General features: G+C 42.5%; 5 protein-coding genes and 1 non-coding gene across 10 annotated transcripts; 3 read left to right on the forward strand and 3 right to left on the reverse strand.

Annotated features, from left to right (window-relative positions):
- Nucleotides 1-2,841: 2,841 nt before the first annotated feature.
- kcd17 (BTB/POZ domain-containing protein KCTD17) lies at nucleotides 2,842-18,617 on the reverse strand. Of its 3 annotated transcripts, none has more exons than XM_014178902.3 (7): nucleotides 18,153-18,617; nucleotides 7,185-7,293; nucleotides 6,865-6,956; nucleotides 5,595-5,690; nucleotides 4,852-4,977; nucleotides 4,287-4,410; nucleotides 2,842-3,290 (listed from the first exon to the last, which is right to left on the reverse strand). In XM_014178902.3, the coding sequence occupies exons 1-6, from the start codon at nucleotides 18,489-18,491 to the stop codon at nucleotides 4,321-4,323; spliced, it is 852 nt and encodes a 283-aa protein (XP_014034377.1). In that variant the 5' UTR covers nucleotides 18,492-18,617; the 3' UTR covers nucleotides 2,842-3,290; nucleotides 4,287-4,320.
- A 30,909-nt stretch (nucleotides 18,618-49,526) lies between these two features.
- On the reverse strand, nucleotides 49,527-49,599 carry trnar-ccu (transfer RNA arginine (anticodon CCU)). Its single transcript has one exon. It is a non-coding gene; the product is annotated as a tRNA-Arg (tRNA).
- Nucleotides 49,600-49,661: 62 nt separating this feature from the next.
- cby1 (chibby 1, beta catenin antagonist) lies at nucleotides 49,662-59,909 on the forward strand. Of its 3 annotated transcripts, XM_014178887.3 has the most exons (6): nucleotides 49,673-49,867; nucleotides 50,008-50,144; nucleotides 50,374-50,480; nucleotides 51,170-51,275; nucleotides 51,408-51,520; nucleotides 59,463-59,909. In XM_014178887.3, exons 3-6 carry the CDS (start codon nucleotides 50,403-50,405, stop codon nucleotides 59,541-59,543), a joined length of 378 nt encoding a protein of 125 aa, XP_014034362.1. In that variant the 5' UTR covers nucleotides 49,673-49,867; nucleotides 50,008-50,144; nucleotides 50,374-50,402; the 3' UTR covers nucleotides 59,544-59,909.
- Nucleotides 59,910-64,908: 4,999 nt separating this feature from the next.
- Nucleotides 64,909-68,834, forward strand: LOC106589537 (28 kDa heat- and acid-stable phosphoprotein). The gene is made up of 6 exons (XM_014179641.3): nucleotides 64,909-65,109; nucleotides 65,712-65,794; nucleotides 66,493-66,570; nucleotides 66,767-66,891; nucleotides 67,125-67,276; nucleotides 67,451-68,834. Exons 1-6 carry the CDS (start codon nucleotides 65,097-65,099, stop codon nucleotides 67,483-67,485), a joined length of 486 nt encoding a protein of 161 aa, XP_014035116.1. The 5' UTR covers nucleotides 64,909-65,096; the 3' UTR covers nucleotides 67,486-68,834.
- Nucleotides 68,835-79,451: 10,617 nt separating this feature from the next.
- On the forward strand, nucleotides 79,452-96,039 carry LOC106589540 (SH3 domain-binding protein 1). Its single transcript, XM_014179649.3, has 18 exons — nucleotides 79,452-79,743; nucleotides 83,214-83,256; nucleotides 83,395-83,499; nucleotides 83,594-83,670; nucleotides 83,763-83,874; nucleotides 85,222-85,298; nucleotides 85,463-85,550; nucleotides 85,662-85,730; nucleotides 85,848-85,938; nucleotides 86,203-86,339; nucleotides 86,497-86,605; nucleotides 86,728-86,809; nucleotides 86,927-87,007; nucleotides 90,557-90,670; nucleotides 91,002-91,099; nucleotides 91,357-91,519; nucleotides 91,605-91,960; nucleotides 94,125-96,039. Exons 1-18 carry the CDS (start codon nucleotides 79,697-79,699, stop codon nucleotides 94,379-94,381), a joined length of 2,106 nt encoding a protein of 701 aa, XP_014035124.2. The 5' UTR covers nucleotides 79,452-79,696; the 3' UTR covers nucleotides 94,382-96,039.
- Nucleotides 96,017-120,659, reverse strand: LOC106589541 (cdc42 effector protein 1). Its single transcript, XM_014179650.3, has 3 exons — nucleotides 120,479-120,659; nucleotides 112,927-115,733; nucleotides 96,017-98,177 (listed from the first exon to the last, which is right to left on the reverse strand). Exons 2-3 carry the CDS (start codon nucleotides 113,375-113,377, stop codon nucleotides 97,417-97,419), a joined length of 1,212 nt encoding a protein of 403 aa, XP_014035125.1. The 5' UTR covers nucleotides 113,378-115,733; nucleotides 120,479-120,659; the 3' UTR covers nucleotides 96,017-97,416.
- Nucleotides 120,660-121,896: the final 1,237 nt, after the last annotated feature.

Raw genomic sequence — 121,896 nt, forward strand, 5'->3', positions numbered from 1 at the left:
GAGCAGGAGAAGCACTGCCAGAGCCCTGCAAAATGACCTCCAGCAGGCCACAAATGTGCATGTGTCTGCTCAAACGGTCAAAAACAGACTCCATGATGGTGGTATGAGGGCCCGACGTCCACAGGTGGGGGTTGTGCTTACAGCCCAACACCGTGCAGGACGTTTGGCATTTGCCAGAGAACACCAAGATTGGCAAATTCGCCACTGGCGCCCTGTGCTCTTCACAGATGAAAGCAGGTTCACACTGAGCACGTGACAGACGTGACAGAGTCTGGAGACGCCATGGAGAATGTTCTGCTGCCTGCAACATCCTCCAGCATGACCGGTTTGGCGGTGGGTCAGTCATGGTGTGGGGTGGCATTTCTTTGGGGGGCCGCACAGTCCTCCATGTGCTCGCCAGAGGTAGCCTGACTGCCATTAGGTACCGAGATGAGATCCTCAGACCCCTTGTGAGACCATATGCTGGTGCGGTTGGCCCTGGGTTCCTCCTAATGCAAGACAATGCTAAACCTCATGTGGCTGGAGTGTGTCAGCAGTTCCTGCAAGAGGAAGGCATTGATGCTATGGACTGGCCAGCCCGTTCCCCAGACCTGAATCCAATTGAGCACATCTGGGACATCATGTCTCGCTCCATCCACCAACGCCACGTTGCACCACAGACTGTCCAGGAGTTGGCAGATGCTTTAGTTCAGGTCTGGGAGGAGATCCCTCAGGAGACCATCCGCCACCTCATCAGGAGCATGCCCAGGCGTTGTAGGGAGGTCATATAGGCACGTGGAGGCCACACACTACTGAGCCTCATTTTGACTTGTTTTAAGGACATTACATCAAAGTTGGATCAGCCTGTAGTGTGGTTTTCCACTTTAATTTTGAGTGTGACTCCAAATCCAGACCTCCATGGGTTGATAAATTGGATTTCCATTGATTATTTTTGTGTGATTTTGTTGTCAGCACATTCAACTATGTAAAGAAAAAAGTATTTAATAAGATTATTTCTTTCATTCAGATCTAGGATGTGTTGTTTAAGTGTTCCCTTTATTTTTTTGAGCAATATATATATAAAATCTGTCATGCTCATGGATGAGTAGATTTTTTTTTTTTAAACATGCTGAGGAATACCAGGTTTTCAGCTCAAGTTCTGATGTCTTGGAAAAGCACAAACAGTTTGAGTTAAGGCTACAAACTAGAGTAGTCTCATTAAGGGGGACATCTTCTGATGCAAAACCACCAAAACATAAGGTCAATGCCAGGCACATGGCTAGACATGGAATACATTTTTTTAAACAATGATACTTAAAAACAGGAGAAAAACAAGATAAGCTTGGTTGTAAAAAATATTTTACAGCAGTAATCATGATACTGAAAAAAAACATGCAATTAAAATATCATGAAAATAAATAACCAAAACACATTTACAAAATAAATTTAGTATAGTAATTTTGCAGTCCATTGACCGACTCAAACAAATTTTCCCAGAGACTTCGTACATGCCTATATTGTGTTGTTTTTGCTTGAAATCAAGGCACCCAAGCCTCACGGTTAGAGAGGTAGCCTAGCAGTTAGGGAGGCTGGTATCAAATCCTAGATGCCACTGCCTGCCTTTGAGCAAGACACTTAACCCCCCACAACAACAGCGCACAGTTTGGCAGCGCCCACACACTGCTCTAAAAAAAACGGTATATGTATGCTTTCGATGGTTTGGGTTAAAAGCAGATGTCAAATTTTGGTTGGACCTTGTGTGCAATTTACCAATTAAGTGATCTTAATCCATATGCTATGCTCTTTTTTTGATGACCAAAGCCAAAAATTATATTCACAACGCACATGCACAAAAACGCAATATTGCCTCCATGAAAGCTTTTAACTGAAATCAACTGAAATGGTGATCTGTGGGTATGTTGACATGCAGAGACTAGAATGAGTATATCTGCAGTATTTGAAGGTTGCAGAGACAGGCTGTCTCTACTGACTGTGACAGTATTGGGCTGCAGGGGCTCAGAGGTGATAATGGCCAGTGCCAAAACCTTCTAATTCAGCTGCAACAATTTTCTGTTCTAAGTGCATGATGCCTTTGACAAGGTCTTATCTTATCTCCTTTCTCCTCATTTACAGTGAAATACATACAAAAAAAGAATTCTTTAACAACATTTGTGCCATAGTCCTAGTTAAAAGTGTAACGACAACATCCTGGCCTCAAGGTGCAAGGGCCCGTCATTACAACATGAGCAGAGAACAGGGTTGCATCCAAAATGGCACCCTATTCCCTACAGAGTGCAGTACTTTTTAGGGAATAAGGTGCTACCTCAGACGTAGACCTCTTCCAGCACCTTTCTCTTCTTTATCCTGCCAGGGCCTAGAGTCACACTGGAGCCAGGCCAGGGCGACAGGCTGAGAGCTCTGCTCTGCTGAGCATGCACATGCCTCAGAGAACACACATGTCCCGACAGGAAGCACTGCTATGGGTATGTGTGAGTGAGAAAGAGAGTGAGTGAGTGAGTGAGTGAGTGTGAGAGAGAGAGAAAGAAAAAAGATGTGTGTGAACGTGTTTATCTATAGGAAAAATAGGATTTTGAATGGGACTGAATTGTGTGTCCGAACAAAGTTAATTATCCAATACTGTGTGTGTGCGTGTCTGTGAGAGAGCATAAGGGAGTGTGTGTAAGGGGGAAGAGTTTTTTGTGGTGCTGACTGTGGCCAGTTAGTTGACATCTGTCTGTCTTTCTGTGTGAGTCTCACTGTCAATCTCTACTGCAGCAGAGCCGTATTAGAGACAGGACATTGCCACATCACTGACTCAGGCCCAGGTCTCACTACTGTATCAAGCATCAGACAAGTCAGAACTACTGCAAACAACAACAATTTACTTATGAGTCAGATTCCACATATTTCATGTAAATTTCATACCATTTTTCACATTTGGATGAGCACATTGATTTGCAGTGCTTTTAATCATTGTCTTTGGTCAAATCTATTTTACTAAGATTCACTAACTTCCACGGCTTAAGTGGTGATTGGAACTAAAATACATTAAAAAATGATAGATGATAATATATTTTTTTTTTTTTTTTAAACATATATCCGTCTCTACACATGTTGAAATGTTGGCGTTTCGCTGCTGGTGAGAGGGACACTTCGATAGTCTTTGAAAATAATATTTGAGCACTTCTGGGGTTTTTTTCTCCAAAAGCAACAACAATGATAAAACATATGTCAACAAACACAAAATGAAATGTCAAGCTAAAAAAGTACAATTCTCTCTAGTACATCCGGGATCCATGGATCTGAAAAAGCTGGAAGACAAGCACAGACAGGAGAAACGTCAGAGGATGCCATTTTTGAAGACAGATTCTCAGGGTTGTATTTCATAGTCGATCGGTTACATGTTCATGTAACACGGCACAATATTTTACAACTGGGGAGCATCTCATACTGTGTATCAGCTTTGATTGTTTCACATGTCACCCAATCTAAACACATACAGTAAATGTAGTATTTTTTATGTTTGATGCTGATGGTGACGATGGGGACAGAATGATAAAGTAATAGTGTTTGTGACATCCAGGACTCCCTTTGTTGTGAATGGAAAAAACAACAACATGCGCTTGTATCATTCGGCACTTGATTAATTGGTGTTTGGATAAACATAAACGTCGCAGCCCCACTGTGCAGTTCTGCCAAAATGTCCCCTTTCCACATGTACAAGTAAGATTGTGTGTGTTTGTGTCTTTTTTCATGTGAAATGTAAAACACACTAATACTACCACTACACAAAATGTCAGGGCTATTCCATGTCATTGCATTGGTAATGAGAGATGTTTAGGTGTCAGGTTGGATCAATGGCAGCACAGCAGCGTCAGCTCATCATTAGTCTGGGAAATCCCAGATCTAGGGCATTGTTAATGTGAGAGGCAACCAGCCTGCCTAGTGAGACTAACTCATCATCAGACCAGCTGGGTTATGCTGCTGAACAGATCATTTCCCAGGCAGGACACAATGGCCCCAGAGCAATATCGAACACTCTGGCATCACAAATGGTATTTCAAACAAATAGTAGTTCACTTTTTAAGATGGGGAGCAAAAGTGCGAGGCCTACTTTTTTCTCTCTACATATTTGTAAATCAAAATAAACTTCAATAAAAGTTAGTCTCTCCTTGGCCTTTGAATACTGTATGGAGTTTGGGGTAAGGCAATGTAATGCTGTGGAACAGCCCTGGATCCCTTTTGATCACACAGTCTACTACTGCTACTACCCACTACCAGCCAACAACACTAGCATGGATCCTCACCCATTCACGTCTTTGGAACACTGACACAAGACTGTCATTCCCTTATCCACTCATTCGGGGTGGTATTTCTCTCTCCTCCCTCCACCTCATCCTGCGCTCCTTTCTCCTGCTGCACCTCTGAAGCCTTCACTCGAATAAAAGGACGGAGAATAAAGAAAATGAGACAGAACGACAACAACAAAAAAGAATGAACAGAGAACAGATTGAGTATCTGGGAGAGGGAGAGAGATTGAGAGTGAAAGAGAAAGAGAGAACGAGAGAGAGGGAGGTGTGGATGATGGAGTGAATGCGCTTGTGAATGACATTTGGGAGTTGTGTGTGACATTCAGTGTTTGAGTGGAAAATGCCAACACTAAGGTCAAAGGATACTCAGATCATCTTGGATGAAGAGAAATGTCACATGGAGACACACAGTGACAGATCCGTATCCTGCTGCTTCAGACCTTTGTGGAAGTGAATGGTGGTGATATGTGAATGGTGTGTGATGTATGAGTATATCCCTCGGACAGATCTGCCCATGTACCTGTGTGTGTGTGTGTATATGTTTCCTGTGTGTTAGTCTCACCTTGGTCTTGTGGCTCTGTTCGGTGCCCAGGCCTGACCCAGGTGTGTGTAGCTCCTTGGACACCACACACAGAAACTCTGCCTGGTCCTCTGTCCCATAGCTATACGACGAACCAATGTTAACCATCTGTCAGAGACAGAGAGAAAAAGAGAGATGGAGCAACAACAAAAAAGAGAGAAAGAAAGTTGGACAGAGAAAGAGAGGTGGCCCATATCACAGCAGGTAAACCCATGGAGGCTCATGCAGGGAGGAGGGACAGAGGGTAAGGACAGCCTAGCAGCACTACATGTCTGCTACAACTCTACTGTGGGCAGTGAGACTGAACTGTACACCCTGAAGCACTGACGGCAATGTTTAGCATTACAGTATTACTCAAAACACTTTACTGAACTGGCAATGTGCCAACATATGGTAGCTTCCCCTGGAGCTTCCGTGGCTCTGCTTCCTTTTTGCATCTCCCTCCCCTTATCATCACTGGTCTGTGTCTGCAACATGTCAGCTTAGATCAGTCTTCTTCTGAGGGGAAGGAAATGTGAAAAGGAGGCCGTTTTTGTGAGCAGATTGGGACTGGGCCTTGGTCACGGATTGGTCTGATTGGTCTGACTCTGAGGCTCTGATTGGCTAACAGAGAGCAGGAAAGGGGTTGATTGGTTGGGAGTGTGGTAGAGCAGAGCAGCAGCGTGAGTCCAACCCACAGTCCAGAGCAGTCCGGTGCGGGGCTTTCTGCAGGTGCGCACGCTGACCTGCTCAAACTTCCAGCCGTCTGACATGGTGGAAACCATCTGGGTCAGCTCCTCCTCCTGGCACTGCAGCACCCGGTACACATGTTTAGGAGGCACCTGCTGATGGACGGAGAGAGAGAGAGGGTGTAAAGAGAGGAGAAGGAGGAGGAGGAAGAGAGGGAGGGAGGGAGGGAATGTACAGATATGGGTAGGTGGGAAAGGTGTATGGATGTAGAGAGAGAGAGAGAGAGAGAGGGGTGTTAGGAAGGGAGAGAATTAGACAGAAGAGAAAACAGAGTGACCAATAGTTGGAGAAGGTGAGATGTTTGTAAGGAAAGGAAAGAAAAGGCATTTATTAGCAGAGAGAAAGAGGGTGAGAGAGCGAGAGGTTAGCAAGAGGTAGTGATGTTTGGAAGATGAATGATAGTGAGAGTGAGCGTTAGGGTTGGGTGCTATCCAGATACAGTCACACCGTTTCTGTACCATACTGGAACATATGGTATTACCTGAAGTGCACACAAGGGACACTATTTAACAATAAAATATTTCATCTTTTTTTTTTTATATATATACACATCTAGGAGGGGATTGAAAGTCTGCTGTAACCAAGAATCTTGATTTTGACATCTAGCCACTAGCCAAACGCATAGCTGGTGCCCTGAACTTGATATAATTTATTTGACACATCTTAGATTTCTTCTAGCTATAAGCAGTGGCGTAGCACACACCCCCACAGCCCACAGTGTGTGTGTGCATGAGCGTGTGTCTAGCCGAACGGTAGAGACGGAGGGTACAGTAAAGCGTATAATACAGAGAGAGTAGGAGGAAGATTGAAAGTTACATAACAGAAATCATAGACATGATGGGTGAAATATACTGAAAATAACTTGAAAATACAGAAAGAGTGAAACACATGGCTGAACAGTCTTTCTGCTTGGCACATGCACAAGTCTGTTTTTGTTTTAGCAGACCTGTAGCCATCTTGTATTTGTGTAAATCCCTGTATTTTATCTACTGTGTGTGTGTGTGTGTGTGTGTGTGTGTGTGTGTGTGTGTGTGTGTGTGTGTGTGTGTGTGTGTGTGTGTGTGTGTATATGTTTCCTACCTTATCAGGACCACAATGTTCTGACAAGTCATCAGAATGTCTTGACAAGGTAGGAAAACAAGAACAATTGTGAAAAGTCATGATGTTTTTCATGCCCTGAATTAGGATTAAGAAGAAAAAAAATGTACTCCCCAAAAAGTCCTGAAAATTCACAAAAACAAAGCTGAGTGTGTGTGTGTGTTTGACCTGTGTGACTTTACAGTCCCGCTCCAGAATCCTCTCCTTGATCAGTTTTATCAGAGGAGTGATGTTGTAGAACTCAGCTTCCTCTAACACACCTGGGACAGAGCGCACACACACACACACACACACACACACACACACACACACACACACACACACACACACACACACACACACACACACACACACACACACACACACACACACACACACACACACACACACGTGTCCAATCAAAGTGTTATTACATTCTTATTACAAGTCTTACTATACATTATAATAGCATCATAACACATTATCTAATACCAAAAGTAATCTAGTACCTTCTTCAGCCAGCTCCTTGTTGTAGACCAGTTTGCCGTGTCGCAGGTAGTTAAGGATGGGGCCGAAGTAGGTGGGGTCTCTGTCTATCACATAGGCCCCTGTCTCGTCCTACAACAGAGGAAGGGAGAGAACAACCATAAGAATTAATAAAGGTATGAATATGAGATCAATATTAAGTGATATTCTATTGTGCAATTCTATTGTATTGGGTTTGGTCAAGATCTATGTTTGGAAACCCCCTTGCGATTACTTGTTTCACACTAACAGCAAAAGTCCTCTTTTCAGAGTGATAGAGTGGCCCTATTGGAGCCTAGTGGTTCTATATTACAGCTAGTGTGAGAGAGATTCAGAGAGAGTGTGGTGGGGGGATAGAGATAAGGAGAGAGAGGGAATATATAAAGAGGGACTGAGAGTGAAGAGAGAGAGAAAGATATGGAGAGAGAAAGATTGAGAGAGAGCCTGTTACATTCACATGGCTTGGCCCTTTCTTGGCTGACGGCATGCCAGTGCCTTTACAGCGTCTCCATAAAGCGCTCCCTGCATGCCGATTACTAAACCAGCCCCAGGCACCCATTTTCAAACACAGTGACGCAGAGACTCTAGACAGAGAGAGGGAGGTAGAGAGAGATGAGAAAGAGGAGTAGAGAGAGGCCAAGGAGTTCAGAAAGAGGAGAGTGGGAGAGAGGGATTCAGGAACACAAACAAGTGACAGAGTGGAGCGAGCTAGATAAGAGAGGAGCAGAAAGACAGAAGTAGCTGAATAAGGAGCAGATGGAGAGCGAGATGGAGGGATGGAGAAGAGGGGAGGGATGGAGAGGCTGTGGTAAGAGGGCACAGCTCTGAATCTGAATCGAAGAAGTGCTGCAAAATTATAGGAATGGAGGGAAAGGAATGAGAGCCTGCAGATCAGAGAGACAGTGAGAGAGAGAGAGGGAGAGAGAGAGAGAGAGTGTGAGTGAGACGGGCAGAGGGATGGAGAGGCTGTGGTAAGAGGGCACAGCTCTGAATCTGAATCGAAGAAGTGCTGCAAAATAATAGGAATGGAGGGAAAGGAATAAGAGCCTGCAGATGAGAGCGAGAGCGAGAGAGAGACGGCAGAGGGATGGAGTGTATGTGAGGCACTCAGCTGAATGAAGAAGGGACTGGGGAGACAGGCAGAGAAGAGGAGAATCGATTGGAGATGAGAGCTGGCAGACACTGGATAGAGGAGGACTCAGACAGGGGGAGGGAGAGAGAGACAGAGACAGAAAGAGAGAGATACAGAGGACAGACAAGGGCACAGGGAGAGTTGCTGGGGGAAAGGGGGCTAGACAGTGGCAGAGAGACAAACAAACCCAGAGCAACTACAGTTGAGGACAGACAGACACCTCCTCATTGGACATGATTTGACAGTATGTATGATGACGACACCTGTGTGAGGCTTCCAGAATATCTAGGTACCCTCGCTATGAATGATAAACACATGCACTCACGCATGAACGCACACAGTGAGGGTGAAGATGAAACATTTGCTACAGTGGGGGAAAATGTATTTGATCCCCTGCTGATTTTGTACGTTTGCCCACTTACAAAGAAATGATCAATCAATCATTTTAATGGTAGGTTTATATGAACAGTGAGAGTGTCACGTCCTGACCAGATAAGGGGTTATTTGTTCTTATAGTTTGGGTGGTCAGGACGTGGCAGGGGGTATTTGTTTTATGTGGTTCAGGGTGTGTTTGTGTATGTGTTCATGTAGAGGGGGTATTTGGTTTATATGGTTCGGGGTGGTTGTGTATGTAGAGGGGTATTTGATTTATGTATTCCGGGGTTTTTGGGTTATCGTTCTATGTTAGTGTAACAGTTGTCTTCAAGAATGGACCAAGGCGCAGCGGGAATGTGGATACTCATATTTTAATTCAAAAGAGTAAGGCATCCACAGGAAAAAACAATAAATAAGACAGCAACAGTTTTGCAGGCTATCAAACGCAGTGCAAAAACAACTACCCACAATCCCAAAGAAAAACACACCCTTCTATATATGACTCCCAATCAAAGGCAACTCAACACACCTGCCTTCAATTGGGAGTCCAATCCCCAACACAAACCCTTAACATACAAAAAACCTGCCACATCCTGACCAAAACTGATACAATACCTCCCTCTGCTGGTCAGGACGTGACAGTTAGTTTATTTCTATGTTCTGTCTAGGCGTTTGTATTTCTATGTTTTGGTAATGGGGATTGGCGCCTTCAATTGGAGGCAGCTGTCTATCGTTGCCTCTGATTGAAGGCCTGACGAGACTGTCCAGTTCGTTTGTTTTTTGTATACGTTGTGTGTGTTTTCCTTCTTCACCAATAAAAAGAAGATGAGTATACATTTCCCCGCTGCGTTTTGGTCTACACCCTACGACACCCGTGACAGAGAGACAGAATAACAACAACAAAAATCCAGAAAAACGCATGTCAAAAATGTTATAAAATGATTTCCATTTTAATGAGGGAAATAAGTATTTGACCCCTCTGCAAAACATGACTTAGTACTTGGTGGCAAAACCCTTGTTGGCAATCACAGAGGTCAGACGTTTCTTGTAGTTGGCCACCAGGTTTGCACACATCTCAGGAGTGATTTTGTCCCACTCCTCTTTGCAGATCTTCTCCAAGTCATTAAGGTTTCGAGGCTGACGTTTGGCAACTCGAACCTTCAGCTCCCTCCACAGATTTTCTATGGGATTAAGGTCTGGAGACTGGCTAGGCCACTCCAGGACCTTAATGTGCTTCTTCTTGAGCTACTCCTTTGTTGCCTTGGCCGCGTGTTTTCCGTCATTGTCATGCTGGAATACCCATCCACGACCCATTTTCAATGCCCTGGCTGAGGGAAGGAGGTTCTCACCCAAGATTTGACAGTACATGGCCCCGTCAAATGATGCGGTGAAGTTGTCCTGTCCCCTTAGCAGAAAAACACCCCCAAAGCATAATGTTTCCACCTCCATGTTTGATGGTGGAGATGGTGTTCTTGGGGTCATAGGCAGCATTCATCCTCCTCCAAACACGGCGAGTTGAGTTGATGCCAAAGAGCTCCATTTTGGTCTCATCTGACCACAACACTTTCACCCAGTTGTTCTCTGAATCATTCAGATGTTCATTGGCAAACTTCAGACGGGCATGTATATGTATTCTTGAGCAGGGGGACCTTGCGGGCGCTGCAGGATTTCAGTCCTTCACGGTGTAGTGTGTTACCAATTGTTTTCTTGGTGACAATGGTCCCAGCTGCCTTGAGATCACTGACAAGATCCTCCCGTGTAGTTCTGGGCTGATTCCTCACCGTTCTCATGATCATTGCAACCCCACGAGGTGAGATCTTGCATGGAGCCCCAGGCCGAGGGATATTGACAGTTCTTTTGTGTTTCTTCCATTTGCGAATAATCGCACCAAATGTTGTCATCTTCTCACCAAGCTGCTTGGCGATGGTCTTGTAGCCCTTTCCAGCCTTGTATAGGTCTACAATCTTGTCCCTGACATCCTTGGAGAGCTCTTTGGTCTTGGCCAGGGTGGAGAGTTTGGAATCTGATTGATTGATTGCTTCTGTGGACATGTGTCTTTTTTACAGGTAACAAGCTGCGGTTAGGAGCACTCCCTTTAAGAGTGTGTTCCTAATCTCAGCTCGTTACCTGTATAAAAGACACCTGGCAGCCAGATTTTATTCTGATTGCGAGTGGGCCAAATACTTATTTCCCTCATTAAAATGCAAATCAATTTATAAAATTTTTGACATGCGTTTTTCTGGATATTTTTGTTGTTATTCTGTCTCTCACTGTTCAAATAAACCTACTATTACAATTATAGACTGATCCTTTCTTTATCAGTGGGCAAACATACAAAATCAGCAGGGGATCAAATACTTTTCCCCCCCACTGTATATCTGTGATCTCCTGTTATCCTGGCCTGTCTGTTCAGCCACACTGCCGCCAGTCAGCCCATTAAAAAAATGCCACGGAAGATTCAATCCTCATCTGGTGTGTTAATGGTTTACCCAAGGAACTACACAGTATGCCTAGCCTAGTGCCAGGTCTCTATGGGGGCCTCACTGGGTCCCACAGGAAATATCTGTTAGGCAAACAGAGGTGTTATTTGTCTCAGCACAGAAATAGAGACAGACACAGACACACATACAATCTTTACTTCCTCTCCTGGGGTGAAAACACTGGCTGAGACCAAACTGAACCAGTCTAATGCTAGCCTGGCCAGGTCATTTCCATCTAAAAGGACCCATGTGCACCAACATGTGAAGTTCATAGGAGAATATCAAATTGAGTGTCTAATGAAAGCGAAGAGTATTTTATTTATTTATTAAGGCATATATACATTTTTCAACTATTTTCCATCCTAAAAATTAAGAACAAGCAAAGTCTTAGATTTCAGGTCAAACAGATGGAAAAGGGGTCTTAGAAAACATCTGACAGAAAAACTCTTAAAAGGTATCAGAAATGCATCAAAACACAATAATGTTGAAGTAAAGACTAATATCAACACATTTTTAGTTTTGCCTTCTGTAACTTTAAGAAACATTGCCTTGTGCCTTGAAATTCCTTTACCAAAAACCCACCTATCTTTCAGATATTTTGTAATGTATTTTCCTCATGAAGAGGGAGGATAATTAAAGTTCACAGAAGGTAGACCTATAAATTAGTTAGTGTTTTTAATGATACCAATTTTGTTTAGGAATTAATTCTGCAATTGAACTGGCTACAATGGGAAATCATAGTAGTCACAAACCACAGTTAGGTTCTAAAGTTTAGACAGCATAGTAGAGTACAGTACAGCACAGTAAACAAGAGTATAGTTCAGTACAGTACTGAACAGTAGAGTACAGTACAGTAGAGCAGATTTCAGTACAATACACAGTAGAGCACACTAGAGTTGAGTACACTAATGTACTCCACTGCACTGTATTGAACAATATTATACTTTACTGTACTATATTGTACTGTACTGAACTCAACTCTACATTACTGTACTGAACTCTAGTGTACTGTACTGTGCTATACTGTACTCTACTGAGCTCTACTGTGCTGTACTTTGAGGTCCAAACTTGTGAAAAATGACGTCTATGACTGGTTCAGATTTGGTCCGGTTTGGACCAACCAAGTTTGGTCTTGTTTGGGGGCAGAGCTCATTAAAAAAATAGCCAGTGTGTAGAATAATACCCAAATATGCAAAGGAGGATATTGAATATGTATACCTTGGTGTACCTATTTAGGATACATCACCATGAAGACATTCATATCCATAATTATGCATTCCTGTGTAGTACAGCTCAGGGAACCATGATAAAGTTATGTTACCGCAATTCTGTTACCGGGTGTAAATCCACTTCACTTACTATAGTTCAATAACCAAAATATATTTTTTCAAATTCAATGTGTCATGTCATTGCTGACATCCCATTCTTTCTGCAGACATCGTTGAAATCTCAGCAAATATTTAACCGTTTTTGGAGAACCTGGACACAAAAAACTGAGGGAGATTTTAACCAAAATTCTGTTACCAAACTTTGCATTTGCACAGTTCTTTCAGTAAATGTGTTTTTGTAAAATGTTCTGTGTAAATTGTTAAAAAGTAGTCTTGTGTATAGAGTTGTAGGGTTTGTTAAACTTTGAAATCAAGTGTTTTAGTGAACTGCCTTTATCATGTATGACAACATAAACGATAAAGTTGGCTGAAGCACATACAGATCTGCAACTGTGCTACTCCAGTGCTGGGTCTATTTTGAATTGGAAGACACATAGTACACACAAGAGCACATAACACCAGCCTCTAACATTGTAAAGTCCTAATCACTCTGCCAATAACAGTGCTGCATATTGCACAGAAAGTATTCAAACCCCTTGACTTTTTCCACATTTTGTTGTGTTACATCTGGAATTTAAAATTGATTACATTTAGATTTTTTTTGTCACTGGCCTACACACTATACCCCATAATGTCAAAGTAGAATTATGTTTATCCAAATGGTTACTAATTAGTTAAATGAAAAGCTGAATTGTCTTGAGTCAACAAGTATTCAGCCCCTTTGTTATGGCAAGCCTAAATATATTCAACAGTAAAAATGTACTTAACAAGTCACATAATCAGTTGCATAGACTCACTCTGTGTGCAATAATAGTGTTTAACATGATTTTTGAATGACAGCCTCATCTCTGTACCCAACACATACAATTATCTGTAAGGTCCCTCAGTCGAGCAGTGCATTTCGAACACAGCTTTAACCACAAAGACAAGGGAGGTTTTCCAATGCCTCGCAAAGAAGGGTACCTATTGGTAGATGGGTAAAAATAAAAAAGCAGACATTGAATATCCCTTTGAGCATGGTGAAGTTATTAATTACACTTCAGATGGTGTATCAATACACCCAGGCACTACAAAGATACAGGCATCCTTCCTAACTCAGTTGCTGGAGAGGAAGGAAACCGCTCAGGGATTTGGTGGTGACTTTAAAACAGTTAAGAGAGTTTAATGGCTGTGATAGGAGAAAACTGAGGATGGATCAACAACACTGTAGTTACTCCACAATAATAACCTAATTGACAGAGTGAAAAGAAGGAAGCCTGTACAGAATACAAATATTCAAAAACATGCATCCTGTTTGCAACAAGGCACTAAAGAAATACTGCAAAAAATGTAGCTAAGCAATTAACTTTTTGTCCTGAATACAAAATGTTACGTTTGGGGTAAATCCAATACAGAGTGCCACTCTCCATATTTTCAAGCATAGTGGTGGCTGCATCATGTTTTGGGTACGCTTGTGATCGTTGAGGACTGGGGAGTTTTTCCAGAATAAAACAGAAACAGAATGCACAGGCAAAATCCTAGAGGAAAACCTGGTTCAGTCTGCTTTACACCAAACACTGGATGAGGAATTGACCTTTCAGCAGGACAATAGCCTAAAACTCAAGGTCAAATCTACAATGGAGTCGTTTACCAAGAAGACTGTGAATGTTCCAGAGTGGCTGATTTACAGTTTTTACTTAAATCTACTTGAAAATCTATGGCAATTATCAACTATTATCAACAATTATCAATTATCATTGTTTGGTTGATAGGCTTTTGGTCGACCAATCATTTTTAGTAGAGCAGTATTAAATATATATTTGTGCCCATCTCAGTGAACTAACACATTGCTGAGGCCTAGACTAAAAGCCAATATATGCTTGATCCGAATATATGGTCGGTGGCTCCAAATGGAGTGTCGACCTTTGTACCGCATCGGTCAGGCGCCTCTCAAATGTTGTAACAATGTGGAGGGCTCCATATAGCTCCGCATTGATTGGTTCACGGTAGGTCGGGGCGGTACATCCTGTATAAACCCAAACTCACTTCCTTGACAACTTCCTTCACAACAGCTCTGCACTGCTCCACAAAGCGCAAGAAGTATGAATCCCCTGACTTCCGCAAAGGCCTTATTACTGTAAATGCTGCACGGCCAATGCAGACGTCGGATTGACCATGTAGCGCCCAGATGCACAATGAACTTCTCTCTCCAGAATGCGCTCTCTCCCTGCCAATTGTGCACATTCATTGTTTTATAAGTTAATAATGTGAATTGTTTGCGTTTGACTGTTAGTGTATATCAATTCCCCATTACATACTGTATATCACCAGTAGAACAGGACACACACGCGATTACGCTTAGAAGTAGGCCTAGAGGCTACCTGGCCAGCGCGCAAATGTAGGCCGAAAAAACAGACAACTTTCGGTAGACTATGATTAACAACCAATTTGACAGAGCTTGAAAATTTTCGAAAAGAAAAATGGGAAAATGTTGCACAATCCATGTGTGGAAAGCTCTTAGAGACTAACCCAGAAAGACTCACAGCTGTAATCGCTGGCAAAGGTGCTTGTACAAAGTATTGACTCCGGCATGTGAATACTTATGTAAATGAGATATTTCTATATTACATTTTAATAAATGTGAAACATTTCTAAAAACATGTTTTCACTTTGTCATTATGGGGTATTGTGTGTAGATGGGTGACAAAAAAATCTATTTTGATTTCAGGCCGTAACACAAAATGTGGAATAAGTCAAGGGTTATGAATACTTTCTGAAGGCACTGTATGTACTTTAAAGTATTTTTACTGACTGGACTACACACACAACTTTCTTTTCAAAAATAAAATAAAATATTGGTGAAGTAGGCAAGACTTTCCTTTCTTTTTCGGCACCAGACCTGCCTAATTTTAACTTTAATAGACTAAATTACACATCCTGTAAACATCTGACTCCAGAGTGATTTGTTCTTGCAATTTGTAGTTTTCAGATTTAGATATGATAACTTTTCACAAAATAGTTTGAGAAGAAAAATCTATTTAATCGACATCCATGTAATCGGCGCCCGGGGAGCAAAATCAAATCAAGTCAAACTTTATATGTCACATGCTCCGAAAATAACATTACCGACCTTACGGTGAAATGCTTACTTACAAGCCCCTAACAAACAGCGCAGTTCAAGAAAGAGTTAAGAAAATATTTACCAAATAAACTAAAGTAAAAAATTATAAAAAGTAACACAATAAAATAACAATAACGGGGCTATATACAGGGGGTACCGGTCAATGTGCGGGGGTACAGGTTAGTCGAGGTCATTGCTAAATGTAGGTAGGGGTGAAGTGACTATGCATAGATAATAAACAGCAAGTAGCAGCAGTGTTAAAAAACAAATGGGGGGGGGGTCAATGTAAATAATCCGGTGGCCATTTGGCTAATTGTTCAGCAGTCTGATGCCTTGGGGCTAGAAGCTGTTGTTGTGGTGGTTAACTGCCTTGCTCAACGGCAGAACGGCAGATTTTTTCACCTTGCCGGCTCGGGGATTACGAACAAGCAAACTTTCGGTTACTGTCCCAACTCCCTAACCGCTGTATCTTATCACTACCCAGGTTATCAAGATGAGTTTGGGCTTGTGTTGGAATCTGAAGTGACACAGAGGGTGGAGGGAGAGGCTTCACAACAATCCTGAACTGTGATAACGGAGAATCTGTAACTACAGCATACATGCTGCTTTCAGCTGGAGCACTGTGAACAGAGCCAGGAGAGCAGGAGGAGTGAAAGAGGAGCAGGAGGAGGAGAGGCGGACAAGAGGAGAATATAATGAGAGAAAGAAGAGCAGGAGGGGACTGGAAGGGACAGGAGGAGGTCACAAGGGAGTGGGAGTCAGGGCAGGGGTGACAGCAGGCACCAGGGGGGGTATTTTGGGACAGAGAGGGGGGGCAAGCCTGTAGGTGCCAGACAGACGATAATCTTATTAAAATAGCAATACACAGTCGGTGTGTGTGTGTGTGTGTGTCTTTGTGTGTGTGTTCTAAACACTGCGGCAACCCACTGCAGATTGGAGCACAAACCAGCGGATAACAATAGAGCTCCTGTGAAGATAGAATCAGACAACACCTGGGTAATAGAAAAATAAAAACACAGCTAGAGGCCTAGTACTTGTTCTTCTCTTTCTTCTGTGGATGTAATGTTGGACTTGGGTACTCTGTATTCCTGAGGACTCTATGGGGCCTTTCATCATAAGCCAAGAAGGGACTAACAGACTAACAGTAAATTAGTGGGGAGAAAAAGAAGTAGACTGTTAGTACTGTTTTAGAAACAGTTATTTAAGAGGCAATGACATGACAGTAGCCTGGGAGGAATAAGATTACTCAAGTGTGAGAAGAGGATGAGAAGAAAGAGGGGAGAAAGGAGAGAGGGACCATAAAAGGGGTGAGAGATAGCAGAGGAGAGGAGGGAGTGTGTAGATGGGGTTTGACTAGAGGCATAGAGAGAGAGAGAGAGAGAGAGAGAGAGAGAGAGAGAGAGAGAGAGAGAGAGAGAGAGAGAGAGAGAGAGAAGAGAAAGAGAAAGGGGGAGAGGAGGAATGAAGGTCACACACAATGATGATGCACCTTATCTATTCACTGTGGCCAGTGGTGCAGGAGGAAAGAGACAGATGTGCCCCCGCGCACACACACGCGCCACACACCACACACACACACCACACACACACACACACACCACACACACACACACACACACACACACACACACACACACACACACACACACACACACACACACACACAGAGGGCAAAGATAAAAAAATTAGCTACTCTGTCTCTCTATCGCCTGTCATCCTGGCCTCTCTGTTCAGCCACACTGCCTCCGGTCAGGAAAAGTCAACCCTCATCTGGTGTGTTAATGGTTTACCCGGGATTTGCACAAAGAACTACACGGTGTGCCTAGCCTAGTGCCAGGTCCATTTGCATTCCTCAGTTGATCCCACAGGGAAACAGAGGTGTTATTTGCCTCAACACAAAGACAGTCACACATACAATCTCTTTACTTATTCTATGGAAAGAGAGAAAAAGACAGAGGGAGAGAGAGAGTAGGAACGAGACTAATGGATACTAGGGCATTAATAAAGGTCACACACAAAGATGATGCGCCTCAAATAAATTATAGCAGCCTACTATAGGGCTCTGTTGGAGGCCTAGGGACAATACTATCTGTGATCACACATAAAGAAAGAGACAGACACTCTGAAATAAATCCTATTATAGGCTTACTTCATTAGTGATGTACTGTATTTCACAAACAGATCAGTCACATATTGCCAACCTATCTATAGATATTTGTCTACCCCACCACCCTCCTCCCCCTCTGTGCTGCCAGCATAAACCCTCTGCACAGGTCTGAATGAGGCAGCCAGTGCACATCCATCTGACTCACTGGGTATTGGGTAGAGCCATATCTGGTGGCGGGTAAGGGTACCACAGAGCCATATCTAGTGGTACCATTCAAATGTAATTCATTCGTCTATCTATCCATCAATCCATCCATCCAATTCATTCATTCCATCAAGTGATCATGAGAGTTCGACCGAACATCTCGCCGTATCGCTCTTCTCTGATGTGTTATCTTGATCGAAGCCAAGCGCTTGATCAACTCGCTTACCGTGTCCGAATGTAAGTCCTGTTGTTGACAGAGCCGATAGAGAAAGGACGTTTGTTCTTTGAGTAGGGTATGCCGCGTTGTGAGGAATACTGTGCCGCCGACGTTCAACCGGACCCATTTCCCGTTATTTCCCAATGTAGGGTTGACTCCAGAGCCGTTCCCGATGCTGTGAGTTCCTGTCCCGCTCGAAGTGGCCGTGGTCGTATTCTCGCTTCCCTCGCTATCTTTATTATTATTGTTGTTGTTGTTATTATTGTTATTGTAGCCATGAGGTGTCGGTAACGAACCGACTTCTGATTCAGCCTGCGACACAGATTTCCTTTTCTCCTCCGTTGCCATTAGGAAATAGCAATGGATGCAAGCAACGTTAAAAAGCAATAGCTTGCGTACCAACTGCCGTTTCAGCTTCCTTTCAACAACGCCTGTTCCCTCTCTACCACAACCGTGTACCGCTTTGACTCGAGCTCCGCCTATCTTCCCCCGGTTGAGCAACCGGAGCGTCATGTCCAAGCTGTTGCCGTGCACCGAGAACTGTGGATCTTGTAGTTCCAAAATCTAGCCTAAAGAAAATCATGTCAAAATAAAATGAAAATTGTATGATAGCCTAATATTATTCAATAACTATCTGAGCCAAGACTGCAATTATTTTCAAACTGCATTGTTGTGTAAATTGTGGGGAATGAAAAACATACAATTTGTAATAGACAAAGTGTAATACATGTAGTTTAATTACACAGGATTAGGTTGATTGTTATTAGTTCTATACACATCTTTCATCAAAAGGTTCACAAATGACTCACAAACAAATCCCACCTGAGAATATCATTATTAGATTGTGCAGACAAAAATATAAACACAACATGCAACAATTTCAAAGATTTTACAGTTCAGATAAGGAAATCAGTATATTTAAATACATTAATTAGGCCCTAGTCTATGGATTTCACATGACTGGGAATACAGATATGCATCTGTTGGTCACAGATTAGAAAACAAGTCAGTGTCTGGTGTAACCGCCACTTGCCTCATGCAGTGCGACACATCTCCTTCACATAAAGTTGATCAGGCTGTTGATTTTGGCCTGTAGAATGTTGTCCCACTCCTCTTCAAAGGCTGTGCAAAGTTGGTGAATATTGGCGGGAACTTGAACACACTGTCGTACACGTCAATCCAGAGCATCCCAAACATGCTCAATGGGTGACATATCTGTTGAGTATGCAGGCCATGGAACAACTGGGAAATTTTCAGCTTCCAGAAATGTTCCCCAGATCCTTGTGACATGGGGCCGTGTATTATCATGCTGAAACATGAGCTGATGGCGGCAGATGAATGGCACGACAATGGGCCTCAGTATCTCGTCCCGGTATATCTGTGCATTCAAATTGCCATCGATAAAAAGCAATTGTGTTTGTTGTCCGTAGCTTATGCCTGCCCATACCAAAACCCCACCGCCACCATGGGGCACTTTGTTCACAACATTGACATCAGCAAGCCACTCGACCACATATCTGCCATCTGCCTTGTACAGTTGAAACCGGGATTCTTCCCGTGAAGAGCACACTTCTACAGTGTGCCAGTGGCCATCAAAGTGAGCATTTGCCCAATGAAGTCAGTTACGATGCTGAACTGCAGTCAGGCAAGACCATGGTGAGGACGACGAGCACACAGATGAGCTTCCCTGAGATGGTTTCTGACAGTTCGTGCAGAAATTCTTCGGTTGTGCAAACCCACAGTTTCATTTGTTGTCCTGGGCTGGCGTGGCTATAAGTGGTCTGCGGATGTGAGGCCGGTTGGACATACTGCCAAGTTCTCTAAAACGATGTTGGAGGTGGCTTATTGTAGAGATATGGTAATTCAATTATCTGGCAACAGCTCTGGTGGACATTCCTGCAATCAGCATGCCAATTGCACGCTGCCTCAAAACTTAAGTTACAAGCTTGGCACACCTGTTTTTGGAGAGTTTCTCCCATTCTTTTCTGTAGATCCTCTCAAACTCTGTCAGGTTGGATGGGGCGTGTCGCTGCACAACTATTTTCAGGTCTCTCCAGAGATTTTCGATCGGTTTCAATTCTGGGCTCTGGCTGGGCCATTCAAGGACATTCAGAGACTAGTTCAATCTTGGTTTCATCAGACCAGAGAATCTTGTTTCTCATGGTCTGAGAGTCTTTAAGTGACTTTTGGCAAACTCCAAGTGCACTATCATGGGCCTTTTCCTGAGGAGGGGCTTCTGTCTGGCCACTCTACCATATTGATTGGTGGAGTGCAGAGATGGTTGTCCTTCTGAATGGTTCTCCCATTTCCACAGAGGAACTCCGGAGCTCTGTCAGAGTGACCATTTGGTTCTTGGTCTCTTCCCTGAACAAAGGCCCTTTCCCTCGATTACTCAGTTTGGCCAGGTGGCCAGCTCTAGGAAGAGTTATGGTGGTTCCAAACTACTTCCATTTAAGAATTATGGAGGCCACTGTGATCTTGGGGACCTTCAATACTGCAGAAATGTTTTGTGACCCTTCCCCAGATCTGTGCCTTGACACAGTCCTGTCTCAGAGCTCTTCCTTCGATCTCATGGTTTGGTTTTTGCTCTGACATGCACTGTCAGCTGTGGGACCTTATATAGACAGGTGTGTGCCTTTCCAAATCATGTCCAACCAATTGAATTTACCACAGGTGGATTCCAATCAAGTTGTTGAAACATCTCAAGGATGATCAATGGAAACAGGATGCACCTGAGCTCAATTTCGAGTGTCATAGCAAAGGGTCTGAATACTTATGTAAATAAGGTATTTTATTTGTATTTTATTTTATTTGTGGCACAAAATCTAAAAACCTGTTTTGCTTTGTCATTATGGGGTGTTGTGTGTAGATTGATGAGGGAAATAATCTATTTTAAATAAAGCCTGTAACAAAACAAAATGTGGAAAAAGTCAAGGGGCCTGAATACTTTCCTAATGCACTGTATATGATTGCGGCAGATCCTGGGGGGCTGTGCTATTGAAGTGGCTCCAGGAGAACGGAAGCAGGCCCCCAGGAGTGGTGAACGGAAGCAGGCTCCGCTGTTAACTGAGGGCCAGGTGGAAGTCAGTTTACCTAGGAGAGGGAAGGAGAGAGAGAGAATTAAAAGTGCCCATTTGTTTTACTTAAATGTTATTCTAGTATTGTGATGCACTGTACGACTATAAATTGTGCCATCATGTTCCCTTTGATATTTTTATTTTATGAGTGAGTGAATGAATGTCTGGACTGGGCATGGTGATATTTGAACCCCGACCTTTTCAGCCTCAGGTCGTTGCGACAGCAGATGGTTTTACAGGAATGGCCCTTGGAGTACGGGTCTTTCCTGTAGTCTGGAGACACAGTTCAAAAGCACTGAGTTCAGAAGTTAGAACAGCAGACATGACAATACAGTACATCCACTCAGCTAAATTATCTATTTTCCTCGTGAGGTTGAATAATTGAATCTCTATCTGAATTCTCGTTCTAATTATAGGGATAGTTTGAGAAGACCGGAATGAAAGGCTCGTTTTTTCTAGCCAGATTACAGCTGCAGCAAAAGCCTACAGACACTACAGGGCCAGCGGTCCTCCAGGCCTGGTGTTGCCGGCATCTACCTAAGTATAAATGGACTAGCGTTACCAACCCAAGTCTGATAAAAAAAATAATATACTGTAGCAGCATTCACTGTTGTATCTCATGATGTGCTTGAGTGAGGCGAGGTCTTTAACCCTGGCCTGGTCCCTGCGGAAGATCTTGGCTCATGGACAGAGAAGTCCTCTTCATGCTTCCTCCACATCACCCCATAGCCACTCAGGTCGTAGATGTCTTCATGGAAGGGCACGTTGTAAGATTGTCAGTAGTCTGGTGGAGGGACAAGGGGAAAGGCAATAATAATGTAGAAAGGGTGAAGTATGGACATATCAGATGCTGAAAGACAGATTTATTAATTTATAAGTGTCATACAACTATTGGTACCCAGCTGACATGGGCTTATAGGACACTATTATTTCTTGAAGTAATATGCACACAAAACAAAATTTTATTTTACAATATAAATGCATAGATAAGAATCATGGCAAGTACAGCTACCATTTAATCACATTATACAAACAATACATTTCTCCTACTCCCCAGGCTTAGAAATGAAATTGAGCAACATATCAGTTTGCCATTCATATGATAAAATTTGGGGGAAGCATATGAAGTTCATTCCAATAAGATTTTATTAATCCCAGAGGGTCAATTAGCATGGCATAAAACCCATCAGATACCACCAGTTCAACTTTATATAATTCAAAGGACTGACATGACTGTCTTTTACCCTGTCGCAGGGCCTGTGTCTGGTCAGAGTGTAGCGTCAGCCCTGGTATCTACTCCACCACTGTAGGAGCCCCGGCCCTTCTATTCCCCACCAACGACACCCTGCTCAGGTCAAACACTGGTTGTTATAGGTCCCTGAGGAGGGAGGGAGTGGGGGAGGGCAGGAGGGGAAATGTAATTGTTTTATTAGTTGTGGTAACTTGGTTTGTTGATTATTATCTACTGGTTATTACAAGTCCTTGAAAGACAGGAGAAACTAGACACCTCCTTAAATACAGCATGTAATGGCTTGAGACTGTGGGGAACACATGTACTACACTGGAGCATGCGGATACCCATAAAAAGTCAAAAGAGGCTATTTTGAATTAGGCACTGATGAGCAGAGTTCGCACGTATATGATCATGTGCACATCTCAGGTGTCAGTCAGAGTGAGCTTTCTGGTTATTTTAGGTTCCAGAGACAGAGAGGCTATGGCCAGTCAGTCCCCTCAGTGAGAACAAGCTGTACTGTTCCTCCGAAACAACACGTTATGTTGTCTCCTGCTGCAGTGGCTCTATTATCAGAGACCGATTACAGTACACCACAGAGAACATGACAGCTCTGTCATCTGTGGTCAGGGCCTTAGGCGATACATCATAAATCTGGTCAGTACCGTACTCTACCATTTATCATAGTATGCAACAATCAATTCAAGACAAACTATTTAGAGTTATTACACAGAAATCATGTAATTAACATGTACAGTCGCACACACATCACAAGATCTATCCCTACACCTCACCACACCACACCTAAACCCAAGCTCATAGGTTATTCATGCATGTACAGGTTGTACATGAGGGGAGAAGAGGGCATGGAGGGGAGGGGAGGGGTAGGGGAGGGGAGAGGACATGTGGTCGTAATATAGCCTACCATCCCTTGCACCATAGTGTAGGGAGAAGAGAAGGTGGGCTAATGGCAAGGACATATGTGGGGTGTAAACATTCCTAGCACCACAGTGTAATTAAACATGTCATTATAATGTAGAAGGTTTCAGTCCCAAAGAGACTGTGGTAAGCCTGTGCACAGAAGAAGGGCTTAGGAAAAGCGGAAAGAGAGATTCAATTCCTAGCACCCGGAGTGTATTTTAGTCCTTTTTAATGTAGCGGGTTTCTGCACTAAGAGTGAGATAACATTCCCTGCTTAGCTCTAAAAATAGCAATTTTAAGCCACTTCAGTTTTAATGGTGGTGGGGCCTGTAAGAGAATTTGTATGACAAGGAACAGGGACAATGGCAAATCTTCGATAACGACATCACTTAACCTCCTTGACTTGAAAATGAGAAACCAGGCTACCAGTTTATGCACCTTCCGGTGCAGTTGCATATACACTTAACAAAAATATAAATGCAACATGTAAAGTGTTGGTCCCATGTTTCATGTGCTGAAATAAAAGATCCCTGAAATGTTCCATATGCACAAAAAGCTTATTTCTCTCAAATTTTGTGCACAAATTTGTTTACATCCCTGTTACTGAAAATGTCTCCTTTGCCAAAATAATCCATCCACCTAACAGGTGGGACATATCAAGAAGCTGATTAAACAGCATGATCATTACATAGGTGCACCTTGTGCTGAGGACAATAAAAGGACACTAAAATGTGCAGTTTTGTCACACAACACAATGCCACAGATGTCTCTAGTTTTGAGGGAGTGTGCAATTGGCATGCTGACTGCAGGAATGTCCACCAGAGCTGTTCCTAGACCATGTGTATGGTGTTGTGTGGGTGAGCGGTTTGCTGATGTCAACGTTGTGAACAGAGTGCCCCATGATAGCGTGGGGTTATGGTATGGGTAGGCATAAGCTATGGAAGACGAACACAATTGCATTTTATCAATAGCAATTTGAATGCACCGTGACAAGATCCTGTGGCCCATTGTCGTGCCATTCATCTGCCGCCATCACCTCATGTTTCAGCATGATAATGCACGGCCCCATATCGCAAGGATCTGTACAAAATTCCTGGAAGCTGAATATGTCCCAGTTGTTCCATGGTCAGAATACCTACCAGAAGTCACCCATTGAGCATGCTTGGGATGCTCTGGATCAACGGGTATGACAGCGTGTTCTAGTTTCTGCCAATATCAAGCTACTTCGCACAGCCATTGAAGAGGAGTGGGACAACATACCACATGCCATAATTAACAGCCTGATCAACTCTATGCGAAGGAAATGTGTCACACTGAATGAAGCAAATAGTGATCACACCAGATACTAACTGGTTTTATGATCCACGCCCCTACCTTTAAAAAACCCCGAAAGGTACTGTATCTGTGACCAACAGATGCATATCTGTATTTCCAGTATTTGTATTTATTAGGGATCCCCATTAGCTGCTGCCAAGGCCAAACACATTAAGGTACTTACATTACATATAAAACAAAAGATAAAACAGTATCTCATATAACATTATTACACCACTACATATCTACAATACAAAATGTATAATACCACCATACAACAATATTACAATGTGCATGTGTATACAGTGTGTGTGCTAGCGCTTGTGTGCGTATGCTGTGTGTCTGTACCTTTCTGTGTGTCTCTTCACAGTCCCCGCTGTTCCATAAGATGTATTTTTATCTGCTTTTTTAAGTCTGATTTTACTACTTGCATCAGTTACCTGGTGTGGAATAGAGTTCCATGTAGTCATGGCTCTGTGTAGTACTGTTTGCCTCCCATTGTCACGTTTACTCCCGCTCCCCGTCTCCGTGGCTCAACGTCGCCAGTTCTCATCATTACGCACATCATTAGTCACATCATGACTCTCACCTGGACTCCGTCTTCTTCCTGATTACCTCCCCTATATCTGTCACTCCCTTTGGTTCTTTCCCCAGGCGTTATTGACTCTGTTTCTGTTTCAAGCCTGTACGCTATTCGTGTTTCTTGTGTTGTTCCATGTTTGATTTATAATAACATTTTCACTCCCTGTACTTACTTCCCGACTCAGAGCGTACACGTTATAGAATAACGCCTCGACAAAGGGAAGCAACAGGGATGATTATTATTATTTTTTACTGGTGACGTCGGGTCCAAGTGCCGCTGCCGAAGCAACCGGGGTTGCCTCAGCCGGCACGACAGGCTCCCGTGCCTCAGCAGAAGCAACCGGCCCACTCCTGGTCCTCGGGACCGCCCCTCTGGTCAGCGTCATCCTGCAGCTGGAGCCGCGCGTCAGGGAGGGGGTACTGTCACGTTTACTCCCGCTCCCCCTCTCCGGTGCTCACCGTTGCCAGTTTTCATCATACGCACACCTGCCACCATCGTTACGTGCACCTGCACCTCATGACTCTCACCTGGACTCCATCATCTTCCTGATTACCTCTCCTATATCTGTCACTCCCTTTGGTTCTTTCCCCAGGCGTTATTGACTCTGTTTCTGTTTCATGTCTGTACGCTATTCGTGTTTCTTGTGTTGTTCCATGTTTTATTTATTATTATGTTTTCACTCCCTGTACTTGCTTCCCAACTCAGAGCATACACGTTACACCCATAGTCTGTTCTGGACTTGGGGATTGTGAAGAGACCTCTGGTGGCTGGTCTTGTGGGGTATGCATTGTTGTCCGAGCTGTGTGCCAGTAGTTTAAACAGACAGCTCTGTGCATTCAGCTTGTCAACACTTCTTACAAAAACAAGCAGTGATGAAGTCACTCTCCTTCACATTGAGCCATGAGAGATTGACATATATATCATTAATGTTAGCTCCCCGTGTACTTTTAAAGGCCAGCCATGCCGCCCTGTTCTGAGCCTATTGTAATTTGTCTAAGTCCCTCTTTGTGGAACGTGACCACACAACTGAACAGTCGTGTGGATTTAGTTGAGGCTTAGGGTTTAGTGAATGGTTGGTCCCAAATACAATGCTTTTAGTTTTTTTAATATTTAGGACTAACTTATTCTTGCCACCAATTCTTAAACTAACACAAGTGATTTATTAAGTGTTGCAGTCATTTCAGTCACTGTATGCCAAAGCCGGTGGCATGTTGTTAGTAAAGATTGAAAAAAGTAAGGGGCCTAGACAGCTGCCCTGGGGAATTCCTGATTCTACCTGGATGATGTTGGAGAGGCTTCCATTAAAGAACACCCTCTTTGTTCTGTTAGACAAGTAACTCTTTAGCCACAATATAGCATGGGGTGTAAAGCCATAAGACATACGTTTTTACAGCAGCAGACTACGATCGATAACATCAAAAGCAGCACTGAACTCTAACACAACAATCTTTTCATCATCAATTTCTCTCAGCCAATCATCAGTAATTTGTGTACGTGCTGTGCTTGTTGAACGTTCATCCCTATAAGCGTGCTGAATGTCTGTCGTCAATTTACTGTAAAATAGCATTGTATCTGCTCAAACACAATTTTTTCCAAAAAATTACTACGGGTTGGTAACAGGCTGATTGGTCAGCTATTTGAGCCAGTAAAGTGGGCTTCACTATTCTTAGGTAGCGGAATGACTTTTGCTTCCCTCCAGGCCTGAGGGCATACACTTAAATTGTAGGCTTAAACTAAAGATAAGGCAAATAGGGGTGACAAATTCGTCCGCTGTTATCGTCAGTAATTTTCCATCCAAGTTGTCAGACCCTGGTGGCTTGTCATTGTTGATAGACAAAAAATAAGAATCACGTCTTCCACACTCACTTTATGGAATTCAAAAAGGACATTGGCTTTCATAATACAGTTGAAGTCAGAAATGTACATGCACCTTAGCCAAATACGTACATTTAAACTCAGTTTTTCACAATTCCCGACATTTAATCCTAGTAAAAATTCCCTGTCTTAGGTCATTTAGGATCACCACCTTATTTTAAGAATGTGAAATGTCAGAATAATAGTAAAGAGAATGATTTATTTCAGCTTTTATTTCTTTCATCACATTCCCAGTGGGTCAGAAGTTTACATACACTCAATTAGTATTTGGTAGCATTGCCTTTAAATTGTTTAACTTGGGTCAAACGTTTCGAGTAGCCTTCCACAAGCTTCCAACAATAAGTTGGATTTTGGCCCATTCTTCCTGACAGAGATGGTGTAACTGAGTCAGGTTTGTAGGCCTCCTTGCTCGCACATACTTTTTCAGTTCTGCCCACAAATGTTCTATAGGCTTGAGGTCAGGGCTTTGTGATGGACACTCCAATACCTTGACTTTGTTGTCCTTAAGCCATTTTGCCACAACTTTGGAAGTATGCTTGGGGTCATTGTCCATTTGGAAGACCCATTTGCGACCAAGCTTTAACTTCCTGACTGATGTCTTGAGATGTTGCTTCAATATATCCACATAATTTTCCTGCCTCATGATGCCATCTATTTTGTGAAGAGCACCAGTCCCTCCTGCAGCAAAGCACCCCCACAACATGATGCTGCCACCCCCGTGCTTCACGGTTGGGATGGTGTTCTTCGGCTTGCAAGCCTCCCCCTTTTTCCTCCAAACATAACAGTGGTCATTATGGCCAAACAGTTCTATTTTTGTTTCATCAGACCAGAGGACATTTCTCCATAAGTACGATCTTTGTCCCCATGTGCAGTTGCAAACCGAGGTCTTGGCTGATTTCTTTTGATTTTCCAATGATGTCAAGCAAAGAGGCACTGAGTTTGAAGGTAGGCCTTGAAATACATCCACAGATACACACTACACGACTCAAATTATGTCAATTAGCCTATCAGAAGCTTCTAAAGCTATGATGGAATTATCTGGAATTTTCCAAGCTCTTTAAAGGCACAGTCAAATTAGTGTATGTAAACTTCTGACCCACTGGAATTGTGATACGGTGAATTATAAGTGAAATAATCTGTCTGTAAACAATTGTTGGAAAAATTACTTATGTCATGCACAAAGTAGATGTCCTAACCAACTTGCCAAAACTATAGTTTGTTAACAAGAAATTTGTGGAGTGGTTGAAAAACGAGTTTTAATGACTCCAACCTAAGTGTATGTAAACTTCCGACTTCAACTGTATACTTGGATGTGTAGTGTCAGCATTTGTTGCTGGCATGTCATGCCTAAATTTGCTAATCTTGCCAACGAAAAAAATCTTAAAGTAGTTGGCAATATCAGTGGGTTTTGTGATGAATAAGCTATCGGATTCAATGAGTGATGGGGCAAAGTTTAAATTTCATTTAAGTTGCTCCAAAGCTTTTTACTTTCAATCTTAATATCATTTATTTTTGTTTCATAGCATAGTTTCTTCTTTTTATTTTGTTTAGTCACATGATTTCTCAATTTGCAGTACGTTTGCCAATCGGTTTTGCTGCCAGAATTATTTGCCATAGCTTTTGCCTCATCCCTCTCAACCATACAATTTTTAAATTCCTCTTCAATCAAAGGAGGTTTAACAGTTTTACAGTTATTTTCCTAATGCGTGCATGCTTATTAGTAGCTGTAATAAGCAATTTCATAAATGTGTTAAGTGCAGCGTCTGGTTGCTCCTCATTACACACCACAGACCAGCAAATATTATTTTCATCATCAACATAAGAATCACTACAAAACTTATTGAATTACTTCTTATACACTATATTAGGCCCAGCCTTTGGAACTTTGGTTTTCCTAGATATGACTACTATATTGTGATCATTATGTCCTATGGATTGATTTCATTCCTGTGCTGTTTGTAGCTACCCTGATAGGTTGACTGATAACCCGAACCAGGTTGCAGGCACTGGTTACAGTTTTAAGCTTTTTCTTGAGCGGACAGCTTGATGAAAGCCAGTCAATATTGAAATCACCCAGAAAATATACCTTTGTTGATATCACATACTTCATCAAGCATTTCACATATATTATCCAGATACTGACTGTTATCACTTGGTGGTCTGTAGCAGCTTCCCACAAGAATGAGCTTTAGGTGAGGCATATGAACTTGCAGCCATATTACTTCAACATTATTTAACATGTGATCCTCCCTATGCTTTACAGTAATGTGGTTCTGAATATAGACCACAACACTGCCCCCATTGGCATTTCTGTCTTTTCGGTAGATGTTATAACTCTTCTCTCCATGACCATGCAGTATGGAGAGAGAGAGAGTTTCACAGTAAAACAAAGGAACTCTTCCGCCAAATACTCCTACCTCCCCGAATTGGAGAATTAGACATTGTTCCTAATTTAGAGAATGTGGAAACGACCTGGTCCATTTTGTTTCATGTTTGTTATCTCATGAAAGACAACACAGCCACATTACCCTAACTCTGTTTACACAGGTTCCTCAGTTATGAGGCTTGCATCTGAATGATGGAAAAATGTTTGACGAAGTATAAGAATACTTTTGAAAAGATAACAATGTGATTTAGTCTTCTAAAATGAAAAGTGTTTGATTTATGGTAACGTGTGCCCAGTCAGTGGCACCTCCCAAGTGAACAGACATTTGTTGAAAATGATGAACCAACCCATTTTCCACTCTAGAATAAAAGCCCCCGTGACGAAAAGTCACCTCAGTTCCAAATACCGTGAGGACTTATGTTTAAAAAGGGCTAATTCTAATTTCAACCCTACAGGCCACAAAAACAAGCCTCACATCACCAGCTCAATAGTAAATACTGATTACATTCCTTTATCCGAACGAGCAATTGTTAAAGTGCATATGTATTCATATTTATGTGAGAATAGCTTCCCATGTCCGATAGAGACCCATGTCCATGTCCATGTCCATGTCTGTTAGAGACCGGCAGTATAGCATAGTGGTTAGAGCGTTGGACTAGTAACCGAAAGGTTGCAAGATCAAATCCCTGAGCTGACAAGTTACAAATCTGTCGTTCTGCCCTTGAACAAGGCAGTTAACCTGCTGTTCCTAGGCTGTCATTGAAAATAAGAATTTGTTCTAAACTGACTTGCCTACTTAAATAAATAAAAAATTCTCTGTCCCCCCCACTTTACTCTCTAAATCTATTGTGTTATAACTAAACAGTTTTTGTTTAGTCCACTAGGGATGGTATTTAATGTATAATGTTGTTATGTATTGTATATTCTGTAATTTTTGATTTAGTTAGTAAATAAATAACTGTATGTATGATTCATAGTAAAGGCTGGGTTTGTGCAGATAACCAAGAATTTTACGACATTCAGATGAGACTGATAGAAGGTAAAGAATAATTAATGACTGATTGACTGCAATTGATATAAAAGATCTTCAGATCTTTAAGAGTGGATTCGGGAGACAGCCGCTCTATATAAACTAACTCTTCCATGGTGCCCCAGGTTATTAACGAGTTAATTGTTGCATGGTTTATTTCAAGCACGTAATCCATCAAACGTTAGGTAATCGATTTGATAAAATAGCTTGTCATCACATTAAAGAATTCAGAGACACGACACCATATATCACAAACCCCCGAGGTGCCTTAGTGCTATTAGAAACTGGTCAAACAGCTGCTGAAGGATATCTTGCCCGTGGCGGTGTGTGTGTTGGCCAGCCTGAAGTCCAAGTGTTTGTAGATGCACATGGTGGAACCCGTATGGAGTGGGCAAACAGCAGGTTCTCAAAGCCTGGCAGAACCTAGAGAGAGAAACACACACACAGATAATGATCTTTAAACACAATTCTCACACCATGTGAGAGAAGGGAATGTCCACTCTCTTATCCCCCCCCCCCCCCCCACACACACACACACACACACGCACACACCTCTATCTCTGCCTGTTCTTGGCCATGTGTGCAGTTCTAGCCAAGAGCCCATCCAGCTGGTTGAGTCTCTGCAGGTTCCTGGGAGGGGTTCAGTAAGGCCCAGGCCACTTCGCTTCCACAGCACCGAGCGGTATCCAAGAAGGTCAAGCCTGAGTCGCTGGCTACACCCCCGGAGGCCGAGACCTTTTCCCCCGCTCCAAGATCGATAGCCCCTCTGCTGTTCGTCCTCTGTTGCCAAATACCCTCTGTATTTTTCCTACCTTTTCTGTGTCTAGCGTTAAAACCATGTCTGACTGCCCCTTGTCTCCATTGTCAATTCGACGTGTCTGCATCTGGGTCTTACCTTGATTCCTGATAGACTCAGGTATTCAGAATGTACAAGTGGCGACCCGTCATTCAGGGCACAGAGCCCCACCTGTTTTGAGCTCCACCTGTTGAGCAAAACATTTTACAAAATATATATCTTTTTTTTGCCTGTATTGCATGTTAATTTGAAATGAATACGTGTCACATATCAGTTTGTCTCATGGCTGATGAGCACCGATACATTTGATCTATAATTTCTCTTCATAATTTCTCTTAATTTGACCAGGATTGAAAATGATTTGCCAGTATATTGTCAACTTGATTCATGATGATTGCTAACTTGCTAGCTAAGATTTTAAAAGTATGATGTTGACATGATCAGTCCAATCAAAGCTACGGTACATAAAGTGTGATTTGACGTCATTTTATCTGTGGCCAATGACCTTGAGCCTTCTTGGTTGGGCACTTCTAACTCTAAGGCAGCACCCAAGGGGCTTAAATTTGAGCTCTCCCCTTAGATTTTGCCGTGACGTAGTGTTCTCATGACTGACAGACCACTGAGCCAATCACGGCGCAGGTAGAGAGCATTACCAACCCCTACGCTCCGTATTTTCCTCTGGCTGCCCCACCACCACAGAAAGCACTGAGCAAGGCTGAAACACTTCCATTTTGGAGCTGCCTTACTCAAGAAAGCAAAAAAGAGACCATGTTTGTATACAGCTTTATTATGACAATGTTTATTTTTTACATTGTTTGTAAACTGTTATGTGACACGTATTAATGCCAAAATAACATACAAAACAGGCACACACAAAAAACATATATACATACAGTGCCAGTCAAAAGTTTGGACACCTACTCATTCAAGGGTTTTACTTTATTTGAACAATTTTCTACATTGTAGAATAATAGTGAAGACATCAAAATAAATGAAGTAACACATACGGAATCATTTAGTAACCAAAAAAGTGTTAAACAAATCAAAATATTATTTATATTTTAGATTCTTCAAAGTAGCCACCTTTTGCCTTGATGACAGCTTTGCACACTCTTGGCATTCTCTCAACCAGCTTCATGAGGTAGTCACCTGGAATGCTTTTCCAACAGTCTTGAAGGAGTTCCCACATATGCTGTGCACTTGTTGGCTGCTTTTCCTTCACTTTGCGGTCCAACTCATCCCAAACCATTTCAATTGGGTTGAGGTCGGGTGATTGTGGAGGCCAGGTCATCTGATGCAGCACTCCATCACTCTCCTTCTTGGTCAAATAGCCCTTACACAGCCTGGAGGTGTTTGGGTCATTGTCCTCTGAAAAACAAATGATGTCCCACTAAGCGCAAACCAGATGGGATGGCGTATCGCTGCAGAATGCTGTGGTAGCCATGCTGGTCAAGTGTGCCTTGAATTCTAAATAAATCACGACAGCATCACCAGAAAAGCACCCGCACACTTCCTCCTCCATACTTCACGGTGGTAACCACACATGTGGAGATCATCCGTTCACCTGCTCTGCATCTCACAAAGACACACCGAAAATCTCTAATTTGGACTCATCAAATCAAAGGACAGATTTCCACCGGTCGAATGTCCATTGCTCGTGTTTCTTAGCTCAAGCAAGTCTCTTCTTATTATTGGGGTCCTTTAGTAGTAGTTTCTTTACAGAAATTAGACCATGAAGGCCTGATACACGCAGTCTCCTCTGGACAGTTGATGTTGAGATGTGTCTGTTACTTGAACTCCGCAAAGCATTTATTTGGGCTGCAATCTGAGGTGCAGTTAATTGCCAATTTCTGAGGCTGGTAACTCCATTTAACTTATCCTCTGCAGCAGAGGTAACTCTGGCTCTTCCTTTACTGTGGCGGTCCTCATGAGAGCCAGTTTCGTCATAGCATTGGATGGTTTTTGCGACTGAGTGCTACCGCCCCGTAGCACTCACTTCTGTCATCAAGAAGTGCTTTGAAAGGCTAGTCAAGGATCATATCACCTCCACCTTACCGGCCACCCTAGACCCACTTCTGTTTGCATACCGCCCCAACAGGTCCACAGATGACGCAATTGCCATCACACGGCACACTACCCTATCCCATCTGGACAAAAATAAAACCTATGTAAGAATGCTATTCATTGACTACAGCTCAGCATTCAACACCCTAGTACCCTCCAAGCTCATCATCAAGCTGGGTCTCAACCCCGCCCTGTGCAATTGGGTCCTGAATTTTCTGATGGGCTGCCCCCAGGTGGTGAAAGTAGGAAACAACATCTCTACTTCACTGACCCTCAACGGTGGGGCCCCACAAGGGTGCGTGCTCAGCCCTTTCCTGTACTCCCTGTTCACCCACGACTGCATGGCCTTGCACGCCTCCAACTCAATCATCAAGTTTGCAGACAACACTACAGTAGTGGGCTTGATTACCAACAACGACGAGACAGCCTGCAGGGAGAAGGTGAGGGCAGAGTGTGGTGTCAGGAAAACAACCTCTCACTCAATGTCAACAAAGGAGATGATCGTGGACTTCAGGAAACAGCAGAGGGAGCACACCCCTATCCACATCGAAGGGACAGCAGTGGAGAAGGTGGAAAGTTTTAAGCTCCTCGGCGTACACATCACAGACAAATTGAAATGGTTCACCCACACAGACAGTGTGGTGAAAAAGGCGCAATAGCGCCTCTTCAACCTCAGGAGACTGAGAGCATCCTGTCGGGCTGTATCGGAGCCTGGTACAGAAACTGCACCTCCCTCAACCGCAAGGCTCTCCAGAGGGTTTGTGCGGTCTGCACAACTCAACACCGGTGGCATGTCATCCCCTGAGCCACTGCTTGTTCACCCTGCTATCATCTAGAAGGTGAGGTCAGTACAGGTGCATCAAAGCTGGGACCGAGAGATTGAAAAACAGCTTCTATCTCAAGGCCATCAGACTGCTAAACAGCAATCACTAACTCAGAGAGGCTGCTGCCTACATTGAGTCCCAATCACTGGCCACTTTAATAAATGGATCACTAGTCACTTTGAACAATGCCACTTTAAAAAATGCCACTTTAATAATATTTACATATCTTACATTACTCATATCACATGTATATACTGTATTTTATACCATCTATTGCACCTTGCCTATGCCTCTCGGACATTGCTCATCAAGATACTTATATGTACATATTCTCATTCACCCCTTTAGATTTGTGTGTATTAGGTAGTTGTTGGGGAATTGTTAGATTACTTGTTAGATATTACTGCACTGTCGGAACTAGAAGCACAAGCATTTCGCTTCACTCAGATTAACATCTGCTAACCATGTGTATGTGACCCATGAAATTTGTTTTGATTGGATTTTATTAGAAACTTTCAAAGTTCTTTACATTTTCCGGATTGACTGACCTTCATGTCTTAAAGTAATGATGGACTGTCATTTCTCTTTGCTTATTTGAGCTGTTCTTGCCATAATATGGACTATCTTCTGTATACCACCCCTACTTTGTTACAACACAACTGATTGGCTCAAACACATTAAGAAATAAAGAAATTCCACAACACAAATTAACTTTTAACAAGGGACACCTGTTAATTAAAATGCATTCCAAGTGACTACCTCATGAAATTGGTTGAGAGAATGGCAAGAGTGTGCAAAGCTGTCATCAAGGCAAATGGTGGCTACTTTGAATAATCTCAAATATAAAATATATTTTGATTTGTTTAACACTGTTTTTTGTTACTAAATGATTCCATATGTGTTATTTCATAGTTTTGATGTCGTCACTATTATTCTACAATGTAGAAAATATAAAAAATACTGGAAAAACCCTGCAAAGAGTAGGTGTGTCCAAACTTTTGACTGTATGTTATTATATATTTTTTTATATATATTTTTTAGCTAAACAGGTGAGGCTCAAAACAGGTGGGGCTCTGCCCTGAATGATGGGTCACCACTGGTAACAGCCATAGGCACCTAACTATTTCTCCAACACCCCCTCCTTCAGATTCACACTGTTCTGGGCAGCATCTCAGTACACAGTGGCCTCTTGGATATCTACCACAGGGGGATAGGGATGAATAACACACCTTACGTAATATTAGAAGAATGTTAACATGTGCGGTGGATAGAAACTAAGCAAGAGTGTCTTGTCTGTGTATTTAGCTGAATGTATTGTAGATCTCCCTAAGAATAGGCCAATTCAGAGAGACATATTTAGAGAGCTAGGTCAACTTTTACAATATTGTTTTAATTGTAGACATTCAGTTACAAACCACTGTTCAAATATTCCCCATGTAATGTTAATGGCGAGCAAACATTGCTGCCATATAATGTTGAAGCAGATGCTAAGCTACAGGACTGTTTTTCTAGCAGACTGGAATATGTTCCGGGATTCTTCTGATGGCATTGAGAAGTACACCACATCAGTCACTGGCTTCATCAATAAGTGCATCGATGACGTCGTCCCCACAGTGACTGTACGTACATACCCCAACCAGAAGCCATGGATTACAAGCAACATCCGCACTGAGCTAAAGGATAGAGATGTCGCTTTCAAGGAGCGGGACTCTAACCCGGAAGCTTATCAGCTATCCCGCTATGCCCTCCGACGAACCATCAAAAGGGCAAAGCGTCAATTCAGGACTAAGATCGAATCGTACTACACCAGCTCCAACGCTTGTCGGATGTGGCAGGGCTTGCAAACTATTACAGACTACAAAGGGAAGCACAGCTGACAGCTGCACAATGACACGAGCCTACCAGATGAGTTAAATTACTTCTATCCTCGCTTCGAGGCAAGTAACACTGAAACATGCATGAGAGCATCAGCTGTTCTGGACGACTGTGTGATCACGCTCTCCGTAGCCAATGTGAGTAAGACCTTTAAACAGGCCAACATTCACAAGGACGCAGGACCTAACTGATTGCCAGGACGTGTACTCCGAGCATGCGCTGACCAACCACCAGAGGAGGTGCTCCAACTGGCCACTAGGAGTGCCGCCTCTGGATAAGCATTTTCCTGTTTGCTTATGGCGGTATACAGCTCTGAGTACAGTCTTAGTGCCAGCATCGGTCAGTGGTGGTATGTAGACAGCTACAAAAATACAGATGAAAACTCTCTAGGTAGATAGTGTGGTCCACAGCTTATCATGAGATACTCTACCTCAGGCGAGCAAAATCTTGAGACTTAGATATTGTGCACCAGCTGTTGTTTACAAATATACATAGACCGTCACCCCTTGTCTTACTAGAGGCTACTGTTCTATCCTGCCGATACAGTGTATAACCCGCTAGCTGTATGTTATTCATGTCGTCGTTCAGCCACGACTCGGTGAAACATAAGATATTACAGTTTTTAATGTCCCGTTGATTGGATATATGTGCTTTAAGTTCGTCAAATGTATTATCTAGCGATTGTATGTTGGCCAATAGGACTGATGGCAAAGGCAGATTAGGCACTCGTCGGCGGATCCTCACAAGGCATTCTAATCTCCTTCCATGAAACCTCCATCTCTTTCTCCTGCAAATGACGGGATTTTTTGTCGGACCATCACATAATTGGCATATATATTACTCTTAAAGAATTTCCACATGGGCGAGGATATTGGACATTTTATCAAAGCCTACTGGATGAAAACTTGTTTTTAACTAGGACAGAAGAATTTACAACTGACTTTTTCCGACATAACATATGTACAGCAGATTCCCTTATTGTATGGGACACTTTTAAATGTGCCTTTAGAGGCCATGCAATTCAGTACTCATCTATAAATCAAAAGCAATTTAGGTCAAAATAGTCTATATTAATATTAATTAAAGGAAATTGAAGGACTAACAATACAGATAGATAGCAATAAAAACTGTACCATAGAGGCTCAGAGTAAGTTTGAGGAAAAACAAAAAGAAATGGAGGAACTTATTCAAGAAAGATCCCGTGTAATAAATAAAGCGAACTGGATAGAATATGGGAAAAAATTGACCATTTTTTTTTCAATCTTCAACATAGAAATGCTTCCAAAAATGTTTCATTGAAACTTGTTACAAATGGATTCACCAAATGATATTTTGAAAGAGGAAGTAAAGTACTTTAAGCATATGTTTCGTTTCAGTCTCCTCCATCTCCACTACCCGAAGCTAATTGTATGGATTTCAGGGCTGGATGGCATAGCAGTAGAAGTATACCAAACTTTTACTCCATATGTAGCTCATTTTTGGTCACAGGTCCAGGAATGGCTGAAGAATTGCAACATTTACCTAAATTTAACGCTGCAGATAGCAATACTGGGTGATTTGAAAAGTCATAGTCAATCGATTAATAATTTTTATAATTATTTTAGCAAAAATGTTTATCATTAATTTACAGTCTGTAGAAACTACGAGAATAGAAAGGTTCAGTACTTTTGTGAAGCATCACAGCACAGTTGATCCAAAATGGATGGTGTTAAGAGATAGATGGGAGGGGTTGAATGGAGCTGACAGGTGGGACTAATAACAACAAGATAACAAATGTAAAACATACGGGGTCTGTAAAATGTACATACTGTAGGTTCAGAACTTTTGTGAAATAGCACAGTTACAAATAGAAATCAAACTGGATGGACATCAGAAATAGAGGAAGGCCAGGACTAAAAACAAACAAAATGTAACTATTGTAAAATAGATTGTGTCTGTAAAGTGTGTATAGTATAAACTGAAGGTAGAAGCCTAAGTGTTATTGTTTATAAGTTAAATAAGTTACAAACAATGCGTAAAAACTAACAAAATAGCACGGTTGGTTAAGAGCCAATAAAAATGACAGCCATCCTCTCCGGCGCCATTACAACAAAAAAGGTAATTGAGGTAATATGTACATGTACAAGGATTACATGTACATATTACCTTGACTAACCGTAACCGATGCCCCCGCACAATGACTCTGTACCGGTACCCCCTGTACATAGCCTCGCTATTGTTATTTTACTGCTGCTGTTTAATTATTTGTTACTTTTATTTTTTATTTTAAATGTTTTAGTTAACATTTATTTTTCTTAAAACTTCTTAAAGCATTGTTGGTTAAGGGCTTGTAAGTAAGCATTTCACTATGAGGTCTAAACCTGTTGTATTCGGAGCATGTGACAAATACAATTTGATGTTGTGGTGTCATGTAAAAGCATCATAAAGCTCATTTTAAGACATTCAGTTTCATAGTATTTTTAAAATATTCCCCATCTGGAGAGCTAACATGGTCATGTAAATGCATCATAATGCAGAAACCACACTGGCCAACTTGCTAAATACATGACTCTGGTTCTTTTGAGCAAGTGTATACTGCCTACCATTTTTACCTTGGAGTGTATATTCAAATAATTACAATGTCAATCTGTATTTTATTAATACATTTTTCATAGTTTTCACACTGTATAGAAATAATGTGTGGAATACAGAATTCAAAATATCAGGAAACAAATTGGACAGTAAATATAATGATTGTGAATGATTTCTTTGATCTGCATCACCAAGAAAAAAAAGTGTTTGACAATGTAGCCTATGCACTATCCAAAATGTTCACTCGGGGGGTTCTCTGCTACTGCATGCATTATAGCTGTCTGACATGACATGTCACTCAAACTGCACCATTGCCAGAAGATAATGACCCTACCGTTACGCTTATTCACACAGCTGCACTGGGGTCAGAACGCAATCATGGTTACATTAAAGCCAGGCATACACTACACAATTTTGGACCCGATTTAGCTGTCCCAGACACGTTTTTTAGATCAGAGACAAAATACCCATGTCGTTGCCTACTCGTAGTGCGCGGCCATCACCAACGCTCGTGTAACGATGTGCGCTGAGAGTTGGGAAGCAAGTTCAGAGAGTGAGTGTTTTAATAAAATAAACGGAACATAATACAAAACAAGAAACACTAACAGCACACAGACATGAAACAGAAACAATGATGCCTGGGGAAGGACCCAAAGGGAGTGACATATATAGGGAAGGCAATCAGGGAAGTGATGGAGTCCAGGTGAGTCTGACGACACGCAAGTGTGCGTAACGATGGTGACAGGTGTGCGCCATAACGAGCAACCTGGTGACCTAGAGGCCGGAGGACGCCGACCAAAATGACGATCCCAGGGATCAGGAGCGGACCGGTCACCTCTGCTGAGGAGCGAGAAACCTGTCAGTCCGGCTGAGATGCGGGAGCATGGCGACCTAGAGCGCCGGAGAGAGCTTTCGTGACGGTACCCCCTCCCCGGGGCATTCAGCTCCGGCCGCAGGATGCCAACCAAAGGGACAATCCTGGGGATCAGGAGCGGACTGGTCACCCCTGCTGATGCGCGGAAACCTGTTGCCTGCCTGGGCGCAGGAACCTGAAAGCCCGGATGAAGCAGGGGAGCCTGGTAATCCGGCTGAGGCATGAGAGCTCGACGAGCCGGCTGTGCAGGGGAGCCTGGCGATCCGGCGGAGGCATAAGAGCCTGATGAACTGGCAAAGGCAGGGGAGCCTGCCGATCTGTCTGAGGCATGAGAGCCTGTAGCGGCTCACGAACCCGACGTCATTCCCACCGAAAAAAAATGTAACAAAAAAATACACTCCCTGATGCTTCCCTTAGGTGAGGTGTCATTCTGTAACGATGTGCGCTGAGAGTCGGGAAGCAAGTTCAGGGAGTGAGTTAAAACAGGGAGGTGATGAGGGAAGTGATGCAGTCCAGGTGAGTCTGACGACACGCAGGTGCGCATAACGATGGTGACAGGTGTGCACCATAACGAGCAGCCTGGTGACCTAGAGGCCAGAGAGGGAGCACATGTGACAGCTTGTTTAATGTGAGCGGGTCAGAAACACAATCTGAAGGCTATCAATCCAGTCTTTGAGCCATCCCAGATGTCCCGATACTGACACAAAATCTGCAATGCTCTTGAAGTGTTAGATGTGCAACTACAAGTTTTGAGAACGATGATCAGCAATAGCCAATGAGAGCTCGCCAGAGAAGAAGCCAGTGAGAAGACGTTGTAACGCACCTATAAATCCTATTCAATTATTAGTATTCCTAATTATGTGGTATCGCATCACCCAGAATGTGTAGACTCTTGAGCAGGTGCGATGACTACTACTAGTCTGCGTTTGTCCTTGCCTTTTATAGACAAAAGGCAAAAGTTAAATCATTAAAGCTCTGAATTTTACAAGCAATGCTAGTCAATTAAAAATGTAGGCTATTGGCTAGACATTTCAACTGTATGGCAAGCGTGAATTTCTGATTGAAAACATTTGAGGCTGCTTAGAGCCACAGTTCGTTTTAGCTAATCTAATCACATCATCAATGTATCACATCTTTGTTTCGCGAGACAGCGTGGTATAGAGAATCCTTATGACCAAATTAAGAATGTTGTAGTGTGACTCACTGTCTGTGCCACATCGTTTAGTGTGCTCACCACTATGTTGGCAGGACAAAAAACTAAAAGAAAGACGGTTGTTTAATGTGAGAGGCTTAGCGATGTTAGGATTTTTAAAGTTGTGTAGTGTACGCCTGGTACAAGACATCTTTGATCCGGCGTGAGATATGGGTAGGAAAAAGTACCTCAATGCAGAAATGCTTCATCGAGAAGATTGAAATACCGCTAGTTTTCACAGAAAATTGCCCTTTTCTTCCTCATGCTAGCTAGTAGTAGCAACCGCAGCCATTTTGGAATGGCAGTGTCAGCCAATCAGTTCCTTTATTGTTAAACACGTTTCATGATGGCTGCGGTGGCTAGCTTGAAGACGAAAAGGGCAGTTTTCTGGGAAAACTAGCGGTATTTCTATCTTATCGATGGAGCAGTGTGGATAAAGGTCAAATTTGGAGTACAGTGGCTTATCCCATCCCTGCATTGAGGTATGTTTTCCCATCCATATCTCGCACCGGCTCACCGGTGTCTTAATGTAACCATGATTGTGTTCCAACCCCAGTGCAGCTCAGTGTTAACTACCCCATTCATAGACACTAACTGCTTTAGCGTCTATAGATAATATTATTAAATATTAAAGAATATTAAAGAATTTGATAGCTTGAATGTTTTAAAGTTGGTCTTGTAGCTTAATTGGCCAAGGAGCAAGGACCATTTTGAATTTCTACCCCTGTATTCCTTTGGTTCACATTCAAACCTGTTAATTTATGCACATTTTAAATGATTATAGTTCAAAAATATATATAGTATCGAAAGTATTTTGACAAGCAATCTAAGTAGGGTCAGTTTAAACATCTCAGCGTTGGTTTGGAGTTAATAGCTAAGCGGTGAAATGTGAGATTTTTTTTTAACCATTCTAGTTTTGGTAATTCTTTGCAATTGAAATGCATTGGTATCCATAGCAATGACTCCATTTGGTCTACTCAATGATGCAACATGAGAGAGCTGTTAACTGACGTTAGCTAGCTGCTTTTCGTCACTCTAAACTCCTACAAACAACTGTAACTTTTAATTATAAGAAGATAATTCTGTTCTGATTTGAATAGCAGAGAAGTAGAGGAAGATGTCATACGCTCTAAATGTTTGTCTGACTAGTTGGGGGAGTGGTCAAAACGGCAGTTGTTTGGAAAAAGTTTGGGGGAAATTAATGCAGTTGTTAAAACAGCTGTATGTTAGAGCCGTGGCGGATATTTTTGAATAGCAGAGAAGTAGACAAAGATGGCATACCCTATAAAAGATATCAAAAAGTTGTATGCAAGCAACCTAATCCAGATCAGTCTACACGTTATAAAGTTTGAAAGGCTTTTCTATCTTAAACTGTGTAAGAGGAGTAGCGTGCGAAGAATAATGATAAGATGAAGAATTATGACGAAGATTTTTGCTTCGCAAGTCCCACCTAATAATAATATGAGAACGTAAGAAATCTGGAGTTATGCATTGCTTTGCGTGCACACCTAATTACTACATAACTTTATAGGGTTAGGGTTCCCACATGGCAATATCTCTATGTTACATAGCTTGTTTACGGAAGACATAGGTGACCAGCCCACCTGTTCTAATTAGCTTGCGTGCTCAGAACACCTGTGTGTAAGCATAACTGGGGAGGAAGTGTAGTTTGTTAACTGGAGGCACAAACAGCTTGTGGATCTGTGCAAAACTGGTACAGTAACTGTATATTTTTATTTTAAAGATTATTTCTCACGGATATGAAAGATATCAGCATATATTTTGAAAACCGGTTTGAAAGTGATGCCGATGATTATTGACCTTTCTAAACATTGAAACACAGCGTTGGATTTATAGTGCACATGGAGCCAAATGTGAGTGAAAGTATTCCCTGAAAACCCTACATATGGAGAAGATCCTGGGTTTTCAATAATAAGGGTTACATGGAGAAAATCGAATCTCTCTGAAATGAAAATAGATGCCCTCCCATCAGCAAAATACATTTGACCTAAACCCTCCCTGAACACTTGAAAAAAAAGTGACCCTCCCCTATACCCAAAATAATAATTAAAACATAAAGTGGATAGCAGAGAACATGTCTACCATTTACCCTCACTTCATGGACAGACCAGAGCCTTAGATATGCAGTTTTAGAAACGGTTATTTGTCTTGTAAGCATTACATGGAATGCTCTTAGGCCTCACTGAACACTTGAAAAAAAAGTGACCCTCCCCTATACCCAAAATAATAATTAAAACATAAAGTGGATAGCAGAGAACATGTCTACCATTTACCCTCACTTCATGGACAGACCAGAGCCTTAGATATGCAGTTTTAGAAACGGTTATTTGTCTTGTAAGCATTACATGGAATGCTCTTAGGCCTCACTCCCCCCTGTTAGAGATATCTACTGCAGCCCTCATCCTCCACATACAACACCCTTTCTGCCAGTCACATTCTGTTAAAGGTCCTCAAAGCACACATCCTTGGGTCGCTCGTCTTTTCAGTTTGCTGCAGCTAGCGAATGGCACGAGCTGCAACAAACACTCAGTCTGGACAGTTTTATCTCAATCTCGTCATTCAAAAACTCCATCATGGACACTCTTACTGACAGTTGTGGCTGCTTTGAGTGATGTATTGTTGTCTCTACCTTCTTGCCCTTTGTGCTGTTGTCTGTGCCCAATAATGTTTGCTCCATGTTTTGTGCTGCTACCATGTTGTGTTACTACCACGTTGTTGTCATGATGTGTTGCTACCATGCTGTGTTGTCATTTGTTGAGCCTTGCTATGTTGTTGTCTTAGGTCTCTCTTTATGTAGTGTTGTCTCTCTTGTCGTGATATGCGTTTTGTCCTATATTTATGTTATTTATTTATTTTTAATCCCAGCCCCCGTCCCCGCAGCAGGTATTTTGCCTTTTGGTAGGCCGTCATTGTAAATAAGAATTTGTTCTTAACTGACTTGCCTAGTTAAAAGAAGGTTAAATCATTTTTTTTTTAAACATGGCAACTAAGGAATTTTGATAGCACACAGGGCTGCGGGCCAAAAGATTGTGGGTTTGCAGACCACCGTGGACAAGAGTTGGGGTGGAAAGATCTCCTTTATGGTAAAAGCATTGCATGAATTTATCATTGTATTTGCAGGTCCCGAAATGTTTTTATTTTATAAAAATGTCATGCAATTCTACGTCATTTTACATATTAGCAGAATATTTTTTAATACCACACAAATTACCGAAAGGACAGGCTAAGAATGGACAGAGAGGCCTATGTGTTCATATTTCTCTAATGCCAAATCAGTGTGTCTTGTTTGGAAGGAAACTGTCCCTGTTTGCAAATAATTAAATCAGACATCATGAGGAATCTGAGCATGGTAGGCTACTTTCAAAAGTTAGGCCTACCTTTCCACCTCAGACAGAGTAGACCTACTGACACAGAAAAATTATAGCTTTAACTGCTGGCTACTCTTCCTCCATGGCTTAAACTAATGAGAGAAGTGTTTCCCTTAAAGCTATCTGGGTTTAAACATCTTCTATTGTACAGAAAGGGAATAGCTTACTTTTACATCATTTAGCAGATGCTCTTATCCAGAGCGACTTACAGTAGTGAAAGCATACATTTTTTATTTTTTGTACTGGCCCCCCGTGTGAATTGAACCCACAACCCTGGCATTGCACACATGCTGGTGTTGCAAACACCATGCTCTACCAACTGAGCTACAGGGGACCAGTAATCAATTGATACTTGGTTCTATTTGTGACGCTTGATGCGCTGCAAGTCCCACCTCTCCCATCTTCTCATTGGTTTTTAGGAGCATATACCCAAGTGGGTGATTGTAAGATGAACTGAGGTCCACACTTCAGTCCAGTTGGTAGTGGTAATGCACCTTAAAGTTGGTTGTCAACCGCCATATAAAGTCCAAAGAAGAAGAAGCCTGAAGGAGGAGAGATTACTAGAAACTAACTCGGTTTACCCTTTTATCTGTGGATTAATTGTTGGAGTAGAGGACCTTGTGCATTTCAGGTAAAATAACAACCCAATGTTTATATCCCAGTACAAATTAGCGAGCAACAGCAAGGTAGCTAGCTAAATTGCCATAAATGTTTAATGCTTTTTGACCTGTCCCCAAATTCATTTTTTGTTTAATTTATTTCACCTTTATTTAACCAGGTAGGCCAGTTTAGAACAAGTTCTCATTTACAACTGCGACCTGGCCAAAATAAAGCAAAGCAGTGTGACAAAAACAACAACACATGGAATAAAGCAAAGCAGTGTGACAAAAACAACAACACATGGAATAAAGCAAAGCAGTGTGACAAAAACAACAACACATGGAATAAAGCAAAGCAGTGTGACAAAAACAACAACACATGGAATAAAGCAAAGCAGTGTGACAAAAACAACAACACATGGAATAAAGCAAAGCAGTGTGACAAAAACAACAACACATGGAATAAAGCAAAGCAGTGTGACAAAAACAACAACACATGGAATAAAGCAAAGCAGTGTGACAAAAACAACAACGCATGGAATAAACAAACGTAAGGTCAATAACACAATAGAAAAGTCTATATACAGTGTGTGCAAATGAAGTAAGATTAGGGAGGTAAGGCAATAAATAGACCGTAGTGGCGAAATAATTACAATTTCGCAAATGAACACTGGAGTGAAACATGTGCCGAAGATGAATGTGCATGTAGAGATACTGGGGTGCAAAGGAGCAAAAAAAATAAAAGAATAATAATATAAATAAAATAAATAACAATATCGGGATGAGGTAGTTGGATGGGCTATTTAGAGATGGGCTATGTACAGGTGCAATGATCTGTAAGCTGCTCTGATAGCTGATGCTTAAAGTTAGTGAGGGAGATATGAGTCTCCAGCTTCAGTGATTTTTGCAATTCGTTCCAGCCATTGGCAGCAGAGAACTGGAAGGAAAGGCGGCCAAAGTAGGAATTGGCTTTGGGGGTGACCAGTGAAATATACCTGCTGGAGCACATGCTACGGGTGGGTGCAGCTATGGTGACCAGTGAGCTGAGATAAGGCGGGGCTTTACCTAGCAAGGACTTATAGATGACCTGGAGCCAGTCGGTTTGGCGACGAAAATGAAGCGAGGGACAGCCAACGAGAGCATACAGGTCGCAGTGATGGGTAGTATATGGGGCTTTGGTGACGAAACGGATGGCACTGTGATAGACTGCATCCAGTTTGCTGAGTAGAGTGTTGGAGGCTATTTTGTAAATGACATCGCCGAAGTCAAGGATTGTTAGGATAGTCAGTTTTACGAGGGTATGTTTGACAGCATGAGTGAAGGATGCTTTGTTGCGAAATAGGAAGCCGAATCTAGATTAAATTTTGGATTGGAGATGCTTAATATGTGTCTGGAAGGAGAGTTTACAGTCTAACCAGACACCTAGGTATTTGTAGTTGTCCACATATTCTAAGTCAGAACCGTCCAGAGTAGTGATGCTAGGCGGGTGGGCAGGTGCGGGCAGCGATCAATTGAAGAGCATGCATTTAGTTTTACTTGCATTTAAGAGCAGTTGGAGGCCACGGAAGGAGTGTTGTATGGCATTGAAGCTTGTCTGGAGGTTTGTTAACACAGTGTCCAAAGAAGGGCCAGAAGTATACAGAATGGTGTTGTCTGCGTAGAGGTAGATCAGAGAATCACCAGCTGCAAGAGCGACATCATTGACGTATACAGAGAAAAGAGTTGGCCCGAGAATTGAACGCTGTGGCACCCCCATAGAGACTGCCAGAGGTCCGGACAACCTCCCCCCCCGATTTGAAACACTGAACTCTATCTGAGAAGTAGTTGGTGAACCAGGCAAGGCAGTCATTTGAGAAACCAAGGCTGTTGAGTCTGCCGATAAGAATGCGGTGATTGACAGAGTCGAAAGCCTTGGCCGGGTCAATGAATACGGCTGCACAGTATTGTCTTTTGTCGATGGCGATTATGATATCGTTTAGGACCTTGAGGTGCACCCATGACCAGCACAGAAACCAGATTGCATAGCGGAGAAGGTACGGTGGAATTCGAAATGGTCGGTGATCTGTTTGTTAAATTGGCTTTCAAAGACCTTAGAAAGGCAGGGTAGGATAGAAATAGGTCTGTAACAGTTTGGGTCTAGAGTGTCTCCCCCTTTGAAGAGGGGGATGACCGCGGCACCTTTCCAATCTTTGATGATCTCAGACGATACCAAAGAGAGGTTGAACAGGCTAGTAATAGGGATTGCAACAATTGCGGTGGATAATTTTAGAAAGAGAGGGTCCAGATTGTCTAGCCCAGCTGATTTGTAGGGGTCCAGATTTTGCCGCTCTTTCAGAACATCAGCTATCTTGATTTGGGTGAAGGGGAAATGGGGGAGGCTTGGGTGAGTTGCTGTGGGGGGTGCAGAGCTGTTGACTGGGGTAGAGGTAGCTAGGTGGAAAGCAAAGGCCAGTCATAGAAAAATGCTTATTAAAATTCTTGATAATTGTAGATTTATCGGTGGTGACAGTGTTTCCTAGCCTCAGTGCAGTGGGCAGCTGGGAGGAGGTGCTCTTATTCTCAATGGACTTTACAGTGTCCCAAAACTTTTTGGAGTTTGTGTTACACAATGCAAATTTCTGTTTGAAAAAGTTAGCCTTTGATTTCCTAACTACCTGTGTGTATTGGTTCCTAACTTCCCTGAAAAGTTTCATATCGCAGGGGATATTCGATGCTAATGCAGTACGCCACAGGATGTTTTTGTGCTGGTCAAGGGCAGTCAGGTCTGGGGTGAACCATCGGCTATATCTGTTCCTGGTTCAATTTTTTTTGCATGGGGCATGCTTATTTAAGATGGTGAGGAAAGCACTTTTAAAGAATAACCAGGCATCCTCTACTGATGGAATGAGGTCAATATCTTTCCAGGATACCCGGGCCAGGTCGATTAGAAAGGCCTGTTCGCTGAAGTGTTTTAGGGAGCGTTTGATTGTGATGAGGGGTGGTCGTTTGACCGCGGACCCATTACGGACGCAGGCAATGAGGCAGTGATCGCTGAAAACCTGGTTGAAGACAGCAGAGGTGTATTTAGAGGACAGGTTGGTCAGGATGATATCTATGAGGGTGCCCGAGTTTACGGATTTGGGGTTGTACCTGGTAGGTTCCATGATAATTTGTGTGAGATTGAGGGCATCTAGTTTAGACTGTAGGACGGCCGGGGTGTTAAGCATATCCCAGTTTAGGTCACCTAACAGTACAAAAACTGAAGATAAATGGGGGGCAATTAATTCACATATGGTGTCCAGGGCACAGCTGGGGGCTGAGGGGCGTCTGTAGCAAGTGGCAACAGTGAGAGACTTATTTCTGGAAAGGTGGATTTTTAAAAGTAGAAGCTCGAATTGTTTGGGCACAGACCTGGATAGCATGACAGAACTCTGCAGGTTATCTCTGCAGTAGTTGCAACTCCACCCCCTTTGGCAGTTCTATCTTGGCGGAAAATGTTATAGTTGGGGATGGAAATTTCCGATTTTTTGGTGGCCTTCCTAAGCCAGGATTCAGACACAGCTAGGACATCAGGGTTGGTGGAGTGTGCTAAAGCAGTGAATAAAACAAACTTACGGAAGAGGCTTCTGATGTTAACATGCATGAAACCAAGACTTTTACGGTTACAGAAGTCAACAAATGATAGCGCCTGGGGAATAGGAATGGAACTGGGGGTTACATGGCCTGGGTTAACCTCTACATCACCAGAGGATCAGAGGAGGAGTAGGATAAGGGTATGGGTTAAGGCTATAAGAACTGCTCGTCTAGTGCATTGGGGACAGAGAATAAAAGGAGCCGATTTCTGGGCGTGGTAGAATAGATTCAAGGCATAATGTACAGACAAGGGTATGGTAGGATGTGAGTACAGTGGAGGTAAACCTATGCATTGCGTGATGATGAGAGGTTTCGTCTCTGGAGTTATCAATTAACATAGGTGTGTGGGGTGGGACTAAATAGCTATCTAAGGCAATTTGAGTGGGACTGAGGGCTCTACAGTGAAATAAAGCAATAAAAACTAGCCAAGACAGCAGTAGACTAGGCATATTGACAGAGAGAGGCATAAAGCAATCACAGGTGTTGATCAGGAGAGCTAAGACAACAACGGGTAAATGGCGAAGAAAGGGCAGAGCGGGTCAGTTAGATACATACAGGACCTGAGTTGGTTCAGATATAGTTATATAGCTGGTTCAGAGTTTGTTTTGATATTTCAACCTGCATGTCCTGATCCCGTCTGGTGTGGGTGGACAAAATCAACATGTACACGTGGACGCATGCGCACATGTGATCTGTTCAGCATGTTACACCGTAGCCAAACCGGCCGCAGAGATGGGAGAGGCGGAACTTGCACCACGTACAGCGTCACAAATAGAACTGACTTCTATTTTATCGCTTTGCAAAGCAAACGCTCCTTGGCGCGCGAGCAGTGTGGGTGCAATGATTGAATAACTTGTGTATATTTATTTTGCAACCCTCCCCGCGAGCGGTGTGGTCAGCAATGAGGCTACATGAGAATCATCAATTGATCCTTTGTAGGATGACTTTGGATATACATTTCCAACTACAATCCTTGTAAATGTTTTGACAAGATTCATAATGTGTGCATATATATATAGAGAGAAGTATATGCATATATATATATGTAAGTACATTGTTAATTTGATTGAAATTATCAATGTACGTTTTTAAGCCATTTGCCATGTTGATAATAAGCATTGTATTTACTTGTTGACACGGCTTTGAACAATTCCATGGACAAAAACAATTCACCCCAGATGGGACTCGAACCCACAATCCCTGGCTTAGGAGGCCAGTGCCTTATCCATTAGGCCACTGGGGCTAGTTGTGAAATGGGCGGGGTTAGGCCTTTATGAAATGAATATTTGTGATAACCAGGAAGAATATAGTAACAATGACGGAAACGACTTTTTGTATGCGGTGATAAAACTGTAGACAATCGAGTAATGACACACAGAAAACTATTTCTCGGGGAAAACAGTTCGATCGAAGCTTTCTGTAAATAACCACAAAGTGACGCTATCACCATGGTGATACGTTCACATTGACAGACTATTCCACTTAAACTCAACAGCAGGGGTATTGATCAGGTATTTACATTATTACAAGGATCAAACCTAGACTTGGTCATATTATATAGAATCGAATTGTATGTAGTTAAAGTAAACTTTCATAACATTGTATCATTATTTGATATCATCCAACTCAAATGCTGTGCTGCCATTTGTAGATTCTTCCGTTATTACCCTGTTGGGGCAAAATGGATCTTGCGCAGTAACCTGCATGTGTGAAAAAAAACGGCTAAAAATCACCTAGCTGGGCGAAAAAGAGAAGGGAAGCCTTTGCTAACCAATGATAAGGAATAAGGTAAATATTAGCGCTGTGCAGTAGCTGATTAAGCTAGAAACTTCATCAAAACAGCAAAGATAGTGGCGTAACGTTAGCTGTTGGTAGCCTTGGCTAGCTGGCAATGCTATTAGTCATAGCTAACGCGTTACGTAGCTAGTTAACGCTACTTGATTATTTCCAAAGCTGCAAAATAAGAAGTTATGAATCCAACATTAATCTTCCACAATCTATATTTATCTCACTTCAGAGCTATCTATAACGCCGCTGATTAAGAAGATGCCGTTTTTTGGCAACACCTTCAGTCCAAAGAAGACCCCTCCTCGCAAGTCTGTTTCTCTCTCCAATCTGCACACGGTGAGTTGATCAAAATTTCCTGTGATCCGCAAACACATTCTTGTGTACCAGAGCAGGGTTTGCCAAACTTGGTCCTGGGCTGGGGCCACGTTTAGTGTTTTTGCCATAGCACTATACAGCTGATTCAAATAATCAAGCTGGATGATAAGTTGGTTATTTGAATCAACTGTGTAGGGGTCGGGGCCAGGACTGAGTTTAGGAAACCCCGTTATAGAGTATTACACCACAGTATGTCATAATACCCATAACCTAGCAATCAAATACGGAAATGGTTCCAATCGTTTTTCCACAATTCATTTTTCCCGTAGGAGATTTTAGAAACATTTAAAATAAGGACAAAGTGACTTAACAATATATTCGACTGTATTTACCCCCTCAAATCTGAGACTAAATAGACCTGAATATATTGATACAAGTAACATTGTCCGATAAATATTTACAAGGTTATAAAAACCTCATGACAGGGTAAGCCTACACGAAACACAGCCCTTATTTGAACTGTTTCTAAAATCCCCTATGGGAAGAAATGAATGGTGGAAAACGATTGGAACCATTTCCCTGTTTGATCGATAGATTTTCTAGGTATTATGACACCTCCACTGTGGAGCTCTATGTGCATCTGTTGTCGGTTATCTGAAGTTAGTCTGTGTAATTAATCACCCCTTCGTTGGGTCATTTGTTGGGTCTAGTTGGATCGGTCTACGAGGGAAATAGAGCTGGGTCTTGAATATGGAGCCCCTGTAATGAACATCGGGGGGCAGAGCTTGAAATTTGAAGAGGGACAATGGATTGCAGGTAACTGATCTTCTCTTAAATGCAGTAGAAAGCAGCATTGTCTGCACTGCTACTGTAAGACATCTGATCTATCTGATCCCCACTGGTATTTCCTTTTTGTTTTTCTTCATGTGTTTTGTTTCTTGCCCCCAGAGTCAGGAGGGAATGCATCAGGGAAGGAGGTGCAGAGACTAAAAAAGAGGAACTTACAGCTTGAAGAGGAGAACAACCTACTGAGGCTGAAGATTGACCTCCTGTTGGACATGGTGAGTTATCATCAGCCATACAGTTGCAGATTGAAAAAGGGACTCCCTTTTTTTATCCTCAGTCACTATTCACGTCATAAACAAGTACAACAGACACGTTGGGGGGAAACAACTGCCATTCACTGTCTGCGCCCATTCACCATAGCCCAGATTTACTTAGTTATTACTTAAACAAAGTTGGCTTACAATGTTGTTTTGATTATTGCTTGAACAACCGTTAAGATTATATTTGTTTGTGATCGTTGCGAAATACCTATACCTATTTGAATGCAGCATTCTATGTTAGAATGTGAACACTCATTGAAATAGGCTGTAGCAAAGCTAGCCAAAGAGCCATTTTACTGGTTGAAGTGTTTTTTTAAGTACACTGAACAAAAATATAAATGCAACATGTAAAGTGTTGGTCCAATGCAGGGCCTAAAATTTTGCCATTGGCAGGTAAGATGTCTATTTCACCAGCCACGTTGGAGGGTGGTCAAATCAAATCACCCTGAGCCCGTATACTTTATTGTCCAGGGACTGAACATTGGCGAGTAATATAATCGGAAATGGTGGATGGTATGCATGCCTCCTGAGTCGGACTAGAAGTCCACTCTGAATACCTCTTCTCCGCCGGCGACGTCTTGGACCAGTTAAAGGGACAAATTGGGGGGTATAAACAAAGGATCTAATTCTGGAAAGTCGTATTTCTGGTCGGAATGCTGGTGAGTTACCGCCTCTCTGATATCCAAAAGTTCTTTCCAGCTGTATGTAATAACGCAAAAATCGTTCTGGGCTAATTATGTAAGAAGAATAGAGAGAAGGGGGAAAAAATATATATATATACATACAGTACCAGTCAAAAGTTTGGATACGCCTACTCATTCAAGGGTTTTTCTTAATTTTTTACTATTTTCTACATTGTAGAATAATAGTGAAGACATCAAAACTATTAAATAACACATGTGGAATCATGTAGTAACCCAAAAAAGTGTCAAACAAAACAAAATATATTTTATATTTGAGTTTCTTCAAAGTAGCCACCCTTTGCCAACATTGTCTGGCTGGGGGCTGTGCACATGTTAAAAGCTGCGCACAGGCTTAAAAGTTGGTCTAATTTACTTGAAATGAAAGTCTACTGAAGAGAGACTTTGTCGTTGGCTTTTTTGCCTATTTACATTGTTTCGTTCACAAGCTAGGTTGTTTTTCCATGTTAGAGTGTAAACTGTTGGGAAGAGAAGACTTCTACTAGGTAGACTCAATCTCACCAGCACAAAAATGACTTAAGTCAAGTTAGCACGGTAACCTGAACATTTTTGTCTCATCTGTGATATTTTGGTTAAGACTCACAAAACATGAAATTAAACAATATACCACACTACTTCTTACTAGTAATGCATTTGTTTAAGAAACATTACAGAGCATGCTCATCTGTTTTTTTTTTGTGTGTGTTGGTGTAATTTTAGCAGAACAAAAATATTTTGGCTGGTAAAAAATCTGAGTGTCTGGTAGATTTTAAAAAAATCTACTTGCCACAGTGGCTGGTGGACCAAAAAGTACATTTTATGCCCAGGTCCCATGTTTCAAGTGCTGAAATAAAAGATCCCAGAAATGGTCCATACGCACAAATAGCTTATTTCTCTCAAATTTGGTGCACAAGTTTGTTTACATTCGTGTTAGTGAGCATTTCTCCTTTGTCAAGATAATCCATCCACCTGACAGGTGTGATCATTGGTGTGCGAATGTGTAGAGTCACCCACTCACATGCAAGCTGCTGCTACTCTGTTTATCTTATATCCTGATGCCTTGTCATCTTACCCCTATACATATCTACCTCCATCACACCAGCATCCCTGCACATTGTAAATATGGTATTGGAACTGACCCTGTATATTGTATGCTTACTTACTCATTGTGTTTTTCATATTTCTTTTTTATTTCTAGTATTACATTGTTATTGATTATTGCATTTTTGGGTTTTGAGTTTGCAAGAAAGTCATTTCACTGTACTTGTGCATGTGACATTGAAACTTAAGACATCTGTGGCATTGTGCTGTGTGACAAAACTGCACATTTTAGAGTGGCCTTTTATTGTTCCAAGCACAAGGTGCATCTGTGTAATGATCACGCTGTTTAATTGGCTTCTTTGACAATCCATCTACCTGACAGGTGTGGCATATCTTGGCAAAGATTCAGCGCCTCAGTACAGGTAGGCATAGTGGAGCTCCGTGGCTTGGTGCTGAATGGATGGCGCCTCTGACTAGTAACCAGCTATATCATTATTTAGTTTGTGGGCAGTTAGACATTTTTTGGGCACAGTTAAGTAGCTTACAATGCGTAGGCCTATATTTAAATCATACGTGGCTCGCAAATCTTTAGAAATGGTAGGATCAATTGTAAATTGGCACTCCACATGAGAAAGGTTACCGACCCCCTGCTATAAACTACTGTATATGAAGCCACCCTTGTGGAACAGTGCATAAAGTGTACTATGACTGCCGTTGTCTCATGCGCTTCCCCCAAATGTTTTAATTTTCCTGTCTGCATTATTCGCCAGGGAAGAGAAACATTCAGTGAATATTGAAGCGTTGTATCAACAAGGCAGCTCAGACAATATTCATTGTAACAGTATCCAACGAGGGGGTGGCTCGCGCAGATTTTTCCACCTGCCAGCTAGTCTGATAGTTCAACTACTGCGTAGGCAATACAATATCTGGGTGCTGATTTATATTTAGAAAAACTGCCATAAATCCACACTACAGCTAAATAACTTAGCAATGTTTAATGATCTTGCCAGCCGGATTGATCTGTAAGAATATCACATTTTAATTTAGAAAGATGAACAACCAAGATTGATGGAGTGAGCGGTGGGTAGGGATTAGGGATGCAGGCAGAGGATGAGGATGATGATGATGAAGTAGGTCAACAGCAAGAAGTTCAAAAAAAGTTAGCCCAACTAAGAAATCATTAATGATTTTCATTATCTGAATTAGGCCTATCATTCTGTCACTGCATGACAATGCACATTTGTTATAGCAAGGCAAACGGGCAAGGTTTCTGCTTTCTAAAAGTGAGACAAAAGGCGCAGCTGCTTTCAAATTGTATTTGTCACATACACATTAGTTAGCAGATGTTAATGCGAGTGTAGCGCAATGCTTTTGCTTCTAGTTCCGACAGTGCAGTAATATCTAACAATTCCCCAACAACAACCTAATACACACAAATCTAAACGGGTGAATGAGAATATGTACGTATAAGTATATGGATGAGCGATGGCCGAGTGGCATAGGCAAGGTACAATAGATGGTATAAAATACAGTATATAAATGTGGTATGAGTAATGTAAGATATGCAAACATTATTAAAGTGGCATTATTTAGTGGCATTGTATGAAGTGATTAGTGATCCATTTATTAAAGTGGCCAGTGATTGGGTCTCAAAGTAGGCAGCACCCTCTGAGTTAGTGATGGCTGTTTAGCTGTCTGATGGCCTTGAGATCGAAGCTGTTTTTCAATCTCTCGGTCCCTGCTTTGATGCACCTGTTCTGACTTCGCCTTCTGGATGATAGTGGGGTGAACAGGCAGTGGCTCAGGTGGTTGATGTCCTTGATGATCTTTTTGGCCTTCCTGTGACATCGGGTGCTGTAGGTGTCATGGAGGGCAGGTAGTTTGCCCCCAGTGATGCGTGCAGACCGCACCACCCTCTGGAGAGGCTTGCTGTTGAGGGTGGTGCAGTTGCCGTACCAGGCTGTGATACAGCCCGACAGGATGCTCTCGATTGTGCATCTGTAAAAGTTTGTGAGGGTTTTGGGTGGCAAGCCAAATTTCTTCAGCCTCCTGACTGTGTGGGTGGACCATTTCAGTTTGTCTTTTATGTGTACGCCTAGGAATTTAAAACTTTCCACCTTCTCCACTGCTGTCCCGTCGATGTGGATGGGGGTGCTCCCTCTGCGGTTTCCTGAAGTCCACGATCATCTCCTTTGTTTTGTTGCCGTTGAGTGAGAGGTTGTTTTCCTGACACCACACTCCGAGTGCCCTCACCTCCTCCCTGTAGATCTGTGAAGTTATATGGATTTTTATGAAATATCTTTGAAAGACAGGGTCCTGAAAAAGGGGCGTTCTCTCTTTTTGCTGAGTTTACGTAAAAAAACCAAATACTGCATAGTTTCCTAAGAATTTGAAGCGAGGCAACCATCTCTGTCGGAGCCATCACGCGATGCTCTGCATGGTCCTAAAGCCAGCCACTCAGTAAATCCAGCACCCAGTACGCTTATCAGCCGTTGGATTTTAATCAGGATTGGAATGATTTATTCTCATATTTTTGTATTTTTTGTTGTTGCCTACTTTACATTTTTGGTATTGAGCTAGGGTATGCCATACCCAAATGATGCCCCTAATGAGAACTCCCCCATGTTTCCCCCCACGGTGGCAAAATAGTGAATAGCAACTCGGAGTATAGGCCATTAGAGATATTTATAGGAGCCTTTAATGTCCAGGTAGCAGATAATGGACCATAACAGATATTTATGTTGTTGGTGCTGTATATGAGCTAATATTAAGGAGTCTAAATTCGGAAAGTATTTAGACCCCTTCACTTTTCCCACATTTTGTTACATTACAGCCTTACTCTAAAAGGGATTAAATAAATGTTTTCCCTCATCAATCTACACACAATACCCCATGTTGACGAAGTGAAAACAGGTTTTTAGAATGTTTTGCAAATGTATAAATTAAAAAAAAAACATTTACAGTATTCAGACACTTTGCTATGAGACTCAATTGAGGTCCGGTGCATCCTGTTTCCATTGATCATCCTTGGAGTCCACCTGTGGTAAATTCAATTGATTAGACATGATTTGAAAAGGCACACACCTGTGTGTATATATAAGGTACCACAGTTGACAGTGCATGTCAGAGCAAAACCAAGCCATGAGGTTGAAGGAATGGTCCGTAGAGCTCCGAGACAGGATTGTGTCTAGGCACAGATCTGGGGAAGGGTACCAAAACATGTCTGCCGCATTGAAGGTACCCAAGAACACAGTGGCCTCCATTCTTAAATGGAAGAAGTTTGGAACCACCAAGACTCTTTCTAGAGCTGTCCACCCGCCAAACTGAGCAATCGGGGGAGAAGGGCCTTGGTCAGAGAGCTGACAGAGCTCCAGAGTTCCTTTGCGGAGATGGGAGAACCTTCCAGAAGGACAACCATGTCTGCAGCACTCCACCAATCAAGCCGTTATGGTAGCCTGGCCAGACGGAAGCCACTCTTCATTAAAAGGCACATGACAGCCCACTGGCACCTAAAGGACTCTCAGAACATGAGAAACAAGATTCTCTGGTCTAATGAAACCAAGATTGAACTATTTTGCCTGAATGCCAAGCGTCACATCTGGAGGAAACCTGGCACCATCCCGACGGTGAAGCATGGTGGTTAAAGCATCATGCTGTGGGGTTTTTCAGCGGCAGGGACTGGGAGACTAGTCAGGATCGAAGGAAAGATGTACAGAGAGATCCTTGATGAAAACCTGCTCCAGAGCGCTCAAGACCTCCGACGGGGGCGAAGGTTCACCTTCCAACAGGACAACAACCCTAAGCACACAGCCAAGACAACGCAGGAGTGGCTTCGGGACAAGTCTCTGAATGTCCTTGAGTGGCCCAGCCAGAGCCCGGACTTGAAGCCGATCGAACATCTCTGGAGAGACCTGAAAATAGCTGTATAGCGACGCTCCCCATCCAACCTGACAGAGTTTAAGAGGATCTGCAGAGAATAATGGGGAGAAACTCCCCAAATACAGGTGTGCCAAGCTTGTAGCGTCATACCCAAGAAGACTCGAGGCTGTAATCGCTGCCAAAGGTGCTTCAACAAAGTACTGAATAAAGGGTCTAAATACTTAAGTAAATGTGATTATTTCCATTTTTTTATTTGTAATAAATGTGCAAAAATTTCTATTAACCTGTTTTCGCATTGTCATTATGGGGTATTGTGTATAGATTGAGGGGGAAAATATTTTTAATCATTTTTAGAATGTTGTAATGTAACAGTGTGGAAAAAGTCAAGGGGTCTGAATACTTTTTGAATGCACTGTACATGATAAACTGTAAGTGGCACTTCACTTTTTAGTGTGGAAAACTTTTCTACAATATTCACAACATATTGACTAAATTACAATCTTTATAGAATAAAAATATTATTTCATAAATTATATGTGGAAATATGTATTTGAGTGAAGGTTAGCTAGCCAGCAGCAGATGAAGCAGAAAGTGAATTCTCTCCTCACTCTCCCTGGTTTTAGCTTCATGTCTAGCTGGCTAGGTTTAGGATATTTACTAGCCCATACCAGTGTCAAACTAAGCTGTGTTATCGACATATTGCAGTACACTAACAAAATATAGCTCACTTATTTTGCTAGCGGAAAACAAATAGCCCAAATTCATTCAGAAATGGAGGAAGAGGATAGCTAGCTATAGCAAACTAATGTTAGCAGCTGCCTCTTCAACAAGAAGTAACTGTGACAACATTAATCCTAAGATTTAAAACAATTACTTTCCCAATGAGCAAAATCCACAATCCACCCCTCCAGAGAAGGCATGGCTCTGGGGCATCTCCAAAATGACATTTCGGATGAACCCACAATCGGCAGGCTTTATAGAAAACTCCCCTGGAGCCACAAAATGGTCAAATTATCGCAACGTGCAGCCCCCACAATCACCAACACTACTCTTTCCCATTGGCTTGTACTATCTATAGTATGACAGCATCAGCAGTTAGCGACCAACAGCTGGCAGACATGTCTACATTTGGTTAGTTTTTATCTTGGCTAAGATGGCACCGACAGAGGGCGCCTCGCCTCAAGCTCCGATAAAACATTGCAGGAGCTCGAAGCCTAAGATTTTCACTGTACCCTGCAATCACATTTACATTTTAGTCATTTAGCAGACACTCTTATCCAGAGCGACTTACAGGAGCAATGATGGTTAAATGCCTTGCTCAAAGGCACATCGACAGATTGTTCACCTAGTCGGCTCTGGGATTCAAACCAATGACCTTTCGGTTACTGGCTCAACGTTCTTAACAGCTAGGCTACCTGCAACCCTGTACATGTGACTATTAAACAATTTGAATCATTGTTATTTAGATGAAAGCTGTGAGCTAAATGCACTATAGCAAGCAAACATTAGCATAGAGGTAGCAAGCTAACTCTTTCACTTACCAGGTTGACTTACATGCTCACTGAAGCCCATGATAATGCTTGGGCGCTGCTGGTGGTGCTGGCTGTTTGAGATGCTTTAGACGCCACATGATGGAAGGGACAGCATCCACTTTGAGAAGCAACTTCTTGCTTCAGCACTCCTTCCATTGTTGATAGCTGTGGAAGTTTTCAGGGATGAAATGTGCCCTGCAGAGGGACGAGTAGACGCCCAATTCGCCCGCCACATTATAATATTATAACAATTGATTTAAGAGTTTAATTTGGTAATGTTTTCTTGGGGTGCTCTTAAGTTAAAATGATATGTGTTTTTGGCAGTGAGAAATAAGGGCTACACTCCCTTTTTCCTTGAGACTATATTGATGCACCCGTGCGTCAATCTAATGAACATAATACAAAAATCCCCATCAAAATCTGTCAGTTTGCATTGGCTGAGTCTCAATCCACCGCATCCGCCAATGTCGCCCTTCCGCATCTGCGGTGAAAAGTGGCAGAGCTACAGCGGTGTTTGTCTTTTTTGCCATTTATGAATGTGTTATTAAATGTGTTTATTTTGGCTATAGTAGTAAAGGCCAAATTCAATATTTTATCAAATTATAAAAAAAATAATTACCTTAAAGGGGTCCTAAAATTCTAAATCCAATAGCTAAATGATCCATGTTATGACCATCTTAAAACAATTCCATGTTAACTTAGTTAAAAATATAAAGAACGGCTTAGAATATTAGAATATTAGTAACTGATTTCCTTTCCCTTAAGTTGTCAGAAACCACTGCAGAGTCTCACCTGATGGAGAAGGAACTGGAGGAGGTGAAAAATTACAGTCGAAGGAAGAAGTGATGAATAGAAAACTGAAGACGGGTTCCCAGTGACACTTGAAAAGGAATGAATTAAGAGGAATAAGGAAGGGTATAGATAAGGGATGGCAGTGTTAGTGACCAACTGTACTGTAAAATTTGATTTATCGTTATATGGATTTTAAATCATTGAAGGTATGAGAGTTTAAATGTGCCCTATCCTTTTATAAAAATGAATTTCTTTGATTCATTAACTTTTGTAAGCATTATCGTATCAGTGCTGAACTATTTTAGAATACTAGGATTTATATTCAACGTCCTGTGTGTGTATGGTTTTGGCAGCTGTGTGTATTTGAATATTTGTTTTCATATCCTTTCTACTTTATTAAAAGGTTTTTACTTTATGAAATGTAGTTATGTTTTGTTTGCATACATGTCTGTATTAGTATGCAAGTGCCCATACTAATGCGAGCTTAGACCAACGTCTGATGGAAACTGGCAAGAATGGGGTGGGGGGGGGGGGGGGGGTGAAATCCACAGATTGTGGAGGTCACAAATTCAACAGGTCTCCATCTTCAGAACTGTATCTCTGGATATTTCTACCATCTCTTGGATCCCTGTGGTTTTCTGTCACAGGTCAGGTAAGATTGTTATTACAATGTAACTACTACAATATTGTTACACCAGATGCTGAATGTGAAGAATGTCGTTAGAGGTAGGCTATTTAATTATGTAGCTGAAAAACAAGCTGGTTTCAGTGATGATAGCAGATGTCTCCAGCAGTTTATTTTATTATACATACTGCATATATTGCAGACTATTATTCAGCTAAAATTCTTTACTGTAACATTCCTGTAATGTTTTTGCCATGTGTTTAACAATGTCAAATCAAATGTTATTTGTCACATGCGCTGAATACATCGGGTATATACAACAGTGGGCTGTGCTTTGGCAAAGTGGGTGGGGTTATATCTGTCCTATTTGGCCATGTCCGGGGGTATCATCGGATGGGGCCACAGTGTCTCCTGACCACTCCTGTCTCAGCCTCCAGTATTTATGCTGCAGTAGTTTGTGTCGGGGGGGCTAGGGTCAGTCTGTTACATCTGGAGTATTTCTCCTGTCTTATCCGGTGTCCTGTGTGAATTTAAGTATGCTCTCTCTAATTATTTCTTTCTCTCTTGGAGGACCTGAGCCCTAGGGCCATGCCTCAGGACTACCTGGCATGATGACTCCTTACATTTACATTTTAGTCATTTAGCAGACGCTCTTATCCAGAGCGACTTACAGTAGTGAAGGCATACATTTCATACATTTTCATACATTTTATTTTCTTCCGTAGTCCACCTGGCCGTGCTGCTGCTCCAGTTTCAACTGTTCTGCCTGCGGCTATGGAACCCTGACCTGTGATTACTATTATTTGACCATGCTGGTCATTTATGAACATTTGAATATCTTGGCCATGTTCTGTTATAATCTCCACCCGGCACAGCCAGAAAAGGACTGGCAACCCCTCATAGCCTGGTTCCTCGCTAGGTTTCTTCCTAGGTTTTGGCCTTTCTAGGGAGTTTTTCCTAGCCACCGTGCTTCTACACCTGCATTGCTTGTTGTTTAGGGTTTTAGGCTGGGTTTCTGTACAGCACTTTGATATATCAGCTGATGTAAGAAGGGCTATATAAATAAATTTGATTTGTGTAGACCGTACAGTGAAATGCTTACTTACAAGTGTAACCGATGTGAAATGGCTAGTTAATTAGCGTTGGTGCGCGCTAATAGCGTTTCAATCAGGTGACGTCACTCGCTCTGCGACCTGAAGTAGTTGTTCCCCTTGCTCTGCAAGGGCCGCAGCTTTTGTGGCGCGATGGGTAACGATGCTTCATGGGGTGTCAGTTGTTGATGTGCGCAGAGGGTCCCTGGTTCAAGCCCAGGTTGAGGAGAGGGACGGAAGCCATACTGTTACACAGGCCCTTAACTGCATTTTTGGTTAAGAGAAATAGCCCCCAAAATACTAAAAAATAATTAAAGCGCAGCAGTAAAATAACAATAGCGAGGCTATATACAGGGGGTACTGATACAAAGTCAATGTGCAGGGGCACCAGTTAGTCGAGGTAATTGAGGTAATATGTACATGTAGGTAGAGTTATTAAAGTGACTATGCATAGATAATAAACAGAGAGCAGTAGCGTAAAAGAGGGTACGGGGGGCAATGCAAATAGTCTGGGTAGCCATTTGATTAGATGTTCAGGAGGCTTATGGCTTGGGGGTAGAAGCTGTTTAGGTTCAAGAGGCTTCTAGACTTGGCGCTCCGGTACCGCTGGCCATGCGGTAGCAGAGAGAACAGTCTATGACTAGGGTGGGTGGAGTCTGACAATTTCTAGGGCCTTCCTCTGACACCGCCTGGTATAGAGGTCCTGGATGGCAGGAAGCTTGGCCCCAGTGATGTACTTGGACGTACGCACTACCCTCTAGTCGGAGGCCGAGCAGTTGCCATACCAGGCAGGGATGCAACCAGTCAGGATGCTCTCGATGGTGTAGCTACAGTGCCTTGCGAAAGTATTCGGCCCCCTTGAACTTTGACCCTTTGCCACATTTCAGGCTTCAAACATAAAGATATAAAACGGTAATTTTTTGTGAAGAATCAACAACAAGTGGGACACAATTATGAAGTGGAACGAAATTTATTGGATATTTCAAACTTTTTTAACAAATAAAAAACTGAAAAATTGTCAGTGCGAAATTATTCAGCCCCTTTACTTTCAGTGCAGCAAACTCTCTCCAGAAGTTCAGTGAGGATCTCTGAATGATCCAATGTTGACCTAAATGACTAATGATGATAAATAGAATCCACCTGTGTGTAATCAAGTCTCCGTATAAATGCACCTGCTCTGTGATAGTCTCAGAGGTCCGTTTAAAGCGCAGAGAGCATCATGAAGAACAAGGAACACACCAGGCAGGTCCGAGATACTGTTGTGGAGAAGTTTAAAGCCGGATTTGGATACAAAAAGATTTCCCAAGCTTTAAACATCCCAAGGAGCACTGTGCAAGCGATAATATTGAAATGGAAGGAGTATCAGACCACTGCAAATCTACAAAGACCCGGCCATCCCTCTAAACTTTCAGCTCATACAAGGAGAAGACTGATCAGAGATGCAGCCAAGAGGCCCATGATCACTCTGGATGAACTGCAGAGATCTACAGCTGAGGTGGGAGACTCTGTCCATAGGACAACAATCAGTCGTATACTGCACAAATCTGGCCTTTATGGAAGAGTGGCAAGAAGAAAGCCATTTCTTAAAGATATCCATAAAAAGTGTCATTTAAAGTTTGCCACTAGCCACCTGGGAGACACACCAAACATGTGGAAGAAGGTGCTCTGGTCAGATGAAACCAAAATCGAACTTTTTGGCAACAATGCAAAACGTTATGTTTGGCGTAAAAGCAACACAGCTCATCACCCTGAACACACCATCCCCACTGTCAAACATGGTGGTGGCAGCATCATGGTTTGGGCCTGCTTTTCTTCAGCAGGGGCAGGGAAGATGGTTAAAATTGATGGGAAGATGGATGGAGCCAAATACAGGACCATTCTGGAAGAAAACCTGATGGAGTCTGCAAAAGACCTGAGACTGGGACGGAGATTTGTCTTCCAACAAGACAATGATCCAAAACATAAAGCAAAATCTACAATGGAATGGTTCACAAATAAACATATCCAGGTGTTAGAATGGCCAAGTCAAAGTCCAGACCTGAATCCAATCGAGAATCTGTGGAAAGAACTGAAAACTGCTGTTCACAAACGCTCTCCATCCAACCTCACTGAGCTCGAGCTGTTTTGCAAGGAGGAATGGGCAAAAAGTTCAGTCTCTCGATGTGCAAAACTGATAGAGACATACCCCAAGCGACTTACAGCTGTAATCGCAGCAAAAGGTGACGCTACAAAGTATTAACTTAAAGGGGCTGAATAATTTCGCACTGACCAATTTTTCAGTTTTTTATTTGTTAAAAAAGTTTGAAATATCCAATAAATTTCGTTCCACTTCATGATTGTGTCCCACTTGTTGTTGATTCTTCACAAAAAATTACAGTTTTATATCTCTATGTTTGAGGCCTGAAATGTGGCAAAAGGTTGAAAAGTTCAAGGGGGCCGAATACTTTCGCAAGGCACTGTATATAACCTTTTGAGGATCTGAGGACCCATGCAAGAGAGAAGGTTTTGATACTTTTTCTTAAAGAAGGATAACTGTAGATTCCATTAATTCCAAATGTACTTTTATTGGTGGGGATGCTTGAGATTGTGGTGAAATGGGTCAGTGAATGTGTCAAGATCAGACACCAGCAACTAAGCAGATATTTAATTCAAGACCTAAACACACAAGCCCACCCATCAAGTAAAGAGTTACGTCATACTTCTGTGTGGCAAGAGACAATTCTATAGTAACAGGCTTCTCGCACTGTGATTAACAACAATCTCAGACACCATATCAGACAAATTCAATCTGATTAGCTTTCTCAAACAGGCCAAGTCACTGTAAACAAATGCAGTAAATACAATCATAATCCAAAGGCTTAGTCAGTCGTTCATTGAGGAAGCATTGCACCAGTGTGAGTGGGAAAACAAAGTGGCATTTTGACTGTTTGGTTATGAATTGACCAATTATTACTCAGTGTGAGCCACAGTACCTCCTTCCACAATATACATTCCACATTTGAGACATGGATTGTCTAACATACCCCACTCCTGCCTCCTAGAGAGGAACATCCTCTTGATGGACAATGTGAATCAGTACAACCAAGAGGATGGAGGCTGGACCCCCTGATGGTGGCTGGGGGTAGGATGGTTCTGCTCAGCTGTTTCGTTGTTTTTGGGTTCTCCTACACCTTCCCCAAAGCCATCAGTGTCTACTTCAAAGAGCTGATGAGGGATTTGTTCGTGGGTCACAGCGACACAGCCTGGATATCCTCCATCATACTGGCCATGCTCTATGGCTCAGGTCAGAAGACGATCAAGAGATGCTTTAGGGGCCGCTGAGCTTGAATCCCATACGAAAAACAAATCTGTCAGATGCATTTTGAATGGGAGAATCAATATAGAAAATGTGAACATCTTGGACATGTAATTTGTCTGGAGATGCAAGTTCTCTCTCTCGTAGTTCTGCATCATTTCAATAACAAATACACATGCCTTGTCTGTCTGAACTGTACTGAACAAAAATATAAACGCAACATTTGCTAGTGAAAAAATGACCGCCACAAAAGTTATTATGGCGGTGCTTGGGTAAAGCAACGCACCTACAGACCTGTGTTATCATTGGCTATTTTTAATTTCCGTACACTGTGCATGTATTTTCCTGATATGAATGGTCTGTTGACAAGTCTGTCAAAATCCCTGTGTAGCGATTGGCTGAATATTGCGTCATTGCACTTTTAACGCCTTTCACTCTTGTTGCTCTCAGGAAGCGGGTAAAATATAGTGCTCTTGTCTAGCTGGACGAGGACTGTGTCCCGAAGGCCTTTTCTTTAGAAAATAAACTATATGTTTAACTGGAAACAGTGAACTTATTTATTTGCGGTCTTAGTCGTTCAAGTTCCTATACCAAATATGCCAAGAGGCGGTGAGTATCCAGCGGCGTTATTTTTGCTAACGTTCCAAATGTAACTGTTAGCTCGCCAGCCAACGTAACATTACCTCAAGAAATATAGCTTGCTAGCTAGCTAGCTACTTGGAGGATCTGGTCAAATGTATGTTCTACTTGAGTATCGACGTTTCGTGAGAACTGACGTAACGATAGCTGGCTAGCGATCTACTTAGATGATCTGGTCAAATGTATGTTCTACTTGAGTATTAACGTGTCGTGAGGACTGACGTAACGTTAGCTAACTAGCAAGCTAACTAGTTACAGCTGTTAGATAACTAATTAGCTAGTTAGCTTGCTTGCTAGCTAGGCTACTGTCACTACAGTAACTTAGTAGATAGCTAAACTTGGTCTGGCGAACTCTATTTGTACCCAGTTGATTTCACCCAGTTAATTTCATCCCCGGTAGTAATGATATGTGGCTAATGAGTTAACATTATGCCACAATATAGTAAGGCAGCGAATAAGCTCAATCACTTTCTGACATCTGTAACCATGCCGCAGAGTGAACGTCATGTCTGACTCATCTCTGGTTCTCTGATCTTCTACAACATGCCTCGCTCTCATTTGTTGTTTTTTAGGTAAAAAAGGTCACAAGGGCCGGGGAAAGCAGTTCAGCAACCCTGAAGAGATTGATAGACAGATGAAAGCACAGAGAGAGCTGGTGAGTAAAGGACCCATGGCTCTGAGGGGATATCTAGTTTTTGCAACTTGTGGTTAACATAGCTTTAAACAGATCTTTGTATTATAGACCCCACATACAGGGTTCCAGCTTCGCAAGTGCAATGCGTGGGAGAGATATTTTCGACCAGCATTTACTTCCCGATATTTCATTAATTCTTGATTTGGAACCCACCAGTGACTTAAACTCCCGTTTCAAATTGCAGGTGTAACTCTGATAATGAATAAATATTCTGAAATATTTTAAATCCAGTTATTGTACTGAGTGAGACATGCCTTTCGAATGTGTAGGTCTTTTTTTTGGGGTCAAGCTGTGTAAAGTGCTGTCATGTTCATCCACATGTGGCTGCATCACTTAGAAATTACTCGTTCCAGCAATGATGTTGGGAAGATGGCGATGTCCTGCCACTAAATTACAAGGGTACTCTTTACTCTGTGCAAAAAGTGGATTTAATATTTTTCTCTATTCTGTTTTTTGGCGTTCCACCTGCCCTCGATTGGAGGTATTGTCAAGGATGGTTAAAAATGTGTTTACCTTGCAGTCTATAGCCTGGCTGCTCGACCTCCTGCACCAGTTAATTTAGCTAGTAACATTTATCTATATATTCAGAGGTGTGCGAAATACATTTCAAACACAGACATGACGGCTTGAACATGATCTTACCGGTGAATGTGTGATAGGAGGCGAACGGTGGAGTGGAGAAGGAGGAGGAGAAGTCATCAGGATCTGACGACAGCAGCAGTGAAGAGGAGGACGTTGTGAGTGCGGGATCTCCTTTTAATGTCTAGTCTGTCCGCTAAGGAATTAGAAGTGTTGTGGTTTTACTGAAATGCTCGTCAAGATGTTCCTACTCACTTTCAAAGTGTCACCTACCATTTTCCTGCCAACACTACCTCAGTCAGAGCTGCAATGTTGGCTCTCTGTTCAATGTCTTAACGTTCTCTGTTATTGCAGAATAAGAAGAAGAGTGGAGTGGAAGGATTGATTGAGATTGAGAATCCCAACCGCATATCCCAGAAAAGTAAGAAGGTGACCGAGCTAGATGTCAACGCACCCAAAGAGCTGTCACGCCGAGAGAGGTGAGGATCTCACTTTTCCTTCAAGTCTCAGGCCTAATGCCAATGCCTAAAATGAAGATTGAAGTCAGTGGATTTAGGATGAGCCCGTTTTGACTTGTTAGTGAAAGTCTTGGGAGTAGGTGTAGGCAAGGATATGTTATCATTCTGATGGAAATGATAACAACAAATGTTGTGGGGTTGTTATTAGGTCTTGAAAGCAGGACCCTGTTTGACCCTCTGGCTTTCTGTCTCAGGGAGGAAATCGAGAAGCAGAAAGCTAAGGAACGCTACATGAAGCTTCACCTAGAGGGGAAGACGGACCAGGCACGGGCTGACCTCGCCAGGCTGGCCATCATCAAGAAGCAGAGAGAGGACGCGCAAAAGAAGAGGGACGGCCTCAAAAAAGGTGAGGGATAAGGAATCTCTCATGCTGTGCTTGTCCTTTGTGCTATACTGTCCGACAGGAACACCGGGCTTAAATGGTTAGTCAGAGAAAGTCATATGGACACTGTTTATTCAGACAGACTGTGGTTGCTCCTTTTGAATTCAGTGCCTGACTGTCTTTTATCTGATTTCCTAGAAAAAGAAGCTGAAGACTCCAAGTCCAAGCGTTAGGCCTGTCTCCTGAGGACTTGGCCTGGAAAACGTTCTGGGGAGGATGGAGAGACAAGAAGACTGTAGGAGGGGAGGGGACCGATATGAGGGTTGTCAGCTCAGGGGTAACATGTGCTTGGGCTCCTACCCTTCATCTCCGATGAGGGAAGGGTGTGAGCCGGGCATTTTGGAGGAGACGGGAAAGGGGCGCTTCAGGTTTGCCTGTTTAGTTCCTCCGTATTCTGTGAGGTTCCAGCGGCAGGCGTTCTAGTGTCTTCACTCCTCCCCTGTGTTCTAATTCTAAAGCTGCTGGAGATCATTCTTTGATTATATTTTTTTCATTTTAACACTGTTTACTTATGAATGAAGTGTTGGGGGAGGATGAGTAGGGGTTTGTATACTTTCATCTGACCTGTTATTAAGGTGAATCGGGAGGTGGTGGTTGGGATGGAGGAACACGTTATACAAGAAGTCTATATGTATTCTTTATCATGTTCTGTTCCATCTCTGCCAGTTGTCTTCATTCACAACCTGACAGTTCAAAGTCCTTTGCCTCCAAAGGAAAGATGTGGGAAAGAAGAGGTCCCATAGGCAGAAGTGTCTGAGACAAAACATGTCTAAAGGAATCAGTCAGACTTTATGCCCCTTCTATTTAGGTGTTGGAGTTTTTACCCTTTATTCTGTTGGTGTTTCTGCCCAGTCATGTTCAGTGCGTTTTGAGCCGCCACCTGGCTCTAATTTCTGATTGAACCACTTTGCAGCGTAACGTCTTGTAGTCAAAAAGGAGATCTGTTGGCATAAAAATTAATTGTGTTAATATTTCACAATTACCTTGAAAAAGCATTGCTGGGGCCTCATCCTGTAAGTCTCCTTTTCAGTGCTATGGGTTTCTCTTCTGTAATTTTGCCTTTGACAGTTTACACAGGACAATGTCAATGGTCGCGTTCCCCTGCTCAGAAGTTGGATGCATCAACCAATGGTTGCGTGCCTCCTCATCGACTGTGTGGTCAGGCACCAGATTGCTATAACATAATGTGGTTAGCTGATGGGTAAAATACATTTCTGAGCATTGTAAGATTTGGCATGCATAAGCAACGGCCGGGCAGAGGAACCCGCCCACTCTAGTAGTCATGAGGATGCTATGCTATAGTGTGATGGTTGGAACCTGAGATGCCTTTTAACAGGAAAGCAATATTCTATGAATGGAGGTGGTTGAAACTCATTTCTCTCTTGAAAACATACAGTATATACAAAGTGTTTTAATGTTTATAAAAATGACTCTCCAGGATTGGTCAGAATTGTTTGGTTTTCGTCTGTATTTGAATTCATTTGTTGTATAGAAATAAATACATTAATAGATAAATTAATAACCTTTTTTTGGGTATCATTTATTTTTTTTATTGAATGGACTCATAATACATTCTTAGCCTATGCCGCACCCTACACATCACAGTGCATTTTCAAAGATTTCGGACCCCTTCCCTTTTTACACATTTTGTTTTGCTCCAGCCTTATTCTAAAATGTATTAAATGAAAAACATTTTCCTCATCAATCTACACAGAATACCCAATAATGAGAAAGCAAAAACAAATGTTTGCACATTTTAATTTTTTTTAAAACAAGGTATTTTCGTAAGTATTCAGACCTTTGCTGTGATACTCGACATTGAGCTCGGGTGCATCCTGTTTCCATTGATCGTTGATGTTTCTGCAACTTGATTGGAGTGCAACTGTCGTAAATTCAATTGATTGGTCATGATTTGGAAAGGGGCACAGCTGTCTAAGGTCCCACAGTTGACAGTGCATGTTAGAGCAAAAAGCAAGCCATGTGGTCAAAGGAATTGTCTGTAGAGCTCAGACAGGATTGTGTCGGCACAGATCTGGTGAAGGGTACCAAAACATTTCTGCACTATTGAAGGTCCCCAAGAACACAGTGGCCTCCATCATTCTTGAATGGAAGTAGTTTGGAACCACCAAGACTTTCTAGAGCTGACCGCCCAGCAAAACTGAGCAATCGAGGGAAAGAATTCTGGTCCCCAAGAACACAGTGGCCTCCATCATTCTTAAATGGAAGAAGTTTGGAACCACCAAGACTGATCCTAGAGCCGGCCAAACTGAGCAATCGGGGGACAAGGGCCTTGGTCAGGGAGGTGACCAAGAACCCGATGGTCACTCTGACAGAGCTCCAGAGTTCCTCTGTGGAGATGGGAGAAACTTCCAGAAGGACAACCATCTCTGCAGCACTCCACCAATCAGGCCGTTATGGTAGAGTGGCCAGATGGAAGCCACCTCAGTAAAAGGCACATGACAGCCATGACAAGCAAGATTCTCTGGTCTGATGAAACCAAGATTGAACTCTGGCCTAAATGCCAAGTGTCACGTCTGAAAGAAACCTGGCACCATCCCTACAGTGAAGCATGGTGGTGGTAGCATCATGCTGTGGGGATGCAAGAGCCAAGACTTCAACCTGATCGAACATCTCTGGAGAAAGCTGAAAATTTGCTGTGCAGCGATGCTCCGCAGCTATCCTGACAGCATGAGAGAAACTCCCCAAATACAAGTGTGCCAAGCTTCATACCCAAGAAGGCTCGAGGCTGTAATTGCGACACAGCCTGGGATGGAACCCGGATCTGTAGTTATGCCTCAAGCACTGCGATGCTGTGCCTTAGATCGCTGTGCCACTCAGGAGGCCAGTTTTGTTTTTTATATGTACTTTTGCATACATTAAAAACCTGTTTTTGCATTGTCATTATGGGGTATTGTGTGTAGATTGATGAGGGGGGAAAAAACAATTTAATACATTTTTGAATAAGGCTGTGAACGTAACAATGTGGGAAAATTCAAGAGGTCTGAATACTTTCTGAATGCACTGTATGACATTGCAGAAGTTGTAGACTTTTTTTATGCCTCTCATTTAGAACATTTTGTTCTTCCACACACCAAGCTTTTCAGAGCTGGACAAAAGATCTGCTTTGGCTTCAATAGCTGATGTGAATGCTCTGACAGACGGTGTGAAATCCGTTGAGTCCACTGCTTGGCTTCTGGGGTGTTGTTGAACAGAGTGATAACGCACAAGATTATGATACTGTAGTGGATTTGGGGGACAGCACTGATGGTCGCTATAATACATATAGGTGAAACCATTTTTTCCCCCCGAGATGGTAGCTGAAGACTATAAGCTTTGGCTATTGCTTATTGCTAATTTTCCACACCGTTCACCAATCTACCCATCACCCCATACCTAGTGACCATCTCTTTGCAATTTTACTGTGACCACCAGGCTGCAGTATTTGATAAGGCCATAACAGCCAATCTGCCATGGGCCTACATGCAACTGTACTGATGTTGTAGATAAACTGGACATTTTCAGAAAAGCATGACATCTGTATTTAACCAGTGGTGTCAACTATAGTATAAGCCTATCAGAAAGCATAGCTAGGATAGATTGCTATTGTGTCACCACTCACATACCATAATTATTAGACTCAATATGAGAAGTGAAGCCCAGACTTCAATAGATGGTGTTTCCCCTTTTCTGTCTCTCACATCCTGCTCCTATGAATGCTGTGTACAGACCGCTTCCATTTACAGAAGCATAGACAGAACAGAAGCCGAAAATGTCAGAGCGTCCAGTATTATTAGCCCATAATATCACCATAGACGTTGTATTTAGATTCTCATGTAAAGTAAAAGAATCGTGCATATCCTCAAGTCATCGGGGGACTGATGTTGACACAGACAGGCCTGTATTCAGTGATGTGATTTGAAAAGAAATTGATAGGTGTGTGTGTGTCTTGGTAAATCCTTGTTAGTTGCTAGTACAACATTTACCAAGGGCCCTTGCACAATCTAGTATGCATGGTGCGTCCTCAACCAGCACATCCGAAATTAAAGATGCATAATACTACATCTAGGCAGACATACAGGGATCATCAACTAGATTCAGCCACGGCAGATTTTTTCTTGACCAAGGCACTTCTCCGATTGCTCAGTTTGGGGGGCGGGAACATAATTACAAATAATTTCTAGATTAAATTACAAATTAACCACAAGAAGCCAAAACAGATATATTTGACTAAAACATAATTTCCAACCTTGCTTACATTTGTATAAAATCACGTCTCTCTATTATGTTTTGGAATACTTGGGAACAGATTGACAAAATTAATATAACTTGGAGCTGATTTCCTGGAGTTTTTACAGTCTATTATGTCCAACAATGAAAATTATTTTATTTATGCTCATAAAACATGAGGGGCCACATAAAACCACCCGTGGGTCGCCAGTTGGGGAACCCTGGTATACAGTATACTTTGAGTGTACAAAACATTAGGAACAACCTCCTAATATTGAGTTGCACCCACTTTTGCTCTCAGAACAGCCTCAATTCATAAGGGCGTGGACTCTACAAGGTGTTAAAAGCGTTCCACAGGGATACTGGCCCATGTTGACTCCAATGCTTCCCACAGTTGTGTCAAGTTGGCTGGATGTCCTTTGGGTGGTGGACCATTCTTGATACACACGGGAAACTGTTGAGCAGGAAAAACACAGCAGCGTTGCAGTTCTGGACAAAAACCGGCCTGGCACCTACTACCATACCCCGTTCAAAGGCATTTAAACATTTTGTCTTGCCCATTCACCCTCTGAATGGGACACATACACAATTCATGTCTCAATTGTCTCAAGGATTAAAAATTGTTCTCCAACCTGTCTCTTCCCCTTCATCTCTACACTGATTGAAGTGGATTTAACAGGTTACATCCATAAGAGATCATAGCTTTCACCTGGATTCACCTGACCAGTCTATGTCATGGAAAGTTCAGGTGTTGCTAATGTTTTGTATAATCAATGTATATGACTCAGACCATTAGTTTATATCATCAATCATACATATGGAAGTTTACATCCTATAACTGTATAGTACAGTAATATATTTAATCAAACTGATCATCCTCAGTTAAAGGTGCAGATTACTACATCTAGGCAGATATACAATGCATTTGGAAAATATTCAGACCCCTTGACTTTTTCTACATTTTATGACGTTACAGTCTTATCCTAAAATTGGTTAAATAAATGTTTTTCCTCATCCATCTACACACAATACGACATGACAAAGAGAAAATAGGTTTTTAGAAATTTTTGCAAATGCATGAGAGAACAGTCCTTCCCTATGCCTCAGTTGGTAGAGCATGGTGTTTGCAATGCCAGCATGGTGTGTGCAACGCTAGGGTTGTGGGTTCGATCCCCATGGGAGACCAGTACAAATGTTTTTTTTTTTTTAAATGCATGAAATGAAATGTATGCATTCACTGCTGTAAGTCGCTCTGGATAAGAGCGTCTGCTAAATGACTAAAATGTAAATGGACACAGAAATACCTTATTGAGATAAGTATTCAGACCCTTTGATATGTGACTCAAAATTGAGCTCAGAATACTTTCCGAATGCACTGTAAGACTATCTATGACTCAGATACTGTATATACAGTGCATTCGGAAAGTATTTAGACCCCTTGACTTTTTCCACATTTTGTTACGTTACAGACTTATTCTAAAATGGATGAAATTGTTTTTTCCCCCTTATCAATCTACACACAACACCCCATAATGACAAAACCAAAACAGGTTTTTCAAATTTTTTGCTAATTAAAAACTGAAATATCACATTTACATAAGTATTCATACCCTTCACTAAGTACTTTGTTGAAGCACCTTTAGCAGCAATTATAACCTCAAGTCTTCTTGGGTATGACGCTACAAGCTTAGTACACCTGTATTTGGGTATTTTCTCCCATTCTTCTCTGCAGATCCTCTCAAACTCTGTGAGGTTGGATTTTGAGCGTTACTGCACAGCTATTTTCCGGACTCTCCAGAGATGTTCGATCGGGTTCAAGTCTGGGCTCTGGCTGGGCCACTCAAGGACATTCAGAGAATTGTCCCGAAGCCACTCCTGCGTTGTCTTGGCTGTGTGCTTAGGGTCGTTGTCCTTTTGGAAAGTGAACCTTCGCCCCAGTCTGAGGTCCTGAGCTCTCTGGAGTAGGTTTTCATCAAGGATCTCTCTGTACTTTGCTCCGTTCATCTTTCCCTCAAGCCTGACTAGTCTCCCAGTCCCTGGTCTGAAAAACATCCCTACAGGATGATGCTGCCATCACCATGCTTCACCGTAGGGAAGGTGCCAGGTTTCCTCCAGACGTGACGCTTGGCATTCAGGCCAAAGAGTTCAATCTTGGTTTCATCAGATTAGAGCATCTTGTTTTCTCATGGTCTGAGAGTTCTTTAGGTGCCTTTTGGCAAACTCCAAGAGGGCTGTCATGTGCCTTTTACTGAGGAGTTGCTTCCGTTTGGCCACTATACCCTAAAGGCCTGATTGGTGAAGTGCTGCAGAGATTGTTGGGTTTCTGGAAGTTTCTCCCATATGTACAAAGGAACTCTGGAGCTCTGTCAGAGTGACCATTGGGTTCTTGGTCACCTCCCTGACCAAGGCCCTTCTCCTCCGATTGCTCAGTTTGGCCGGGCAGCCAGCTCTAGGAAGAGTCTTGATAGTTCCAAACTTCTTCCATTTAAGAATTATGTAGGCCACTGTGTTCTTGGGGACCTTCAATGCTGCAGAAATGTTTTGGTACCCTTCACCAGATCTGTTCCTCGACACAATCCTGTCTCGGAGCTCTGCGGACAATTCCTTCAACCTCATGGCTTGGTTTTTGCTCTGACATGCACTGCCAACTGTGGGACCTTGTATATACAGGTGTGTGCCTTTTCAAATCATGTCCAATCACTTGAATTTACCACAGGTGGACTCCAATCATGTTTTAGAAACATCTCAAGGATGATCAATGTAAACAGGATGCACCTGAGCTTAAATTCGAGTCTCATAGAAAAATGTCTGAATACTTACAGTACCAGTCAAAAGTCTGGACACACCTTCTCATTCAAGGGTTTTTCTTTATTTTTACTCTTTTCTACATGGTGAATAATAGTGAAGACATCAAAACTATGTAATAACATATGGAATCAGGTAGTAAGCAAAGTGTTAGACAAATCAAAATACATGTTATTTTTGAGATTCTTCAAAGTAGCCACCCTTTGCCTTGATGACAGCTTTGCTCACTCTTGGCATTCTCTCAATCAGCTTCATGAGGAATGCTTTTCCAACAGTCTTGAAGGAGTTTGCACATATGCTGAGCACTTGTTTGCTGCTTTTCCTTCACTCTGCGGTCCAACTCATCCCAAACCATCTCAATTGGGTTGAGGTCGAGTGATTGTGGAGGCCAGGTCATCTGATGCAGCACTCCATCACTCTCCTTCTTGGTCAAATAGCCCTTACACAGCCTGGAGGTGTGTTTTGGGTCATTGTCCTGTTGAAAAACAAATGATAGTCCCACTTTCATTTGGTACTGTCCATACGTAGCTCGTTTTGGTCACAGGTCCAGGAATGGCTGAAGAATGTAATGATTTACCTGGAGCTAACACTGTAGATAGCAATACTGGGTGATTTGAAAAGTCATAGCCAATCGAACAATAATATAATAATACTTTTAGCAAAAATGTTTATCTTTAATTTACAATCTGTAGAAACTATGAGAATACAAATGTGCAGAACTTTTGTGAAGAATCACAGCACAGTTGAAAAATATATAAGGCAAATGGAAATCCAAAACTGGATGATGTTGAGAGATAGATGGGAGGGGTTGAGTGGAGCTGAAGGGTGGGACTAATAACAACAAGATAATAAATGTAAAATATACTGTGTCTGTAAAATGTATATATAGGTTCAGAACTTTTGTGAAATAGCACAGTTAAAAATATATAGCAAATAGACATCCAACTGAATGGACATCAGAAATAGACGAAGGCCAGGACTAAAACCAAACTAAATATAACTATTGTAAAATAGTCTGTAAAATATATATAGTATGCATAAGCTGGAAGTAGAAGCCTAAGTGTTGTTGTCTAGTAGTTTACTCCAATTAGGGGAGTAAGGTTTCCGGTAAATAATAAAGTGAAATACATTTAAAAAAGATATGTATGTGTATTTGTATGCATATGTATGTGTATATTTATATATATGTGGGTATGTGTATGTATGTATTTAAATATATATATTTACCCCAAAAGATATATGGGGGATTGGAAGTGATGCAGACAATTAAATTGATTTGGGTTGAGTCACTGACGTGATCTTTCTGTCCGGGTTGGCGCCCCCCCTTGGGGGTGGTTGAAGATATCCCTTAGTGGTGTGGGGGCTGTTCTTTGGCAAAGTGGGTGGGGTTATATCCTGCCTGTTTGGTCCTGTCTGGAAGTATCGTCGGACGGGGCCACAGTGTCTCCCGACCCCTCCTGTCTCAGCCTCCAGTATTTATGCTGCAGTAGTTTATGTGTCGGGGAGCTAGGGTCAGTCTGTTATATCTGGAGTATTTCTTCTGTCTTATCCAGTGTCCTGTGTGAATTTAAGTATACTCGCTCTAATTCTCTCTCTCTTTCTCTCTTTTTCTCTTTCTTTCTCTTTTTCTCTCTTTCTTTCTTTCTCTCTCTCTCTCGGAGGACCTGAGCCCTAGGATCATGCCTCAGGACTACCTGGTCTGATGACTCCTTGCTGTCCCCAGTCCACCTGGCCGTGCTGCTGCTGCTCCAGTTTCAACTGTTCTGCCTGCGGCTATGGAACACTGACCTGTTCACCGGACGTGCTACCTGTCCCAGACCTGCTGTTTTCAACTCCCTAGAGATAGCAGGAGCGGTAGAGATACTCTGAATGATCGGCTATGAAAAGCCAACCGACATTTACTCTTGAGGTGCTGACCTATTGCACCCTCGCCAACCACTGTGATTATTATTATTTGACCCTGCTGGTCGTTTATGAACATTTGAACATCTTGGCCATGTTCTGTTGTAATCTCCACCCAGCACAGCCAGAAGAGGACTGTCCACCCCTCATAGCCTGGTTCCTCTCTAGGTTTCTTCCTAGGTTCTGGCCTTTCTAGGGAGTTTTTCCTAGCCACTGTGCTTCTACACCTGCATTGCTTGCTGTTTGGGGTTTTAGGCTGGGTTTCTGTACAGCATTTTGTGACATCAGCTGATGTAAGAAGGGCTTTATAAATACATTTGATTGATTGATTGATTGATGGAAGCTATAAGCAGACCACCATAGTCCCTGTGCCCAAGAACACCAAGGTAACCTGCCCAATTGACTACAGACCCGTAGCACTCACATCTGTAGCCATGAAGTGTTTTGAAAGGCTGGTAATGGCTCACATTAACACCATTATCCCAGAAACCCTAGACCCACTCGAATTTGCATACCGCTCAAACAGATCCACAGACGATTCAATCTCTATTGCACTCCACACTGCCCTTTCCCACCTGGACAAAAGGAACACCTACGTGAGAATGCTATTCATGTGCTACAGCTCAGCGTTCAACACCATAGTGCCCTCAAAGCTCATCACTAAGCTAAGGATCCTGGGACTAAACATCTCCCTCTGCAACTAAACACCTCCCTCTGCAACTGGATTCTGAACTTCCTGACGGGCCGCCCCCAGGTGGTGAGGGTAGGTAGCAACACATCTGCCACGCTGATCCTCAACACTGGAGCCCCTCAGGGGTGCGTGCTCAGTCCCCTCCTGTACTCCCTGTTCACTCATGACTGCATGGTCAGGCACGACTCCAACACCATCATTAAGTTTGCAGACGACACAACAGTGGTACGCCTGATCACCGACAACAACGAGACAGCCTATAGGGAGGAGGTCAGAGACCTGGCAGGGTGGTGCCATAATAAAGACCTATCCCTCAACGTATTCAAGACAAAGGAGATGATTGTGGACTACAGGAAAAGGAGGACCGAGCACGCCCCCATTCTCATCGACAGGGCTGTAGTAGAGCAGGTTGAGACCTTCAAGTTCCTTGGTGTCCACATCACCAACAAACTAGAATGGTCCAAACACACCAAGACAGTCGTGAAGAGAGAACGACAATACCTATTCCCCCTCAGGAGACTGAAAAGAATTGGGATGGCTCCTCAGATCCTCAAAAGATTCTACAGCTGCAACATCGAGAGCATCCTGACTGGTTGCATCACTGCCTGGTGCGGCAACTGCTCGGCCTCCGACCGCAAGGAACTACAGAGGGTAGTGCGTACAGCCCAGTACATCACTGTGGCTAAGGTGCCTGTCATCCAGCACCTCTACACCAGGCGGTGTCAGAGGAAGGCCCTAAAAATGGTCAAAGACCCCAGCCACCCCAGTCATAGACTGTTCTCTCTGCTACCGCATTGCAAGCAGTACCGGAGCACCAAGTCTAGGACCAAAAGGCTTCTCAACAGTTTTTACCCCCAAGCCATAAGACTCCTCTTTTACGCTGCTGCTACTCTGTTTATCTTCTATGCTTAGTTACTTTAACTATACGTTCATGTACATATTACCTCAATTAGCCCAACTAACCGGTGCCCCCACACATTGGCTACCCAGACTATATGCATTGTGTCCCACCACCCCTGACCCGCCAACCCCTCTTTTACGCTGCTATGACTCTCTGTTTATCGTCTATGCATAGTCACTTTAACTATACCTACATGTACATATTACCTCAATTAGCCCGACTAAGCAGTGCCCCCACACATTAACTCTGTACCACTACCACCTGTATATAGCCTCGCTACTGTTATTTTCACTGCCATTTTACAGTTTTTTTTCTTTGCTTATCTATTGTTTACCTAATACCTATTTTTTTACTTAAAAATTTCACTGTTGGTTAGGGCTTGTAAGTAAGCTTTTCACTGTAAGGTCTACACCTGTTGTATTTGGCGCAAGAGACAAATAAACTACAAAAACGCAAACCAGATGGGATGGCGTATCACCTCAGAATGCTGTGGTAGCCATGCTGGTTAAGTGTGCCTTGAATTCTAAATAAATCACTGACAGTGTCACCAGCAAAGCACCCCCACACATCCTCCTCCATGCTTCATGGTGGGAACCACACATGCGAAAATCATCTGTTCACCTACTCTGCATCTCACAAAGATGCAGTTGGAACAAAAAAATCTCAAATTTTGACTCCTCAGACCGAAGGACAGATTTACACTGGTCTAATGTCCATTGCTCGTGTTTTATGGCCTAAGCAAGTCTCTTCTTATTATTGGTGTCCTTTAGTCATGGTTTCGATGCAGCAATTCGACCATGAAGGCCTGATTCACACGGTCTCCTCTGAACAGTTGATGTTGAGATGTGTCTGTTACTTGAACTCTGTGAAGCATTTATTTGGGCTGCAATTTCTGAGGCTGGTAACTCTAATGAACTTATCCTCTGCAGCAGAGGTAACTCTGGGTTTTCCTTTCCTGTGGCGGTCTTCATGAGAGCCAGTTTCATCATAGCGCTTGATGGTTTTTGCGGCTGCACTTGAAGAAACTTTCAAAGTTCTTGAAATTTTCCGTATTGACTAACCTTCATGTCAAAGTAATGATGGACTGTCATTTCTCTGCTTATTCATGCTGTTCTTGCCATAATATTGACTTGGTCTTTTAACTTTTAGGAAGGCACGCCTGTTAATTGAAATGCATTCCAGGTGACTACCTGGTTGAGAGAATGCCAAGAGTGTGCAAAGCTGTCATCAAGGCAAAGCGTGGCTACTTTGAAGAATCTCAAATATAAAATATAATTTGATTTGTTTAATACGTTTTTGGTTACTACATGATTCCATATGTGTTATTTCATAGTTTTGATGTCTTCACTATTATTCTACAATGTAGAAAATACAAAAAATAAAGAAAACATAAACAAAAATGTCTACAAACCTGTTTTTGCTTTGTTATTATGAGTATTGTGTGTAGATTTATGAGGAAATGTTTTTATTTAATCAATTTTAGAACAAGGCTGTAACATAATAAAATGTGTAAAAAGTCAAGAGTCTGAATGCTTTCTGAATTCACTGTATATATTATTTCACATTGATATTGAAAACCCCCTCTTCCCCTCCTGCTGCTTCGATTGAGGCAACTTCCTGTTCTCTTAGAGCTCTGTGTGACTGAGTGGTGGTTGAACACAGTCACGGAGCACATTTTCAAAACAAGAACAAATACTGCTGGATGACAGAGCAAAACACTAACAACACACACTGATGAAAACCACTTGCAGTGGTGTCTGCTCAACGAAATACTGACTTGGCGACACATGACTGAGGACCTGGTTGGAGTCAAGACAGAGGGATAACTTGTTAGAGGCGGGCTGACTCCTAAGCAACCATGCTTAAATCTTTCAACCTCTTAAAGCAGCTTGGCTCTGTGGGGAAGTAAGTACTTTCATGTGCCATTTTGGACTTTTCGTTTGTTTTTGGGGTATACATTTGTGAAAATACAATAGCCTATTTCTTTTCAGTTCTAGTACAATAGTTATTTTCAAAGAACTTGGAACTAACTGCATAGAATGGAGAATAAATGGCGAGATACTGTAAAAATAACCAATGCTATCAAGTTTTGTGACAATCTAAACTCCAGTCTGATTCTACGTTCTAATCTTAGTTATTTTCATCATGAGCATCTGTGGGTGAAAAGAGAACCTTTAGACAAGCTTTTGGTGAGTGGGGAGCCTGTTTGGTAGAGTCCACAGGAGGTTGGTGGCACCTTAATTGGGGAGGATGAGCTCGTGGTAATGGCTGGAGCAGAATCAGGGGAATGGTGTCAAATACATCAAACACATGGATGCCATTCCGTTTGCTCCGTTCCGGCCATTATTATGAGCCGTCCTCCCCTCAGCAGCCTCATGTGGTAGAGTCATCTGACTTCTGCAAAGGACAGAGTATCTTTGGTGTCTGAGGACAACCTCAGAGTTCATGATCATCATGCCACCGTTGGTATGAAAGTAGGAGGAAGAGTGAAGCAGACAGGGTTGCATGGTGTAGTGTGAATGGTGGATGACTGTAATGTTTCATCTTGATGAGTGAGAGAACAACCATAACAACGAATAGTTTGTTTGAGCGGTGTCACGGCGAGATGACGTGCATCATGTCTTACTTTGCTTGTGGCCTGTGACACAATGCCACAGCAGAGCCACATATTTAAGAGAGTTAGGCCAACTTTTAGAATTTAGAACATTCTTCTAATTCTAGACATTCAGTTACATAGCATTGTTTAAATATTTGCCATGTCATGTTAATGGGGAGCTAACATGGCTGCCATAGAATGTTGAAGTGTCATGTACAATAAATACATTAGCCAGAAAACGACTAGCCACACCTCAGAGCCTGGTCCTCTAGGTTTCTTCCTAGGTTCCTGCCTTTCTAAGGAGTTTTTCCTAGCCAACGTGCCTCTACATCTGCACTGCTTGCTCTCTGGAGTTTTAGGCTGGGTTTCTGTATATGCACTTTGTGACAACTGCTGTTGTAAAAAGGGCTTTATAAATAAGTTTGATTGATAATGCAGTAACTACATTGGCCCAACTCTCTAAATACATGACTCTGGGGGGTTAAATTGTTAACTAGAGGGCACATCCCCGCCCACAAGATTCATATCTACCTCAATTACATCGTACCCCTGCACATCAACTCAGTACTGGTACCCTGTGTATATAGCCAAGTTATCGTTAATCATTGTGTATTTATTCCTCATGTTATTATTTTTCTCTCCTGTTGGGAAGGGCCTGTAAGTAAGCATTTCACTGTTAAGTCTACACCTGTTGTTTATGAAAGTTGTGACAAATACAATTTTATTTGAGATTCCCCTGTACCTTAAAGAGTTAACTGTGCCCTTGAATGTCCTTTGATCCAGTAATGTCCCATGTACAAAAGCCAATCTGTGCATGTGTACGTACGTGTATTATGCTTCAGATCAGCAAAAATATGGAATTGGACACCCACGTCGGGTTGTTGATACCCACACTACCCTGGCTGATAGCTGAGCGTGTCTGCAGCAGGTTGCAACAGACCATGGAAGTTGTGTGTTTGCAGGCCTCAATGCCACTGACGTGTTTCAGGCTATTAATAATCCCTGGTAACTAACAGGACGGCTGCACCAGAACAGAGCTCTAACCACAGTAAAGGAGCCCTACCTACACTATTCTCACTTTGTTCAGAATAACTGAATGTGACCTTAACTATAAAAACACACACACACACAGATAGAAAGACGCCTATGGGCTTTTGTTTAGTTGAAGAAGAAAAAAACTGTTAGAAAATGCTTGGGCTTCACGGTTACACTGCAGCTGTTTCACTGCTGAAACACTGCTCTCTATCAGATGCTGCTGAAACACTGCTCTCTATCAGATGCTGCTGAAACACTGCTCTCTATCAGATGCTGCTGAAACACTGCTCTCTATCAGATGCTGCTGAAACACTGCTCTCTATCAGATGCTGCTGAAACACTGCTCTCTATCAGATGCTGCTGAAACACTGCTCTCTATCAGATGCTGCTGAAACACTGCTCTCTATCAGATGCTGCTGAAACACTGCTCTCTATCAGATGCTGCTGAAACACTGCTCTCTATCAGATGCTGCTGAAACACTGCTCTCTATCAGATGCTGCTGAAACACTGCTCTCTATCAGATGCTGCTGAAACTTCCTTGCCATTCTTTCATCTCTCTCTCTCTCTCTCTCTCTTGCGCGCGCTTTCTCGCTGTCTCTGTCTCTTTCTCTTTCTTTCTCTCTCTCTTTCTCTCTCTCTCACTCTCGCTTTCTCGCTGTCTCTTTCTCTCTCTCTCTCTCTCTGTTTCTCTCACTCTTTCTCTCTCTCTCTCTCTCTGCCTGTCACTCACTCACTCTCTCATCCCCACCTGTAAGTCCCCTAAAACAGCCCCCCCCCCCCCCCTTCTCTGGCCTGGTTTCAGCCCACAGCAGTAGCCTCCACTCTCTAACTTTAAAGGATAACTCTCAACCCCAATTTCAGCATTTGCCAAACCACTATCCAATTTTTATAAAATGCATTCAAGTGAGAAGTTGTGGGTTGGAGGGAATTCCTCATAAATATTGATTTGGGGGATGGTTGCACTTGATCCCAACATTTTCTCACTAAAGCATACTTACCTGTCCACTGGCACGCTTTTATCATAAAATGATGTGCATTGTGAGCAAATACAGCTCTGGACAGAAAATAAAATCTTTCTAATGTACTATTGTGTTGGTAGGAACAGTGTAATCATCACCTTGAAAATGAATCCCACCCGCGTTGCAGTATTTATGCAGTAGCTCTTTTTCCAGTGGTCAAATGAACTCACATATTGGTTTTGGATACTGAATAAAAACATACAACTACTACCAGGGCGACCTCTCTCACAGGTATGCTTTCACTTATCAGAATTAGAAGTATGTGGGCATGGGATGAATATAGTAAATAAAGGATTTGAAAACCAAAAATATCTGTCCCGTGTGGGATTAGAACTCACAACCTTAGCAGACTGCGCCACCAATCAGCCATAGGAGTTGGGGAAAAAATACACCGAGTCGACATGACCACTATTGTCATCTATTTATTTTTACGATGGATGTGGCTATGAATATAATAGCCACATCCACATCATAGCCTAAATGTTTTCTTTCTTTGTAAAAGCACATAGATGTATGTATGAAACGTTAAGCATAAATGTTGCATCTGGTCGTATGTGCCTTACTGTCTTTTTTATTTTGTGTAATGTCAGTATTCTAGTCAAAGAAGCATAATGCAAAATATACTGTATTGGCACACTCCACTTACCAAGAACATTGCCAAATAAGACTGCAACACATTGTAACACAAATACTGCCTGAAAGCCTTTTTTAATCTTATTAATAGGTCACAGGATGCCACAGATCTTCTCACAGAAGATCTGGTTATGGTGAGTTATGGCTGATGATAAAGGGGGACAGTGGTGGCTCATTTCACTACGTGAAAAGATTTATCAGTGAATACATTTGTACCTAGCTCAGTGTGAACATAAGATACGCTCTATACCTGTCATTTTCATTGGTCTAAGGTGGAGCAGCGGGTGGAGCCAGCCAAGAAGGCAGCGCAGGTTATTCACAAGAAGCTGCTGGGCTGTCTGCAGAGTCAACTAGGGCTGGACACAGAGAGACGAATGGTAAAGTCTACTCTTTCACCTTTCATCCCTGACCCTTGACTTGAAGTCACTCTATTATGATTATCAGTATAAAATTCTCTCGCTCTCTCTCCAGAAAAAACTCCCTCTCATGCTGCTCTCTGTTAGCATGGCTGAGAGCTTAAAAGACTTTGATCCAGACTCTTCTATCAGGTACTTTAAGTAACCAAACCATGTATTCAATCCTCCAAATGATCAGTTGAACATTCATCAATTAATCAATTAGTCTATTTCCTCACTGATAGGAAAGTATTGGAGATGTGTTGCTTCATGGAGAGTCACCTGGCCGCAACACTGTCTGACTTTGAGCTGAAGCTGGAGAAGGAGGTTTTGGAACCTCTCAATAAACTCAGTGAGGTAAGGGCTGCATTAGCAAGAGTTATTCAGCCATTTTTGGATAACAATTGAAGTTTGTGATTATGTAGTATTACATATGAATACTTAAAAAATATATATATTATTGTTTAAAAAATTGTATTGCCCCCCCCCCCTCTTCGGAGGACTTTGTTTTATATTTTCGTTTTTTTCTACTTTTTTGGTTACATATACATTTTACACACATTTTACATACATGGTACTTTTACACACAGTAATTACACAACAAAGATATTGTTTTTTGATTATACACATTACATTTTGGGCTACTCTCAGCCCGTCCCACCTATCTCTGTAGATATCCTCTTTTGATATGATGTTTTACATTCATTTTTAACCTTTCTAATCGCATGGTATCCACAGATTGTGAGTTAAAGAGGAACATTTTTCCTAAAAGTATTATTATATTGTTGATTGACTGACTATGGCTTTCCAAATTGCCCAACACTGCTGTTTGTAGGGATCATTTTAAAAGAATGTTGTGTTTTCAGCCAGAAACAAGCTGGATGGGGACAATACGAGAATATATTATCTAAGGATTCTGTTTCTTCACAGCAAAATATACAGAGCTGAGATTGTTGTATGTCCCATATATATAACACTCTGTTGGTGGCAAGAATTTTGTATAATAATTTAAATTGAAAAACTCAATGTTGAATGAAGCGTTGTTTTGTATATCAATTCATACACCATGTGCATGGAATCGGTACATCGAAAATCTCTTCCCAGATATTTTTGCAACGTGTATAGCGCAGTTGTCAATATTTTTGTTCACAAATCAAACTGGTATATTTTTCTATATATGCCAACCTTTTTCTGCCAATTTTGGTCTTTAATATACAGTATGGCAGACATACAATTACCTACCTTATCCTCCTTCCACTTGACTCTTTCATTTTTGAGGTAATGCTGCAATCAGTATAACTTCGGAATGAGAAAACATTTCCATATGTTTTCGATAGCTGCATATGTGACATAACTACACCGTTCCTATTCATAATATCTTTAATAAATATAATACCATTTAAAAAAAATCCATAATGTTTTTTTATCAATCAGTATATTTGAGTTGAACCATAATTTTGGTTGTAATATTTTTTCTGTATTTTCTGGAAGATAATATTGAAATTGTAACCAGCTTTGCAGGACTTGTTTAAGGAAGGGTGATACTTTGAACAAGGTTTCATTTTCAATTAACCAAAAATGAGAAGTTGTAATCTTTATAAAGGCCAAAAGGCCATTTTTAAACAAAGCCTTTCTTAGTAATCTACTGGAGCTTTAGTGAAGCTTTTAGTGAGAGATGTAATGACATATGAATACTATCTGTAGGAAGACCTTCCAGAGATTCTCAAAAACAAGAAGCAGTTTGCCAAACTCACAATGGACTGGCACAATGCACGCAACAAGTGGGTCACACATCCTGTGTGTTTGTATTTGACAGACCCTATATGCTCCAGACAGTACACAGTTCATTTATTCATATATAATAACTACCTTTAGTCAGTTTCTCCATTGTGTCCTTTCTTTTACTTTTTATGGCTTCTGATCATGAATGACTTTGCCCCTTCAGGTCCCAGGCTAGTACGGGACCTCAGGCAAAGCAGGATGGGCTGAAAGAGGAGGTGGAGGAGGCCTGGAGGAAACTGGAGAGCATCAAGGTGTTGGATGGTGTTGGATGTTACTGTTTCAGACACTTTGTTGTTTTATGCAGTAGTTTCAGCCTCTAACATACAGTATTCACTTTTTGTGTGGCTGTACATTCTCTGCAGGACCAATACTCTGCAGATCTGTATCACTTTGCCACTAAAGAAGATGACTATGCCAACTACTTCATTCGTGTGAGTGTGGCCTACTAATTGTTCTCTCTTTCAAGCTGTACTTCCTGTTAATTATCATGTGCTATTAGCTATTAGGAATTATAATTGATAAGTGTCTGGGTTGTGCTCTCTCCTTAGCTGCTGGAACTACAAGCAGAACATCATAAGAATTCCCATGACTTCCTGGAACGAAACATCAGTGAGCTGAAAGACAACCACAGTCAAACAGGTGAATAGGGTGTGTGTATGTATGCACTGTATGTGTGTGTGTGTGTGTGTGTGTGTGTGTGTGTGTGTGTGTATGTGTGTGTGTGTGTGTGTGTGTGTGTGTGTGTGTGTGTGTGTGTGTGTGTGTGTGTGTGTGTTTGCAATTAAAATACCCAGGCCATACTTAGTGTACATGGGTAACCCCCCCCCCCCCCCCCTATCCAATGTGTAGCACCCACTTGCCTAGGATTTGTCCAGTGTGTCACCAGTATGTGTGTTAACACAGACTCCCAGGAGAATAACTATAAGGGGAAGGTATACGGCGAGTCCCTGCTGACTCATCTGTACAACAGCGGCAGGGAGATCGCTGTTCCCATCCACGAGTGTGTTCACATGCTGCTGCACACCGGTATGAGGGAGGAGGTGAGGACTGGGATTATTAATCTACTACATGGTATACATGTGAATGGGATATTATTAATTAACTGAGCAGGTGTAAGGACTCTGTAGCCATCTACGATAATGTTTGCCCTCTTGGATAAAATCTGTCTATCTCTCTCTCCTTTCATCTCTCTCCCAGGGTCTGTTTCGTCTGGCAGCAGCAGCCTCGGTAGTGAAGAGACTGAAGAGCAGTCTGGATGGAGGGGTTGTGAATCACAGTGAATTCACTGACCCTCATGCAGTCGCAGGTCAGAGAGACCGTCCCTGTTGACAGTACCCCTTATTCAAGGTTTTCAAGTTTCAAATGTCTTTACTTGACAGTTAAACAACACATAGGCACTAAGCAGCATTTTCTCTTTTATCCATGTAGGGGCTTTGAAAAGCTACCTGAGAGAGCTGCCTGAACCACTCATGACCTTTGAACTCTACAATGATTGGTTTCAAGCAGCAGGGTAAGGTCCTTGATTGGTCTACATCTTAAAAGCATACAGTACATAGTGTCTTTACATGATTTCTCTCCCCTTTAATTTCTGCTCTTCAAATGTCTCTCTGTTCCACTCTTTATTTAGGGAGAAAGAATTGACAGACAAACTTGAGCAGTTTAAAATTGTGCTGAAGAAGTTACCATCAGAAAACTACAACAACCTCCGGTATGTCCATATCTCTGTAATCCATAGCTCTCTCAGATCTTGACCGATTCCTGTGTGAGGTTGTAAAAACTCAAGAATGATGCATGGTGTATGATTGGGAATATCTCCCTAGCAATATTACAACTATGTGTTGTGATAATTGCGTTGTTTGCTCTATGACCTGTTCGTTCATATGCCTTGGCACAGTGACATATAGGCCTAAAGGTCGAGACAATAAGAAGACACAGTGGCAGAACTAATTCAACCACACATTTGTTTCATTACAAAACCCGGAGAGCAACATCTGTCCGGTGAAGTCCACAAAACATATTGCATGTAACAAACAGTTACATGACCTAGAGCATGGTCATGCAAGGTAATGTTTCTGACATTTTCTGACCACTAAACAACTATTGATTTAGAACCACAGAGATTTACCGCAAGTCACAAAGAAAACAGGAACTGCCTTCACTATTCCAGCGCCATTTCAAGTTCAACATTTCAACATCATCTAATAACCTATGCCAAAAATGCCCAAAACTATTTAGTCCAACCAATGTAAGCTAAATATGATGTGGCTGTCCATGGTATAGATTTCTGTGTGTGTGTGTGTGTGTGTGTGTGTGTGTGTGTGTGTGTGTGTGTGTGTGTGTGTGTGTGTGTGTGTGTGTGTGTGTGTGTGTGTGTGTGTGTGTGTGTGCGTGCGTGCGTGCATGTGTGTGCAAGTAGAACATTTGTTGACTCACCCTACTTGTAGAGAAATGCCAATGCAGTCCTCCTCATGTTGTCTAAACTCTTTTAGTTTTTGTTGTCCTAGGCTACCTGGCAAAGATTTTAGCTCACTAGTCTAACTTCCTTTCATGGGCAATGATGCGCCAGGCCAGCTAGTTAACATTAGCCTACTACATCTAGCTACATGTTGAACTTCCATCCTCTCAGGCCAGGGGCACAATGTATGAATTTATGGTTGGATCCGAATCGCCGTTATAATCATTGGCCAGTACGGAGAATTAAGTAAAACCACAAGTCCAAATCCCTATCTCCATCCTTGGCTAATTTAGAAAAGGGACAATTTTAGCTTGCTAGCCACCAGAGGACAGTGACACAGTGAGATGCAGCAATTAAAGTTTTTTTCTGTCAATGACGTTTGCCTTCTGATGCAATGTGGCTGGTCTGAAGCCAAATCCAAACTGGCTTCCCTTGACACTTTTTTTGGTGTGCCAGGACTATTCACAACTGAGTTCACTCAGTTTAGCTCAACTCTGGTTGGCCATTATTTTATATTTTTTTATCAAGGTAGGCCAAATGCTCGCTGGCTTCCCTTGCATTCAATGCTCTGGGCAGCAACAATGTCATACTCTTTTTGACCAGACAGAATCAGAATCGAAGGAAATGTATGGAACACAGAGAGACGAAAGATAAATTTTCTTTTTTTCTTTTTTTCTTAGTACATCTTTTTGGGAAGCCTGGCTTCCCTTGGCATCCATGATAATAATGGCGCCGGAGGGGATGGCTGCCGTTTTACGGGCTGCTAACCAACTGTGCTATTTTGTTTGTTTTTTCATATTGTTTGTAACTAATTTTCTACATAATGTTGCTACTACCGTCTCTTATGACTGAAAAGAGCTTCTGGACATCAGAACAGCGATTTCTTTCTGTAATGAGTCTGACTCGAAAGATATCCCTGTCATCAGCGTGAAGAAAAGACAGAGAAAAAACGGGGAAGAGGGCGGGGTGCCTTGTAAGAATTCGCTGACGAGTAGGTAAACCACCACTACTCTCCGTATTATTGGCCAACGTGCAATCATTGGAAAACAAACGATCTACGATTAAAACAATCCGACCAACGGGATATTAAAAACTGTAATATCTTATGTTTCACCAAGAGGTAGCTGAACAACGACATGGATAATATAGAGCTGGCTGGCTTTTCCGTGCATCGGCAGGACAGAGCAACTACGTCTGGTAAGACGAGGGGTGAAATGTGTGTCTATTTGACAATAACTGCTGCTGCGCGATGTGTAATATTAAAAAAGTCTTGAGGTATTGCTCGCCTGAGGTAGAATACCTCATGATAAGCTGTAGACCACACTATCTACCAAGAGAGTTCTCATCTATATTATTCGTAGCCATCTATTTACCACCACAAACCAATGCTGGCACTAAGACCACACTCAACGAGCTGTATAAGGCCATATGCAAACAAGAAAATGCTCATGCAGAAGTGGCGCTCCTAGTGGCCGGGGATTTTAATGCAGGCAAACTTAAATCCGTTTTACCTCATTTCTACATGCATGAGAGCACCAGCTGTTCCGGATGATTGTGTGATCACGCTCTCGTAGCCAATGTGAGCAAGACCTTCAGAGAGGTCAACATTCGCAAAGCCGCAGGGTCAGACGGATTACCAGGACGTGTACTCATAGCATGCGATGACCAACTGGCAAGTGTCTTCACTGACATTTTCAACCTCTCCCTGACCGAGTCTGTAATACCTACATGTTTCAAACAGACCACCATAGTCCCTGTGCCCAAGAAAGCAAAGGTAACCTGTCTAAATGATTACCGCCCCGTAGCATTCACGTCAGTAGCCATAAAGTGCTTTGAAAGATTTTGAAAGGCTGGTCATGGCTCAAATCAACACCATCATGCCAGAAGGGGAGCGGGTCGAGAGTTTCAAGTTCCTTGGTGTCCACATCACTAATGAACTATCATGGTCCAAACATGCCAAGACAGTTGTGAAGAGGGCACGACAACACATTTTCAGGAGACTGAAAAGACTTGGCATGGGTCCCCAGAGTCTCAAAAAGTAATACAGCTGCACCATCGAGAGCATCCTGACCGGTTGCATCACCGCCTGGTATGGCAACTGCTCGGCATCTGACCGTAAGGCGCTACAGAGGGTAGTGCATACGGCCCAGTACATCAATGGGGCCAAGCTTCCTGACATCCAGGACCTATATACTATGCAGTGTCAGAGGAAGGCCCAAAAAATGGTCAAAGACTCCAGTCACCCAAGTCATAGACGGTTCTCTCTGCTACCACACGGCAAGTGGTACCGGAGCGTCAAGTCTAGGACCTAAAGGCTCCCCCCAAGCCATAACACTGCTGAACAATTAGTCAAATGGCCACCCCGGACTATTTACATTGACCCCCCCCCCCCCCCCCCCCCGTTTTTACACTGCTTCTACTCACTGTTTATTATCTATGCATCACTTTACAAATTACCTCGATTTACCTGTACCCCCACACACTGACTCGGTACCGGTACCTCCTGTATATAACCACATTATTGTTATGTCATTTTCTTGTGTTACTTTTTCATTTTGATAAAATGTTTTTACTTTAGTTTATTTAGTAAATATTTTCTTAACTCTATTTCTTGAACTCCATTGTTGGTTAAAGGATTGTAAGTAAGCATTTCACTGTTGTACACACCTGTTGTATTCAGCGCATGTGACAAATAAAATGTGATTTATTTGATGAATACATGCCACTATATGTGCTTCTCCTTCCTTCCCTCCCTCCCCTCTCGCTCTCTCTCTCTCTCTCCCCCCCCCCCTCCCCCATTAGGTACCTGGTACAGTTCCTGTCGTGTCTGTCAGAGCAGCAGGCGCTTAACAGGATGAGTCCCAGTAACATTGCCATAGTACTGGGTCCCAACCTGCTGTGGCCTCGCATGGAGGGGTGGGTACTACTGACGTACTGACAGAGAGAGGAAACTGAACCCCTCTATTAGTCTGTCATAATAGCCCTACATCTCAATGTTGTTCCTGGTGTCACTTTCTATTGTTACATGATTGTTATTAATCTGATTATGTCTGTTTAGCTATGTCTCTGTGTTTTTTAGTACTTGACTTTAACCTATGTGTCTTTCTTTCTCTCCCTCCCTTTCTGTCTCACTTTCTCATCCCGCTTCTCTTTCTTCCTTTCAATCTCCCTCTCCCCGTCCAATTCTGTACCATCATACATTTTTCTCTTCACATCTCTCCCATCAACCTCTCTCCCTCTCTTTCAGGGAGGCAGCGCTGTTGGACATGGCATCTGCCTCCTCTGTCCAGGTGGTGGCGGTGGTTGAGCCTCTCATACAACACTCCAGCAGCCTGTTTCCAGAAGGTACAGTACCACATTCAATGTGATGTTTGTGTGTTCGAGGGAGGAGCAGTGGGAGTCTTTTTAGTGATGAGTTGATATGCATGAAATGTGTGGAAGTTAGCTACTAGATAACTGAGAGGGATGCTTGAACCCCTTATGACCTTTGGATAGTACTTTTATTCATTCACTTATTTTTGTCTCACTATATTGAGGTAGGTCTATGTATTTTTTATGGAACACAGTTTCTCAAAGTAGGCCTGTGTTGTGTTCCTTTCCAGAGGTGGACTTTGAGATTCCTGAGCTTCCTGGGGTCCCAGATTTGAAAATGTTAGAACCTCAACCTTCAGAGTCTGGGAAAGAGAACCTTGCCAGAATGACCTCCTCCTCTTCAACATGCGCTTCCTCTTCCTCTTCTCATTCTTCTCTCTGTAAAACAATCAGGTACCACAGGCACAGACTGAACAGGATGTATGTTCACTTTCTATTATAACAGTGTGTTATCTAACATCGACCGTCTCCTCCACAGCTCAGCATCTCAGGACAGTGGAGGTTTTTTCATCATCAAGTCAGGCTCCATTGGTCGTAGAACCACCACCTGGGGGAACCCTGCCTCAGACCCACCATGCTCAACCCCAATTAACCCTACCCCAGTCCATACCCAGAGCCCGTCCCCTGTCCCAAGCCCGACACTGGTCCACAACCCATCCCCACTACCCAGCCCCAAACTGGCACCTGGCCCAACCCTGGTTCCCTCCCCACCACCAGTGTCTGTCTGCAGTCCGACCCAGAAGCAGAGCCCTGAATCGGGCTCACTAGAACCCATCCTAGAGGCCCCACCGGACTCCCCCAGAGCTATACTGAACATCACCTCACCATACAAACGTAGGTGGCCGTCCACGACGGAGTTGTGTTTTCGATTCCCACGAGGGACAAGTATGAAAAAGTATCAAATGTATACGCTCACTACTGTAAGTCCCTGTGAATATGAGCATCTGCTAAATTACTCAAATGTAAAGCGCATAACTCGTGCTAGCTAGCTAACGATATCTAATGCTTAGACAGTAGTGAAGACAATACTTACTTAGACGATACTAAAGTCCCTCAGAGCACTCATGTTGCATTATAGTCCACCCAGCATAAGTGACAAACCACTGCCCCACTTTAGTACAAGGAAGCCACGATCCCCGGCAGCAGTGGCTAAAATAACCAACGTCTTCTAATGACAAAACTGTCCTGATAAAAAACTGTTGCACTACCACAACCCACAGTTCTGGTTTCAAGTAGATATACAGTGCCTTTGGAAAGTAATCAGACCCCCTTGAAAAAAATAACCTGAAATATCACATTTACATAAGTATTCAGACGCTTTAGTCAGTACTTTGTTGAAGTACCTTTGGCATCGATTACAGCCTCAAGTCTTCTTGGGTATGATGCTACAAGCTTGGCACACCTGTATTTGGGGAGTTAATCCCATTCTTCTCTGCAGATCCTCTCAAGCTCTGTCTGTTGGATGGGGAGAGTTACTGCACAGCTATTTTCAGGTCTCTCCAGAGATGTTAGATCAGGTTCAAGCCTGGACTCTGGCTGGGCCACTCAAGGACATTGAGAGACTTGTCCCAAAGCCAATCCTGCGTTTCTTGGCTGTGTGTTTAGAGTCGTTGCCCTTTCGAGGGTGAACCTTCGCCCCAGTCTGAGGTCCTGAGCACTCTGGAGCAGGTTCTTATCAAGGATCTCTCTGTACTTCGCTCCGTTCATCTTTGCCTCGATCCTGACTAGTCTCCCAGTCCTGCCGCTGAAAAACATCCCCACAGCATGATGCCACCACCATGCTTCACCATAGGGATGGTGCCAGCTTTCCTATAGACGTAACGCTTGGCATTCAGGCCAAAGAGTTCAATCTTGGTTTCCAGAGAATCTTGTTTCTCATGGTCTGAGAATCCTTTAGGTGCCAGCAGGTTGTCATGTGCCTGGAGGGGCTCCCGAGTGGCGCAGCGGTCTAAGGCACTTCATCTCAGTGTAAGAGGTGTCATTGCAGTCCTTGGTTCGAATCCAGCCTGCATCACATCTGGCTGTGACTGGGTGTACGATAGGGCGGTGCACAACTGGCCCAGTGTTGTCTGGGTTTGGCTGGGGTAGGCCGTCATTGTAAATAATAATTTGTTCTTAACTGACTTAAAATAAAGGTAAAAAAAAATGTGTCTGCCCACTCTACCATAAATCCCTGATTGGTGGAGTGCTGTAGAGATGGTTGTCCTTTTGGAAGGTTCTCCCATCTCCACAGAGGAACGCTGGAGCTCTGTCAGAGTGACCATCAGGTTCTTGGTCACCTCCCTGACCAAGTCCCTTCTCCTCCGATTGCTCAGTTTGGCCAAGCGGCCAGCTCTAGGAAGAGTCTTGGTGGTTCCAAACTTCTTCCGTTTAAGAATGATGGAGGCCACTGTGTTCTCGAGGACCTTTGGAAATGTTTTGGTACCCTTCACCAGATCTGTGCCTCGACACAATCCTGTCTCTGAGCTCTACAGACAATTCCTTCGACCTCATGGCTTGGTTTTTGCTCTGACATGCACTGTCAACTGTGAGACCTTATATAGACAGATGTGTGCCTTTCCAAATCATGTCCAATCAATTGAATTTACCACAGGTGGACTCCAATCAAATTGAACAAAAATCTCAATGATGATCAATGGAAACAGGATGCACCTGAGCTCAATTTCGATTCTCATAACAAAGAGTCTGAATACTTATGCAAATAAGGTATTTCAGTTTTTTGTTTTTAATACATTTTTGCAAAAATGTCTACAAACCTGTTTTGTTATTATGGGGTATAGTGTGTAGATTTATGAGGAAACGTTTTTATTTAATCCATTTTAGAATAAGGCTGTAACATAACAAAATGTGCAAAATGTCAAGGGGTCGAAATACTTTCCAAAGACACTGTAAATACATACCCCAAATACTCTAATATAATAATACACATCTATAGTTCCAAAAATACTTATTCTAAACGTATCCTCAACACCCCTTTCTCCTTTTTCTCTTTTCACAGCGAGGAAATCCTTCCTTCAACACATGCCGCCCATCCAGAGTAAAGAGCAGGTGGCCGTCACATACTCCAAACCCAGGGCCCCAGCACCTCTAACACCAGCAGATGCACCCAAAACCCAGCTACAACCTGCACCCAAGCCCCTAGCTCCGGTCCTGAAGAAGACCCTAAGCAAAAAGGGTATAATTAGGCCCCCCCAAATCCCACCTCCCAAGCCCCCAGTACTGGAAAGCAAACAGGTGACCTCTATAGCGCAGTGAGGGGGTAGAGATACACTATATATTGTATACAAAAGTATGTGGACCCCTTCAAATTAGTGGATTTGGTTATTTCAGCCACACCCATTTGTTTATGTGTAACTCTGTGTTGTTGTTTTTGTTGCACTGCTTTGCCTTATCTTGGCCAGGTCGCAGTTGTAAATGAGAACTTGTTCTCAACTGGCCTACCTAGTTAAATAAAGGTGAAATAAAATAAATAAAATAAAAATACTGACATGTGTATAAAATGGAGCGCACAGCCATGCAATCTCCATTGACAAACATTGGCAGTAGAATGGCCTTACAGAAGAGCTCAGTGACTTTCAACGTGGCATCGGATTCCACCTTTTCAACAAGTCAGTTCGTCAAATTTCTTCCCTGCTAGAGTTGCCCGGTCAACTGTAAGTGATGTTATTGTGAAGTGGAAACGTCTAGGAGCAACAACGGCTCAGCCACGAAGTGGTAGGCCACACAAGCTCACAGAATGTGACCGCTGAAGCTTGTAACGCGTCAAAATCGTCTGTCCTTGGTTGCAACACTCACTACAGAGTTCCAAACTGCCTCTGGAAGCAACGTCAGCACAATAACTGTTTGTCGGGAGCTTCATGAAATGGGTTTCCATGGCCGAGCAGCCACACACAAGTCTAAGACTACCATGTGCAATGCCAAGTGTCGACTAGAGTGATGTAAAGCTCGCCGCCATTGGACTCTGGAGCAGTGGAAACGCTTTCTCTGGAGTGATGAATCACTCTTCACCATTTGTTAGTCCAACGGAAAAAATCTGGGTTTGGTGGATGCCAGAATGCTACCTGCCCAAATGCATAGTGCCAACTGTAAAGTTTGGTGGAGGAGGAATAATAGTCTTGGGCTGTTTTTCATGGTTCGGGCTAGGCCCCTTAGTTCCAGTGAAGGGAAATCTTAATGCTGCTGCATACAATGACATTCTAGACAATTCTGTGCTTCCAACTTTGTGGCAACAGTTTGGGGAAGGTTCTTTCCTGTTTCAGCATGACAATTTCCCCGTGCACAAAGCGAGGTCCATACAGAAATGGTTTGTCGAGATCGGTGTGGAAGAACTTGACTGGCCGGCGCAGAGTCCTGACCTCAACCCCATCGAACACCTTTGGGATGAATTGGAACGCCGACTGCAAGCCAGGCCTAATAACCCAACATCCGTGCCCGACCTCACTAATGCTCTTGTGGCTGAATGGAAGCAAGTCCCTGCAGCAATGTTCCAACATGTAGTGGAAAGCCTTCCCAGAAGAGTGAAGGCTGTTAGAGCAGCAAAGGGGGGACCAACTCCATGATTTTGGAATGAGATGTTTGACGAGCAGGTGTCCACATACTTTTGGTCATGTAGTGTATAGTGTATCATCTAAGCCTGTGTAAAGAAGTTTTCTTACGCTTTAGGTACAAATGTTGACCGTAACCTGACATTTGGAGTAACCTGCTTTGGGTTGCATATCAAGGCCAGAGATGTATTGTGCTTTTGCAGCCAGTTCAACTCTTAGAGAAAAAGTGCTTTGTAGTTTGAGAGCTACCATACATGCATTATATGTTGTGATTTATTTAGTGCATGTTTTGTATTACAGTTGTATGAATGTTTTCAGACATGTAAATAAAATATTAATGCCCATGCTTATTAAAAACATTTTATTTCATTTATCATTATAGAAATATCATTGGTATCAATAGCAGCACATTTATGCAAATGGGGGACACAGTTTTTCTAAATATAGTCTAAAAATAGGATTCAACCATTGGTTGACACAATAGCAGACAAACAAGATGAGAGTTAGCTAGACCCATAATGAATTTGGGAAACATGTCTAAATGGGGTATGATGTAAATATGTGAATTAACAAACATACCGTAACAACATTATACTTGTGATTATTACATTGTACAAAATTATCCTCTTCTATTTCATTTCTGAGTGAATTTCTCATGGTTTGGGCTTCATACTGTATCTGTAGAATATGAAGTGTTTGTCTTGGGTGTAATCTTCAGGCAAAAGGGGATTGTTTTCCTGAAGTTAACATCACGTGCTAAGAGTTAAGATCTCTCTCTTGGCGTAGTTTTTTCCCATGGGACTGGTTGGTGGTGAGGGAAAGATGAAGTTGGGTTGAAACCGCTACTGCTTTGTCTTCGTGTCCTGCCTTCTGCCTTGAATAGTTATATGAAGTCACACATTGAGCATTTTTCTCAGGAAGTCCACACAGTATATATTTAACCAGCTGTTAACTGACTTACACACTGTTGAGCAACATATTTAGTGTTTCCATCACAGGGGGCTGCTGGGGGGGTGGGGGGACACCTAATAATAATGGCCAGAACGGCACAAATGGATGGCATCAAATACCTGGAAAAACGACGTGTTTAATGTATTTGATACCATTCCACTTACTCCACTTCAGTCATTACCACGAGTCTGTTCTCCCCAATTAATGTGCAACCAACCTCCTATGGTTTCCATGGTAACTCCTCTGTGTCCAACCACTTTCTCTGGTACATTCTCACACTTTCTACCCCATCTCTTTATTTCTTTGTTCACCACTGGTTCCACTGACCTTTTAAAAGGACATGTAGTTAGCTATTATTAGCCTGTTCTAGCTCCTTCCATACAACATGTTTGCTTGGGGAACTTTCAGCCTCCATAATCTTTCAGTGAGTCTGTCAACAAACATACTTTCCATTACATTTGGGAACAATTTGGGAACAATCAAAGTCTTTAAGTGAGTCTTCTGACGACATAACATTACATTTCTGCAAGGAATATTGGAAAATTATGAAGAAGAAGGATTCAAAGCTGAGTCAGGTCAATAGAGCCAGTTTCTTAAAACAAAAGACTTTACAAGGAATTAACCAATAATCACAACCCACTGGGCACAGACGTCAATTCAACGTCTATTTCATGTTGGTTCAACGTCATTTAATTGAAATGAAATGGAAACAACATTGAATCAACCAGTGTGTACACAGTGGGAAATCTGTTGTAGGTAATTCTGGTTAAACAAAATTGAGGCTGTCATTGTAGTTCAGACTTTGATTTCCTCCTCCTCCTCCTCATCAGGTGTAATGCAGATGTAAGGGGTTTTCTTCATGGTCTGGCACATGGTCACCTTTCCCTCCAGCTCCATCCTCTGCTGCCCCTTCAGGAGCCCTCCAACCCCATAGAGCACCCCCAGCACATCAGCGGAACCCTGGAACCTCTCACTCTCCATAGTAAGCCTCTGTCTAGAGGGGGAGCCCATAACTAAATCAGGCACCGCCCCTTTAAGATGCTGGTCACCTCCGTTCACCTTCATTCTCCTAGCCTCCTCTTCCTCCTCTTCCCACTCCATCCCATATGGACTCTTCCTGCTGCTACTACAGTCCTCTCGAAGCAGAGAATCCACCAATGAGGCAGTGGTGGCATCCATCTCCGAGTCCATCTCCGAGCCTTCATTGGTTGCAAACCCAAACGCAAAGCCACTTGGCTCTTCCGCCTCTTCTGCCTCCCAGGTGTGGCTGGGCTCTGGGTGGCCATTAGGGCTGTCAATCAAACCGAACACCTCGCTCATGAGGGAGGGCCCCAGGTCGAATGTGAAGGATGCCATGGAGGACAAGGAGTCGAACCGGGTCATGTGTTCGGGGTCAGAGGTCAGGGTCGGGTCAGCGGAGGAGGACAGGAGGGCAGAGACGTCGGTGAGCGAGCCGCCGTGGGTGTTGGGGGTACAGGAGTTAGAGCCTCCCTGCTGCGACTGACGCTCCGCTGAGCGTGAGAGGCGGGGCAGAGTGACGAAACCTGACTCCAGACCTGAGGTGGAGCAGAGACAGGGAGTTTAGGCATAACATTCTGTATTGTGATTTAGATTTTGACAGAAACTTAAAAATGTAAAATAATACATGGAATTTCAGTTGCCACCCTAGTTTTAACATTAAATAAACATGTGCTTAACAAGTCGCATAATAATTTGCATAGGCTCACTGTGTTCAATAATAGTTAACATGATTTCTGAATCTTTGTACCCCACTCATACAATTATCTGTAAGGTCCCTCAGTCGAGCAGTGAATTTCAAACAAAGATTCAACCACAAAGTTTTCAAATGCTTCGCAAAGGGCACCTATTGGTAGATTTAATTACATATTGGATTGTGTATCAATACACCCAGTCACTACAAAGTTACAGGTGTCCTTCTTAACTCAGTTGCCGGAGAGGAAGGAAACCACTCAGGGATTTCACCATAAGGCCAATGGTGACTTTAAAACAGTTACAGAGTTTAATGGCTGTGAAAGGAAAAACTGAGGATGGATCAACAACCTTGTAGTTACTCCACAATACTAACCTAATTGATAGAGTGAAAAGTAGGAAGCCTGTACAGAATACAAATATTCAAAAACATGCATCCTGTTTGCAACAAGGCACAAAATACAGCAGAAAATGTAGCAAAGCAAATAACTTTTTGTCCTGAATACAAAGTGTTATGTTTGGGTAAATCCAATAAAACACATTACTGAATACCACACTCCATATTTTCAAGCACAGTGGTGGCCACATAATGTTATGGGTGTGCTTGTAATTGTTAAGGACTGGGGAGTTTTTCAGGATAAAAAAGAAATGGAATGGAGCTAAGCACAGGATCCTATAGGAAAATCTGGTTCAGTCTATTTTCCACCAGACACTAGGAGATTAATTCAACTTTAAGCAGGACAATAACCTAAAACACAAGGCCACATCTGCACTGGATTTGCTTACTAAGAAGGCAGTGAATGTTGCTGAGTTGGCGAGTTACAGTTTTGACTTAAATCTGATTGAAAATCTATGGCAAGACCTGAAAATGGTTGTCTGACAATGATCAACAACTAATTTGACTGAGTTTGAAAAAATACATTGAAAATAATGGGAAAATGTTGCACAATCCAGGTGTGGAAAGCACTTAGAGACTTACCTAGAAAGACTCACAGCTATAATCGCTGCCAAAGGTTATTCTAACATGTATTGACTCAGGAGGTTGAATACTTATATAATCAAGATACTGTATATTAGTGTTTCTTAAAAAAAAAATGGGGAAAATGTTAGCTTTTTTTTACCACTTTGACATTGCAGAGTATTTTGTGTAGATCGTTGACAAAAAATTACAATTACATCAATGTTAATCCCACTTTGTAACACAACAAAATGTGGACAAAGTCAAGGGGTGTGAATACTTTCTGAACGCACTATAGATAATCTCTCGTCACCAACAGAGGGCAGTGTAAGCTATGTCATAAAATAGTGAGTCCTGCCAGTTTCAAAATGCTGAAAAATTCCAACTCTATCTCTATCTCTGAGTTAGACATCACCTCTCAGGCACGTTGTTCCCAGGACAGATTACTCACATGACATGTCACACAGTGCCCTCATGACCTACTGCTTTCATAGCTGAAACAAGATCTAGGATAAACTATAGTTTTAACTATGCTTTGTGGAAAGTAAAACATTATTCCGGGGGAAGAAATAGTTACTTTGGCGGTGACAACTATTTGAATCCCCATAAATAACTACTTTTTAAAACTACTAGAATACAGATTTCAGAAAGTGACTACTTTTAAAAACTACACTGAACAAAAATATAAACCTAACATGCAACAATTTCAAAGATTTTACTGAGTTACAGTTCATATAAGGAAATCAGTCAATTGAAATAAATAAATGAGGTCCTAATCTATGGATTTCACATGACTGAGAATACAGATATGCATCTGTTGGTCACAGATACAGTACCTTAAAAAAAAGGGATAGGGGCGTGGATCAGAAAACCAGTCAGTATCTGGTGTGACCATTTTCCTTATGCAGCGCAACACATCTCCTTTACATAGAGTTGATCAGGCTGTTGATTGTGGCCTGTGGAATGTTGTCCCACTCCTCTTCAATGGCAGTGTGAAGTTGCTGGATATTGATGGGAACTGTAACACGTGGTCGTACACGTCAATCCAGAGCATCCCAAACATGCTCAATGGTTGACCTGTCTGGTGGGTATGCAGGCCATGGAAGAACTGGGACATTTTCAGCTTCCAGGAATTGTGTACAGATCTTTGCTACATGGGGCAATGCATTATCATGCTGAAACATGATGGGATGGCGCCGGATGAATGGCACGACAATGGGCCTCAGGATCTCAGATGTGGAGGTCCTGGGCTGTCGTCGTTACCCGTGGTCTGTGGTTGTGAGGCCGGTTAGACGTACTGCCAAATTCTCTGAAAAAACATTGGAGACGGCTTAGGGTAAAGAAATGTACATTCAATTCTCTGGCAACAGCTCTGGTGGACATTCCTGCAGTCAGCATGCCAATTGCACACTCCCTCAACTTGAGACATCTGTGGCATTGTGTTGTGTGACAAAACTGCACATTTTAGAGTGGCCTTTTATTGTCTCCAGCATAAGGTGCACCTGTGCAATGGTCATGCTGTTTAATCAGCTTCTTGATATGCCACACCTGTTAGGTGGATGGATTTTCTTGGCAAAGGAGAAATGCTCACTAACAGGGATGTAAACAAATTTGTGCACAACATTTGAAAGAAATAGGCTTTTTGTGTGTATGGAATATTTCTGGGATCTTTTATTTCAGCTCATGAAACATGGGACCAACACTTTATATGTTGCATTCATATTTTTGTTCAGTATATTTGAATACAGTTCACAGAAAGTAACTACTTTTTGTAAAATACTTCAATACAGATCTCAGGAAGTGACTACCTTTCTGAAACTATCGGATTGGCTGCTTTCAACTAATGGCAGGGCTGTATCTAGAACTGCATGTTGAAGATAGAATGAATAGAGCACACACAATCTCCTATACTGTTGCAATCGATCTGACAGTCATATCTTAACCGCTTTGTTCCAAAACACTATATACATTATCCATTTAAAATGATATGTTTATAAAACATGTATCCATAGGCTGCCACAAATACATACAGAGTTTAAGTGATGAATTCAATACAAGCAGAAAAATTAAATAAAAAAAGAAGTGTGCCTCCAGCCCCAACCTCCCCCCAGTCCTGGAAACCATGTTTCCCATTTCCCTTCCCACTCCACCTAGCGACTAGGGTTGCTAATCACTCTACCCGCCTCCTGTGCATTTCACGCACGACAGTTTCTAGGGTTTATCAAGAAGGGTGTGACAAGCACAAAACATCTTGTCAGCGACAGTCCTGTGGGCAAAAACAGCTCGTGGATGAGAGGTCGAGGGAGAATGGCAATAATCGTGCAAGATAACAGGCATGCCACAAACAGCCAAATAACGACGCAGTACAACGGTGGTGTGCAGAACGGCATCTCTGAATGAACAACTCGTCGGTGCTTGTCATGGATGGGCTATTGCAGCAGATGACCACTCCTATCAACTAAACGCAAGAAGAAGCAGTTTCTGTGGGTACGCAATCACTAACACTGGAAAATTAAGGAGTGGACAATAATAGGAGTGCGCAATTGTGTGCAATAATAGGACCAAAGCCTAGTTACATTGTTTAATGAATATATCAGTTAAGTCCACCTCTACCAGAGTGCACTATAGCTTACTTTGCCATATACAGTAGGCCTACCAGTCAAAAGTTTGGACACACCTACTCATTCAAGGGTTTATCTTTATTTTTGCTATTTTCTACATTGTAGAATAATAGTGAAGACATCAAAACTATGAAATAACACTTATGGAATCATGTAGTAACCAAGGGTGTTACACAAAATATATTTTAAATTTGAGATTCTTCAAAGTAGCCACCCTTTGCCTTGATGACAGCTTTGCACGATCTTGGCATTCTCTCAACCAGCTTCATGAGGTAGTCACCTGGAATGTATTTCAAATACCAGGTGTGCCTTGTTAAAAGTTAGTTTGTGGAATTCCTTTCCTTCTTAATGCGTTTGAGCCAGTCAGTTATGTTGTGACAAAGTAGGGGTGGTATACAGAATATAGCCCTATTTGGTAAAAGACCAAGTCCATATTATGGCAAGAACAGCTAAAATAAGCAAAGAGAAACGGCAGTCCATCATTACTTTAAAACATGAAGGTCAGTCAATCTGGAAAATTTCAAGAACTTTTAAAGTTTCTTCAAGTGGAGTCACAAAAACCATCAAGAGCTATGATTAAACTGGCTCTCAGAAAGACCGCCACAGGAAATGAAGACCCAGAGTTACTTCTGCTGCAGAGGACAAGTTCCTTAGAGTTACCAGCCTCCTAAATTGCAGCCCAAATAAATGCTTCACAGAGTTCAAGTAACAGACACATCTCAACATCAACTGTTCAGTGGAGACTGGGTGAATCAGGCCTTTATGGTCGAATTGCTGCAAAGAAACCACTACTAAAGGACACCAATAAGAAGAGACTTGCTTGGGCCAAGAAACACGAGCAATGGACATTAGACCGGTGGAAATCTGTCCTTTGGTCTGAGGAGTCCAAATTTGCGATTTTGGTTCATACCGCCATGTCTTTGTGAGTCGCAGAGTAGGTGAACCGATGATCTATGATTTATTTCGAATTCAAGGCACACTTAACCAGCATGGCTACCACAGCCTTCTGCAGCGATACGCCATCTCATTTGGTTTGCACTTAGTGTCACTATAATTTGTTTTTCAACAGGCCAAGGTATATATGACCAAGAAGGAGAGTGCTGGAGTGCTGCATCAGATGACCTGGCCCCCACAATCACCCGACCTTAACACAATTGAGATGGTTTGGGATGAGTTGGACCGCAGAGTGAAGAAAAAGCCAATAAGTGCTCAGCATATGTGGGAACTCCTTCAAGACTGTTGGAAAAGCATTCCAGGTGAAGCTGGTTGAGAGAATGCCAAGAGTGTGCAAAGCTGTCATCAAGGCAAAGGGTGGCTACTTTGAAGAATCTCAAATATTAAATATATTTTGATTTGATTAACACTTTTTTGGTTAGAACATGATTCCATATGTGTTATTTCATAGTTTTGATGTCTTCACTATTATTCTACAATGTAGAAAATAGTAAAGATAAAGAAAAACCCTTGAATGAGTAGGTGTGTCCAAACTTTTGACTGGTACTGTACATTTTGAAACCACACTGTGGATTTTATCCCAAAAGCCAGAAGGGGAAGACAAGAGAAGCATTGAACTACACACATTAAACTGTGGCAATATATTCATTTTGACAATAGACATTCTGCAGGTTAAAGCAACTGGAATATTAGTCCATCTACTGAGGTTGGATTGAATTGATTTGAGCGTTCTGTTAAAGTTTTTGGAAATGGTTTTATCTAAGGATGGAAATATATCTATTCCCAAATATTTAAATAAGTAGTGATGGGTTCGGGATCTTGAGAGGCAGTAGGGCAGATTTTGTTCAATTTATTTTATTACTTGAGATGGAGCTGAATTTGTCTATGAAGATTTTGGGAGGGATTGAGATACATTATCTAGACAAAAGTAATATATCGTTGTCATATAATGAGACTACGTGATCTGTAGAATTGAAAGATATTTGTGTAATTTCTTTCGATTGTTGAATTGCCTGAGCCAGGGGCTCCATAGACAATAAAAATAGCAGTGGTGAGATGGGATCACCTTGCCTTCCACTTCTAGTTATTCTGAACAGAACAGTTATTGCCTGTTATTGTAGTTATTGCCTGTTATTAATATGGGTGAGGGACTGGCATACAGTATTTTAAACATATTAATGAAATTGGAGCCAACTCCCATATGTTCCAAAACCGACCAAAGATATAACCATTCTAGTCAATCAAAAGCTTTTTCTGCATCGAGAGATAGAACTGCCCAAGGAGCTTTGGTTCTGATGAAGCATGTAAGATATGTAATAGGCAACGGAGGATAATAGTTTTTTTAACAAACCCGCTTTGGTCTAGATGTACCAATTTGGGTAAGTAAGTTTAGAGACTGGGCGACAGAATTTTAAAAAATAATTTCATTTCTGTGTTTATCAAAGCTAGAGGGCGATAATGAGTGCACTAGATGGCGTCCTTACCTTTTTTATAAAAATTAAGTTAGTGCTGTATTTGCATCTCTTCCAAATTAACCTTTGTGAACAGCTGTATTAATCATTTTAAACAACACCAGACCTAACTGGTTCCAACATTTTAAATATCCCTCAGGAGGAATACTGTCACAACCAGGTGATTTGCCTTTAATCATGTTATCCAATGCCCTTTTGAGGTCATGGAGAGAGATTTGGGCTCCCAGCAACCCGGCTTCCTCAGTTTAGAGAAGAGGAGTTCTTATATCTTTTAAAAATGACTCGATCTGGCTTGGTGTGGATTTACAATCAGAGGTGTACAATTCTTTATAGAAATGGGATAATCTTTGGTTGATTAATATGGGTTCTGATAGTAATTCACCTGATTCAGATTCGATAGTTGCAATATTGCTAATTGATCATTACGGCAAAGCTCGTTAGCCAGTAGACAACTGGGTCGATTACCATGGAAGTAATGGTTGAGTCTAACTTGATGGATGGCAAATTCTGCTCTCTGTCTAATGAATAAATTTAGTTCTGTCTTGACTTTGAAGAGAGTAGTTGCTATCTGGTCTGAAAAAAGTTGTTAGAACTCGTCATTAACTTTTCCAATTCTGATATCATCTTTAATTGTGATTTATTCAGCCCATATACCGATCCTGTAGAGGTTAAAACAATGCATTGTAACCTCTACAGGATAGGTGTCCTCTCCCACAGGACGGTTGAGCTAACGTGTGCTAATGTGATTAGCATGAGATTGTAAGTAACAAGAACATTTCAAAGGCCATAGACATTTCTGATATGGGCAGAAAGCTTAAATTCTTGTTAATCTACCTGCACTGTCCAATTTACAGTAGCTATTACAGTGAAAGAATACCATGCTATTGTTTGAGGAGAGTGCACAGTTATGAACTTGAAAATTTCATTAATAAACCAATTAGGCACATTTGAGCAGACTTTTTGAACAGAAATGCAATGGTTTACTGGATCAGTCTAAAACTTTGCACATACACTGCTGCCATCTAGTGGCCATAATCTAAATTGCACCTAAGATGGAATAATACAGTGTGGCCTCTCTCTTGCATTTCAAAATTTTTAAAGCATGTTTTTTTCTTTGTATTATCTTTTACCAAATCTAATGTGTTATATTCTCCTATATTAATTTCACATTTCCACAAACTTCAAAGAGTTTCCTTTCAAATGGTATCAAGAATATGCATATCCTTGCTTCAGGTCCTGAGCTACAGGCAGTTAGATTTGGGTTGTTATTTTAGGCGTAAAAAAAAAGGGTCCGATCCTTAGATAAAACCTTATGGTGTCCCATAAAATCTGAGGAGGATTGAGTGAATTTTTATTAATCATTATAAATCAATTTCAAAATGTTCACAGAAAGTAGGATTTTGTAGTAAGGAAACATTAAATTGCCATCTTGTGGCTCTTTTAGGAGATTCTGGAATGTGTAGCTGGCAGTAATAATCATGATGATCAGATAAGAAAATATACATTTGACATATGAGCCTGACTAAAGACAATAGAGGAGATGATAATAAAACTAAATCGATTTGGCAGAATGTTTTGTGCCTGTTTGAATAGAAAGTGTACTCTTCTGCTTTTGGATTATGAGCTCGCCAGGCATCAATCATAGAGTATATGTTGAGAGCCTTGGTTCCCGGTGGATTTTAGTTGGTCTTATTAGATTTGTCCCTTATGTCCAGAATGGTAGGGGTGTGCTGAGTAGTCGGACAAAACAGTATCATAAAGGACATTGGGCAATTTTATGGATACGATTATGAACCGAGTATTTTTTTTTAATTTTCAGGTGCCAGCACTCATCTTTCGCATGTCAGTCAGACAAATCCAAGGTTCTACATGGTCTAATTAACTCAACTATCAAGCTATCAATATGCATAATATCTAACAAGTGGGACAAGGGTAGGGAAAAAAGTTGAAAAGCTGATGAGCAATCTGACAGTGACAGCAAACTTTGCTACCCGCTGAAGTTTTGTCTGACTACTCGCACAGACAACCCCCCCCCCCCTAATCCTAATCTGCTGCTTTTTTGCAGTGAGAATGTGCAGCGAGACATTTTAGGCATGTTAAAACACTTCCGTTTTTTCAAATCATGAGTATCATCTGATCCCACTATCAACTGTCAATTTACGGATACGAGTATGGCTATGTCGGCACACCCCTAAAGAATGGCATTCATGTCTGTCCCATTAACCAGTTGGAATTCAGTTAATTCTAACATGCTGTTCAAATAATCCAAAAACATAGGATCATATTAATTTGGAGCATACACATTAATAAAGGCAATGTACTTTCCATTATGGATACAGTTGAGGAAAGTGATTCTGCCTTCTTGGTCTTCACCTTTACCAAGGATGGGGATTTATGTCATTATGATTACACCATTAGTTCTGTTTGGGGCTGATGAAAAAGCAGCAAGTTTATACAAATGGTTCTCTATTCTGTGTGCTTTTGGAGCAGGTGTGTTGGAGCATTATATCAATATAGTTTCTTGCTAGAATATCAAGACAGCTGGAACACTTGCTAAGAATATTAAGGCCTTTCAAATTCCACAAGAGAATAGCTAGTGTTGCCATTGTTTTTCTAAAATGTCATTGTTTTCTTTAGTATTGAAACGTGTGCACTGAGAGTCGGGAAACAAGTTCATGGAGTGAGTGTTTTAATAAATAAACACAACTAAATACAAAACAAGAAACACAAACAATGCACAGACATGACACTGGAACAGAAACAATGACGCTTGGGGAAGGAACCAAAGGGAGTGACATATATAGTATAGTAATAGGTCAGATATGTTAATAATAGGTCATCAATTTTATTTTCTAGCGATTGCACGTTAGCAAGGAGAATGGAAGGCATTGGGAGTTTACTCGCTCGCCTCTGGCTTCTCAGAAGGATTATCGATCTGCGTCCCCTTTTCTGGTGTCTTTTCTTCACGCAAAAGGAGTGGATCTGGGCCTGTTTCAGTGAAAGCAGGATATCCTTCTCGTCGGACTCGTTAAAAGAAAAAGTTTCTTCCAGTCCGTGGAAAGTAATCGCTTTTCTGATGTCCAGAAGTTATTTTTGGTCATAAGAGATGGTAGCAGCAACATTATGTACGCAATAAGTTAAAAAATAAGTTACACAAAATGCAAAATAAAAATAAAAAATTGCACAATTGGTTGGGAGAATGTAAAACGTCAGCCATGTTTTTCTGCACCATTTTAATCATCTTATCCTACCAACGGGACATTAAAAACTGTAACATCCTATGTTTCACCGAGACGTGGCTGAATGAAGAAATGGACAATATAGAGCTGGCGGGATTTTCCATGCACCGGCATAACAGAGACGCTACCTCTGGTAAGACGAGGGGTGGGGGTGTGTGTCTTTTTGTCAATAACAGCTGGTGTACGATGTCTAATATTAAAGAAGACTCGAGGTATTGCTCGCCTGAGGTAGAGTACCTTATGATAAGTTGTCGACCACACTATCTACCAAGAGAGTTCTCATCTGTATTATTTGTAGTTGTCTATTTACCACCACAAAGCGAAGCTGGCACTAAGACCACTCTCAACCAACTCTATAAGGCCATAAGCAAAGAAGAAAATGCTCACCCAGAAGTGGTGCTCCTAGTGGCCGGGGACTTTAATGCAGGCAAACAGTTTTACCAAATTCTTACCAGCATGTCACATGTGCAACCAGGGGAAAAAAATCCTAGACCACCTTTACTCCACACAGAGATGCATACAAAGCTCTCCCCCACCCTCCATTTGGCAAATCTGACCACAATTCTATCCTCCTGATTCCTGCTTACAAGCAAAAACTAAAGCAGGAAGTACCAGTGACTCGCTCAATCCGGAACTGGTCAGATGACGTGAATGCTACACGACAGGACTGTTTTGCTAGCACAGACTGCAATATGTTCTGGGATTCATCCAACGGCATTGAGGAACACACCTCCTCAGTCATTGGCTTCATCAATAAGTGCATCGATGACATCGTCCCCACAGTGACTGTACGTACATATCCCAACCAGAAGCCATGGATTCCAGGCAACATACGCATCGAGCTAAAGGCTAGAGCTTCCGCTCTCAAGGAGCGGGAGACTAATCCAGACACTAGTAGGAAATTCCCCTATGCCCTCAGATGAACCATCAAGCATGCAAAGCGTCGATACAGGATAAAGATTGAATCCTACTACACCGACTCTGACGCTCATCGGATGTGGCAGGGCTTGAAAACTATTACGGACTACAAGGGGAAACCCAGATGCGAGCTGCCCAGTGACGCGAGCCTACCTTTACAAGCTAAATGCCTTTTATGCTCACTTCGAGGCAAGCAACACTGAAGCATGCACGAGAGCACCAGCTATTCTGGATGACTGTGTGATAACGCTCTCGGTAGCCGATGTGAACAAACTATTTAAACAGGTCCCATTCACAAAGTGGCTGGACCAGACGGATTATCAGGACATGTACTCAAAGCATGCGCAGACTAACTGTCAAGTGTCTTCACTGACATTTTCAACCTCTCCCTGGCTGAGTCTGTAATACCTACATGTTTCAAGCAGACCACCATAATCCCTGTGCCCAAGGAAGCGAAGGTAACCTGCCTAAATGATAACCGCCCAGTGGCACTCACGTCGGTAGCCATGAAGTGCTTTGAAAGGCTGGTCATGGCTCACATCAACAGCATCCTCCCGGACACCCTAGACCCACTCTAATTCGCATAACGCCCCAACAGATCCACAGATGACACAATCTCAATTGCACTCCACACTCGCCCTTTCTTACCTGGACAAAAGGAACACCTATGTGAGAATGCTGTTCATCAACTACAGCTCAGCATTCAACACCATAGTGCCCATGAAGCTAATCAGTAAGCTAAGGATTCTGGAACTAAACACCTCTCTCTGCAACTGGATCCTGGACTTCCTGACTGGCCGCCTCCATGTGATAAGAGTAGGCAACAATACGTCTGCCACGCTGATCCTTAACACTGGGGCCCCTCAGGGGTGTGTACTTAGTGCCCTCCTGTATTCCCTGTTCACCCACGACTGCATGGTCAAACACGACTCCAACACCATCATTAAGTTTGCTGACGACACAACAGTGGTAGACCTGATCACCGACAAAGATGAGACAGCCTATAGGGAGGAGGTCAGAGAACTGGCAGTGTGGTGCCAGGACAACAACCTCTCCCTCAATGTGAGCAAGACGAAGGAGCTGATCGTGGACTACAGGAAAAGGCGGGCCGAACAGGCCCCCATTAACATCGACGGGGCTGTAGTGGAGCGGGTTGAGAGATTCAAGTTCCTTGGTGTCCACAACACCAACGCACTATCATGGTCCAAACATACCAAGACAGTCGTGAAGAGGGCACGACAAAACCTTTTCCCCCCTCAGGAGACTGAAAAGATTTGGCATGGGCCCCCAGATCCTCAAAAAGTTCTACAGCTGCACCATCGAGAGCATCCTGACCGGTTGCATCACCGCCTGGTATGGCAACTGCTCAGCATCTGACCGTAAGATGCTACAGAGGGTAGTGTGAATGGCCCAGTACAAGCTTCCTGCCATCCAGGACCTATAAATAGACGGTGTCAGAGGAAAGCCCATAAAATTGTCAAAGACTCCAGTCACCCAAGTTATAGACTGTTTTCTCTGCTACCACACGGCAAGCGGTACCGGAGTGCCAAGACTAGGACCAAAAGGCTCCTCAACAGCTTCTACCCCCAAGCCATTAGACTGCTGAACAATTCATAAAAATCGCCACCGGACATATTACACGGGCCTATCTCCTTTTGAGTGTTCCTTGGGGTATCAGCCCCCGCTCTTCCCCAAGCAGGAGGAAGAGGTCAGCATTCCTTCTGCCCAGATGTTTGTCCGCCGCTGTCATCATACCTGGAGGAGAGCTCGGTCGGCCCTCCTCAAGACCACCTCCAGATATCGACAACAAGTGGATCTCCATCGGACCCCGGCTCCCCTTCATCATCTTGGGCAGAAGGTATGGCTATCCACCCGGGAACTGCCCTTCCGGTTGGAATCCCGCAAGTTCTCCCCCCGGTTTATTAGCCCATTTCCCATCGACAAAATGATTAGCCCATCAGCTGTTCGTCTTCTGTTGCCACATACCCTTCGTATACATCCCACCTTTCATGTGTCCAGAGTTAAACCCATGTCTCACAGTCCTTTGTCTCCTGTTTTTCTAGGCCCACACCTCTCCCTGTCTCATCGATGGCCAACCGGCTTACACGGTGAGGCGTCTCCTGAAGTTTCGACCTCGGGGCAGGGGGTTCCAGTACCTGGTTGCCTGGGAGGGTTATGGCACGGAGGAGAGGTGCTGGGTCCCCGCCAGGGACATCCTCGACCCAGGCCTCATTGCGGATTTTCAACGCCGACACCCCGGTCAACCAGATATGCGCACAGGTAGGACACCAGGACACCCCCCCTCTAGGGGCGCCACCACCCTGATCTGTTTCACCTGTCTTTGTGATTGTCTCCACCCCCCTCCAGATGTCGCCCATCTTCCCCATTATCCCCTGTGTATTTATACCTGTGTTCTCTGTTTGTCTGTTGCCAGTTTGTCTTGTTTTTCAAGTCAACCAGCGTTTTTCATCTCAGCTCCTGCTTCTCCCCAGTCTCTCTTTTTCGTGCCCTCCTGGTTTTGAACCTTGCCTGCCCTGTCTCTGAGCCCGCCTGCCTGACCACTCTGCCTGCCCCTGACCCTGCCTGCCGTCCTGTACCTTTGCCCCACCTCTGGGTCTTACCTTCAAGCATGATACTTTTAACCCTATCCCAAACCTTAACCCTTACCTTAACCATTCAGAAATAGTAATCCCATGACTCTGGATCAGAAGGTTGTATGTTCGATCCCAGTCATGAACACTGTTCTTTTATTTTTATTAGAAAAAATTATATATACTGTATATGTTTTTTAACTTTTGACCACTTTTTCTCCTCAATTTCGTGATTTCCAATTAGTAGTTACAGTCTTATCCAATAGCTGAAACTCCCGTACGGACTCCTCCGAAACACAACCACGCCAAGCCTCTCTGCTTCTTGACACACTGCTCGTTTAACCCGGAAGTCAGCCGCACCAATGTGTCAGAGGAAACACCGAACAGCTAGTGACCGAAGTCAGTGTGCATGCGCCCGGCCCGCCACAAGGAGTCGCTAGAGTGCGATGGGACAAGGACATCCCAGCCGGCCTAACCCTCCCCTAACCCAGACGACGCTGGGCCAATTGTGCGCCACCTCATGAGTCTCCCAGTCGCGGTCGACTGCGACACAGCCCGGGTTCGAACCCGGATCTGTAGTGACACCTCTAGCGCTGCGATGCAGTGACGCTGCGCCACTCTGGAGGCATTTTGGGGTTTTAACCCTATCCCGAACCTTAACCCTTACTTACCTTAGTCATTCAGAAAGAGTGCCTAAACTTACCCCTTAACTTCAACATTTGACATTTGGAGAAATGGAGCGATAAAGAGCAGCAGGAGTCAACCCAGTGTGTGAAAAACACTTTGAAATTTGACATTTTGAGCAACATTGAAATTTAACGTTTGGAGAATGTGGATGAAGTTAGACTGTGAGAGTTTGTTGGTATTACCTTATGACTCAGACATTATGAAAATATATTTGTTAGTCATTTTTAAGCTGCAAAAGTGGTCTAATGAAATGTTGAGGTGATTCCATGTCCCTTATATATTTAATTGTAGGCTATAGGCTACATTAAGATTAATATCTAAGAGCCCTCCAAACCATGTGCTTATGATCATATATTTCGAATAACTTGCATATATTCAAATACATTCAAATATTATTTATTTTTCTGGACCTGTATTTAAATATCAAAGAAAATAGTTGCCTTTTAGTTTAAACTCTATTTAAACTACAGTATATTCGACTACCTTAAGTATTTAAAAAGTTGGTATTTTCAAATAAACTACAAAATGCAAAAATATTCTGCCCAGGTCTGCTGGAAACAAACATGATACAAGGTAAATTAGTACCACTACATAGTTTGAATGGGAAGTGCCCTCTGCCTGGGAGTACAGGGCTCTTACACCAATAACATGCATGCACGCACATAGACAAAAACATGCTTCCAAACACACACATACACACCAAAATAGAGCAGAGAGGTCAGACAGTGAAACATGAGGGTATTAATGTGGGGCAGTCAGTCACATAGGGCCTCAGACCAGACACACAACAGCACAGTAATGTCTGATGCGCCTCTCTCTTATCATCACATAACAAGCTAAAGAGAGTGTGAGGGTTGTTGTGTGTCAGCCAAGGTGATTCATCATGACAGCTGTGGAAAATTTGTTTGAATTACTGTGGAAATGAGAGCGTTTTCACAGCATGTCCAACAGCAGCTATTGCGTCTATGTTTGATACATGACAATGTATAAAATCCAAGTCTCCTGCATGCCACAAACAGTGTTAGCTTTCTGAGCTTAAGCTTAGACCTTAGGTCCAGGATCTACCGCAAGTCTTCACAGGTACGGTTGCATGTTCACTTATTGTGTGGATGCGTGCATATGTTTGTGTGTGTGTGGGTGTACAGTAAGACTCACCATAACCATAAGTGGTCTCATCCAGGGAGGTAGGAGGGGTGTGGAAGAGGTTTTTAATAGGGCAGCCGTCCACATCCAGCCGGGGGAGAGACACTGCGTTCTTGATGATGGGGGAGATGGGAGGGGGTGGCGGGGACAGGTCCTTCGACCCCCCCCTGGGATGCTCTGGTGTCTTCCGAACATGCCGGAGGGTCCGGGAGAAGAAAGCCCCGATCTTGTTGTCAGGACTTGTGACGGAAACATCATCCTCGTTTCCGTTGGCAGCCCCGCCGTGATTGCTAAGGAACGAAGTGTCCCCGAACACGTCCCCTCCGCGGCCCACGTGCATGGTGTGACGGAAGTCTCCCAGCGGAGGGCTGATCATGTCCAAGGTGAGGTCACCCTTGAAATGACGTTTACCGTGAGAGCCGGCCACCAGGCCCTTCAGCCCAGGGATCTTCCCCAGGTTCATGGTGATGGCAAAATTACAAAAATCCCTTTAAATCCACTGAAAGTAGGGATGGCAAAGGAATTTAAATATCTTTGGTGAAAGATTTGCTTCAGAAATTCTCCCAGGGGGATTGTGTGGCTCAAAAGTAATGATCGTGATCGTTTAGGTTTTGAATAGAATTCCACCACCAGGTCTTGTAGGGTCAACCTCAGTAATGGAGATGTCTATTGTATTCTCTTGTTATCATGTGCTGTTTGCAATTTCAGTCCCATTTTCTGCTGTTTGTTGTCATCCATACCCAGCTGGATTAAGTGGAGAGAAATGGAGGAAAAAAGTATGCAGCTCAGTTCCTGGAATCCACTGCCAGTTTGAGTGTGGTCAGAGACGCTATGCTCAACAGTTGTTTTAGGCTTTGGGTTTATAAAACATCAGCTTAGGAATAACCCGAGTTTTAGCTGCAAATATCCCTCCTGTGGTTGTACACTGGAAACATTTATTAAAAGAAAGCACAAAACGTTATTCAATTCTCTGTCTAGAAGAGGCTCAAACGCAGCTATAACAGTCCAGTAACCATGAGGGGACTTTCTATGCTAGAGACTGATTTAGTGTAAAGATGTAGAACCAGGTAGGAGATCTGACAGAACACATCACTATCTGGAACATTCAGTCATAAAGTAACTGGATCAGGTTTTTCTACAGACCCTTGCCTGCTGTTAGTCGTCAAAGTTCCGGGTTTCAAAGTCCACTGTTCTGGAACCTTCTAAATGTAGACCACAGTGACTCTCCTGTCACTGCCCTCGAGAACAAATTAAATGTAAGTCTGTTTTTTTTGTCTGAGAGTTTCAGGGTATTTTGTCTCTCTCTCGTCCTGTGTTTTGTTACAACATGAGTGCTACTTAATCATATCACATATTTCCCCGAAATACATTTGCAAAATCTCTATAAAAGCAGAGCAGAGACCCTAATTCAACACTTATAACTGATCTGACCAGAAGCCCCAAATCTTGTTTTCAAACATGAAAAATATATTCCACCAGAAAAAAACGTGTTCTATTTTTAGCCCAAAATTCATAAAATACCGACAAATGTACTGATAAGAAAATCACTTAGCTGACTTTTATTGCACAAAATACCCCAGTAAGTCAACACTGGCAGGAGGTATGCAAATAATGGACTTTTCCTGTTATCTTTATCCAGCAAAGTAATGGATATTGCTTTCTGTAATAATTTGATAGTGTAACGTACACTGACAAGGTGTTCTTGTTCTTTTTAGAGCTTTCCACTTCAGAGGCCCTCCCACGCGCGATAGCCTGTCTTCATTAATGACTTGGAGCAGACCTCTGAATGGGATTGCGTCAGGGTTAAAGCAGCCTTTTAATTTGCTCCTGACCACAGTCCCAGGCCCTCTCCTTTAGGTCTCCACTGGCTGGCGTTTTAAGAGGGGCAGCTGGTAGCAGCACAGAGGGAGGAAGCACGCCTCATACCACAGACTGGAAAGAGAGAGAGCGAGAGAGAGGAGCGAGAGAGAGATAGAGAGAGCAGTACCAGGGGTCTACTTACCAGACCAACAGACTTCTATTAGGTGTGATGTTGAATTTCAGATAGTCTTAACCTCTCGAGAGCATGAACCAGACACTCATAACCAGACTTCATATACTTACAGTTCAAGCCACCACCTCAACATCCCTGACTAACTCTCCTGTGTGACTGTGAGCTGCAGACGCAAAAGCAATCATGCAATGCTCAGCTTGTGTGTGAATGTGAAGCAAAGCAGATTCTCTCTCATGGTTGAAAGAAAGAGAAAGAGAGAGAGAGACTTTTTGACCTCTCGTCTGACTCCCGCAGACACAGCCGGAGCCCGAAGGTTTATCCCCACACGTCTTTAAAGAACGCTCCTAGATGTCTCCTAAACGTTCCAGCATCCCCCCATACCCTGCTCTGTCCTCCTCCTCTCCTTCTGATCCTTTGTTTTCAGAGTTACGCAAATCCAGCCGCCCACACTCCAGGCATCTGATAGAGCACGGCTGAAACTGAGCACCAGCTGGTTTCAGAAAAAAAGAACAAAAACAGAAGTCTCTAAAAGGTAATAAGTTTAATGCAGTAATCCGGGCGGCTGTCTGAGTTTTCAGAAGGAAAAAGGGGGGTCTCCTCAGGGGATTGGTCGTAGACTGGATTAGCCCCTAATCCATGGATCTCTTCTTCCCCTCGCCTGTCCGTCAATACTTTTTTTGGGCTCTCTCCTCCCTCTTTCTGGGCTCTGTTCTGGCACTGACCTCCCTCTCTCTGGGTCTGTGCTGGTTCTCTCCGCCAGGCCTGCTGGTTATCTGCTGGTTATCTGGGTCTGAGAAGCTACCTTCGCCTGAAAAAATGCTGTCTGCTGTGGGAGAGAGAGAGGGGAGTTGAAGTCAGAAGTTTACTTACACTTATGTTGGAGTCATTAAAACTCGTTTTTCAACCACTCCACAAATTTCTTGTTAACAAACTATAGTTTTGGCAAGTCGGTTAGGACATCTACTTTGTGCATGGCACAAGTAATTTTTCCAACAATTGTTTACAGACAGACAATTTCACTTATAATTCACTGTATCACAATTCCAGTGGGTCAGAAGTTTACATACACTAAGTTGACTGTGCCTTTAAACAGCTTGGAAAATTCCAGAAAATGAAGTCATGGCTTTAGAAGCTTCTGATAGGCTAATTGACATAATTTGAGTCAATTGGAGGTGTACCTGTGGATGTATTTCAAGGCCTACTTTCAAACTCAGTGCCTCTTAGCTTGACATCATGGAAAAATCTAAAGAAATCAGCCAAGACCCCAGAATATTTATTTTTGACCTCCACAAATCTGGTCCATCCTTGGAAGAAATTTCCAAACGCCTGAAGGTACCACGTTCATCTGTACAAACAATAGTACGCAAGTATAAACACCATGGGACCACGCAGCCATCATACCGCTCAGGAAGGAGACACGTTCTGTCTCCAAGAGATGAAGTTACTTTCGTGCGGAAAGTGCAAATCAATCCCAGAACAACAGCAAAGGAACTTGTGAAGATGCTGGAGGAAACAGGTACAAAAGTATCTATATCCACAGTAAAACGAGTCCTATATCGACATAACCTGAAAGGCCGCTCAGCAAGGAAGAAGCCACTGCTCCAAAACCGCCATAAAAAAGCCAGACTACGGTTTGCAACTGCACATTGGGACAAAGTTCGTACTTTTTGGAGAAATATCCTCTGGTCTGATGAAACAAAAATAGAACTGTTTGGCCATAATGACCATCATTATGTTTGGAGGAAAAAGGGGGAGGCTTGCAAGCCGAAGAATACCATCCCAACCGTGAAGCACGGGGGTGGCAGCATCATGTCGTGGGAGTGCTCTGCTGCAGGAGGGACTGGTGCACTTCACAAAATAGATGGCATCATGAGGTAGGAAAATTATGTGGATATATTGAAGCAACATCTCAAGACAGCAGTCAGGAAGTTAAAGCTTGGTCGCAAATGGGTCTTCCAAATGGACAATGACCCCAAGCATAATTCCAAAGTTGTGGCAAAATGGCTTAAGGACAACAAAGTCAAATTATTGGAGTGGCCATCACAAAGCCCTGACCTCAATCCTATAGAAAGTTTGTGGGCAGAACTGAAAAAGCGTGTGTGAGCAAGGAGACCTACAAACCTGACTCAGTTACACCAGCTCTGTCAGGAGGAATGGGCCAAAATTCACCCAACTTATTGTGGGAAGCTTGTGGAAGGCTAACCCGAAACGTTTGACCCAAGTTAAACAATTTAAAGGCAATGCTACCAAATACTAATTGAGTATGTAAACTTCTGACCCGCTGGGAATGTGATGAAAGAAATAAAAGCTTAAATGAATTATTCTCTCTACTATTATTCTGACATTTCACATTCTTAAAATAAAGTGGTGATCCTAACGGAACTAAGACAGGGAATTTTTACTAGGATTAAAATGTCAGGAATTATGAAAAACTGAGTTTAAATGTATTTGGCTAAGGTGTATGCAAACTTCCGACTTCAACTGTAGGTAAGACACACATATAAATATAATGAAAGATAAATCATCTGGCATTTGGAGTGCAGCTGGTACTGACAGTTGTTTTCAAAGCGCAGCTGGTACTGACAGTTGTTTTCAAAGTGCAGCTGGTACTGACAGTTGTTTTCAAAGTGCAGCTGGTACTGACAGTTGTTTTCAAAGTGCAGCTGGTACTGACAGTTGTTTTCAAAGTGCAGCTGGTACTGACAGTTGTTTTCAAAGTGCAGCTGGTACTGACAGTTGTTTTCAAAGTGCAGCTGGTACTGACAGTTGTTTTCAAAGCGCAGCTGGTACTGACAGTTGTTTTCAAAGCGCAGCTGGTACTGACAGTTGTTTTCAAAGCGCAGCTGGTACTGATAGTTGTTTTCAAAGCGCAGCTGGTACTGACAGTTGTTTTCAAAGTGCAGCTGGTACTGACAGTTGTTTTCAAAGTGCAGCTGGTACTGACAGTTGTTTTCAAAGTGCAGCTGGTACTGACAGTTGTTTTCGTTTGTATTCCATATTTTTTCCACTCCTTTCCTGCCACTACTCAAGTAGTAACTATATAATAGTTTCTGTTTGACTGTAATTCAACTGGCTAAACATAACGCAAAACTCCAAAATTACACAAGCTGAGTATTAATAAAGGGGTTTCCCAAATATCTCTTTGGTAGGCTACATCCCAGAACCATCCATCCAATCCACCCCCTCCACCATGTAGCTACCATACCTGTGAGCCAAGGTGAGGGATGGTGGATGTTCACTGCCTGGCCTGTGAGGTATGGTATGGCTACATCCCAAATGGCACCATATTACTTATATAGTCAGGTCAAAAGTAGTGCACTATGTAGTGAATAGGGTTCCATTTGGGATGCACTGTAGATGTAAACCAGAGAAGCCAGGCTCTAATAGGAGCCGTGTGTGTGTGAACACATTCCTGGGAGCAACATCACTGGACTCTCTCTCTCCATTACAACCATCACAACAGACAGAGAAGAAAAGAACCCAACCACATCCCTGATTAGAAACACCTTTAGGTCTGATCCCGCTTCCCTTCTCTGAGGCTGGCTGTGTTACAGTACTGTATGAAGATCTCATGGTTTGGAGAGATACAGTTGGCACACACATGCAAAAAAAAACACACGGCTAGATCAATGGACTGGAGAGATACTGTACTGTACTCTCAATCATCATTTATTGAATCGAATGAGTCAAGATTTTATACAGAATTATGTTTTGTTGGGTATACCAACCAGCATTTGACCCCTCTCCTCCTTTCCAAACTCCGGTCCTATTGTAAGTCCCGTACTCACTAACTAAGTTAACCAGGTGAACAAACATACAAGATAAGGCTGCATTTTTTCACTCCCCCGCCACATCCAAATAATTTATCTTCCCCTTAGCTGTGCTCTATTTGAATCCAAGGAAAACACTTCCCCTAAGCCAATCATTTTTTTAATGCTTCTTCAACAAACATCCATAGGCTCTTGAAGAATCTATCCTTCCTTCATTCTTTGTCCTCCTTTTCCCCCCTTTCAGCGCTCTCTCCCACCTCCCTCACTCTCTCTCTACCCCTCTTTCTCTCTATTTGTCATTTGCCATGCTGTTGTGGACAGACTTTGAGGGGGTCAGGGAAGGAATGAGTCAGGCCCATTTGGTGAGATTGACAGGCCATGATGGAGCATGTATCCCCTACCCTTTATGTGTGGCAACCAAGACACCAACAACAAGTAGCCTCAGGTGTTAAAACAGACAGTGCGCCCATACTGGGAGTTCACGCCTCCTAAACTGAACTCTTTCCTGGCTGCGTTAATCAAAGATGGTGGATAAATGAAGATAGTTCACTCAGGCCGTTTACCATTGAATTATTTTCTGTCTGCTTAACGGGATGGCTCTCCCATAGATACCAATGCGATAGCATCTGGGTCTGGTCTGATTAGGTCATTGACTTCAATGTAAGCAGAAAAAAACCTGCGAGTGGGGTGTCTCGCTTCCTCTGCTGTCTCTGGCATCAATGACACGGGTCACATTGGAGGAAGGTGGGGCACAGGTACAATTGTCCAGAGTTAAAATGAAGGAATCTCATTGGATGAGGCCAACAGGGAAGGAATGCCCCAAATCTACATTCCAATACCTCATCATCAGGTGTTTGCTTGGTTATTCTGGTTCAATATGCATGAGTAAGGCCGGCGGCAGGCCAAAATTGAAAAACAAAAATCAATAGAGGCATGCGGATGGTCAAACAGGTCTACTGTGGCCATGCATGAGCTAGAGTTGATCCAGCAGACCTGCCTGGTGTTGCAGGCAGAGCGCCAGGAAAACATTGCTATTATCACAGAGCCTGCCCTCTTCATTGATCTGTCTTGTGTGTGAAGCTAACACGCTCTCCAACCAATTGTATTGGCTGATCTCCCTAATGAGGTCAGAGTAATGAGAGCTCTGTTATGTGGTGTTGCTACCCTTGACATGTGGAGCAGGGGCTGCATGATTAACTTGTCAATATGTGAGTCAGGGGGTCCCCTACAGTTTAATAACCATGCTTTTAAACAAGTCATTTTAATGAATAGTTGAATCCTCAATGGTAAATGTTCTGATTCACCCCATAAAACATCAGATGAGCATATGCAGAATGCAGACCACAGGAGAGGATAGATTCATATAATTTGTGGACAATATTTTTCATCTGCTAAGACCTAAGCATAGACCAGTGATATATTGCAACACAAGCAACCCTAAATATAATGCAGGACAGATTATGTTTCATGCCAAATGATCTATGGATAGTCACCCACAAAACCTTCAGCACAATAACAAATGTGCATGTTAGGCTACAGTTAGGCTACAGAGCCATAGAACCGTATACATCGGCAGCCTATGGCTCATAATTTCAGATATCAAATATGATGACTTGATTGTGAATAGACAGCAAGAGAACATTAAACAATTGAACAACAAAAAAGTTTTCCTCCATACTTTATTTTCAGTTGACACAGAGTCTATTGATATTTGAGAGATTACATTTATAGAAGGCTAATTAATAGCCTTAATATTTATTCAAGACAAGAAGAAAAAAGTTGAGCGTAAAGAAAAACTTACCTGGGCAAGTAGACTGAGACGTTCACACAGTTAGAATACGATTAAAAACCAGTACTTTTTATGATAACCCCAAAAATCCGTATTTATAATGAAGTATCATGAAGTAGTGTGAGTTCTACTAGCCGGTCTTGTAACCGGACAGTACTGCTAGCGCGTTCAGCTTCAGTAGAATGAGCTTGAGTAGGCGGTGAAGAATGGGGCGGGCTACTCAAAAACTGATGACGAGGCCATCATCGAATCAGCAGCAGCGAAGCAGGCAAGAGGAATTTACTGTATGAAGTAGCTAGTGATACGCGGGTTGACTCATAACCTGCAGTCCCGCAGTTATATGCAGGTTTAGGGTCAAACAGGCTATAATTTCGTTAATTTGGAGTATAATTTATGTTTTATTTTACGTATTCACAAAAATCCATTATGTTATTACTTTTTACTTTGTTTTGCTTTAGGCTTATTTAATCATGCTTTAAATTCATTTAATCTAGAAAATGCTCCAATTGGTGCACAAACTCAAAACTTAAGTAGTATTTTTCTTTGCTTTGAAAAGATGCCACATAAAGACATAGAGACATAGAAACAACATTTAAAAAAATATCCTATACCATACCTGGAACATCTGCAAATAGACAGGGAGAGATACTGGAAGAAAAAAGAGAAGGGAGAAGTGAAATCTATCTCTGAGCTTACAAAGCAAGAACAAAGAAGCAAGAGGAGGCCATGGAAATGTAACCAACGGAATAGAAGACAGATTTTAAAGAGAACAGTTGCAATGGAGACCTACCTATCAGGAGACACACCACCTCAGTCACCAGATGATTTGCAGCCAGAACATGAGGCCAACATACCTGCCCCTAACTTACCTGCCCCTGATGCATGCCCTGATACCCCTTTCTCATCATCTGCAACAGGAATGAGAAGTCGAATACTTGCTGGAAGGAAAAAGGTTGGAAGAGGTCGCTCAAAAACATAGAGATATCATTGCATGACAAATGTCAAACTTGATCAAACTTTACAGAAAGCTGAGGAAAAAAGGTATGATCAACTGATGAAGAAAATAGAGAGACAAGATTCCACAAAGACAAAGTCAAAACAGCAAATGAAGGGAACTCCGAAGAACTTGAGAAGGATTTTATTGTTTCAAAATGCCACCGTTGCAGAGCTAAAGCAAAAGTATCAAAAAATGCGGAGTGCAAACAAGTGGATTCAAAAATGCTCACAGGCAACATCCTGAGAAAGTACGGCCTGGTGAAAGGGCAAATGAAAACAGGCCAACAAGTCTTCAATACTCCAGGAAAAAGCAGTGCAACATAATTACCAAAGCTACAGAAGAGAAAATCACTAGATTCTATGAACGTGATGTCAACAGTAGAGCAACAACAGGGAAAAAGCACACACTAACGAGTGCTTCTTGAATGGCACAA

This window comes from Salmo salar, chromosome 28, assembly GCF_965601325.2.
Source record: "Salmo salar chromosome 28, fSalSal1, whole genome shotgun sequence".
Taxonomy (NCBI): domain Eukaryota; kingdom Metazoa; phylum Chordata; class Actinopteri; order Salmoniformes; family Salmonidae; genus Salmo; species Salmo salar.

Excerpts from the sequence above, each read along its gene's own strand:
- kcd17 (XM_014178902.3), bottom strand. The coding sequence starts at position 18,491 with ATGGCAACGGAGGAGAAAAGGAAATCTGTGTCGCAGGCTGAATCAGAA. Across the intron at positions 5,691-6,864 it reads GGGACTGTAAAGTCACACAG|GTGCCTCCTAAACATGTGTA; the intron begins GTCAAACACACA and ends GTCCATCAGCAG. Across the intron at positions 4,411-4,851 it reads AACAGAGCCACAAGACCAAG|GCTTCAGAGGTGCAGCAGGA; the intron begins GTGAGACTAACA and ends ATTCGAGTGAAG.
- cby1 (XM_014178888.3), top strand. The coding sequence starts at position 50,403 with ATGCCGTTTTTTGGCAACACCTTCAGTCCAAAGAAGACCCCTCCTCGC. Across the intron at positions 50,481-51,169 it reads CTCTCTCCAATCTGCACACG|TTGGATCGGTCTACGAGGGA; the intron begins GTGAGTTGATCA and ends TGTTGGGTCTAG. Across the intron at positions 51,521-59,462 it reads TTGACCTCCTGTTGGACATG|TTGTCAGAAACCACTGCAGA; the intron begins GTGAGTTATCAT and ends CTTTCCCTTAAG.
- LOC106589537 (XM_014179641.3), top strand. Across the intron at positions 65,795-66,492 it reads TGAAAGCACAGAGAGAGCTG|GAGGCGAACGGTGGAGTGGA; the intron begins GTGAGTAAAGGA and ends AATGTGTGATAG. Across the intron at positions 66,892-67,124 it reads GAGCTGTCACGCCGAGAGAG|GGAGGAAATCGAGAAGCAGA; the intron begins GTGAGGATCTCA and ends TTTCTGTCTCAG.
- LOC106589540 (XM_014179649.3), top strand. The coding sequence starts at position 79,697 with ATGCTTAAATCTTTCAACCTCTTAAAGCAGCTTGGCTCTGTGGGGAA. Across the intron at positions 91,100-91,356 it reads CAGCAGCCTGTTTCCAGAAG|AGGTGGACTTTGAGATTCCT; the intron begins GTACAGTACCAC and ends GTTCCTTTCCAG. Across the intron at positions 91,520-91,604 it reads TCTCTCTGTAAAACAATCAG|CTCAGCATCTCAGGACAGTG; the intron begins GTACCACAGGCA and ends TCTCCTCCACAG.
- LOC106589541 (XM_014179650.3), bottom strand. The coding sequence starts at position 113,377 with ATGAACCTGGGGAAGATCCCTGGGCTGAAGGGCCTGGTGGCCGGCTCT. Across the intron at positions 98,178-112,926 it reads TGAGACCACTTATGGTTATG|GTCTGGAGTCAGGTTTCGTC; the intron begins GTGAGTCTTACT and ends GCTCCACCTCAG.